Consider the following 144,179-nt stretch of genomic DNA (forward strand, 5'->3'; position numbering starts at 1 on the left):
GATTAATTTGCAAAATTTAAGTGAATGCTTGAAGTTAAGTAAAACTTAATTTTTTGTGAAAAATAAACATAAAAAAGTACATATTCATGAAAATATTATATTACGAATGAATGAATATTTGTTGCGAATAGATAATTCTACTCCGGCGGAGTAGAATTGGCCATAATGTAGCAGCCGCCGGACGGGTAAATACCTCATATGGGTTTTGTTATATAAAGCGTTCCGGAACAGACTTTTTTTAGTTAATCTCTTTATCTACATAGTGTATATATAAAACAATATTGTTTAATTTGTTAACATTTAATAGATTTCAAAATTAAGCCATAACGTAGAAGTCAGCTGCCGCCAGCCGGGTAAATACTCCATATGCGTTTCTTAATATTAAGTGTTCCGGAAGAGATTTTTTTAGTTAATCACGTTATCTACACAATTTTAATATAAAATATAAAACAATATTGTTAACATTTAATAGAAAAAATATTTTTCTTAAATAACATATTTGTATACATACCAATTATGCCATTATTTAAATAAAATGATATTTGTTTACGAGATGCTTGTTATTTTTAGATTTTTTACATAAATAATTCAAAATATTAACGAAGTTTTTTCAATTCGCCGATGACACTACCTTATAAAATTAATATACCTTGTCAGATGTGAAGAATACAACAAAAATATTTGTGACAGTCCAGAGTTAGACAATGAAAACGGCGTCAACAGCCAACCGCGTGAAAATGCTGATAACATACGCCGATCGGAGCGATCGAATAAAGGTGTTGCACCTTTACGTTATATAGAAGAAATTCATGTTGTTATTAATAATGAACCAATATATTATAACGAAGCAGTGGAAAGTCAGAATAGAAATAATTGGATTAGTGCTATGGAGGAGGAGTACACCTCACTTATTAAAAACAATACTTGGAAATTAGTAAATTTTCCAAAAGGTAAAAATTTAATTGGCTGTAAATGTGTCTATAAATTAAAAACAAAAGAAGATGGAAAAGTTAAAAAATATAAGGCCCGATTAGTAGCCCAAGGATTTAGCCAGAAGTTTGGGGACGACTATGACCAAGTTTTTGCTCCCGTTGCTAAACATGCAACTTTTAGAATTTTATTATCCATTGCCGCAACTAGAAAAATGGATGTATTTCATTTCGATGCAAAGACTGCCTGCCTAAACGGTGAATTAGAGGAGGAGATTTATGTGCGACAGCCTCCAGGAGTCGTCGATGAAAACAACCCTAATAAGGTATGTTTGTTAAACAAAAGTCTCTATGGACTCAAGCAGTCCGCACGTATATGGAATCAGACATTACACAATATTCTTGTTAATACTAAATTAAGGCAAATTAAGGCGGATAATTGCCTCTACACATATGAAAACCATTTGTTTGTATTAGTCTACGTCGATCATATACCCATTCCCTGCCAGCAAATTTGAGTTTAATTTTGGATACATGAACTGAATAGTCACTATAAAGGCTCAATTTTATGTTTCTCAGTGCTAAGTTAAAAAATTTACAAAAACAAAATACAGTACTTTCTAATTTTGATCATAATTTTGTTAAATTTTAGTGCGTTTTAATATACCAAAAGCAAAATTAAATGATAATAAGTAGATAGAATAAAAATTTCAAAAACTAACACTTTTTAATACACTAAGAAGATTGTTTAATGCAGAATCATTCTTGCTCTCAAAATTCAGAAGGAAAAGTGTTTGCACATTTCAGTAAATATATTTATTTCATTGTGATCAGTTGTGTGATATATTGTGAAATTTAGATTTTGTAATAAATTGTGTTAATTTAAAATTTAATATATCTAAAACATAGTTTAATATAAAATAAGCATCAGTGAGAGATTAGTGAGTACAAAACAGTATAATAAAAAAATAAAAAAAAAATTATTATAAAGTCGCTTTTATAACATAAAAGAGTATAAAATCATAACACTTTCCAGCTTCTCTATTGTTATGGCAAAACTGGAAATTTACTACATTTACGAAATTTTATGTTATAAAAAAGTGACTTCAAACTGAAACGAAATGGGCACATCAAGTAAGTATTAAACAGGCGGAACAGTTTCTTCCGAACGGGGTCACTTTTCATTCACTCAGATTATATCAAATTAGATTGTTTTAAACATTAAGCTGTAACATTATGGTTACAATTTGGATAGAAATTGTTGGCAGGGTTGTCTCTAACAGTAAACATGAAGTTGATCGTATTCGGAATGTACTAGGAAAACATTTTACACTCGATAATTTAGGTTTGGTGTCAAATTATCTTGGTATACAAGTTGCAAAGAAAAACGATATTTACTTAATAAGAAAAACTAAATACATTTTAGAAGTAATTAAAAAATTCGACTTACAAGATGCAAAGGTTTTGTTAACTCCTATAAGCCCCGCCTACCACAAACAACCCGAGGATAACAAATTGCCAAATAATGAGAAATACCGAGCTGCAATTGGCTGTCTTTTATACATTTCAACAAATACGCGTCCTGATATTTCTGCAACTGTAAGTTCGAAGATCGAAAATCCTACTCAGACTGACTGGATAGAGGTGAAAAGGCTTATAAGATATCTTAGGCAAACATCTAACTTTAAATTAAGACTTGGAGAAATGTCAACCAATGGTGATCTTGTGGGATATGCCGACGCTAATTGGGCCGAGGACCGCCAAACACGTAAGTCAAATTCTGGCTATGTTTTTCTATTAAATGGTGTCGTTAGTTGGACTTGTAAGCGACAAGATTGCGTTGCACTGTCTTCTATAGAGGCAGAATTCATTGCCCTCTCTGAAGCCTGTTAAGAAGCTGTTTGGATTCAGCATATACTACAAGACCTAAACTGGTCCTACGACAAACCAACAACTGTCTATGAAGACAATCAAAGTGCCATAAAATTAACCGCTGAAGAAAAACTTAGTAATCGTTCAAAACATATTGACACCAAAACTCACTTTGTTAAAGACTACATTAATAAACAACTGGTGCAGGTGCGATACTGCCCTACAGAAGATATGTTAGCTGACCTGTTCACTAAAGCATTACCAAAAGATAGATTTATAACATTAAGAAATAAATTAAATTTGAAATGATTTGAAAATGAACAAGTAAGAGTGTTATATTCGGCTATGCCGAATCTTATATACCCACCATCAAATCACTGCCATATAAATAAACTTTGATATTTTGAATATGTTATTATTATATATCGATATTAATGAGAATATCAGGGTAATATTTTAAAGAGGCCCATTAATGGGGTTTTAACTATTGACAGTGCTCTTTCGAATTAAATATATTAATATATATAGGGAGTAAGGTTTTATGTACATATATGGGCCAATTCTCATAAAAGTCGGTAGGAAGATTTCAGTTCCCTATTTGTTTCAAATTTCATAGATCTACTTGTATTTTTAAGCCAGTAATGAGCATTAAAGTCATTTTCTTAAAGGGACCTTATAAAGGGTTAGGGTTAATTATGGACCAATTCTCATAAAATATGGTAGAGAGATTTTAGTATAAAATTAGTTTATGTCGAATTGCATTGAGGTATTCGTATTTTTCTCGTTGTAGTCATTTTCTGAGGGGGAATTTATATGGGGTGGGGTTATAATGGACTGATCCGCACACAAATTGGTAGAGATATTTCGGTTCCTATAGAACTTATCAGTGCCGAATTTCATCGCTGTACTCGCATTTTTAAGCCAGTAATGAGCATTTGGTCAATTATGGACCGATCCCCACAAAATTTTGTAGAGAGATGTTAGCTCATACAAAACTATATCGAATTTCATCGCATTACTCGTGTTTTAGGCCAGTAGTGAGCGTTAAAGTAATTTTCTGTTGGGGACCTTATATGGGGGATAGGGTCATTTAAAACCCGATCCTCATACAATTTGTGGAAAGGTTTTTAGCTCCTAAGATACTTATTTATGTCAAATTTAAGACATTTTCAGAAGGGGACCTTATATGGGCGGGTAGGGTTAATTATGGACGATCAACATAACATTTGGTAGAGAGATTTTGGCTCTTATAAAACTTACTTCTGTGAAATTTCATCGCTATACTCTTATTTTTAAGTCAGTAATGAGCGTTAAAGTAATTTTATGGAGGGGACCTTATATAAGGAGTCAATTATGTATGTACCAATCCACATAAAATCTGCCGATCCGCATAACATTTGGTAGAGAGATTTTGGCTCATATAAAACTAACTCCTGTGAAATTTCATCGCTATACTCGTACTTTTAATCCAGTAATGAGCGTTAAAGTAATTTTATAAAGGGGACCTTATATGGGGGGTAGGGTCAGTTATGGGCCGATCTACATAAAATTTGTTGGAGAGATTTTCACTCATACAAAACTTACTTGTGTCAAATTTCATAGCTATACTCGTATTTTTACGCCAATAATGACAGTTAAAGTCATTTTCTGAAGGGGACCTTATATATCTCTTTTTTGTGGACGCTATCGTGCCAACAACAGACAGACGGACGGACATGGCTAGATCGTCTTAGAATCTTACGAGGTCCCAGAATATATATACTTTATGGGGTCTGTGAACAATATTTCGATGTGTTACACACGGAATGACAAAATCAATATACCCCCCATCTTTTTTAATGGTGGGTATAAAAATAAGGAGGAGATTGTTAAGTATTATTTACATTTTTACATCTTTATTATAATCCATAAATATCAATTATTTTGTTATTGTCAAATGTCATATTGTATCTGTCAACCTTTTTTGTTTAACAGGAAAATTTGCAGCAATGTTTTAAATTTTATGTTATTTTCACTTTAATTTATTAAATTTTTAAATTTCTATTTTACTGTTCACGATCATCAAACACATTTTAAATAATTTTCTTCACTTTTTAATACTTTTCCTTTAACTGCCGCTTTCTTCTCTTTTAATAGCTTAAAAAAAGTATTATTTTTTTATTTCGCCCAAAATGTTCACTTTAATTTATTTTATTTTTTGAAAGTCTATAAGTAGTGTTCGTTGTGACCACTATGCTAGCTAATTGCAGAGTGATCATATTACAAAAGCGACAGCAGAAAAGGTCTGTGTCGAATGCAGCGATTTAAAAAATGCGCCGACAGAAGCAGCAGACTTAATATTTTTCGACTGCGTATTATTATATGTATGAAGATTTGTGTATTATTTTGCCTTACCTACTTATTTATGAAAAATTACTTGTTATTAATTTTACAATAACAAACATTAAGCAAAATATTAATATTCTTTTATAACGGTGCAGCTCACTATATATTTTAATAATCTTAATTATGAAGTTTATTTTGTCGCTCTTGACCTCTGCTTTTAAGAATTTTTGATTTTGTATGTTTTATAGTCGCATTGCATCAGTCAAATAAATAACTTGTAAAACCTTAAAAAATTTGTCGTTTTTTCGTTTAAATATTTGAAATAGCTTGTAAAAAAGCTTACAGGCTCAATCATTGGTGACCCCGACGTGATGCAATAGCTTGTCGTGGTTTAAATCAATTCAGATTTATAACCAAATTTAATACTTTCGAATTCAATAAAATATCATCATCATGCCTGATAAAAATTCTTCGACTTCAGAAAATGAAGACTCTATTATCTCAAAATACTTAGCTAAAGTGACTTCCATTAGTCAGCAGTTATTTGATATTAATAATCGCCTAAATTCAGATGAGTTACATAATATGGATGATGTCGATCTTTCTGTTCGCCTTGATTACGTAGAAAGTCTGTTATCCCACTTCGAACAGGCTATTTCGGTTTTTGAAGAAAAATGTGAAGGTGATATAGACTGCAATATACGTCAAAATTTCATGACATCGTATTTTGAAATTAAAGCGAGAATAAAACGTAAGGTTAATGTTACTCGTTCTACCCCCCATTCTTCAACTGTTCGCCAATTTTCGATGGATGAATCGATCAATATTCGAAAAACTAGATTGCCTGAGCAATGTTCACAACAGTAATAGCAAACGATGTGGACTTAAGCAAAATAGAGAAGTTCCAGCATCTACGTGCGTGTTTAGTGGGAGCTGCTCTGGCTACAGTATCATCGTTAGATCCTACTGAGGCTAATTATGATAAGGATGTTATATTATTAAAGAACCGTTTTGATAACAAGTTAATAAATTTTCAGGCACACATTAAAGAGATTTTTGGGCTGAAAGGTGTTGACAAGGGTTCGGCTTCAAGTTTGCGGCAATTAAGCGATAAACTTAATGCACATATGAGGGCTCTCGAAACTATTTGCTCTCGGGAACAAATCGCTGATGGTCTTTTAATACATATTGTTAATTCGAAACTAGACTCACAATCACAAACAAAGTGGGAAGAAGGATTGCAAACTGATCAATTACCAACTTGGTCGTCAATGGCATCGTTCCTTGAGCGTAGATGTCGTATGCTTGAAAATCTTGAAAGTTCTATGGTAACAAAAAAGCCAAATCAACAGGTGAGCAAGAAATTTAATAATTATGGTCGAAATGTTCTTGTTGCTTCTAGTACTACGACTCCAATTTGCTATTTTTTTGATGCAAAAGATCATTACATAACTAACTGTTCTCGTTTTGCAAATCTTTCACCAGTATTACGTTTTAAAGAAGCAAAGAAATTAAATTTATGTCTTAACTGTTTAAGAAAGGGACACAGACTTTTGAAATGTAAGTTCGGCACTTGTCGTTATTGTTCAATGAAACATAACTCATTGTTGCACATGGAAAGTAACAGTATAGAACAAAATGAAGCTACACGCCTGCTCCAAACTGAGGCCCAAGAAAAGGCAAATGAAGATCCAAAGTCGTTACAAACCCAATCTACCCTCGTTTCATCGTCAAAGTCCAATGTCACACCTGAAGCTCTGGAAACTCCAAACGGTAATAATGTGTTTTTAGCCACTGCCATAATTCTAGTAAAGAACAAGTTTGGTATTTTTGTACCTTGTCGAGCAATTTTCGACTCTGCATCGCAATTGAATTTTATTACTACTCGTTTCGCAAAACAATTGCAGTTAAAAGTTAAACAATCGTGTGTATCAATTTCCGGCATTGGAGACGGTAATTTTATTGCAGATAAATCGGCCAATGTGGTCATTAAATCGTGTCACAGTAATTATTTACTATCATTTGCTGCTGTTATTATACCAACAATTACTAAATATCAGCCAAACACAAAATTCGACGTAAATAAGTTTCAAATTCCCAGTAATATTAATTTAGCGGACCCAAATTTTTATAAGTGTGGCCGAATAGACATTTTAATTGGCGCTAGCTTATTCTTCGACCTCATGAGCGTAGGGCAATTTAGAATCGGTGATAACATGCCAATACTACAAAAAACTCAACTTGGATGGATAGTTGCTGGTGGTGGTACACCCTCATCAAATACCTTTTCGTTAGCTACAGCACATACAAATGATCATGAAACAAAAACAGAATTATTAGTTGATGTTGTCAAAAGTTTTTGGGAGATCGAAAATAACTTCGAAAATAATTCAAAACTTTCTACCGATGATGAATTTTGCGAGCATCATTTCCAACAAAATATATTTAGACTCCATTCTGGACAATATTCTATTAGTCTGCCGAAAAAACTAAGTATTCATGAACTTGGAGATTCGTACGAATTGGCTCGTAGGCGTTTTTTATCTCTGGAAAATAAATTAAGTAAGCATCCAGACATTAAGAGGCAGTACTTAGACTTTATGGATGAATATATAAAGTTGAAACACATGTCTTTAGTTTCAATCATTCCTAATCAAATTAAAGCTAATTATCTTCCCCACCACTGCGTACATAAAGAAGACAGTACAACGACGAAGCTTAGAGTTGTTTTCGACGGTTCCGTCAAAACAAGTACAGGTATATCACTTAACGACACACTATATTCGGGACCTACCATTCAGCCTAAATTGTTTAATACATTATTGAGATTTCGTTTCTTTAAAATTGCTTTGAGCGGAGACATCTGCAAAATGTACCGCTGCATTCGTGTTACACACCCAGATAATTTTCTGCAGTGCATTCTATGGAGAAACAACCCTAGTGAAGAATTGAAAATTTACAAATTACTTATGGCACGAAGCCAGCTGCATTCCTCGCAATTCGGACGATGCATCAGCTCGCTATCGATGAAGAAAACTCCTTTCCTATTGGTTCTAATATTGTGAGACGCGATTTTTACGTTGACGACTTGATATCTGGTGGAAATTCTGTAGAGGAAGTCGTTGAAATTAGAACGCAAGTAACGAAGCTGCTAAAAAGGGGTAACTTTGATATTCGAAAATGGTGCTCAAATGATCCCTCTGTGTTGAAACATGTGCCATCATCTGATTGTGAAGAATTTCTGAAATTTCAAGATGGCAGCGACATAACGAAAACCTTAGGCCTTTTTTGGGACCCAAAATGTGACGCATTTATATTTTCGTTTTCTCACGTTTTGGATACTAAAATTATTACGAAGCGCACAGTTTTGTCTTCGGTAGCACGTTTTTACGACCCGTTGGGACTCATTGGACCCGTCATAACTAAAGCAAAGGTGTTTATGCAAAATTTATGGAAATGCAAATTAGACTGGGATGAAAGTCTACCTCAAAGTCTACCGTTAAAGGTTCTCACCGTTCCTAAACTCGAGTTGTCAGCTGCATTACTTTTAGCAGAGCTTTTAAATGAAATTTCAAACACCCTAGACGATAAATATGAATATCATTGCTGGTCAGATTCGATGGTTGTTTTATCCTGGCTGAGAGAAGAGTCATCAAACTACAATGTATTTGTTGCTAACAGGGTAAGTCGTATTCAAAATTTGACTAATAATATGTTGTGGCACCACGTCCCAATTGCAGTAAACCCTGCGGATGTTTTGTCGAGGGGAGCCTCCCCAAGTGAGCTTTTAAATTCAAATCTTTGGAAAGAAGGGCCAGATTTTTTATATAAAACCACAGAATATTGGCCAAAAACGATGAATTTTATAACGGATCTTCCTGAGCGTCGTAGAGTTACTTTAATAGCATCATCTATTACTGATTTTTCAATAAATTGCAAATATTACAATTCGTTTCCTAAAATGCAAAGGATTTCGCGTATGTATATAGATTTTTAAAATACAAAAAGACCCTTAAGTGCTCATCAGAGTTGACACCACAAGAAATAAAATTGGGTACTCAAATTTTGATTCGTAATATACAATTTGTGCATTTTGCTACCGAATATAAAATTTTAAAAAGAAATGAAAATCTACCACCATCTAATAAACTTCATTCGCTAACGCCCTTCATTGATTCGGAAGGCTTGATTAGAGTTGGAGGTCGTCTACAATATTCATTTTTAAACTTCGAAGCCCAACATCCCATAATACTTCCAAAAGGGCATCTTCTCACGAAATCTCTTGTTTTGTATTATCATCAAAAATTATTGCATGCAGGACCACAGTGTTTGTTAGCTCATATTCGACAACAATATTGGCCAATTGGATGTAGAAAAACAATAAGCGCTATCATTAATAAATGCATTAAATGTTTTCGACTTAAACCTAAAATTGCTCAACACATAATGGGTAGTTTACCCGCTGAACGTGTGTAGCCAAATAGAGCTTTTTATACCACGGGCATCGATTTTTGTGGCCCGCTTTACTACAAGTGTGAGATAAGAAGTCGGCCTCCAGTGAAATGCTACGTATGCCTTTTTATTTGCTTTTCAACAAAGGCAACACATTTAGAGTTGGTACCAGATTTGTCGACATCGACTTTTTTATCATCACTCAAACGTTTTATTTCAATTCGTGGCAAACCAAGAAGAGGAAATAAATTGGAAGTTCATACCTCCTAGGTCGCCACACTTTGGTGGCCTTTGGGAGGCAGCCGTTAAGGCTGCTAAATATCATTTTTACCGTACCGTGGGATTATCAGTTTTAACATTCGATGAATTGAGAACGCTTGTCTACCAAATATCTGCATTCTAAACTCAAGACCCTTATTTCCAATTACAGAAAATCCTGATGATCTCGAAGTATTAACCCCAGCACATTTTTTAGTAGGTTCAACACTAACAACAATTTTGGAACCTGATTTGACAGAACTAAATATAAATCGTTTAAACCGTTGGCAGAAAGTGTGTTACATGCAGCAAGTTTTTTGGAAAAAATGGAGCACCGCATATTTAGCAATACTGCAAGAGCGTTCCAAATGGAGATCAACAAGTATAAATCTAACTAAAGGTACAATGGTTCTCGTTAAAGATGAAAACGCACCACCTTTAAGGTGGCAGTTAGGTCGTATAGAGGATGTGGTTCCTGGAAAGGATGGCGTAGTACGAGTGGCTATAGTTAAAACAAGCAGCAATACGTTTCGCCGAGCTGTTACAAAATTAGGTATATTACCTATTGAAGATAATTTGGTTGAAAGCCGTAGCCTTCCAACGGGGGGAGGATGTTCGTTGTGACCACTGTGCTAGCTAATTGCAGAGTGATCATATTACAAAAGCAGCAAGAGCGACAGCAGAAAAGGTCTGTGTCGAATGCAGCGATTTAAAAAATGCGCCGACAGAAGCAGCAGACTTAATATTTTTCGACTGCGTATTATTATATGTATGAAGATTTGTGTATTATTTTGCCTTACCTACTTATTTATGAAAAATTACTTGTTATTAATTTTACAATAACAAACATTAAGCAAAATATTAATATTCTTTTATAACGGTGCAGCTCACTATATATTTTAATAATCTTAATTATGAAGTTTATTTTGTCGCTCTTGACCTCTGCTTTTAAGAATTTTTGATTTTGTATTTTTTATAGTCGCATTGCATCAGTCAAATAAATAACTTGTAAAACCTTAAAAAATATGTCGTTTTTTCGTTTAAATATTTGAAATAGCTTGTAAAAAAGCTTACAGGCTCAATCAAGTAGGCTGTAGTGTTTTTGTTTAATATTAAAGTATTTGCTTGCTTGAGGTTTTTTTATACGCTATTTGTATTTTTTAATAATATCCTTTTGCCTAGAAATATACATTAAATAATTTTATTTTCGTGTTTGTGTTTTCAGTTTGCATATTCTTCAAAAGAAATTCCCCAAAAAAAAAAAAAATATAAGATTAACCTTCACAAAAATGCTATAATTATTATTTAAAAGAAAAAATCGTACAACATTAGCATGCCATATTTATGCAAAGTAGAAAATTTAACCTATTAAATGTGAAATAAAAATAATTTTGGAAAATTAGAGTTCTTCAAAAGCTAAAAAGAAAAAGTACTATATTCAATTATGCCAAATATTATCGATATTAATATTTATATCAGGGTGATTATTCGTTCATGATCAGTTTTGCATCAAACGCTTTAAACTCAAAACGCTTTAAACAAAATATTTAATAGATTTTAAGTAGGATCAACATGAATACTAGAATAGTTTATAAAATAATTTGCTCATGTCAAATTTCATCAATGTATTTCTATTTTGAAGCTAATTGTATATGTGAATAATTTCAGTCCTCTACTTCCTTCCATTTAGGTCCAGTGGCGCTTTCAACTGGCACGGATACAGAGACACATAGACAGACAAAGAGATATGTAGATAGTCAAGCTGTAAGATTTGTAATTAAGATCTCTGATAGATTCCAGGACAAAACTAATCAGTTATGGAGCAGTAAAATGAATTGCGTGGTATCAAAGGCCTTATGAACAAAGCTTGATGAAAAGGCTAAAAAAGTGCTTATTGGACTTTATAGATGTAGTCCAAGTACTCTGAAAGGGGTTGTAAAGGGGTATTGTTCTATAAAGGCCTTTGTTAGCTTATTGAACAGGCTATGCGAAAATTCGGAGAAGCTAGAGACAATTGAATATATAAAGTGCTATAGCTTTATTCTATCTTCTTATCGATAGGATATTCACAATGGACCATAACGGTATCTGAATGAAGTTGCACCTTATGGGGTATGACCTTTGAAGCCGTCATGAAATAACTCCCCACGAAATAACTCCCCAAAAGAAAAATTAAATAAGTCCTCAAATTTGGGGACTTTCATTATGAAATAATTCCCCAATTTAAAAATGAAAAAAAGCCCCAACGAAATGAAATAACTTCCTAAATTAAAATGAAATAACACCCCATTTTTGGGGATTTATTTCTTATGGAACGAATCCCTAATTTTAAAATGAAATAAGTTCCCATTTAAAAATAACAAATTATGGAACATGGGACATTTCTAAATATGTGACATTTCTAAAAAAGTAGGTCGCTTATACTTTCGAGTGGGGCTTAATACATTTCAGTTTAATCGCTTAATAAAGATTCTTTTAATAGCCGGCCTATGGCCGTGCGCAAGAACTTCCTACTCTATGGTATGTCCAACAACGGCTTCGCTTAATAAATATTTCGTAAATAGCCGGCCTTCGGCTAAGTCCAGAAAAAATATTAAAAAAAAATCTAGGACGTTAAATCTTTTAATTATTCGTTAAGAAAGAAAATGCTAAAAAGGGTTAAGAAGAAAACGATTAATATTGATAGTTTTAGTTATTTTTTATATAAACAATTTTATGGGTCTTATTCACAGCACTTTAGCAAAGGTATTCTTATCACAAAAATATTGAAAATTCAGTTGAAATAATCTTAAATCTCTGTGAATAGATGTCAGGTTTATTACTCATACTTCCATGAGTTTTTCGAAAAAAATATAAATGTTAATGAGGGATATATTCAAATATTGTAATTCTGGAATAAATTGTTAATAATATTTTCGAAATATTTTTTTTAAATTCGCAACTCTTCAGTTTGGTGGATTTTTTTGGAACATTTTTTAAACTTTTAAACTTGAATTATCTTCTTAAATTTTTAACCAATGTCGTTTATAGTGGGACGAAATACAGAGCAGTTTTAAAACAAGTAAGAAATTATAGTCGGGCGACCATATAATACCTTACACCTTTGACAAAAATATAATGTGATTTAGTTGCCATAATAAAGCATTTAAGTTGAATTGTACATTTAAGTGAAATTTTGATGGGGGCTTTTCATAGGGACTAGGGTCATATGAGAACCTATTATTATGGAATTCGTGGGGGTCATCAAGTCTTGTATACAACTTGGTTATTGCAGCTTTTTGTCGAGATATGAGTATATTAAACATAATTATGAACTTAAAAGCCCTATTCGGCGGGTTCAGTTGTATGGGGGCTAGGTGAAATAATGGACCGATGTAAGCCATTTTTAACAGGCTTCATCTACGGTACCATAAAAGATCATGTGCCAAATTTCATTGAATTATCTCCAAAATTGCGACCTGTAGTTTGATTACAAATTTTAAAAGCCCTATTCGAGGGGTTCAGTTGTATGGGGGCTATGTGAAATAATGGACCGATGTTAACCATTTTCAATAGGCTTCGTCTCTGGGACAATAGAATATCATGTACCAAATTTCATTGAATTATCTTCAAAATTGCGACCTGTAGTTTGATTACAAGGTTTACATGGACGGACGGACGGACAGACGGACGGACGGACAGACATAGCTAAATCGACTCAGAAAATGATTCTGAGCCGATTGGTATACTTTAAGGTGGGTATAGGACCAATATTATTGTGCGTTACAAACATCAGCACAAACCCAATATACCCTCCCCACTAAAGTGGTGTAGGGTATAAAAAGAAAATTTACTTGTTAAGTATATAAACTTTATCCTTTTGCCGTAAATTAAAAGCTTCCTTAGGGGATTTTCGTTCGCATTAAATTTGTTTATGTATGATATATGAAATTCAACATCACATTTATTTTTATGGGTGGTTAAAGCCAATTAAGAACATATCTTCATAAGTTTTCTGAAGGGATTTTGGTTGTTATTAAAATCGTTTATGTCGTATTTTATCGCAGTACCTATAGTTTTAAGCCAGTAATGAGCTGAAGGGGGCCTTATATGGGAGGTAGGGGCAATTATGGACCGATCCTCACAAAATTTAGTAGAGAGATATAAAACATGTCTGTGTCAAGTTTCACGCTGTACTCGCATTTTTAAGTGAGTAATATGCGTTAAAGCTAATTTCTGAAGAGGCTTATATGGGTAGGGTCAATTATGGTCCGATCATCATAAAATTTTGTAAAAAGATTTTGGTTCATATAAAACTTGTCTATGTCGAATTTTATCGCTTTACTTGAATTTCTAAAATAGTTATGACTGCAAGAACTGTTCTTCGGGGGGCCACTTGTATGGCCTTACCTTTGGGGAATATTTGTATAAAATTTCAACGCTCTATATCTTTTCAGCCAAACCCTATCGTGCTTTCAACAGACAGACGGACGGACGGACGACAGACATGGCTAGATCGTCTTAGAATTTAATGAGGACCTAGAATATATATATATACCCCATCTTTTTTGATGGTGCACAGAAAAAAATATGCACATTTTTTTTCTTAACAATCGTTTGCTTAAATTTAATTTCGATTTTTATAAAAATTTTTATTTGGTTTTATAACGAATTTGTTTGATTTTCACGCAGAAGGAAAATATTTTCTAACAAACACTTTATTGAAATAAATTTAATTTTCAGTAAATATTTTTACTGGTTCAATAAATGTTTTTGTTTGAGTTTTATTTATATGTCAGCATATGGAATACAACAATAAAACTAGTTTTGGAATGTACTAAAATGAATTGATATAATTCTTACTTGGTTTATAACATTTAATGTATGAGTGTTTCAGTTTTCACAGTACAAATAATAGTTTCTAGAATGTGAAATAAATTTGTTGTAAGTATATAAGTACTTTTTTCTACAAATTTTAATTTTATAGAATTAGTAAAATTTTTGTTAAAATTCAATATATATTTTTTAACAAAATTTTTATAGATTCAATAAGGAATTTTGTGTATTATTATTGCCAAAATACAATAAATAATTTATCTGTTTCAGAAAAAATAATTGCTTGAATTTCAGTACAAATACAAATAATTTGCGTTATTGTTTAAGTAAAATAATTGTTTGGAAATGTTGCGAATATTTATTAATGTTTTTCGTAAATAGTATATTATTTTAATAAGAAAAATCCTGAAATTTTTTCAATAAAGAATTTACGAATTTGAGTACTTGATTTTACGAATTTCGTGATAGGTCCAATTTTAGTTAAAAAAATACTTGGCTTTATGAATTTTTTGTTTGATTTTGAATTTAATTTTTTTCTGTGTGGTCATAATAATAGGCAGAAAATATGCTGAAATTTGGTATAATTTAGCTTTATGTACCTTTACTTTGATCCTACCCACATAAAAACTAACCTTCATCATAAAAAGCTTTAAAATATTAGTATAGCAATGAAAATCGACAAAAGCAAGTTTAATAGTAACATAAATTTCCCTACATAATTTTGTGATTATCGAATCATATTTGACTTTAACACTCTATTGCTATACCAGCACAAAAAAACTGAAAATATTTTTCAATTATCAAAATAATTGTATCAAGCAAATTTTGCACCTATCACCAAAATGATGATATAAATTATAAAATTTGTAGAAAAATTAAAAAATACTTTTTTTAAGTAACGAATTAATCAGAACAATTAATATCAATAATTGAGGCAAAATTTAAAATTTATTAATTCATTAATTCTATAAATAAATATATAATAAAATCTAATTTTTATTAATTTATTAATAAAATGAATTAATTTGTTTGGTAGAAAATTTATTAAAAACCAATTAAGTTGATGATTAAAACAATCAAATTAATTGATTACTCACAATGTTAAAGGAATACTTGACCTTTAACAATGCGTTTAGAATTAACAAAAAATATCACTCTATTATCAAATTTGAACATATAAAGCATAGAAAAATAAATAGAACTGTTACTGAGAGTAAGAAATATTACTCTCTCACATGTACAGGTTCTGTGCAGGGTTGGCAAATTTGGTACAATTGTATTTTTTTGGTACAATTCAATCCTCAAACGTACAATGGTACACCAACAGTGATGCCAAGTGTAGGGATTTTTCCCTTTTTGTAGGGATTTTTTTCAAAATTTTCACATGTAGGGAAAAAGAGAAAGATTTCTTACTATTGTCAAATTGTAGGGATTTTTCAATTTCATAGTTTTTATACCCTCCACCACCATCAGTGGTGATAGAGGGTATATATAACTTTGTCATTCCGTGTGTAACACCAAGAAATATTCATCTGAGACCCAACAAAGTATATATATTCTTGGACCTTATGAAATTCTGAGTCGATTTAGCTATGTCCGTCTGTCCGTCCGTCCGTCCGTCCGTCTGTCTGTCTGTCTGTCTGTCTGTCTGTCTGTCTGTCTGTATAAAACATTCTCACGTTAACACGAAGCAACAAAAATTAACGAAATTCACCCAAAATATTTATTATTGTCCTAGGCAGTTTGGTATTGAAAATGAGCAAAATCGGTTCACACCGGGAAAAGTTATGAATCAAAATTTGAAACAACCTCGAAAAAAATAAGCATTTTTTACACATTCTGATGTAATTTTCTCGAAAACTGTGAATGATAATTCCATGAAAATCAGCATACATTCGTTTCTATACAAGAGCTTGATTCCCGCTGAAAATTGCCTGAATCGGTCCACAATTTCATATACCTCCCATACAAAAGTACATATTCCCGGAAAATGGGTTTTTTTATTAATAACTTCCGTCACAATGTCGAAATCTTTACAAAATTTTACAAATTAAAATCTTATGTCAATAGAAATCATTCAGAGAAAAATTTTCTGGATCGGTCCATAATTGGACATAACTCCCATGCAAGGTTCCCTCCCCAAAATCACATAAACGCACATAACTCATTACTAAATTAAGATATCCATATAAAATTTTGTACAAGTATTGCTCATATACACAGAAATTTATTTGGAACATAAAAAGTTTTTAAAAATAAATTTTATAAAGAGTACATACGTAGTATGTACATAAAAAACAAACAAAATATTACGACAAAAAAAATAAATAAAATTTACAATGAGAAAAGATAGGTGCATACATATGTATATAATTAAATATGGAAATAATCGGTTATTATTTTCTGCTTTTTTTTTTTTTTTTTTGTTCGACCAGCCCATTTGTGTAATTCGCAGCTGAAATTTTGTATGGCGAATCATGTCAATCTGTACGTAATTGGGGGTTGAATGATGAATGAGAGCGTGAATTATGAATAATTGCACCGTGTAAACGGGGTATTAAACGCTCATTCACAATCAAAGTCATCGGGATAAAATTCGACATAAATGTGTATTTTGTAAATATAAATCGTTATACGGAATTTTACTTCTGAAAATCACTTAATACCACTTAATTCATTATTAAATGATTATATCCAGATAAAATTCCACATGAGTATGTTTGTGTATAGATAAATCATTATATTAAAATGTTTGCAACTGGTCTGTTAATATAAAATTTTATGAACCTAATCAAAATTAGTTTCACATATGCATAAATGTTAGTACCCTCACTACGGAAACAAAAATGTTGTCAAGTTATCTAAAAATTAGATAGTTAAATGGGTTTTAATAGTTTCAAAGTAGCTTGCTGGTGAGGATATTTAAGATTCGGCATAGCCGAATATAGCACTCTAACTTGTTTTTCTTTCTTATTAATATTTTCCTTAGTACTTTGCAAACTAATCACTCTTTAATAAGAATAATAAAAACAAGTAAGGTGCAATTTACATGAAGACTTTTCAGACGTCTGTTTTTTCCAATTCTCTTTTGAGAATCTTCCAAAAAATCATGAACATTTATACGGTGATTTTTTACATGCAACTATGCATGTCTTTTTTTGATGTTTAATTGTATAATCCTTTTTAATTACTTATTCGTAATAAAAATAAAATGAAATTTTTAACATAAAAACCATTTAATTTGATTTAAAAAAATTTAATAACACGCTATAGTATTTTTTAATGCAAATTTTAATGTTTTCATGTAAAAATAAGACATAATTATTTTTTTACATGAGCATAATATCAACAGTACGAATGAGTTTAAAGAGGAATGTCAAAAACAATCATGAAAATCCCAAATCATGTTTGTTTTCTTACCCCCCATTCTTCTCTACCCAGCTCACCACCAATCATCGACAAACATGAAAACAGACGTCTGGGCAAACATGAAAAAAATCATCGTGTAAATTGGGTGTAAGAGTGTTATATTCGGCTGTGCCGAATCTTGTATACCCACCATCAAAACATTGCCGAAAAGGAATGCTTCCTTATAAATAAACTATGATATCGATGCTTTTGTTGTTATCAAAACAATTTTCTTATTCATTACATCTATGTATAATTTTACCATCATACATATTATGTATATCCATAGGATCAATTATGGACTGATCCTCCTAAAATTTGGTAGAGAAATTTGTAACAAATTTTGTCGCTGTACTTGTATTTTTAAGGTAGTAAAAAGCGTTAAAGTCATTTTCTGAGAGGGTCCTTATTAGGGGGGGAGGTGTGGTCAATTATGGACCGATCCTCGTCAAATTTTCTAGAACGATTTTAGTTTAGGCGAGTAATGAGTGTTAAAGCCATTTGTGAAGGAGACCTTATATGGGGAGTAGGGTCAATTATGAAACGATCCTTATAAAATTTTACAAAGCGATTTAGGTTCCTATAAAATATGTTTATGTTGAATTTCATCGCTATAGATGCTTCTTTTGGACAGTTATGAGCGTTAAAGTAATTTTCTGAAGGGGACCTTATATGGGGGATAGGGTCAGTTATCGACCGATCCTTATAAAATTTTACAATGATATTAAGGTTCCTATAAAATATGTTCATGTCGAATTTCATCGCTATAGATGCTTCTTTTGGACAGTCATGAGCGTTAAAGTCATTTTTGAAGGGGATCTTATATGGGGGTAGGGTCAATTCTGGACCGAAGATTATAAAATTTTACAAAGCGATTTAGGTTTCTATTGAATATGTTCATGTCTAATTTCATCGCTATAGATGCTTCTTTTAGTCAGTTATATGCGTTAAAGTCATTTTCTGAAGGGGAGCTTATATGGGGGATAGGGTCAATTATGGACCGATCCTTATAAAATTTTACAATGATATTAAGGTTCCTATAAAATGTGTTCATGTCGAATTTCATCGCTATAGATGCTTCTTTTGGACAGTTATGAGCATTAAAGTCATTTTCTGAAGGGGACCTTATATGGGGGCTAGGCGAAATCGCGGACCGATATTGCCCATTTTCAATACCGAACGAAGTGCATCAACTAAAAGTATCTATGCAAAATTTCAGCTCTCTAGCTACTTCTGTTTGGACTCTATCGTGTTTTCAACAGACAGATAGACGGACGGACGGACCCAGAATATATATACTTTTATGGGTCTTAGACGAATATTTGAATGTGTTACAAACGGAATGACAAAAACAATATACCCCCCCATCTTTTTTGATGGTGGGTATAAAAATATGATACAGTGAACTCTCGATAATGTGAACTAATTAATGTCGGGGTAGTTCATATTTTCGATTGTGTTTTTTTTTATATATATTACTAAGTTATTCTTTCTAAAAATCATTTCTGCAAGGAATGAAAATGCAAAGATTACTAAAAAAATTTTTGTAATTTATTTGGAACATAAAAAGTTTTTAAAAATAAATTTTATAAAGAGTACATACGTAGTATGTACATAAAAAGCAAACAAAATATTACGACAAAAAAAATAAATAAAATTTACAATGAGAAAAGATAGGTGCATACATATGTATATAATTAAATATGGAAATAATCGGTTATTATTTTCTGCTTTTTTTTTTTTTTTTTTTTCGACCAGCTCATTTACCGCCAATTCCCTGATTTTTTAAATATTTCCTTAATGTCAGTTTGATCGACCGTTTGAAATTCAGCCCATTGGGCAGCTTTGTTGAAAATTTCGACAGCTTCTTTGGCTTTAATGTTGTTTTCAGGCGCTTCAATAAAACAGTCGCCATCATCGTCGGATTCTTCAATTAAATCATTTTCATCAAATGGCGTGACGTCCTCACAAGGATTATTGATCCAATCTCTAATGTTTACAGCAGTAAATACTTCCCGAAGGTACAATGTCTGTAGAAGATCTGCAGCAGTATTTTCTAAAAACCTCTGATTGCCACTTTTCTTTTAAAACGCTCAAAGGAATATTAAATTCAGGATCGTCTTCATCATTTACCATATTCAAAATATTTTTCCACCAGTTAGATAAAGTTTCTTTACCAACTCGGTTCCAGGATGCCTCTAGAATAGAAACCCTTCCTTAAGTGTGATTTTTTTTTCATCGATTCTAGCAAATCCCCCTCTTTTGCAATAATTGTTGCCAGAAGACTGTTCCTATAATGAAGTTTGGTGATTCTAATTGCATTTTGATCCATTGGCTGGATCAGAGCCGTTACATTTGGAGGCATGAACACAGCTTCTATGGAACCGTCCTCGGATTTAGGGTCGGATTCTGGTGGGATGGGATTTCTGTAGTTTACGGTACAGATAAAATGTTTAAAACTGCGAGATTTTTTCGATTTTCCTATTACTAAAAGTTTTATTTTATGAGATCCTGACACATTTGCACAGCATAAAAATGTTATCCTTTGCTTTTCCATTTTTGCACCTGGAGCGCTTTTCTCCAACGATGTTACATATGTCTTTTGTGTGAGAAGTTTCCAATATAGACCAGACTCATCTGCATTATACAACTAATCATTGGATAAACCCAAATATTCTATCTTTGCTTTCAATTTAATTTTAAAAGGATTTACGAACTGAGATTGTGCAGAAAGTTTTTCACCGCTTATCTGAAGGAGCCGAATTCCGTATCTCTTTTTAAATTTTTGTAGCCATCCATCGCTAGCAGTGAAGTCATTTCCGTTTTCACCTATGTTTTTGTGAATTTGTTTGGCTTTCTCTTTCAACATCAACCCACTTACAGGAAGGTTTTTATTCCGCATGCAAATAAACCACTTATAGAACGATTTTTTTATTTTTGGAATCTCTGAATATCGTAATGTTTTGCGTTTTCCGGGTCCATAAAACGTATTGTTCACACATTTTAAAATATTGTATTTTTTATTGCACATATCGTTGATTTTGCAACTTTTTACTTAACACTGTAACACTCGATCCTTTTTTAAATATTCCAAAATTTCGCATTTTTCATTTAAGGATAAAAACTTTCGACTGTTTTTAGACATTACTAATTTTAAAAATAAATTCACGAACCTACCGCAACAAGTTACATAAAGAGACTAGCATTAAATACCTTTAAAATAATGGCATACTATGGTATTTATTAATTCTGGGATTCCCAACATTAAAAATAAATGCTTCTACAAATTAAAAAATCCCCAAAAATTAAAAAAAAGAATGTTCACTATTTAGAGCCATTAAACTTTGTTCACTATTTAGAGCGTCCATATAAAAAACTGAGTGTTCACATTAGTGGATAGTTCATTATATTGGATGTTCACATTACCGCGAGTTCACTGTATATACACTGTACATACCCAGTCGTGTTTCTTTGTAAAGTGGACAATTTATTATGTTGAATATATGTATGAGCTGATGATGGATTTTATTCTTCCTTTTTGTTTGGCTACACCTCTACGTTGTATGGATAACTTGTGCATGGAACCTTCTTCTGATGATCTTATTTTCGCCAGTCCAATCAACTCCTTGCCTAATCTAGAAACTTTCGAAGGGCCAAATGTTGGCGCCGGTAACTCCTTTGCCAATAAAAATCCTATTTTTTTCCAAATTTCTTTGGTGATACAAAAAAATCTTTAAGCTCCTTTTGAACTATAATATGTTTACTAACTTAAAAATAACAAGTTAGAGTGCTATATTCGGCTGAGCCGAATCTTCAATACCCTCCACCAGCTGCTTTTATATTAATACTTTTCTAATTGATCAAATATTTGTAGAAAAAAGTTTTCTCATATCTTAAATAGAAAAATCCGTAGATTCAAACAGCTCAAATCTATTACAATTCCAAGATTTATTGAACATTACCAACGCTTGGCGATTTTTATTAATTTGCATGTATGCATGTGTGTGAAAGATTTAAGGATTATCAAAATACATATATATAATTTTGTTCTACACAAATTGATAATGCAACTAGTTAAATACGGTTTTAGGGGCAGGACCTAGTATGGGAGATATGACCAATTATAGACCGATCGTAAAAAATTCTTTAAGCAAAACTTCTGGAAATGAAAGCTATATTTCAGTAAAATTTTGTATCTATATCGTAATTTAGTAATAAGTAATGTGTGTTATGAACCGATCGTGCAAAAATCTTGAAATAGAATTTTTGTATCAATAGCTTTATTTGGTAATGAGTAATGTGCATTTAAGAGATTTTCGAAAGAGGACCTTGTGTATATAAAAACAAAATTTCAAAATTCTGTATCTATATCATTATTTGGTAATTAATATTGTACATTTAAGTAATTTTCTGGAGGGGGCCTAGTATGAGAGCTATGACCAAGTATGGACCGATCGTAAAACAATTTTATAGTGTAATTTATGTATATAAGAGCAATATTTGTGCTAAATGTATGGATATCAATATTTTGTAATGAGTTATGTGCGTTTATGTGATTTTCGGGAGGGAACCTTGCATGGGAGTTATGACCAAGGATGGACCGATAGGAAAAAAATTCCACAGTAATATTTCTGTGCATTTGAGCAATACTTGTACCAAATTTTATATGGATATCTTAATTTAGTAATAGTTATGCGCGTTTAAGTGATTTTCTGGAAGGGACCTTGTATGGGAGCTATGACCAATTATGAACCCCTCGGAAAAAAATGTCACAGTAATATATCTGTATATGTGAGCAATACCTGTACCAAATTTTATGTGGATATCTTAATTTAGTAATGAGTTATGTACGTTTAAGTGATTTTCGGGAGGGGACCTTGAGTGGGAGCTATGACCAGTTATGAACCGATCGGAAAAAAAATTCACAGTAATATTTTTGTGCATATGAGCAATACCTGTACCAAATTTTATATAGATATCTTAATTTGTTAATGAGTTATGTGCGTTTAAGTGATTTTCGGGAGGGGACCGTGTATGGGACCGATCAGAAAAAAATTTCTCAGTAATATTTCTGTATGTGAGAGTAATACATGTACCAAATTTTATATGGATATCTTAATTTTGTAATGAGTTATGCGCGTTTAAGTGATTTTAGGGATAGGACCTTGTATGGGAGCTATGACCAATAATGGACCGATCGGAAAAAAAAATTCACAATAATATTTCTGTGCACATGAGTAATACTTGTACCAAATTGTATATGGATGTCTTATGTTAGTAATGAGTTATGCGCGTTTAAGTGATTTTCGGGAGGGGACCTTGTATGGGAGCAATGACCAATTATGGACCGATGGAAAAAAAAATGTCAAAGTAATACTTCTGTATGTGAGGGCAATACTTGTACCAAATTTTATATAGATAACTTGATTTAGAAATGAATTATGTGCGTTTAAGTTATTTTCGGGAGGGGACCTTGTATGGGAGCTATGTCCAATTATGGACCGATCCAGAAAATTTTTCTCTGAATGATTTCTATTGACATAAGATTTTAATTTGTAAAATTTTGTAAAGATTTCGACATTGTGACGGAAGTTATTAATAAAAAACCCATTTTCCGGGAATATGTACTTTTGTATGGGAGGTATATGAAATTGTGAACCGATTCAGGCAATTTTCAGCGGGAATCAAGCTCTTGTATAGAAACGAATGTATGCTGATTTTCATGGAATTATCATTCACAGTTTTCGAGAAAATTACATCAGAATGTGTAAAAAATGCTTATTTTTTTCGAGGTTGTTTCAAATTTTGATTCATAACTTTTCCCGGTGTGAACCGATTTTGCTCATACCAAACTGCCTAGGACAATAATAAATATTTTGGGTGAATTTCGTTAATTTTTGTTGCTTCGTGTTAACGTGAGAATGTTTTATACAGACAGACGGACGGACGGACAGACGGACAGACGGACAAAGCTAAATCGACTCAGAATTTCATAAGGTCCAAGAATATATATACTTTGTTGGGTCTCAGATGAATATTTCTTGGTGTTACACACGGAATGACAAAGTTATATATACCCTCTATCACCACTGATGGTGGTGGAGGGTATAAAAATTTAAAATTTAAATTCTAGAAATTTTATTTCTAAAATTAAAAAAATACATATATATGTATATATGTATATTATAAAACGGAGCTAATATTTTAGTTTTTTATGTTATTTTTGTATTTTTTTAAGATAAACTTGGAAAAAAGTAGTGTAGGGAAAAATGTAGGGAAAATAAAAAGTGGGTGTAGGGAAAAAAGGGATTTTTTCTCATAAGCGTAGGGATTTCTGAAAAAAATCTCCTGGCATCACTGTACACCAATGACCCATTTTGTACAATTTTAAATTTATTTTCTTACTTAAATAATAATCTAATATTGTACTTCTGACATATAGTTCAAAGGTAGGAAGTCCTTCGATAAATTCTGAAGAGGAAAAATATGATTCTTGTTTATATTCTCTCATATTTTTTAGAAACCTGAAAGAAATTACAATACAGAAAAAACTAAAAATATGTTTCAATTATCAAAATAATTGTATCAAGCAAGTTTTGCACCTATCACTAAAATGATGTATCAATTATCAAATTTGTAAAAAAATTAAAAAAATATTTTTTTTTTCAAATAACGAATTAATCAGAACAATTAATATCAATAATTGAGACAAAATTTAAAATTGATTAATTCATTAATTGTATAAATTAAATATTTAATAAAAATAAAATCTAATTTTTATTAATTTATTAATCAAATGAATTAGTTTGTTTGGTAGTAAATGTATTAAAAAGCAATTAAGTTGATGATTAAAACAATCAAATTATTAATTGATTACTAACAATGTTAAAGGAATGCTTGACCTTTAACATGCGTTGAGCATTTACAAAAAATATCACTTTATTATCAAATTTGAACATATAAAGCGTTTTATAAATTGTCAGGAAACTTGAATATTATATGCCTAAAATAGTATTGACTATTTAAGAATTATAAACATTATTAGCATAAGAAATCAAAATAAAATATTAAAAAAAAACTAAAACAGAAAAGTTGGCCAGAAAATTTTTTTCACTCAATTAAAAAACTAATTGAATCAATTAAAAATTTAATCAAATTCGTAAACATGTTAATTGAAAATAAACTACTGATAATTTTTTCTGTGAACCAGACAAGCAGAATAATAATTTTCCACAATTATTTATTTAGGACTTATTTTATCCGATTTTAAATAAAGAGTCTTTTAAGTGCTATTTTGAATAGACTTTTAAAGTACATTTCACTATACTTTGGCGTAGTCTAATGAATTTTCTATGGTCTGTGCCGCAATTCTGTAATTTTTTAATTTTAACTACCGATATCGTAAAGTAACGACAAACATCGGTTGCATTAACGAATTTTCAATTCTGTAACTTTTTAACGAACTTAGAATATTTTAACGACAAAAGTTTTGTATTGAAATATTTTTAAAATATAAAATTATTAACGTGAACTTTTTATTTGTCGTTACATTGCCGATACTTTTCTTTAACTAATGATTTTGTTTAACGAAAAAAATCGGTGAAATAAAATTCAGAATACCACATAACGACAATTATTGTTAACTTACGAATTTTTACTATTTAATGACAAAATTTTGTAGTTAAAAAGTTACTGAATTGCGATACTGGTCTAAAAATTAGTCTAGGGAATAGTCTATGAAGTAGCCTTTGCATTTTTTACCGAGTATCCTATTATCTAGTCTATGGGTTATTCTATTATCTAGTTTATGGACATCTCTATGTATTTGACTTATCTAGCCCATAGATACAGATGAACTGTTAATTTTGAGAGTACTTCATATTGATACATAATTTCCAAAAAATAAAAAATGATTAGGTACAAATGTAATCAAAAAAGTACAATTGTTAATGCTGTTTTGTACAATTTGAAAATTCTATTTGCCAACCCTGGTTCTGTGTGAATTTAATACACTTGTATGAGTATTTTTATTTTTGTTTCCATAAAATAACTAACAACACATAGCGAGAAATTTGCAATAAGTTTTTTAATGTAGAAGTAGTAGTTTTTAATGTAGAAGTTATATTCGTGAGATTAATGTTTGCTTAACTGATGAATGTACTGCTCAATATAACAATATATAGTCAAATGTTTGTATGTTTAAAATTTGTTGAGTAAAGAACCTATTCTTGTATAGCATGTACCGCTTACAAAAAAATTCAATAGGATAATTTATGGACGGATTACATCATTACAGCGACGAAGGTGTTACTAACTTTAAGACATAAACTAGAGATGAGCGATATTTTCACGACTGTGATTTAATCACTGTGATTGATAATTCACTGGTAGCTACTGTGACTGAAATGATCAAATAACAGTTACTTGCAATGTCGTTCTTTTGAATTTTTACCTTCTAAAATTCATTTAATTTTTGTTGAACCTAATACGTATTACAAGATAGTATGCATGCAATTCGAAATTTTTTCATATAGTAAACTCCTCTCGCTCTGATGACAACAATATTATTTTGTTCAGTAATATTTATGCATATACTTAATATAAGACCCAATAAAATACGTTGTTATTGTAAAAAAATTGCTTTTGAAAGGTGGTGGGTCCACCTCCGGTCTACCAGACTAGAACACTAACCACTAACCTACCGGAGGCCAGGTAGGTTATATTAATATTGCTTTGCTTTATAAATGAAAACCGTGATCACAGTCACTGTTTTAAAGAACAGTGATTTACAAATCACGTTCACTAAGATCGACGTTCTTTAGAAATCACTGGATCGCTCATCTCTAACATAAACAAAATGTCGTTCCCATTAGTGTGGTGTAGGGTGTATTTAGACTGCATTTGAGCTGCTTTGAAATAACAATAATCGTTTATATCATGCGTTAATTTAAGCATTAGCACAATTCTTTTTGCAAAATAGCCCTTGCTGCTGCAATAAATATTGCTAAAAGTTATGTTTTGCCATAAAATTATTGAAAACATTTTTGGAAAAAAATTGATTTTTCAATTGTTTTCATTTTTTTAATATTATTTTCAAGTGTCAATATTGGCCCAACCCACCAAACAAAAAGAGTTTATTTAAAATTGAGAATAATTTTTAATGAAGATCTTTCTTACATTGGTCAACTGATATTGATTATTTCATAAAATACCGAAATATAATATCTAACAAAAATATAAAAACTTTTTAAACGATAGAGTTTGTGTTTGTTGGGTTATATATTTTTCAAGTTATACATTCTCACGACTTAGGTTTTTGACAGCAGACTTAGGTTTTGTCATGTCAGTTTCAGTTCTGAGTATACCTTTTCTATGATATAAAGTTTTTTATAAATTGTCAAGAATCTTGAATATTATATGCCTAAAATCTTATTGGCTATTTAAGAATTATAAACATTATTAGCATAAGAAATCAAAATAAAATATTAAAAAAACTAAAATAGGAAAGTTGGCCGGAAAATTTTTTTCAATCAATTAAAAGATTACATGTTAATTGAAAATAAACTACCGATAATTTTTCTGTGAGTATAGCAGTATATTGCTATACCAGTATAGAAATAAAATTCAAACTTAATAAGTTTTATAGCATTGTACATGTCTCTATCAAATTTCATAAGAATCGATCTATATTATATCCAAGCGTCCATAAATAACTTGCTTAAAAATCGTGTTTAGCGATTAAATTCCTCTCAGAAAATAAATTTATTCTCAATTATGATACATTCAAAAAAAGGATTTGTTTCAAAACATCCTTCTTAGAGCTCGGTCCGTTGCGATTCGGCATTGACGAACTTATATTTTTATTTTATATGTATATGTTAATTTTTAAGGATTTTTTTTTTTAATATTTTTATAGCATGTAGTGACACCAAATTTTAAACAAAATAACGCAAGGTCAAATCATGGACCAATTTTAAATAGGCTCATTGAAATATGTGAAAAATGGTGACCTGTACATTACGCCTAAGGTTTAGCTGGACAGCCAGCCGCACAGACGGGTATAAATGGCTTAATCGACTTTTAAAAACTTGATTTAAATTTTTAAACGACTGTCATTTTGCACTTTTTTTGACGGAATTTTGGCAACACTGGTATATTTATTGGATATTCATAGTAAATTATGAACGTTTATGTCTCTTTCTAAAGGGGACTAAGTCAAATGAGTCAAGACCATAACGACATTTAATAGTATTTTAAGGCTTATATAAAACTAAGAAAGTTATGATAAATCGATTGGTATAATTAAGGTGGGTCTAGGACAAAATGCAGTTCAGTTGGATTTAAATAAAAAGCCTTTTTGGTGGATGTCTGATGAAGTTATGTTTGCATTATATGTAATTGTAAATTCTACTATTTGCTAGTATACACTAATTATTCTTTAAAAATTTTCAATGAAATTAACTTATGCTTTTCATTTCAGGGTTTCTACTATGGCACACTATTGCCTACTTTCATATTATTACTATGATAAATATGAATGCAGCCTTGCTTTACATTAACGCCAAAGCAACTATCAGTGCATCAAATAGTTTATCAGCACGTTTCGAGAAGGTAGGTATTTGGTTATTCATTATCAACCACAGGCAATTGCTTTTGATTGTTTTTGATATACATACATATATATATCTATTAAAAATAGCCTGTTAAAAATAGCTTGTTGTTTTTATTACAAGCTACACAGAAAAATAATAAATAACTGGTTCGATTAAAAAAATCGTTGAATAAAATACAGAATTACTTAAAATCGGACCTACAACGAAAATTGTATATTCAGCGAACAAATTCATAAACAATTATTCGAAAAAAAAACATTTTTTCTTAATTAAATAATTAATTTTTTTAAATATATTATAAATTTAATATTATTTCTTCGGGGAAGTTTTCCAGTTTTTCCTACCGAGCGCGTCCCCGGGTGGCGGATAGGGGGTAGCGATGGACCATCTGACCTCTCCCAGCTTTAAAGTCACTAAGCTGAGGGAGGGCAGATTGTCCACCACCTGAGAATATTATATTCCCCGAGGATCTACTCTCGAGTCACATGTCGTCGTCATCCCGCAATCGTGAGCAAAATACTACTACGGAGGTGGGTACCTTGGCCTCCGTGGCGGACAATGCGTCAAGTGTACAGCACACAATGGGGCAGAATGGAAATAAATCTGGCATTTCTAAACGGCTGATCCGATCGGGATAAAATTTGGCGTGAGCGTAGCCAAGGAGTATTCGAGTTTAAGTTTTGAAGATGAACCCTGCAGATGCCCCAGGGACGGCGCTGTGGCGGCTCAAAGTAGGGTACCTACGACATGTAAAATTTTTAAACTCGTGCCATTTTTTTGTTTTTCATCCAAATACAAAGATTTTTATATTTTGTGAAAGCGCTCGACGAGATCTTGAAAAAACATGCTACATGAACATACTACTTATCTCTTATAATATCCGAGTTATAGGCATTTAAAAATTTAGTGATACAAAATTTACCATACCTTGGTCCGCCTTTTTTTGAATACCGGGCGCAATTTTGGACCAAATGGACTCAATTTTTTCTTGTTAGTTAGACAACAAAATTTCCAATAATATACAAAAAATTTCAGATCAATATCATTTACACATCCAAAAATATACGTTTTTTAATTTAAAAATTCAAAAAAATTTAGATTTTTGCCGTTTTTCTGCAAAAAATGTGTCTTAACTCTTTTATTAATAAAATAAAATTTTCTTTAAGAACATATAACAATTTTATAGTTTTCTAAAAGGTATCTTTACGTAGAACGCTTTGGCGTAAAAAACTTGTCCTATTTTTTGAAAATGTTGCCACTGCGTCCTTCCGAATATGACCTATTTTTTTATCAAAACTTCAACTTTGGGCGACATGTTCTAAAATCCCAAAGCTAGGATCAGAAAACTGAAAGCAGTTTTGGAAACCTCAATATGTTTTCTATTTACTCCAAAAGTATTTTCCCAGCCCTGAAAGAAATGTGGACCCTATGGGCAAAAATGTAAAAAATCCCATTTTTGGGATTTTCATTCCTATTTTTGGGAATTGCGGGATGCCCTTTGACCTTTTCATTTTTTTTTTTGCATTTTCTTATTTGAAATGACAAATTTAACAAGCGTTGAAAATTTCATTGAGTTTTGTTCATAAATAAAGATTTTGTCATATATTACATATTTGTTTAATTTCTAAAACTATGATTTATATCAAAATTTTAATAGGGTCGCAGATAGCTACAACAATTTAGTCCATATTTATCCCTTAATATCATTTTTTAGTTAGATATGGAAATTCTCGACCCTTTACAAAAAATTTCAAGCCAATATCTCAATTACATTCAAAAATATGTTCATTTAAACCTGTGTCCTTTAATTTCATCTTTTTCATATTCTAGTATTAAGTATGACAGAACATACATTTGGTGTTGAATAAAATATTTGGACAATTTTTAAAAATTATTTAGTTAATTATTTTTTTAAAGACTATTTTAAGTACCATATTTAATAAATCTAAAATGAAGATTACATTAAAGTTAATGATGTGGAAGCTTGTATTGATATATCATCTTTGCTCGAAAACACAGCATCAAGAATTGTGTCAGACTTTTCAGAAGACCAACTAAGGAAAATTCATAACTGTGATATTGTCTTAATGTGTAAGTGGGGATGTGACGGTTTATCAGCACTTCCAGAATACAAACAAGCTTGTGGAAGTCGGACATTAGCAGACTACAAAAGTGTATTTATAGCTTGTATTGATATATCATCTTTGCTCGAAAACACAGCATCAAGAATTGTGTCAGACTTTTCAGAAGACCAACTAAGGAAAATTCATAACTGTGATATTGTCTTAATGTGTAAGTGGGGATGTGACGGTTTATCAGCACTTCCAGAATACAAACAAGCTTGTGGAAGTCGGACATTAGCAGACTACAAAAGTGTATTATTGGAAATTTTGTTGTCTAACTAACAAGAAAAAATTGAGTCCATTTGGTCCAAAATTACGCCCGGTATTCAAAAAAAGGCGGACCAAGGTATGGTAAATTTTGTATCACTAAATTTTTAAATGCCTATAACTCGGATATTATAAGAGATAAGTAGTATGTCCAAGCATGTTTTTTCAAGATCTCGTCGAGCGCTTTAACAAAATATAAAAATTTGGGTGAAAAACAAAAAAATGGCACGAGTTTAAAAATTTTACATGTCGTAGGTACCCTACTTTGAGCCGCCACAGCGCCGTCCCTGGGGCATATGCAGGGTTCATCTTCAAAACTTAAACTCGAATACTCCTTGGCTACGCTCACGTCAAATTTTATCCCGATCGGATCAGCCGTTTAGAAATGCCAGATTTATTTCCAAAAAATTTCCATTCTGCCCCACTGTGCAGCATGCCATTGGCAAAAACTTAGCGGTGAAAGAGAACGATGTATTCGGAGAGAGCTCTACTTTATCCTTTAGATATACACAGAAAAAATTATCAGTAGTTTATTTTCAATTAACATGTTTTTCTCTTTCTTTAATTTTAATTTAAGCAATTTTTTATTTGTCTTAATTATCTCGTTGTTTAAAATTTAAGTTTACAAATTTGATTAAATTTTTAATTGATTCAATTAGTTTTTTAATTGATTGAAAAAAATTTTCTGGCCAACTTTTCTATATTAGTTTTTTTTTAATATTTTATTTTGATTTCTTATGCTAACAATGTTTATAATTCTTAAATAGTCAATACGATTTTAGGCATATAATATTAAAGTTTCCTGACAATTTATAAAACACTTTATATGTTCAAATTTGATAATAAAGTGATATTTTTTTTGTAAATGCTCAACGCATTGTTAAAGGTCAAGCATTCCTTTAACATTGTGAGTAATCAATTAATAATTTTATTGTTTTAATCATCAACTTAATTGGTTTTTAATACCTTTTCTACCAAACAATCTAATTCATTTAATTAATAAATTAATAAAAATTAGATTTTATTTTTATTAAATATTTAATTTATACAATTAACGAATTAATCAATTTTAAATTTTGTCTCAATTATTGATATTAATTGTTCTGATTAATTCGTTATTTGGAAAATAAAGTAATTTTTTAATTTTTTTACAAATTTGATAATTGATCATCATTTTGGTGATAGGTGCAAAACTAGCTTGATACAATTATTTTGATAATTGAAACATATTTTTAGTTTTTTCTGTGTAGGCGGGGACCCCGACTCAGAATTCTCAGATGATAATAACAACACCATTATACCAAATCCCAAAAAGGATGAAGTAGAGCAAATGGTGAAACAGGTGAGTGATAGCATAGCTAAACTACCTATTACTAAGAAAAGACTATCTGGAGCACAGAGGAGGAAGTTGAAGAAGATGCTTCAGGAAATCATTGTTAGTCAATTCAACGACACTCCAAAGGAAAAATCGGACTCTCTCACAAGAGGATCAGGTCTCCCGAAAAGCGAGGAAGGTGAGGCTAGACATTGGAAAAGAAAAAGAGGCACTATCTTACTCCAAAGTTGACAGAAGAAGACACCGGGACGATCTCTGCACAGAAAAAACTGAAAATGTGTTTTAATTATCAAACTGATTGCATCAAGCAAGTTTTGCACCTATCAACAAAATGATGATATCAATTATGAAATTTGTAAAAAAATATTTTTTTCCAATTAAAGAAATAATCAAAACAATTAACATCAGTAATTAAATTCAAAATTTAAAATTAGTTAATTCATTAATTGGATAAATTAAATATTTAATAAAATAAAACTTACATATTAATTAGTTTATTAATCAAATAAATTGAACAGTTTGGTTAATGTATTAAAAATCAATAAAGTCGATGATTGAAACAATCAAAGCATTAATTGAATGCTTACAACATTAAAGGATTCCTTTACATTTAATAATGCGTTAAGCACTCTCAAAAATATTTCTTTATTGTCACATTTGAACAAATAAAGCGATTTATAAATTTTAAAATATTTATGAAACTTCAACTTCTTATGCCTAAAATATTATTGACTATTTGAGAATTATTTTCTGTTGTAAATAATGAAATTATTTAAATAAAATATCAAAACAAAAAACCAAAATAAAAAAGTAGTCTGGAAAAACTTTTTCAGCCAATTAAAAAATTAATTGATTCAATTAAAAGTTTAATCAAATTTGTATACTTAGGATCAAAACAATGAGATAATTATGACAATTAAAAAATTGTTTAAATAAAAGTTAAAGAAAGAGGAAAACATGTTAATTGAAAATAAACTACCGATAATTTTTTCTGTGTGCTATGCAGTTTACGATGCCGCTAATCCGACAGGCAAAATTCTAATAGATCAACAGAGTAAAATAAAAGACCTGGCCAACAATAAGATAGTAGAGCACGCAATCGCTTCAAAGGGCAAACAACCAATAGAGAGCGTGAGCAGGTAGTTCAGCATGGTCGTGGAGTTGATGTGGTTGGCATCTCACCAATGTATTAGCATCCTAAAGAACTTAGTGGAAACTATCCCTCCTCCCAGGGACGGCGCTAAGCTGGACTGGCAAAGAAGATCGATCTTAAAGTCCACTGTCTGCATAAAAGGATGGGGCATTAAACAGGATAATGAACGTATACTGGAATTTCTTGGTGGTCAAAATGCTGAGCTGGCCGTGGAAAATGGGACGTCTTTTACAGGAAAGAAGAACCTGAGGAAACTTTATTTGTAATAGGTATCGACCAGAAATCCATGGCTAGTCTTGCCAGGAATAAAGGTAGTGCTTACTTCGCCTCTAAAGCTGTCATATTCAAAATTGGGAAGGTGCCGATTGGAAGGGCTATTACAACAAGCCTCGAAAAGGACCCTAACGAACCTAAGACCACAGCAACAGTAGCCACTACTTATAATGTTAAGGAGACAAAACCTAAAAGCGAGGAAGTACCACTAACTCGCCAAAAGAAAGTGCAGCTGCCCTTTCCGAAATTGGGAAGACGCCGATTGAAAGGACTATCAAAACCGGTCCCGATAAGGACATTAAAACACCTAAGACGGTACCCAAAGCATCATTAGCAAGTACTGGTAACTTTGATTAGTCAAATCCTAAAAGCGAGGAGGAAATCACTCAATCGCCTGAAGCCAGAACAGCAGTGCTTTCCAAAATTGGAAAGCTGTCAATTAAAAAGACTGCTATTCCTATGTCTGATAAGGAGACCAGCAATAGAAGCCACTGCATTAATAGCCACATCAGTTTACCCGGAGGAGTCAAATCCAACGAGCGAGGAGATACTCACCAACTCGCTTAAAGACAGTTTAGATGGACGACAATGATTGAGGTTATCCAAATAAACCTCCATCGGAGCGAGACGGTTACCAACGCTATGATGACTAAAATTAACACAGGTAGGATACAGCTTTATAGCTTCAATCCAGGAACCTTGGGCGAATCGCAACCAGGTTTCTGGATTAAATCATGTAAATTTCCAACTTTTCTACGCTGATACAGGGTCTCGACCGAGAACAGGATTATCAGGATTATCCTCTCAACAGGATTATCCACATCGGATGCAACGGTAATGGAGCCTGCCCTTCGATCCTCCGACACTACCACGAACGTCGGATCTGATGAAACTGGTTAAAGAGGCACAAAGGAAAAATAAGAAAATTGGAATAGGTTGTGATGCCAACTCCAACCATTTAGCTTGGGGTAGTACAAACAACAATCCCAGGGGACAAGACTTAATGGATTTCATTAATACTAAATACTTGATCATATTGAACTTAGGTAATAAATCTACCTTCGTCAATAGAATCAGGGAAGAAGTATTAGATATAACTATATGTTCAGAAGAGCTTATAAACTAAATTCAGGATTGAAAAGTTTCAGACCAGCACTCCTTTTCTGACCATAGGTACATAAGATTCAAAATACTACGGCCGTCACCAAAGCCGATAAAGCTTAGGAATAGTCTAAAACTAATTGGACAATGTTCGGCTCCTTACTAAAGAACCGTTTATGTCAGGACTCTTTTCAATATCGAAATAAATGGGACATAGACGCCAAAGTACAAATGCTCACAAGTGCCCTGTTCAAATCGTTCGAGGACAGCAGCCCTCTGCGAGAGCGGAGATCTGCCCAGGAGAAACCCTGGGTAACAGGGGATATCCGGAACCTTGGTAAGACTCTTCGCAAATTATTTAACCGGACCGCAGTATACTGGGATGAGTATCGTAGTAAACTTGGCGAATATAAGAAAATTGTTCGAAAAGCCAAACGAGACTCCTGGAAACTTTTCTGTGAACAGGTAGACAGCGTAAATAACGTCTCGAAAATAAAAAAATCCTGTCCAAAACTCATGTCCAACCGGAATCTGTAGTCGATGACACGGGCAGGAGGCTGCAGGATATGGAGGAGACAATGAAACTTCTAATGGACTCTCATTTCCCACCCGGTATATCGAATAACATAGATGAACCCATATTGGAGGAAGGGGAGGCTAACACCGAAATTGTAATTACATCTGTTATGGTTAAAGGCGTAATCAAGAGCTTTGCACCCCATAACGCCGGATGGCATTTTCCCGGTACTATTACAGATGAAGGCGGGACTGGTTTCCGTACATCCCAGGATTAATTATTTCCTAAGGACCCTTACTGAGAATGGACTTAGACCTGTCTGCTACGCAGACGATGTCGTAATACTTTTAAAGAGAAAGGATCCAAATTACTTGTGTAGAAGCCTTGAGGAGGTTCTGAATACGGCCTTGAGCTGAGCTCAACCGAAGACCCGGCGAAGACGGAAATATGTCTCTTCACCGGAAGGACAACATTTTTTATTTAAATTGGCTTTATAAAAGTTTTATTAGACCAATTCTAGCTTATGTTTCAATAATCTGGTGGACTGCTTTGGACAAAAAGTGTAATATCAAACTACTACAGGGAGTTCAGCGTACATGTTGCTTGGGTATAAGTGGTGCCATGTGTACTACTTCAACCAAAGCTCTGGAACGTTGCTAGATATTCCACCCATTGAAACATATTTAAGATATGAGGCGGCGCTTACAGCCGAACGGCTCTTTACTAAACACAAGCTTCCACGCAAAAGTCCGAGCAATAACGGAATGTGTAGATTGGATCCCAGAGGTAAGGTTTACACCATATGGGTACCAAGCCACTCGGGTGTAGTCGGCAACGAAAGGGCAAATGCAATAGCTTTAAAGGGAAGGGAGCTCGAGGTAGTTAACCTGACGAACGCAAAACCATTCGAAGCAACAAAAGCTGAATTTAAAATATGGGTGAAAGAATCCCTGAAGGCCTCTTGGAATAATGAAACAGTGGGTAGAACCACAAAGATCCTATGGGGTGACCCTGATGGGATCAAGACGAGAAATCTCCTCAAAATCAGTAAGTCCAAGGTTTATATGATGGTACGTAAACTGAGTTTCTGAACATTGAAAAATAATATACTCAGTGAACAATTTTTTTAGGATTTGATGTACTATACATCCTCCTATCAACCTAACCTAATATTGTTTCACCTGTAATTAATAATATTAACTGTAAATCTCGGAATTGCAGCTTGGATAATTCCGTTTGATTTCTAATTCCTCTGATGTTTTTTTCTATTTTGGTCATTTGAAATGTAAAGAAGCAATCATCATCTAAACAGAAAAAATTAATTTACGATTCAGTATAACAATTCACAAACCAAATATAAAATTGCATAAAATCGGACGTATCACGAAAATTTTATATTTAATAAATGCATGCGCACAGAATTAATTGAAAAAAATCATCTATATATATAAAATTCTAACGTTACTGACTGACTGACTGACTGACTGACTGACTGATTCACTGACTGATTCATCATCGCACAGCCTAAACGGTTGAAGCTAAAGAGCTGAAATTTGGACAGGAGGTTGGTCTCCCGCCAAATAGATCCACTAAGACGGGATTTTTGGAAATTCGAATGTTTAGGGGGTAAAAACGGTTAAATTCGGTAACCTTATATCTCCTAAACTAGAAAAGATACAAAAACAGTTTAAAGCTTATCGCCGTTCATTTAAAAAATAAACGGACAGGTGTCTGGTACTTTTTTAAAATTCGGCCCCTTTAGGGAATAAACGGGTAAAAACTGTATTTTGGTACTTTTTTCGCACCCCATGTATCTTTTAAACCAGTGCACATTCAAAAAATATTTTTGACTCCTTTATAACTTAACGAAAAAATAAAAATATGAATTTAGTACTTTTTGGATATTCGGACGTTTAAGGGGTTAAAATTGTACCTATTTTTGGTACTTTTTTCATAAAACATTGTTTTTGGTTTATTAACTTATACATAGGAATACATAATAACGGGCTCCCACTACGATGTTGCAACTTTTTGGAATAGAATTTTTATTTCGTTAATGGGGAGGAAAAAAGTACCAAAAGGGGTAAAAACGGGAAATTTGATTTTATTCAACCAGAATGATCCAATTTAAATAAAATTTTTAAATTTAGAAACACTAAATATCCTAATGGGGTGTTATTTGGAACCCCGGTACCAAGTGATATTTTTTGGTACTTTTCATTCTCCAACTGGTCCTTTTTGAGTTTTCTATGATATTGAAATAGAAACATGAAATTAATAATAAAGGGACTTTTCGCTACTTTTTCGTTCTACACAGGTACTTTTTTGAGTTTTCTTTAAAATTAAACCTAGAAACATGAAATTAAGCATGTAGAGCCCTTAGTAAATGAGAATCTATAAAAGGGGACTTTTTGGTACTTTTTCGTCCTTCGACTGGTACTTTTTGAGTTTTCTATAAAATTTAACCTAGAAACATGAAATTAAGCATGTAGAGCCCTTAGTAAATGAGAATCTATAAAAGGGAACTTTTTGGTACTTTTTCGTCTTTCGACTGGTACTTTTTGAGTTTTCTATAAAATTTAACCTAGAAACATGAAATTAAGCATGGAGTAAATGAGAATCTATAAAAGGGGACTTTTTGGTACTTTTTCGTCCTTCGACTGGTACTTTTTGAGTTTTCTATAAAATTTAACCTAGAAACATGAAATTAAGCATGCGGAATCCTTAGTTAATGAGAATCTATAAAAGGGGACTTTTTGGTACTTTTTCGTCCTTCGACTGGTACTTTTTGAGTTTTCTATAAAATTTAACCTAGAAACATAAAATTAAGCATGTAGAGCCCAGAGTAAATGAGAATCTATAATAGGGGACTTTTTGGTACTTTTTCGTCCTTCAACTGGTACTTTTTGAGTTTTCTATCAAATTAAACCTAGAAACATGAAATTAAGCATGCAGAGCCCTTAGTTAATGAGAATATATAAAAGGGGACTTTTTGGTACTTTTTCGTTCTTCGACTGATACTTTTTGATTTTTCTATAAAATTGAACCTAAAAACATGAAATTAAGCATATAGAGCCCGGAGTAAATTGGAAACTATAAAAGAGGACCTTTTTGGTACTTTTTTGTTCTTCGATTGGTACTTTTTGATTTTTCTATAAAATTTAACATAGAAACATGAAATTAAGCATGTAGAGCCCGGAGTAAATAAGAATCTATAAAAGGAGACTTTTTTGTACTTTTTCATTCTTCGACTGGTACTTTTTTCAGTTTTTTATAAAATTTAACCTAGAAACATAAAATTAAGCATGTAGAGCCTGGAGTAAATTAGAATCTATAAAAGGGGACTTTTTGGTACTTTATCGTACTTCGACTGGTACTTTTTGAGTTTTCAATAAAATTAAACCTAGAAACATGAAATTAAGCATGCAGAGGCCTTAGTTAATGAAAATCTATAAAAGTGAACTTTTTGGCACTTTTTCGTCCTTCGATTGGTACTTTTTGAGTTTTCTATAAAATTCAACCTAAAAACATGAAATTAAGCATATAGAGCCCGGAGTAAATGAGAATCTATAAAAGTGGACTTTTAAGTACTTAAAATTGAGTACTCATATACAATCATCATTTCTTCAAATTAGGGAATTACCAATATTTAAAAATTTGTAATCTTTGTAAAACATATTATTTTTTCCTTGCTAAATGAAGAGCCAACATATTTCTCATTCTATAAAAACCCTCGCTAACAAAGTAGCGGGTAATAAGCTAGTTGATCTATAAAAACTTTGTTAAAAACAAGTAAGAGTGCTATATTCGGCTGTGCCGAATCTTATATATATATGTCGAATATATATATAAATTTTATAAAATTTAAATTTATTTAATTTTTCCGACTACCGTTATCATTATTAAAGCAATAGCAAAACAAAATGAACAACAACAACGCTAAACGAAATAAACACATAAAAACAAACTACACAAGGCTCTAAGACATCATAAACATACGAAACGAAATATGGAAAAAAACAAAATACACAACGCAATGAAACCAACAGACATCCAAACATACGAAACTGAATACACCAAGAAACAAAACACAAGTCAATGAAACACACAGCCATCCAAACATATGAAACGAAATACTCAAAAAAATAAGTAATGCTACGTTCACACCTATGAAATATTTGAAGTTTTTTATCAAATATTTGTTGGCTGTAATGTGAACACAAAATATTTCTGAAGAGCAAACAAAATATCGGCTGTTTTTCGTGAAACATTTTTATTTGTCAACCTACAAATATTTTCCCAAACATGAAACATTTTTTTTAACGTTAAAAAAATATTTAATTCAATTTATAATAGTTTTTTACGATTTCATAGAAATTTCTGCCATAAAAACAAATATTTAAATACATTTCTATTTCATAATGTGCTTAAAATTAGCATTTCTGATTTGACTTTTTGTTTGAAAAAACAAAGCCAAACACAATTCAATACAAATAGTGAAAATTTGTTTGCCCGGTGTTCACATTACAACAAATAATTTCTTAAGAGCAGTAAAAAAACAAATTTTGTTTGCTGGCAAAGAGGAACATAACAAGAGGAACAGTTAATGCGCAACCAAACCAAAAGATAATATATGTGTTTATACTTATTACTAAAAAGATAAATCATTGAATAATAACTGCTATTTATTCTAAAATTTCATTTAATATTGTTTTTCATCAAAATTTTACCACAAAAAAATACAAATTACGTTTCAATACCTTGTGTAAGTGGAAAAGAGACAGATAGTGAACCTGCACTGTCATGTTGTTGCTTTTAGTATAGTCAATAAATCACCAAATTATAAATAATTTTCTTTACTATATATATTAAATTTAAAATTATAGAGAATTGTTTATTATTAATATTTTTATATACATTAATATAATTGTTGAAATAAATTGAGCAATAAATTATTTAAATAATTTATAAATATTTCTATAAACAAGACTATATACTTGAGTATAACAAGACTATAGAGTAGACTATAGACTAGACTAGAATATAGACTAGACTATAGACTAGACTATAGACTAGACTATAGACTAGACTATAGACTAGACTATAGACTAGACTATAGACTAGACTATAGACTAGACTATAGACTAGACTATAGACTACACTATAGACTAGACTATAGACTAGACTATAGGCTAGACTATAGACTAGACTATAGACTAGACTATAGACTACACTATAGACTAGACTGTAGACTAGACTATAGACTAGACTATAGACTAGACTATAGACTAGACTATAGACTAGACTATAGACTAGACTACAGACTAGACTATAGACTAGACTATAGACTAGACTATAGACTAGACTATAGACTAGACTATAGACTACACTATAGACTAGACTATAGACTAGACTATAGACTAGACTAGACTAGACTAGACTAGACTATAGACTATAGACTATAGACTATAGACTATAGACTATAGACTATAGACTAGACTAGACTAGACTAGACTAGACTAGACTAGACTAGACTAGACTAGACTAGACTAGACTATAGACTAGACTAGACTAGACTATAGACTAGACTAGACTAGACTAGACTAGACTAGACTAGACTATAGACTAGACTAGACTAGACTAGACTAGACTAGACTAGACTAGACTTAGACTAGACTAGACTAGACTATAGACTAGACTAGACTATAGACTAGACTAGACTAGGACCTAGACTATAGACTAGACTAGACTATAGACTAGACTAGACTAGACTAGACTAGACTAGACTAGACTAGACTATAGACTAGACTAGACTATAGACTAGACTATAGACTAGACTATAGACTAGACTATAGACTAGACTATAGACTAGACTATAGACTAGACTATAGACTAGACTATAGACTAGACTATAGACTAGACTATAGACTAGACTATAGACTAGACTATAGACTAGACTATAGACTAGACTATAGACTAGACTATAGACTAGACTATAGACTAGACTATAGACTAGACTATAGACTAGACTATAGACTAGACTATAGTACTAGACTAGACTATAGACTAGACTATAGACTAGACTATAGACTAGACTATAGACTAGACTATAGACTAGACTAGACTATAGACTAGACTAGACTAGACTATAGACTAGACTATAGACTAGACTATAGACTAGACTATAGACTAGACTATAGACTAGACTATAGACTATACTATAGACTAGACTATAGACTAGACTATAGACTAGACTATAGACTAACTATAGACTAGACTATAGACTAGACTATAGACTAGACTATAGACTAGACTATAGACTAGACTATAGACTAGACTATAGACTAGACTATAGACTAGACTATAGACTAGACTATAGACTAGACTATAGACTAGACTATAGACTAGACTATAGACTAGACTAGACTAGACTATAGACTAGACTATAGACTAGACTATAGACTAGACTAGACTAGACTATAGACTAGACTATAGACTAGACTATAGACTAGACTATAGACTAGACTATAGACTAGACTATAGACTAGACTATAGACTAGACTATAGACTAGACTATAGACTAGACTATAGACTAGACTATAGACTAGACTATAGACTAGACTATAGACTAGACTATAGACTAGACTATAGACTAGACTATAGACTAGACTATAGACTAGACTATAGACTAGACTATAGACTAGACTATAGACTAGACTATAGACTAGACTATAGACTAGACTATAGACTAGACTATAGGCTAGACTATAGACTAGACTATAGGCAGACGATTTATATATCCCTATCCTACTCCCCCATCCTCATATGAGATTAGGGGTTCGGCGTTGCGATCAGATCTGCATTTCATTATATGTGTGATAAAATCTTGACACTTCATCCACGTTTCTTCGGATTTCGACATTTCCGAAACAATGTTTACCGGAGTTAATATAGTTCCAATATATTCATATAAAGATCTCCTCATTTGGTTCCATTTTTCACATTGAAATAGAGTATGTTCTGCGGAATCTTCTTGGGATCCACAGTCTTCACAATATATATTTTCTTTTATCTTGAATCTTGTTAAATATGAGTTAAAATTTCCATGTCCCGTTAGTATTTGTGTTAGATAGCAGTGCATTCTACCGTGTTTTCGTTTTATCCAGTTTTCAATGTCTGGTATCAGTTTATGGGTCCATCTACCCCTTTCATCTGCTTCCCATTGTTCCTGCCACTTTGTTAGCAGATTGTTTCTTGCTTCCTCTTTTATATTTTTAATAAATTGCGTATTGATGTCTAGACTTGCTGCTACATTCAATCTTTGCCATATTTCTTCTCGCTCCAATATAAGGAATTCCGGAGAGAACTAAAGCTGCACTTGTGGACACAGTTCTGTACGCTGATATTACCCTTAGGGCACTAACTCTCTGTGGTTTTAACAGTTGTGTGATTACACACTTTCTTTTCAAAGCTGATGCAATTATAGGTGGTGCATACAGCATTTGTGAGTGAACTACACTGTTTATGAGCTCCCTAGTGGAGTCTTTAGGACCGTTTATATTTGGCATAATTTTTATTAACACATTTGCAGTTTTTAGGGCTTTGTCTCGAATGTTCTGTACATGTATATTGAAGTTTAATCGATTATCTAGTAGAACACCAAGATATCTTAAACCTTTGCTAAAGGTTATACTTTTACCTTGTATTCTTAGTTTTGGAGCTATAAACGATCTACGATTGGTAATTAATATTGACTCTGTTTTTTCGGCCGCTAATTTCAGACCATGCTCGTTTAACCACCTATCGCAGCGGCTGAGGCTATCATTAGTTATTATTTCCAGAGCTTGTGGCAAAGTATGGGAAATAACAAGTGCTACATCATCGGCATATCCTATAATATGCGCACCTTTTGGTAGCTCGAGATTTAGAAGTCCGTCGTACATCATATTCCATAAAAGTGGTCCTAAGACCGATCCTTGTGGTACTCCTGCAGTAATTTGGTATTCCTTCATACCATCATCTGTTTTATACATTAGGACTCTATCATACAAATAATCAGCTATTATATTATACAGAGAACTATGTATTCTTTTGTCTTTGCATGAGCTCATTACAACACTCCATTTAGCTGTGTTGAATGCATTTTTACCATCAAGTGTAATAACAGTACAAAAACCTTTTTCTTTCTTGGAAGCTAGTGCAATATCTACTACTTCCTTTATAGCTCCAACTGTGCTTTTTCCTTTTTGAAAACCATATTGCTTTGGAGATAATCCACCTTGTCTCCTTATCTCAATGTCTAATCTGGTGGATATTAAACTTTCAAATAGTTTACCTAGTGTATTTATCATACACAAAGGTCTGTATGAACTTTTCTCATTTAGTGGCTTCGTCCCCTTCCGGAGTAGAACCAGCTTTTGGATTTTCCAACACTTCGGAAAAGTACGATTTATGAAGCATAGGTTATAGGCTACCAACAACAACTCTGGCCAAAGCTCACCTGTTAGTTTAAGTACTTCATTTGGGATACCGTCAAGTCCGGGACTTTTTCCCAGTTTAAGTTTTCGGCATGCGCTATTTAGTTCCTCAAGATCAAAAGGGACAATATTGCCAGTACTTTGTAGTTTTTGACCGCATGTATATCCTTGTGTATCTATTGGAAACAATGTAGATACTATTTTTGAAGCCCATGTTGGCTCTGTGATACCTGGTATTGACATCATAGTATGCATCTTCTTAGTTATATATGCATCTTCTTAGTTATATAGTCTAAGGATACCCCGCAAGACTATAGACTAGACTATAGACTAGACTATAGACTAGACTAGACTATAGACTAGACTATAGACTAGACTAGACTAGACTAGACTAGACTATAGACTAGACTATAGACTAGACTATACTATAGACTAGACTATAGACTAGAACTATAGACTAGACTATAGACTAGACTATAGAACTAGACTATAGACTAGACTATAAGACTAGACTGACTAGACTATAGACAGACTAATAGACTAGACTATAGACTAGACTATAGACTAGACTATAGACTAGACCTATAGACTAGACTATAGACTAGACTATAGACTAGACGATAGCACTAGACCTATAGACTAGACTATAGACTAGACTATAGACCTAGACTATAGACTAGACTATAGACTAAGACGATAGACTAGACTATAGACTAGACTATAGACTAGACTAAGACTAGACTATAGACTAGACTATAGACTAGACTATAGACTAGACTAAGATACTAACTATAGACGAGACTATAGACTAGACTTGGACTAGACTACAGACTAGACTACAGACTAGACTATAGATAAGACTAAGTAGACTAGAACTATAACTAGATATAAGACTAGACTATAGACTAGACTATATGACTAGACTATAAGACTGACTAGACTAATAGACTGACTAGACTATAGACTGACTAGACTAATAGGACTGAACTAGACTATAGGCGACTAGACTATAGACTAGACTATAGACTGACTATAGACTAGACTATAGACTAACTAGACTAGAGACTGATAGACTAGACTAGATAGACTATAGACTAATATAGACTAGACTATAGACTAGACTATAGACTAGACTATGACTATACTAAGACTAGACTATAGACTAGACTATAGACTAGACTATATGCTAGACTATAGACTAGACTATAGACTAGACTATAGACTAGACTATAGACTAGACTATAGACTAGACTATAGACTAGACTATAGACTAGACTATAGACTAGACTATAGACTAGACTATAGACTAGACTATAGACTAGACTATAGACTAGACTATAGACTAGACTATAGACTAGACTATAGACTAGACTATAGACTAGACTATAGACTAGACTATAGACTAGACTATAGACTAGACTATAGACTAGACTATAGACTAGACTATAGACTAGACTATAGACTAGACTATAGACTAGACTATAGACTAGACTATAGACTAGACTATAGACTAGACTATAGACTAGACTATAGACTAGACTATAGACTAGACTATAGACTAGACTATAGACTAGACTATAGACTAGACTATAGACTAGACTATAGACTAGACTATAGACTAGACTATAGACTAGACTATAGACTAGACTATAGACTAGACTATAGACTAGACTATAGACTAGACTATAGACTAGACTATAGACTAGACTATAGACTAGACTATAGACTAGACTATAGACTAGACTATAGACTAGACTATAGACTAGACTATAGACTAGACTATAGACTAGACTATAGACTAGACTATAGACTAGACTATAGACTAGACTATAGACTAGACTATAGACTAGACTATAGACTAGACTATAGACTAGACTATAGACTAGACTATAGACTAGACTATAGACTAGACTATAGACTAGACTATAGACTACTAGACTAGACTATAGACTAGACTATAGACTAGACTACAGACTAGACTATAGAATAGACTATAGACTGACTAGACCATAGTCTGACTAGACTATAGACTGATTAGACTATAGACTGACTAGACTATAGACTATACTATAGACTGACTAGACTATAGACTGACTAGACTATAGACTATACTATAGACTATACTATAGACTAGACTATAGACTAGACTATCCAATATACCCTCCACAAATCCAATATACCCTCCCCACTAATGTGGTGTAGGGTATAAAAAAAGCTATTATACTAACTGATGATATTGTATTAAATTGTGTTTTATATTTCGGTGGGCGGGAAAGGTGGTTTGTGTGGGGTGATTTAGGTGTTGTTGTGCGTGGCTCATAATAAAATTATAATTTTTTTATTGTATATACAATGTTATAGTCTTTAATAAAATAATTAACTAAATAATTTTTAAAAATTGTCCAAATATTTTATTCAACACCAAATGTATGTTCTGTCATACTTAATACTAAAATATGAAAAAGATGAAATTAAAGGACACAGGTTTAAATGAACATATTTTTGAATGTAATTGAGATATTGGCTTGAAATTTTTTGTAAAGGGTCGAGAATTTCCATATCTAACTAAAAAATTATATTAAGGGATAAATATGGACTAAATTGTTGTAGCTATCTGCGACCCTATTAAAATTTTGATATAAATCATAGTTTTAGAAATTATGTAATACATGACAAAATCTTTATTTATGAACAAAACTCAATGAAATTTTCAACGCTTGTTAAATTTGTCATTTCAAATAAGAAAATGCAATAAAAAATTTAAAAGGTCAAAGGGCATCCCGCAATTCCCAAAAATAGGAATGAAGATCCCAAAAATGGTATTTTTTTACTTTTTTGCCCATAGGGTCCACATTTCTTTCAGGGCTGGGAAAATACTTTTGGAGTAAATAGAAAACATATTGAGGTTTCCAAAACTGCTTTCAGTTTTCTGATCCCAGCTTTGGGATTTTAGAACATGTCGCCCAGTTTTGATAAAAAATAGGTCATATTCGGAAGGACGCAGTGGCAACATTTTCAAAAAATAGGACAAGTTTTTTACGCCAAAGCGTTCTGCGTAAAGATACCTTTTAGAAAACTATAAAATTGTTATATGTTCATAAAGAAAATTTTATTTTATTAATAAAAGAGTTAAGACACATTTTTGGCAAAAAAACGCCAAAAATCTAAAATTTTTTGAATTTTTAAATTAAAAAACGTATATTTTTTGATCTGTAAATGATATTGATCTGAAATTTTTTGTATATTGGAAATTTTGTTGTCTAACTAACAAGAAAAAATTGAGTCCATTTGGTCCAAAATTGCGCCCGGTATTCAAAAAAAGCCGGACCAAGGTATGGTAAATTTTGTATCACTAAATTTTTAAATGCCTATAACTCGGATATTATAAGAGATAAGTAGCATGTCCAAGCAAAGCGTCGAGCGCTTTCAGAAAATATAAAAATCTTTGTATTTGGGTCAAAAACACTTTTGGTAAGCAGAACTGGCGCTGTGGGATGAACCAAACGTAATGTTACGGTGCCCAAATTTGGCTCACGCCAAATTTTATCCCGATCGGATCAGCCGTTTAGAAATGCCAGATTTATTTCCAAAAAATTTCCATTCTGCCCCACTGTGTAGCCTATACTAGACTATAGATGCATATATTGTGTAGTTAATTATCGGATAACTCAAAATTATTCGGTTAATCAAATATAAGGAAATTGGATGTTTTTTATTAATATTATTTCTTTTTTACAATATTTTTCTTCCTATAACGAACACAATTATAATTTTTCACTTCTTTAAATTGAATATGTAAATTTTTTAATTAAGTTTTTTTCTCAAATATTATGAATTATTTCTTTTCGTGTGAAATCCTTTTCTATATAAAGAAATTAAGTTACTTAATTTTATGTTTTTGAGATTTTTCAACGATTCCAGAATTCATACGTTCCAATGAACTAGTGTATAACTATTGCTGAAGAATTTATTTCAAATACTTATGAAACACTGTTCCTCACTGGATGTAGAAGTAAAGGCGATATCATTATTTCCAAGATTTCTTTTTAGGAATCTGAAAGTTTCTGGGTCTCTGTATGAACCGATTCTAGAAGTAGGTAAATGAGAACAAATTCTCACAATATTTCTGAAGTATTGTTATAAAAATCATGTAATAAATATTCTTCTTGATAGAAAAATAATTAATGAATTAATAAAGGAAGAAAATTTATTATAAAAATATTGAATTTTGTATAAAATATACAGTAATTTTACTGTTAAATAATAAGTTTTCTTAATCGGTTAATTGATATAAATTATTCGGTTTATTCGTTATTTGAAATTTGGCAATTTTCAGTTATTCGAGCGATTAATCGTTAAAAATTTATCGATTAACCGATCGACGATTAATGGTTTCATTACCCTAATTATAATAAACAACAAAAATAATAATTATCTTTAATTTACTACTTTGTCTCAGATTTTTATTTTATAAAAAATAAATATGAGGCGATAACATTCTTTTTCAGAAAATAAACAAAGAACAGCTGTTATTTGACGCTGTTTGATCTTACATTTGGTTTGCAAGATCAAATAATTATTTTGCCAATATGACATAAACAAGTAGGAAAGTATAGTCGGGCATGGCCGACCATATAATACCCTACACCATGAGTATATTTTAAAAATTTTTATTTTTCAAAAAGAAACTTTTATGTTGAATTTTACGTTAATTCCAAAGTATTTAAGCAATTTATTGATAAAAAACAAATTTTCTAAATGAGGCTTTATATAGGAGTATATGTCAAACATGGGCCGATCCTCATTAAATTTGGGAAAAGGATATATTTTTAAATAATAGTTAATTATGTTGAGTTTCATTGCGATACAAATGGTTACAAGTCAATTTTAGACGTTTAAGACATTTGGGGGCTAGGGGTTTGTATGGGGGCTAGGGTCAAATAAGGGTTGATCATTACGAAAATCTGCAGTGTCATTTATACTTATATGAAACTTATTTGTGCGAATTTTTAGAGAGATAATAGTATATTTGACGTAATTATGGCATAAAAAGCCCAAATCGGGAGGTACGGTTGTATGGGGGCTAGGTGAAATAATGGACCGATTTCAACCATTTTCAATAGGCTACGTCCTTGTACCAAAAAACATGCTTGGTCCAAATTTCATCAAATTATCTCGAAAATTGCGGCCTGTACCTTGCGCACAAGGTTTACATGGACAGCCAGCCAGCCAGCCGGACAGACGGACGGACGGACATGTCTTAATCGACTCAAAATGTGATTCTGAGTCGATCGGTATACTTAAAGGTGCGTGTAGGACCAATATTTTTGTGTGTTACAAACATCAGCACAAACGTATAATACCCTCCCCACTATATTGGTGTAGGGTATAATTATTTGACTTTTGGTGTTCACATTGATGAAACAATGAGAAAATATTTATTTGCCGGCAAATCAATTTTTTTATGAAAATCATCCACATTGCTGTTTGTTAACATAAAATATTTTGTGTTCAGATTCGACATATAAAGTTTTTTGAACCGTGTTATATATTAATATTATAGATTTTTAGTATACAAATTTAATTTTAAACCTAATAGCAATAGTTAAAATTAAACAAATTTGTAATTATACCCTACACCACTTTAGTGGGGAGGGTATATTGGATTTGTGCTGATGTTTGTAACATACAGCCAGTCCGTCTGGCTGGCTGTCCATGTAAACCTTGTGCGCAAGGTACAGGTCGCAATTTTCAAGATAATTGGATGAAATTTGGCATGCACGTTTTATTTCACCCAAGGACGAAGCCTATTGAAAATGGTTAAAATCGGTCCATTATTTCACCTAGCCCCCATACACAGAACCCCCGAAAAGGGCTTCTGAGCTCATAATTATGTTAAATATACAGATATATCGATAAAATACGACACAACTAAGTTTTATAGAAGTCTTGATGACCCTGCCAAATTTCATAAAGATCGGGCCACATTTGACCCTAGCTCCCATACAAAGTCCCCTTCAGAAAGGGGAATGTCCCAAATTAACTTATAAACACAAATATCGCGATGAAATTCAGCACAATAAAATATTATGTCAATATAAATATATTCACAAAATTTTATCGGGCTTGGTCCATATTTGCCCCTAGTCCCCATATAAAGCCTCTTTCAGAAAATTAGTTTTTCATCCATAAATTGCTTAAATGTATCGGAACAAGGGAATATTGAAGATAAATGCTTTATTATGAAAAATAAATCACATTTAATATTCAAAAGAGGTGTGCACACCTCGGCTATGTTAAATTTTTAAAACGATCCTTTTTCTTCATTTGAGTTCCGATTTAAAAAAAATTTCGTATGAGGAGATTCATCGAGCACTATAAAAAATGTCGTAGCAGTAAATTATCTCTTATAGTTTAGGAGATATTCGCATTTGAAAATTAAAATTTTTAAATTTTTACCGTCCTTACTTTAGTTCTTTTGATAATAGCGGGTCCAAATATTCCCGATTTTCGCCATTTTTTTTATTCGCTTAACAACAAGTTTATATATCAAGCAGTGAAAGAATTATGTAAAAATCATGACTGAGTCCAAAGGCATTTTAATTTAAAAAATTAAAAAAGGCGATTTTTTGTCATTTTTTTGGGAAAAAAGTATCTTTTTCTTTTTAAGTTATCTAAAAAGTTTCTAAGAAGATGTATATAGATTTTATATTTTTTGGAAAGTGACTTTACATAAAATACGATAAATGAAACAAAACCTAAAAATTTATGATACCGAGGGGACCAGGTCCATCCAAAAAACCCTATTTTTTATGGAAAATTCAATTTTGAGCAAAAATTCTCAAATCGCATAGTCGATATCAAATTATAGTGACCTGTTTTATATAACCCAATATGTTCTTAATCATTTTGTAACGGGCTTCGATAACCCCGCTCCTGGTATGGATATAATAGGCAAAAACCCAAAAAATCCCATTTTTGGGATTTTTTAAAACTTTTTTGGGAATTCCGGGATTTCTAATAAGAAAATTCGAAATTTTTATTTAATTTTGGATTTTGAGTAAAAAAATCTACCTAACTGTAAAATTTCATCAAAAAAAATTCATAAATAAAATTTTTATTGCAATTTGAAAAATTTGTATCTTCACAAAAACTGAATATAAAACATTTGTTAACTTTTTTAAAAAGAAGTATTCCGCGAATTTTTTAATTTTAAAAATTATATACAGTTTTGAAAAATAGACAAAATTACCTTTCCATTAATATATAACATGCCTACCTAATGTTTTTTGAGTGACAAATTAATTAGGGAAAACTCAACATCTTTTAGAAAATTTACCTAGCACTATTATTTCCATCCATATACAGTTAATCTCAAAAATAAGTATACAGAAATACTGACAATTGGTTTTATTTAAAAAAGGATATTATTTTTTCAAAAATGAAAAAAGTAACACATTTATTTATTAAAAACAATTATGATAATTATTATTCACTACTTTTTTCCAGGTTATTTTGGTTACTTGAGTTCTCATTTAAGGTGTAGTTAAATAGGTGCAAAATTTACGTCACAAAAGTAAGTATACAGATAATTTCAATATGTATTTGGCTTAATGATATTTACAAAATTCATGAAAATTTTACCTGTTTGAATGTAATTATTTTATAATAAAATATTCTGTACACTATAACATGGAAAAAATTTACTTTTTGTTCCGAAAAATTTAAATTTTTGGGTATTGATCTGAATATTATTTATAGGAGCATTTTTTCCTATTTAAGAACATCTGACTATTTAAACCCCCGGAGTTTTGGATCGGGTATTCAATAATATCCCTCGTTTGTTCATTATGATGCATTGGAAGACGATATTTTAACTTTTAAATTAATTGTTTGTTTACAATAATTGCAATCCATTGCGGAACATTGCCGTTTTTAACATAGTATAGCGTTCATATTCGATATTTAACGACGATTTCCTAAAATTTATATCTTAAATTGCGATATTAATAATATTTGTACTAGTATCCATTAATTAAAACAAGTTTTTTGGTTCCAATCATCCATTACACACTCCTAAATACTACCAATAATCGTCAAATGGTGACCATGTCAATAACTTACACTACATATCGGTTCTGAAATTATTGTCCAAAATAGTAAGATTTTTATATTAAATCAGGCTCAAGTGGTGGTATGAATACGAATTGAAAAATTTTAAAAACGGGTACATCTTAATTTGTTGCTATAACAAATAAAATGTCCGATCCATAAAACATGGTTATTGTATCGAGTATATCAAGATATAATTGGTAGCATTATTGTATGCTTTGGAAATCGGAGTATTTGGAAAACCTATTTAAATTAAAGGAAATATATAGAACTATCCAAATTTTAAAGTTTATGTTGTAATTCTTAAGAAATCGGAGTTAAATTTCGGTTTTTTAAGAACGTACTGTGTTCAAAATGGCTAAATCCATGCATATAACATTAATTTCGAAATAACAACTCTTTTAAAAAGTTAAAAATTCTATTTCCAATGCATCATTTGGAGGGTTCAATGACCACAAAATCCAAAATCCGGGGTCTAAAGTAGAAAAAATCGTAGAAATGAGAAAAAAACTGTTCTACTAATTAATTCCGGAGCCAATCGGCCCAAATTTCAAGATTTCGGAACTAAAAGTAGATTTTTTCCAAGTTATTGTGTAAAAAATATTTTATTTTATATTAATACAAGTAAAATTTTCATAAATTTTGATAATATCATTAAACCAAATATATACTGAAATTATCTGTATCCTTACTTTTATGACGAAAATTTTGCACCTTTTTAACTTCAGCTTAAATGAGAACTCAAAGAACCAAAATATGAAGAAAAAAAGTAGTGGATAATAATTATCATAATTGTTTTTAATAAATAAATGTGTTACTTTTTTGTTTTTTGAAAAAATAATATCTTTTTTTAAATAAAACCAATCGTCAGTATTTCTATATACTTATTTTTGTGATTAACTGTATGTAACAAATTTAAGAGTTAACCTTATGGATGAAAATAATAGTGCTAGGTAAATTTTCTAAAAGATGTTGAGTTTTCCCTAATTAATTTGTCACTTAAAAAACATTAGGTAGGCATGTTATATATCAATGGAAAGGTAATTTTGTCCATTTTTCAAAACTGTATATAATTTTTGAAAATTAAAAAATTCGCGGAATACTTTTTTTTAAACAAATTAAAAAATGTTTTTTATTCAGTTTTTGCGAAGATACAAATTTTTCAAATTGCAATAAAAATTTTATTTATGAATTTATAATTTATATATAATTTTTGAAAATTAAAAAATTCGCGGAATACTTTTTTTTTAAAAAAATTAAAAAATGTTTTTTATTCAGTTTTTGCGAAGATACAAATTTTTCAAATTGCAATAAAAATTTTATTTATGAATTTTTTTTTGATGAAATTTTACAGTTAGGTAGATTTTTTTACTCAAAATCCAAAATTAAATAAAAATTTCGAATTTTTTTATTAGAAATCCCGGAATTCCCAAAAAAGTTTTAAAAAATCCCAAAAATGGGATTTTTTGGTTTTTTGCCTATTATATCCATACCTCTGGCGGGGTTATCGAAACCCGTTACAAAATGATTAAGAACATATTGGGTCATATAAAACAGGTCACTATAATTTGATATCGACTATGCGATTTGAGAATTTTTGCTCAAAATTGAATTTTCCATAAAAAATAGGGTTTTTTTGGATGGACTTGGTCCCCTCGGTATCAAAAATTTTTAGGTTTTGTTTCATTTATCGTATTTTATGTAAAGTCAGCTTTCCAAAAAGTATAAATTCTATATACATCTTCTTAGAAACTTTTTAGATAACTTAAAAAGAAAAAGATACTTTTTTCCCAAAAAAATTACAAAAAATCGCCTTTTTTAATTTTTTAAATTAAAATGCCTATAACTTTGGACTCAGTCATGATTTTTACATAATTCTTTCACTGCTTGATATAAAAACTTGTTGTTAAGCGAATAAAAAAAATGGACCCGCTATTATCAAAAAACTAAAGTAAGGACGGTAAAAATTTTAAAATTTTAATTTTCAAATGTGAATATCTCCTAAACTATAAGAGATAATTTACTGCTACATTTTTTATAGTGCTCGATGAGGAGATTCTATATACGAAATTTTTTTAAATCGGAACTCAAATGAAGAAATAGGATCGTTTTAAAAATTTAACATAGCCGAGGTGTCCTAATTTGAGGACCCCCCGCCGGGCTCCTGGTTGGCCTATAAGGTCCAAATTCAAAACCTAAACTCGACAACACCTCCTCTTTGTGCACACCAAATTTCATTAAAATCGGATTAACCGTTTAGAAGTTACCGAATTATTTCCCTCTTTTTTTTTCCTATACCACTGTGCACTGTTTGATAAAACAATACCCTCAAATATTTGTTCAAGTCTGAACATGAAATAAATATTGTGTTTGTTTCACGCAACTTTAGAAATATTTTATAACAAATATTTTGATAAAATATTTCATAGGTCTGAACGTAGCATAAGAGTTCCATATTCGGCTGTGCCGAATCTTATATACCCTTCACCATGATGTGTTAAACAACAGTCAGTACGAATTTTATTACAACAAATCTAAAATATACCAACTGTATCCCATTTTATACGTTCTAACTTAATCCGTGCTCTACATGCTTAATTTCATAATTCTAGGTTCAATATTATAGAAATTTCAAAAAGTACCTTTTGAAGAACGAAAAAGTACCTTTTATGGGTTCCCACTTAATCCAGACTCTACATAATGTTTCTACGTTCAATATTATAGAAAATTAAAAAAGTACCTTTTTTAGAACGAAAAAGTACCAAAAATTCCCTTTTTGTAGGTTCTTACCTAGTCAAGGCCCTACATGCTAAATTTAATGTTTCTAGGTTCAATATTATAGAAAATTCAAAAAGTACCTTTTGTAGAACAAAAATGTACCAAAAAGTCCCCTTTTATGTGTTCTGGCCTAATCCGGGCTCTACATACTTAATTTCATGTTTCTAGATTCAATAGTTAAAAAATTTAAAAAGTACCTTTTGTAGAACGAAAAAGTACCAAAAAGTCCCCTTTTATAGGTTCTTACCTAGTCAAGGCCCTACATTCCAAATTTCATGTTTCTAGGTCCAATATTATAGAAAATTCAAAAAGTACCTTTTGTATGACGAAAAAGTACCAAAAAATCCCCTTTAATGTGTTCTGGCCTAATCCGGGCTCTACATATTTAAAAGGCGTCATGAAATAACTCCCCACGAAATAACTCCCCAAAACAAAAATTAAATAACTCCCTAAATTTGGGGACTTATTTCATTATGAAATAATTCCCCAATTTAAAAATGAAAAAAAGCCCCAACGAAATGAAATAACTTCCTAAATTAAAATGAAATAACACCCCATTTTTGGGGATCTATTTCATATGAAACAAATCCCTAATTTTAAAATGAAATAAGTTCCCATTTAAAAATAACAAATTATGGAACAAGTCGGACATTTCTAAAAAAAGTAGGTTGCTTATATTTTCGAGTGGGGCTTCAAAGTTTAATACATTTCAGTTTAATCGCTTAATAAAGATTCCCATAATAGCCGGCCTGCGGCCGGGCGCAAGGACTTTCTACTCTATGGTATGTCCAACAACGGCTTTGCTTAATAAATATTTCCTAAATAGCCGGCCTAAGGCCGAACACTTTTGATACAATTAGAATGTATTCTTAGCGAAGCCGGTGTCCAATGTAACACAGAGGATAAAATCCTTGCGCCCGGCCGAAGGCCGGCTATGAGACATATAATATTTATTTCGTGTGACAAATGTAATATAATGAAATAACTCCTCAAAAATATTTTTAGGAATTTATTTTATTTTTGAATTTTGAGGAATTATTTCATAATGAAATAACTCCCCATTTTAAATGTGAAATAATATCCCAAAAAACGAATTAAATCCCCAAATTTCGTTGTTGTTGCTTTCTGAACAAATATTTAGGGAGTTATTTCATTTTTCTTTTTGGGGAGTTATTTCATGGCGCCATTTAAAATCAGGTTTCTAGGTTCAATATTATAGAAAATTCAAAAAGTACCTTTTGTAGAACGAAAAAGTACCAAAAAATCCCTTTTTATAGGTTCTTACCTAGTCAAGGTCCTACATGCTAAGTTTCATGTTTCTAGGTTCAATATTATAGAAAATTCAAAAAGTACCTTTTGTATAACGAAAAAGTACCAAAAAGTTCCCTTTTATAGGTTCTTGCCTAGTCAAGGCACTATATGCTAAATTTCATATTTCTAGGTTCAATATTATAGAAAATTCAAAAAGTACCTTTTGTAGAACAAAAAGTACCAAAAAGTGCCCTTTAATGTGTTCTCGCCTAATCCAAGCTCTACATATTTAATTTCATATTTCTAGCCAATAACCACGTAACGTGATGTTCATTCTTTGCTTTGTGTTTATAAACAAGAATTACAATAACAAATAAGAAAAAAAATTTACCGGTTTGTTCTTGGTTGTTTATTGTTTTGTATACTCATGCACGAAAATTTTCAGAGGTGGTCTCGGATTTTTACTCATATCTTTGTTATTTATGGGCCGATTGGGCTGATTTTAAATTGCGTTCGATCGTATTTCCGATACAATTATTGAAAATTCGGATCTCGCAGATATATGGGGTCTTCTGAAAACTGATTTCAACATCCACACAGACAGACAAACAGACAGACGGACATGGCTAAATCGACTCCGATATCTATAAGGATCCAGAATATATGTACTTTAAGGGTCGGAAAATTATATTATAGAAATTACAAACGGAATGACAAACTTATATATACCTTTCTCACGAAGGTGAAGGGTATAAAAAGAAAAACAAAATACACAACGCAATGAATAAGCAGTGTTGTTGTTGCTTATTTATCAAAGTATGAAAAAAATTGTATTTTTTATGAAATTTTCAGAGGTTGTCTCCGATTTTTGCTCATATCTCCGTTATTTATGGACCGATTTTGCTGATTTTAAATAGCGATCTTCCCGAAAGCATGCCTAAAAGAATTCTTGAAGATTCGGATCTCGCCGATATCTGGGGTCCTCTAAAAACTGATTTCAACAAACATACAGACAGACGGACATGACTTAATCGACTCCGCTATCTATAAGGATTCAGAATATATATACTTTATAGGGCCGAAAAATTATTATTTCTCACGAAGGTGAAGGGTATAAAATTATATTGCATTCTAACAAAAATTTTACTGATCCTATAGAACCAAAATTTGTAAAAAACAAGTAAGTGTATTTAAAAATATCAATTCTATAAAATTTTAATTTATTTCATTTTCCCGTTTATATCATTATTATAGCAATAGCAAACCGAATAACAACAACGCTAAACGAAAAAATCAAAATACACAAGGCAGTAAAACCAACAAACATCCAAACATACGAAACGAAATACACAAAAAACAAAATAGACAACGCAATGAAACCAACAGACATCCAGACATACGAAACTGAATACACCAAAAAACAAAAACAATATACACAAGGCAATGAAACGTACGAAACGAAATACTCCAAAAAAAAAGCAAAAACAAAATACACAACGCAATGAAACCAACAGACATCCAAACATACGAAACTGAATGCACCAAGAAACAAAAACAATATACACAAGGCAATGAAACACCCAGCCATCCAAACACATAATACGAAATACTAGATGAATAATGTTGTTGTTGTTGCGTATATCAAAGCATGAAAAAAATTTTCTTTTTTATGAAATTTTCAGAGGTTGTCTCGGATTCTTGCTCATATCTCCGGTATTTATGGACCGATTTTGCTGATTTTAAATAGCGATCTTCTCGAAAGCATGTCTAACAGAATTATTGAAGATTTGGATCTCGCCGATATCTGCGGTCCTCTAAAAACTGATTTCAACAAACACACAGACGGACAGACAGACAGACGGATAGACAGACAGACGGACATAGCTTAATCAACTCCGCTACCTATAAGGATCCAGAATATATATACTTTATGGTGTCGGAAAATTATATTATAGAAATTACAAACGGAATGACAAACTTATATATACCCTTCTCACGAAGGTGAAGGGTATAAAAACAAAATTTCTTTTAAACTTACAACCAGTGTTAGCAAAATTGGTACAATTGTCCTTTTTTTGGTACAATTCGATCAAATTATATATCAGAAATCGCCAAACTAATTTCAATTGATGAAGAACTAAATTAGTTAGTTAGTTAGTTAGTTTGAAAGGAGGATGTATATACATCAAATCCGAAGAAATACACCTAGGCCTCTATCGGGCCTGTTGTGCGCTCCTTAACCAGTGCCTCAGGTGGGAATCGAACCTACCACCTCCGGTCTACCAGACTAGAACACTAACCACTAACCTACCGGAGGCCACAAGAACTAAATTAAAATAATTTTTTGGACATTTGAACTCAATTCCCGTTTTAATATTTTATAATATAAAATAAGGTAATATTGAAGATAAATGCTTTATTATGAAAAACAACCATATGATTCCCTACACAAGTTATGAATATTAAATGTGATTTATTTTTCATAATAATATATTCAATATTACCTTGTTCCGATACATTTAAGCAATTTGTGGATGAAAAACTAATTTTCTGATAGAGGCTTTATATGGGGGGTGTTCACTAATTAAAACACTTTAAATTGATTTTCTTTGTTCTTTTTAAATTAATTATTTTTTGCGTCTTACAAACTTCAATAATGTGGACTGTAACTTAACTAAAGTAAAAACAAGTAAGAAATTATAGGGCGAGGCCGACCATATAATACCCTACACCTTTGACAAAAATATAATGTGATTTAGTTGCCATAATAAAGCATTTAAGTTGAATTGTACCTTGCCTTAGATATACATACTTAAGCCGTTTATTGTTGAATAAAATTGTGGACATTTAAGTGAAATTTTGATGGGGGCTTTTCATAGGGACTAGGGTCATATGAGAACCTATTATTATGGAATTCGTGGGGGTCATCAAGTCTTGTATACAACTTGGTTATTGCAGCTTTTTGTCGAGCTGTTCGGCGGGTTCAGTTGTATGGGGGCTAGGTGAAATAATGGACCGATGTAAACCATTTTCAACAGGCTTCATCTACGGTACCATAAAAGATCATGTGCCAAATTTCATTGAATTATCTCCAAAATTGCGACCTGTAGTTTGATTACAAATTTTAAAAGCCCTATTCGAGGGGTTCAGTTGTATGGGGGCTAGGTGAAATAATGGACCGATGTTAACCATATTCAATAGGCTTCGTCCCTAGGACAATAGAAGATCATGTACCAAATTTCATTGAATTATCTTCAAAATTGCGACCTGCACTTTGATTACAAGGATTACAAGCCCTATTGGGAGGTTCAGTTGTATGGGGGCTAGGTGAAATAATGGACTGATCTTAACCATTTTCAATAGGCTTCGTCTCTGGGACAATAGAAGATCATGTACCAAATTTCATTGAATTATCTTCAAAATTGCGACCTGTAGTTTGATTACAAGGTTTACATGGACGGACAGACGGACGGACATAGCTAAATCGACTCAGAAAATGATTCTGAGCCGATTGAAATACTTTAAGGTGGGTATAGGACCAATATTATTGTGCGTTACAAACATCAGCACAAACCCAATATACCCTCCCCGCTAAAGTGGTGTAGGGTATAACAAGTAAGAAATTATAGTCGGGCGAGGCCGATCATATAATACCTTACTCCTGTTACAAAAATGAAATGTGATTTTGTTTTCATAATAAAGCATTGTAGTTGAATTGTACCTTGCCTCAGATATACTTAAGCCATTTATTGTTGAATAAAATTGTGGACATTTAAGTCAAATTTTGAAGGCGGCTTTGTATAGGTGCTATGGTCAAATGAGACCCTATAATTATAAAATTCATGAGAGTCATCAAGGCTAGTATAGCACTTGGTTTTGCAGCTTTTTGTTGAGATACGAGTATATTGAACATAATTATGAATATAAAAGCCCTATTCGTCGGGTTGGGGGCTAGGTGAAATAATGGACCGATGTTAACCATTTTTAATAGGCTTTGTCTCCGGTACCAAGATCATGTGCCAAATTTCATTGAATTATCATCAAAGTTGCGACCTATAGTTTGATTACAAGGTTTACAAGCCCTATTCAGGGGTTCAGTTGTATGGGGGCTAGGTGAAATAATGGACCGATCTTAACCATTTTCAATAAGCTTCGTTCCTGGGACAATAGAAGATCATGTGCCAAATTTCATTGAATTATCTCCAAAATTGCGACTTGTAGTTTGATTACAAGGTTTAAAGGACGGACGGACAGACGGACGTACATTGCTAAATCGACTCAGAAAATGAGCCAATTGGTATACTTTAAGGTGGGTATAGGACCAATATTATTGTGCGTTACAAACATCAGCACAAACCCAATATACCCTCCCCACTGAAGTGGTGTAGAGTATAAAAATACTGTATAAACTCAAACAGGGGGCTAGGGGCAAATATGGACCAAACTCGATAAAGTTTTGTGAATGTATTTATATAATATTTATTTAATATTTATTTGTGCTGAATTTCATCGCGATATTTGTATTTATAAGTTAATTTTGGGCATTGAAGTAATTTTCTGAAGGGGACCTTGTGTGGGAGCTAGGGTCAAATGAAGCCCGATCTTTATAAAATTTGGCGAGGTCATCAAGACTTGTATAAAACTTAGTTGTGCCGCTCAGAAGCCCTTTTCGGAGGGTTCTGTTGTATGGGGGCTAGGTGAAATAATGCACCGATTTTAACCATTTTCAATAGGCTTCGTCCTTGGGCAAAAAAAGCGTGTATGCCAAATTTCATCCAATTATCTTGAAAATTGCGACCTGTACCTTGCGCACAAGGTTTACATGGACAGCCAGGCAGCCAGACGGACGGACGGACATACTTTAAGGTGGGTATAGGACGAATATTTTGGGGAGGGTATATTGGGTTTGTGCTGATGTTTGTAACGCACAATAATATTGGTCCTATACCCACCTTAAAGTATACCAATTGGCTCATTTTCTGAGTCGATTTAGCAATGTACGTCCGTCTGTCCGTCCGACAGACGGACGTACAAAATTGCGACCTACAGGTCGCAATTTTGAAGATAATTCAATGATCTTCTATTGTCCCAGGAACGAAGACTATTGAAAATGGTTAAGATCGGTCCATTATTTCACCTAGCCCCCATACAACAGAACCCCCGAAAAGGGCTTCTGAGCTCATAATTATGTTAAATATACCTCTATATCGATAAAAACCGGTACAACTAAGTTTTATACAAGCCTGGATGACCTTGCCAAATTTCATAAAGATCGGGCCTCATTTGGCCCTAGCTCCCATACAAGGTCCCCTTCCGAAAATTACTTGAATGTCCAAAATTAACTTATAAACACAAATATCGCGATGAAATTCAGAACAAATAAGTATAATATAAATATATTCACAAAACTTTATCGGTCTTGGTCCATATTTGCCCCTAGCCCCCATATAAAGCCTCTTTCAGAAAATTAGTTTTTCATCCATAAATTGCTTAAATGTATCGGAACAATGAATTATGTATTATGAAAAATAAATCACATTTAATATTAATAACTGGTGTAGGGTATCATATGGTCTGTCACGCCCTACTATACTTTCTTACTTGTTTTTCTTTAGCTATCTGCCGAACAATTTTGCAAGGAATATTTCTCACAGATTTTTGACCACAAATATTGAATTTTAATGTGTCATTCGAGTCCATTTTGTAAAAACTTGTTGTGTAAAGATATAAATGTTTATTAAAGTACGGCAACAATGGTATCATTCAAATGGCCTTTCGAAAGCGCATTAGGAAATGTAATTCATAACACAGTTACCGTTAAATTTTGAAATTAACAAAACATTTATTTTTTTTGAACAGTATACAGATTATTTAGACAAATTAGAATTTTAGTTTATTTCTATGTGATTAACCCCCTTATTTTGTAAAACACTTCACCTTGCGTTGAAAATATTTTCATACAAATTTTTTAAAATACAAAAACAATTTATATGAAAAATGAAGTGAGGGGAAGGGATTTACAAAATAACCCCCTAAATTAATTTTGTATTTTATTATTTTTTATATTCGTTTTTTGTCCCAAAATTTATATCAAAAATATTTAATATGGGTATCAAACTTTTACATTTCCCATTAACATTTCTAAAACGTGCAATAATTTCCAAATTAAATTTTTTCACAATTTTATACCAAATGTGCAAAAAATAAAACATTTTCTTTCTTTAAAACATATTATAGTTTAAAGTTTTCAAATAAACCTTGTTTTAAGTATTTAACTATATTCAAACTTTCCGAATTTAACGTATACACAGCAAATAATACCAAGGTTATAATACCGTTATCGCTAATCTATCATTACCGCAAAAATACCTTTTCAGCACAACTACCGTTACCGCTAAAAATCATCGTGTAAATTGGGTGTAAGAATGTAATGTTTGTGTCGGTTCACATAGGGAAACTTTTGATTTTGAGTGTGAGAGAAATAGATGGTTGATATTTCGTTCTCTCCCAGCAAAATCTTTGCTTACAATGATTACCCTTAAGTACTTTATGAATGACCTACTTCGTATGTAAAGTCTAAAAAAAATCAAAATAAAGAAACAAACAAACAAACAATACAGTTACCTTTTCTTTTTTTTCCTTTTTTTGTGCACACGATATCAAATATCTATTTTTAGACAAACAGAAAATAAAATAGTATTTGTGTGTGAAAACTATTATTTGACGCACAATAAAACAGCTAAGCAGTGGTGTAGTGAGTGGAGCATCCAACTGGCAGACGGAAGGTAGTGAGTTCAACCCCAGTCTGTGTCGACTTTTTACTTTTATTTTTTCATAAATATTCTATAAATAACTCTACTAAAAAAACAACTTATTTCCAACCAAATAATATTGACTTACTTTTGGAACATCTCAAACAAAAATAAGTACTTTTTCTAGTAGAATTGTAAGCACTTTACTCAATGAATTCTGGTGATTTTTCTAGTGAATTTGTAAGCAAAAATTTTGCTGGGCTGTTTCTCACGCACAAAATCAAAAGTTTCACAATAAAAGTTACCTGTGTGAACCGGCAATATGTAGATTACAATCCTATCCATCTGTTATCCTTTCGATTTTTTTTTATAGAAAAAATATATTTTTATTTTATATTTATTTTAAAATATGCAAGTTTATTTAAAAATTATCATCAAATAAAGTTAATATCCAAGGAAAAACTTACATTGAAAAGTAATGAGTTAAAAAGCTAATAAAACCTCTTTTCACTACTTCTTTATTAGCATTTTAAGTCATTATTTTAACACGGTGATGTCACGCTTACAAATAGGGAGTTAAATAAGTACTTGCAATTTCTCCTAAAAAACAGTTATTGAGTAAGTTGTTTTGTTTTTTAATAATAACAAGTTAGAGTGCTATATTCGGCTGAGCCGAATCTTAAATACCCTCCACCAGCTACTTTTATATTAATACTTTTATAATTGATCAAATATTTGTAGAAATAAGTTTTATCATATCTTAAATAGAAAAATCCCTAGATTCAAACAGCTCAAATCTATTACAATTCCAAGATTTATTGAACATTACCAACGCTTGGCGATTTTTATTAATTTGCATGTATGCATGTGTGTGAAAGATTTAAGGATTTTCAAAATACATATATATAATTTTGTTCTACACAAATTGATAATGCAACTAGTTAAATACGGTTTTAGGGGCAGGACCTAGTATGGGAGATATGACCAATTATAGACCGATCGTAAAAAATTCTTTAAGCAAAACTTCTGGACATGAAAGCTATATTTCAGTAAAATTTTGTATCTATATCGTAATTTAGTAATAAGTAATGTGTGTTATGAACCGATCGTGCAAAAATCTTGAAATAGAATTTTTGTATCAATAGCTTTATTTGGTAATGAGTAATGTGCATTTAAGAGATTTTCGAAAGAGGACTTTGTATGGGAGCCAGAGTTGTCAACTATTTTATACTAAAACGCGCCGTCCATTCACTCAAAACGCACTAAAAAGCGCTAAAATTATATTTTTACACAGTCTTAAAAAATATAGTATTTAGCTAAAATTTGTTTATTAAAAAAATTACTACAAATATGTTTGATTTTCTTTATCAATGACTAATTGCTATCATCGATCAAGATCTCAATAACTAGTCAAAGAGATTTTTTTAAATTCCCCATAATAAATTTTAATTAAACTCTTCATTTCCAAAAATACTAAGAGCCAAAACTTTGTGAAAAAACTGAAGTAATCGTCAAGTAATTGTTTCCTTGACAGTGAAGTTATAAAAAAAGAATGCTAAATTTTTGTGAATCAAACTTTGTGCGATCAAAATTATTTTTGTATTATTCACATTAAAATATCAATAGTTTTCACGAAATGCAATTTTAATTTCAAGTTCAAGTTAACCTAACTAAAATTAAGTTAATTTACAACTTTTCCCTTTTTTGACGTGAAAAACTTCCCTTGTTGTGAATTTTTTATAGAATTTTCTGATCAATAAAAACTGTTACGATCAAAATCAACTGTTGTGGAATTTCACGAAATCAATTTTCCCTTCGAAGGTATTGAAAATTTAAGAATAAACAGATTTCAATTCTTTTGGCGAAAAAGGTGAATATTTTTTATTTTAGTTTTAAAGTTTTAAAATAACTCATCACACTAAAAGATCTTTGAATTACTCATAATATGGAAAGTTTAGAAAAAGGAACTTTAATAAATTTGTACGGCAGAGTACTGTCTAAAATTATTCCGTTTTATCTTTATTGTTAAACAAGAATAATTTTATGTTATTAAAAAGATTTTTCATTTGTTGAAATAAGCGTTAATTTAGCGCCTTTTTCCAAAAAAGCGCTAAGAGGAAAAAATGCGACTTTTGGATTGTTAAAAGGGGCTAAATCTAGCGCCAAAAGCGCTAAATTGGCAACGCTGATGGGAGCTATGACTAATTGTGTATATAAAAACAAAATTTCAAAATTCTGCATTTATATCATATATTATTTAATTTAGTAATGAGTTATGCGCGTTTAAGTGATTTTCGGGAAGGGACCTTGTATGGGAGCTATGACCTATTATGAACCGATCGGAAAAAAATTTCACAGTAATATTTCTGTTCATTTGAGCAATACTTGTACCAAATTTTATATGGATATCTTAATTTAGAAATGAGTTATGCGCGTTTAAGTGATTTTCGGGAAGGGACCTTATATGGGAGCTATGACCTATTATGGACCGATCGGAAAAAAATTTCACAGTAATATTTCTGTTCATTTGAGCAATACTTGTACCAAATTTTATATGGATATCTTAATTAATAATGAGTTATGCGCGTTTAAGTGATTTTCTGGAAGGGACCTTGTATGGGAGCTATGACAAAGTATGGACTGATAGGAAAAAAATTCCACAGTAATATTTCTGTATATGTGAGCAATACCTGTACCAAATTTTATGTGGATATCTTAATTTAGTAATGAGTTATGTGCGTTTAAGTGATTTTCGGGAGGGGACCTTGAGTGGGAGCTATCACCAATTAAGAACCGATCGGAAAAAAATTTACAGTAATATTTTTGTGCATATGAACTATACTTGTACCAAATTTTATATAGATATCTTAATTCGTTAGTGAGTTATGTGCGTTTAAGTGATTTTCGGGAGGGGACCGTGTATGGGAGCTATGACCAATTATGGACCGATCGGAAAAAATTTTCACAATAATATTTCTGTGCACATGAGTAATACTTGTACTAAATTTTATATGGATGTCTTATGTTAGTAATGAGTTATGCGCGTTTAAGTGATTTTCGGGAGGGGACCTTGTATGGGAGCTATGACCAATTATGGACCGATGGAAAAAAAAATTTACAGTAATACTTCTGTATGTGAGGGCAATACTTGTACTAAATTTTATATAGATAACTTGATTTAGAAATGAATTATTTGCGTTTAAGTTATTTTCGGGAGGGGACCTTGTATGGGAGCTATGTCCAATTATGGACCGATCCAGAAAATTTTTTCTCTGAATGAATTCTATTGACATAACATTGTAATTTATAAAATTTTGTAAAGATTTCGACATTGTGACGGAAGTTATTAACAAAAAACCCATTTTCCGGGAATATGTACTTTTGTATGGGAGGTATATGAAATTGTGGACCGATTCTGGCAATTTTCAGCAGGAGTCAAGCTCTTGTGTAGAAACGAATGTATGCTGATTTTCATGGAATTATCTTTCATAGTTTTCGAGAAAATTACATCAGGATGTGTAAAAAATGCTTATTTTTTTCGAGGTTGTTTCAAATTTTGATTCATAACTTTTCCCGGTGTGAACCGATTTTGCTCGTTTTCAATACCAAACTGCCTAGGACAATAATAAATATTTTGGGTGAATTTCGTTAATTTTTGTTGCTTCGTGTTAACGTGAGAATGTTTTATACAGACAGACAGACGGACGGACGGACGGACAGACGGACATAGCTAAATCGACTCAGAATTTCATAAGGTCCAAGAATATATATACTTTGTTGGGTCTCAGATGAATATTTCTTGGTGTTACACACGGAATGACAAAGTTATATATACCCTCTATCACCACTGATGGTGGTGGAGGGTATAAAAAAGAGCCAGCTAGAATACGAACCAGGGACTTCGGTTTGTTAGTCAAATGTTCTACACACTGCACCACTGCTTAGCATATTGCGCGTCAAGTAATGGTTTTCACAAACAAAACTAATTTTGTTTTATTTTTTGTAAAACACAATTCTTAAAACGTAATTAAATAAGATGTGCAAACAAAATGACAAAGCCGAAAATAAAGTACTTCTGTACCAGATTATAAGAAAGTCATTACTAGAGTACTTCTAAGTAATGTAGACGGTAAGTAGTAGTCATTGAAAAGTAAGTGGTTATGGAAGTACAACCCATTACCGAGTTTTTGCTGGGATGTAATATAATTTAATAATAATATATCAAATTAATCGTATTTTTCCTTTGAAATTTTCGGCCATCTATATACCTTTAAAGCTTCGGTAAACAAACAAAAAAATTGTCAGTATGAAGTAAATTTACCTTAATTTTAAATACGTTCTTGCATTTAGATCACCATAAATCACAAAAAATAAAATAACTTTTTTTAACAAAACGCATCTTCACTCATAAAAGATCAACTTTAAACTGACATAGAAACAAAAATTATTCTGCTTTTTACATTAAAATGGCGGCTAACTCTCTACTTAACTTGCAATTTATGTTATAATTAGAGTGCATGATATGTTGGAGTACGCATATATTGCACTCTAAGTACTTAGATTGCTCGCATAGAACGTCATATTGATGTTATCGAATATTATCTAAGTTCTTTGTTTCATTTACCGCTGGGTATATACATATATTGTGTGTCCTTATTCAATTCTAACCCCCATTATCTCAATGTCATGTTATATTTTATCGTAAGGTTAAATTGAGAGTTTTCATACGTTAAACGATAACCGGAGGTGGTTAAACGATAACCGGAGGTGGAGTTAACGGGGCTTAGACGAATATAGCGATGAAATGCGACATACATAAGTTTTATGCGACCCAAAATCTCTCTACTATTTTTTTTGAGGATCGGCTTATAAATGACCCTACACCCTATATAAGGTCCCATTCATAAAATAAATTTAACGCTCATTACTGACTAAAACGGAGTATAGCGATGAAATTTGACATAAGTCAGTTTCTTACTAGCCATCACCTCTCTATTGCCTTTATTACAATCGGCTCATAATTGAAATTCGAAATAAGTAAGTTTCATATGAGCCAAAACTAATCTACTGACCTTTATGAGAATCTGCATATGATTAACCCTACCCCCCATATAAGGTCCCCTTCAGAAAATGAGTTTAACGCTCATTACTGGCTTAAAAATACGAGTAAAGCGATTAAATTCGGCACACATAAGTTTCAAACGAGCCAAAATCTCTCTACATTATTTAGTGTGAATCGGTCCATAAAAAAATTACTTAAACATCCATTGTTGGCTTAAAAATACGAGAACGTTAATCACCGTTTGGAAGCGGCTGCCAACCTTGAATAATACGTTTCGGTGAAAATGTTTAATTTGGCCATTTAGTTTAAAATACACTTAAAATGAAAGATTTTAATTTCAATATTATCTTTTTATATAAGGGAAATTTCGTGTCAAGTGAGCCATCTTTAAAAATCGATGTCTTGCGATTTGGATGAAATTTGCACCAAGGTTAGTACTATGGGATAGTAGGCCGGACACAAAGGGACAAATGTTTTTTTTGTATGTTTGAACGTTACAGACTACTAAACGGCTGAACCAATTTTATTCCAATTTTCAAATTAATTTTTTTATGGATATCCCACTCGCATCCCATTATGGGACTATAGAACCCTTTAAAGAAATTGTATAAGCTTTCTTTTCAGGAAAAAATTAAAAAAATATAAAGGGCAATTCTGACAAAAAAATTAAAAAAAAATATTAAAAAAAAAAATAAAAAAAATTGGAAAGAATGGAGAAATAGCTATCAAAACTCCTGTGGACAATTTTTGCTGGGACCAATAGGCGAAAAGTTACACTCATTTTGAATAAAACCCTGCATGACCAAAATGTCCAACTTTGACCCCCTCTGACTCCGGCAGTTCTTGACCGATAGAGCTAAAAATTTGTCCGTTTGTGTCCGGCCATAGTGCTAACCTTGGTGCAAATTTCATCCAAATCGCAAGACATCGATTTTTAAAGATGGCTCACTTGACACGGAATTTCCCTTATATAAAAAGATAATATTGAAATTAAAATCTTTCATTTTAAGTGTATTTTAAACTAAATGGCCAAATTAAAAATTTTCACCGAAACGTATTATTCAAGGTTGGCAGCCGCTTCGAAACGGTGATAAGCTAGTGTTATCGGTATTTTGGCTTATTTCGGTATTGATATTTTAGCGTTATCGGTAGTGTACAAAAAATATATATTTAAGGGGTAATTTCGGTATGATTTAAATAATTAAATTAAATGCATCAGCAAACTTTTAAATACAAGAAAATAACATTGGTATTATTTTTTTTTTTAATGCATCAGCAAACTTTTAAATACAAGAAAATAACATTGGTACTCGCATTTTTATACCAGCTATTAGCATTAAAGTAATTTTCTGAAGGGGGCTTATATGGGGATAGGGTGATTTACCGACACATTCCGCATGAAGAATGTGCAAGATTAACGTTCTCGTATTTTTAAGCCAGCGTGGCACTTCCCATATTAATTGAATACAAAAATTGATTGATTAATTAAATACAATATAATATTTTTCTCATTTTTATACCTTAGAGTGTGTGCCAATCGGTAACAATTTACTTGAAAATGTAAATTTTACTAGCTCATAGAGCTACATAAATATTTGACAATGAAAAGGAAAATTTGAAAATTCCAAAAATAAAATATTTTATAATTTTAGTTTATAATACATTTGTGATTGTAGAAATTCATTTCAATAGTAAAAAATCAATAAAAGAGTTTCTTTTATTAAAATAAATGCAGATTTTCACGCCCATATTAAGAAAATATTAAATCCGTATATTTTAGATTTTATAACAGTTAGGGTCCTCAAATTTTGTCGGAGCAACTTTAGTGTCAATATAATTATTTAGGACAAAAATTAGGCGGGCTAGCATTAGGGGGCGTGGCACCTCCCATATAAATCTTCAAATTTTGCACCAATAACTTTAACATCCATCTAAACATTTTGGGTAATAAATTGGCGGACTACCCATGAGTGGAGCGGAACCTCCCATATTAATTAAAGACAAAAATTCGTTTATATGGAAAACTAATCGAACTAAATTCTTCAAATTTCGCACGAAGTACTTAAATATTCATCTGAACATTTTGGAGGAAAAAAAGCGGACTTTCATCTGGGGGGTCTTGAAGCCTCCATATGAACCAAATAGAAAAATTCGTATATCTGAGAAACTATTAGAGAATCTTCAAATTTTACATGAAGAACTTTGAAATTCATATAAACATTTAGAGCATAACGGGCGGACTTTCAATGGGGAACTTGGTACCTCCCATATGCATTAAATATAAAATTTCGATTATCTGGGAAACTAATAGAACTTGATTTATAAAATTTTGCACAAATTAGTTTGGTATTCATTTCATTTTGGACTTTCATGTGGGGGCTTCAAGCTTCAAGAAAAATTCGTATATCTGAGAAACTATTACAGCTAGAATCTTCAAATTTTACATGAAGAACTTTGAAATTCATGTGAACATTTAGAGCATAACGGGCGGACTTTCAATGGCTTGACACAACATATATGAATTAAATACAAAATTTCGTATATATATATATATATATATATATATATATATAGTATTTATGTATAGTATGTATGTATGTATATATACAGTATTTTGTATCTTAAATAGAAGGTATTTAACACTACTTTCTTATGATATATAGAGTTTACAAGTTTTTTTTCTATTTAAAATATTTAGCATTGGAAAAAATAATAGAAACGATTCTTAGTATTACACTTGAGACATAAGCTAAGATTTCTTAAACTACGTGTTTCTACTTATTTGAAAAATTGTAATTGTAACTGATATTCCCAATATCAAAATATACTGTTTCCTCGGTTCTTTATGTTAACGTGTGCTTTTTTCAACGCCTGGTTGACCATATGAGCTCTGGCGGCTGAATTGGAGCCACGACTTTCAAATTTTCTTAAATAAAAAGATAAAACTGTGAAAAAACTGCCTAACACTTTTAAATTACTTATAAAATTAGTACTTGAAAAGATTTCGCTCCGAAGAAGTTTTGAATCCGCTTACAGATAACGATAATCCACCGATTTTAGACCCAGATTTTGAGCAATATTTCACATTTTGGCAACTCAACTCGTTCTTGGTGGTTAAAAAGGGACTTAAATATCAAAGTATCTTGATGGAAAGGTAAAATAAGTTGAATTTGAAACTAAAATTTCATGAAATGTAAAAATTTCGAAAATTAATTTAAAATGTAGGTATAGTACTATTTGGGAATTAATAATAGTATATAGAACCAATACGATCTACTGCAAAAAATAAAACAGAATATTTTTAAATGAGAAAAACAAAATATGTTTTTATTTCATTACCTTTTCTAAAATCTAATACGTTTATTTAAAAAAAAAAAATACAAAGAATATTCTTGCTGATGTTTTTATATAATAGGGTGCATTTTATCTAAACTTACGTTACAGTAAACTACCTACAATTGCAACTGAATTTGCAATTGCAACTGAATTTGAATTAGCAAAAATATTTTTCCATATATATATATATATATATATATATATATATATATATATATATATATATATATATATATATATATATATATATATATATATATATATATATATATCTCGGGGGAGTTTTCCAGATTTTTCCTACCGAGCGCGTCCCCGGGTGGCGGATAGGGGGTGGTGATGGACCATCTGTCCTCTCCCAGCTTTAATTTCACTTAAGCTGAGGGAGGGCAGATTGTCCACCACCTGGGAATATTATATTCCCCGCGGACCAAAAAACTGGAAAAAAAAAACAAATATGGAAAATGAAAATAAAAAGATAAAAGTTACGGTGCAGGGCCTAAATAACCCAGTACCGGCGGCAAGTGTTGATCTACTCGCGAGTCACGTGTCGTCGTCATCCTGCAATCGTGAGCAGAATACTACTACGGAGGTGGGTACCTTGGCCTCCGTGGCGGACAATGCGTCAAGTGTACAGCATGCCGCTGGCAAAAATATAGGGGTGAAAGAGAAGGATGTACTCCGAGAGAGCTCTAAGCTACCTCAGCCTTTAAACATAGGTGAGGGTTCCGACTCTGAATCCTCAGATGATAATAATAATAATACCATTATAGCAAATCCCAAAAAGGATGAAGTAGAGCAAATGGTGAAAGAGGTGAGTGATAGCATAGCTAAACTACCTATTACTAAGAAAAGACTTTCTGGAGCACAGAGGAGGAAGTTGAAAAAGATGCTTCAGGAAATCATAGTTAGTCAATCCCACGACACTCCAAAGGAAAAATCGGACTCTCTCACAAGATCTGAGGCAAAAAGAATCAGGTCTCCCGAGGAGTTGACAACTGAGAATAAACCTAAGAAGAAAAAGAGCTCCCCATCTTCTAATACACAGTCGAAGCCAAGCCATACTTCACTCAAAGGAATCTCAAGTGAGAATCCTGCGAGTAAGGGTGACAACGCCAAGCCAGATATTCCGAAGACGAACACGTCGGCGAAATCAACCTCGAAGATAAGGGAATCTCAAAAGAAGCCCCGAAAAACAAGGAAGGAGAAGCTAGACGGAGGAAAAGGAAAAGAGCCGCCATCTTACGCCAAAGTTGCCAGAAGTAGGCACCGGGACGATCTCTGCTATGCAGTTTACGATGCCGGTAATCCGACAGGCAAAATTCCAATAGACCAACAGAGTAAAATAGAAGACCTGGTCAACAATAAGATTGTGGACCATGCAATCGCTTCAAAGGGCAAACAACCAATAGAGAGCGAGAGCTGCGAGTTCAGCATGGGCGTGATGTTGATGAGGTTGGCATCTCACCAATGTGTTAGCACCCTAAAGAACTTGGTGGAAAGTATCCCTCCTCCCTGGGACGGCGCTAGGCTGGGACTGGCAAAGAAGAGCGAGCTTCCGGTGCTCCTAAAGTCCACTGTCTACATAAAAGGATGGGGCAGTAAACTGGCTAATGAACGTATACTAGAAATTCTTGGAGGTCAAAATGCTGAGCTGGCCGTGGAAAAATGGGATGTCTTTTACAGGAAAGAAGAACCTGAGGGAACTTTATTTGTAATAGGTATCGACCAGAAATCCATGGCTAGTCTTGCCAAGAATAAAGGTAGGGCTTACTTCGCCTCTAAATCCGTCATATTCAAAATTGGGAAGGTGCCGATTGGAAGGGCTGTTACAACAAGCCTCGGAAAGGACACTAAAAAACCTAAGACCACAGCATCAGTATCCACTACTGATAACGTTGAGGAGTCAAATCCTAAAATCGAGGAATTTACAATTAACTCGCCAGAAGAAAGTGTAGTTGCCCTTTCCAAAATTGGGAAGGCGCCGATTGAAAGAGCTGTCAAAACCGGCCCCGACAAGGACACTAAAACACCTAAGACAGTACCCAAAGCATCATTAGCAAGTACTAGCAATGTTGAGGAGTCAAATCCTAAAAGCGAGGAGGAAATCACTCACCCGCCAGAAGACAGAACAGCAATGCTCTCCAGAATTGGGAATGTGTCTATTAAAAATACTGCTATTCCTATGCCTGATAAGGACACCGCAGTGCCATCAACAGTACTCACTGCATTAATAGCCACTTCAGGCTATCCGGAGGAGTCAAATCCAAAGAGCGAGGAGGTGACCACCAACTCGCTGGAAGACAGTTTAATGGATGACCATGATTGAGGTTATCCAAATAAACCTCCATCGGAGCGAGACAGCTACCAACGCTCTGATGGCTAAAATCAACACAGGTAAAATACATATAGCTTTAATCCAGGAACCTTGGACGATTCGCAACAAGGTTTCTGGATTAAATCACGTAAATTTCCAACTTTTCTACGCTGATACAGGATCTCGCCCTAGAACATGTATCTTATGTCACAAGAACTTATGTTTTCTCCTCTCAACAGGATTATCAACATCGGATGCAACGGTGCTGAAGCAAGGTCGTGGCAACATATTCCTTGCATCTATTTACCTGCCTTTCGATTCTCCGACACTACCACCAACGTCGGATCTGATGAAACTGGTTGAAGAGGCACAAAGGAAAAATAAGAAAATTGTAATAGGTTGTGATGCCAACTCGCACCATGTAGCTTGGGGTAGTACAAACACCAATCGCAGGGGACAAGCCCTCATGGATTTCTTTAATACTAAAGACTTGATAACATTGAACTTAGGTAATAAAGCTACCTTCGTCAATAGAATCAGAGAAGAAGTATTAGATATAACTATATGTTCAGAAGAGCTTATAAACGAAATTCAGGATTGGAGAGTTTCGGACGAGCACTCCTTTTCTGATCATCGGTACATAAGATTCAAAATACTAAGGCCACCACCAAAGCCGATAAAGTTTCGGAATAAGTCTAAAACCAATTGGACAATGTTCGGGACCTTACTAAAGAACCGTTTAGGTCAGGACACTTTTCAATGTCGAAATAAAGAGGATATAGATGCCAAAGTGGAAACGTTCACAAGTGCCCTGGTTGAATCGTTCGAGGACAGCTGCCCTCTGCGAGAGCGGAGATCTGCCCAGGAAAAACCCTGGGTAACTGGGGAGATCCGGAACCTTGGGAAGACTCTTCGCAAACTATTTAACCGGGCACGGCGTAAAAAGACCGCAGTATACTGGGATGAGTATCGTAATAAACTTGGTGAATATAAGAAAATCGTTCGAAAAGCCAAACGAGACTCCTGGAAACTTTTCTGTGAACAGGTAGATAGCGTAAATGATGTATCGAAGATAAAAAAAAAAAATATATATATATATATATATATATATATATCTCGGGGGAGTTTTCCAGATTTTTCCTACCGAGCGCGTCCCCGGGTGGCGGATAGGGGGTGGTGATGGACCATCTGTCCTCTCCCAGCTTTAATTTCACTTAAGCTGAGGGAGGGCAGATTGTCCACCACCTGGGAATATTATATTCCCCGCGGACCAAAAAACTGGAAAAAAAAACAAATATGGAAAATGAAAATAAAAAGATAAAAGTTACGGTGCAGGGCCTAAATAACCCAGTACCGGCGGCAAGTGTTGATCTACTCGCGAGTCACGTGTCGTCGTCATCCTGCAATCGTGAGCAGAATACTACTACGGAGGTGGGTACCTTGGCCTCCGTGGCGGACAATGCGTCAAGTGTACAGCATGCCGCTGGCAAAAATATAGGGGTGAAAGAGAAGGATGTACTCCGAGAGAGCTCTAAGCTACCTCAGCCTTTAAACATAGGTGAGGGTTCCGACTCTGAATCCTCAGATGATAATAATAATAATACCATTATAGCAAATCCCAAAAAGGATGAAGTAGAGCAAATGGTGAAAGAGGTGAGTGATAGCATAGCTAAACTACCTATTACTAAGAAAAGACTTTCTGGAGCACAGAGGAGGAAGTTGAAAAAGATGCTTCAGGAAATCATAGTTAGTCAATCCCACGACACTCCAAAGGAAAAATCGGACTCTCTCACAAGATCTGAGGCAAAAAGAATCAGGTCTCCCGAGGAGTTGACAACTGAGAATAAACCTAAGAAGAAAAAGAGCTCCCCATCTTCTAATACACAGTCGAAGCCAAGCCATACTTCACTCAAAGGAATCTCAAGTGAGAATCCTGCGAGTAAGGGTGACAACGCCAAGCCAGATATTCCGAAGACGAACACGTCGGCGAAATCAACCTCGAAGATAAGGGAATCTCAAAAGAAGCCCCGAAAAACGAGGAAGGAGAAGCTAGACGGAGGAAAAGGAAAAGAGCCGCCATCTTACGCCAAAGTTGCCAGAAGTAGGCACCGGGACGATCTCTGCTATGCAGTTTACGATGCCGGTAATCCGACAGGCAAAATTCCAATAGACCAACAGAGTAAAATAGAAGACCTGGTCAACAATAAGATTGTGGACCATGCAATCGCTTCAAAGGGCAAACAACCAATAGAGAGCGAGAGCTGCGAGTTCAGCATGGGCGTGATGTTGATGAGGTTGGCATCTCACCAATGTGTTAGCACCCTAAAGAACTTGGTGGAAAGTATCCCTCCTCCCTGGGACGGCGCTAGGCTGGGACTGGCAAAGAAGAGCGAGCTTCCGGTGCTCCTAAAGTCCACTGTCTACATAAAAGGATGGGGCAGTAAACTGGCTAATGAACGTATACTAGAAATTCTTGGAGGTCAAAATGCTGAGCTGGCCGTGGAAAAATGGGATGTCTTTTACAGGAAAGAAGAACCTGAGGGAACTTTATTTGTAATAGGTATCGACCAGAAATCCATGGCTAGTCTTGCCAAGAATAAAGGTAGGGCTTACTTCGCCTCTAAATCCGTCATATTCAAAATTGGGAAGGTGCCGATTGGAAGGGCTGTTACAACAAGCCTCGGAAAGGACACTAAAAAACCTAAGACCACAGCATCAGTATCCACTACTGATAACGTTGAGGAGTCAAATCCTAAAATCGAGGAATTTACAATTAACTCGCCAGAAGAAAGTGTAGTTGCCCTTTCCAAAATTGGGAAGGCGCCGATTGAAAGAGCTGTCAAAACCGGCCCCGACAAGGACACTAAAACACCTAAGACAGTACCCAAAGCATCATTAGCAAGTACTAGCAATGTTGAGGAGTCAAATCCTAAAAGCGAGGAGGAAATCACTCACCCGCCAGAAGACAGAACAGCAATGCTCTCCAGAATTGGGAATGTGTCTATTAAAAATACTGCTATTCCTATGCCTGATAAGGACACCGCAGTGCCATCAACAGTACTCACTGCATTAATAGCCACTTCAGGCTATCCGGAGGAGTCAAATCCAAAGAGCGAGGAGGTGACCACCAACTCGCTGGAAGACAGTTTAATGGATGACCATGATTGAGGTTATCCAAATAAACCTCCATCGGAGCGAGACAGCTACCAACGCTCTGATGGCTAAAATCAACACAGGTAAAATACATATAGCTTTAATCCAGGAACCTTGGACGATTCGCAACAAGGTTTCTGGATTAAATCACGTAAATTTCCAACTTTTCTACGCTGATACAGGATCTCGCCCTAGAACATGTATCTTATGTCACAAGAACTTATGTTTTCTCCTCTCAACAGGATTATCAACATCGGATGCAACGGTGCTGAAGCAAGGTCGTGGCAACATATTCCTTGCATCTATTTACCTGCCTTTCGATTCTCCGACACTACCACCAACGTCGGATCTGATGAAACTGGTTGAAGAGGCACAAAGGAAAAATAAGAAAATTGTAATAGGTTGTGATGCCAACTCGCACCATGTAGCTTGGGGTAGTACAAACACCAATCGCAGGGGACAAGCCCTCATGGATTTCTTTAATACTAAAGACTTGATAACATTGAACTTAGGTAATAAAGCTACCTTCGTCAATAGAATCAGAGAAGAAGTATTAGATATAACTATATGTTCAGAAGAGCTTATAAACGAAATTCAGGATTGGAGAGTTTCGGACGAGCACTCCTTTTCTGATCATCGGTACATAAGATTCAAAATACTAAGGCCACCACCAAAGCCGATAAAGTTTCGGAATAAGTCTAAAACCAATTGGACAATGTTCGGGACCTTACTAAAGAACCGTTTAGGTCAGGACACTTTTCAATGTCGAAATAAAGAGGATATAGATGCCAAAGTGGAAACGTTCACAAGTGCCCTGGTTGAATCGTTCGAGGACAGCTGCCCTCTGCGAGAGCGGAGATCTGCCCAGGAAAAACCCTGGGTAACTGGGGAGATCCGGAACCTTGGGAAGACTCTTCGCAAACTATTTAACCGGGCACGGCGTAAAAAGACCGCAGTATACTGGGATGAGTATCGTAATAAACTTGGTGAATATAAGAAAATCGTTCGAAAAGCCAAACGAGACTCCTGGAAACTTTTCTGTGAACAGGTAGATAGCGTAAATGATGTATCGAAGATAAAAAAATTCCTATCCAAAACTCATGTCCAACCGGAATCTATGATCGATGACACGGGCAGGAGGCTTGAGGATATGGAGGAGACAATGAAACTCCTAATGGATTCTCATTTCCCACCCGGTATATCGAATAACATAGATGAACCGATATTGGAGGAAGGGGAGGGTAACACGGAAATAGTTATTACAACTGACATGGTTAAAGGGGCAATCAAGAGCTTTGCTCCCTATAAAGCTGCAGGGCCGGATGGAATTTTCCCGGCACTTTTGCAGATGGAGGCGGGACTGGTTTCCGTACATCTGTCACAGATATTCACTGCATGCTTAAAATTGGCATATACCCCAGTTAAATGGCAGGATGCAAGGGTAATATTTATACCCAAACCAGGGAAACCTAGCTATGCGACACCTAAGTCCTATCGACCGATAAGTCTTACGTCCTTCCTACTTAAAACCTTGGAACGGATAGTCGATAGCATGGTTAAAAGCAGCATACCATACAATGACCTTAAATATAAGCAGCATGCTTATGTAAAGGGACGATCGGTGGAAACCGCTTTAAATGAAGTTGTCCACTACATAGGTGAATCTTTCGATAGCAAACTGTATACACTGGCAGTATGCATTGACATCGAAGGCGCTTTCAATAACGTGCACACTGATACCCTTATCCAATCCCTAGACCAGTTTTATGTTGACCGGGTGCTCCGTAACTGGATCAACTACATGCTAAGGAACAGATGGATAAGCTGCGAGATGTACGATATAACTATCAGGAAAAAGGTATTTCGCGGTATACCACAGGGTGGCATTTTGTCACCTTTACTCTGGGTTACCACGATTAATAGCCTCCTAAGGACCCTAACCGAGAAAGGACTTAGACCTGTCTGCTATGCAGACGATGTCGTAATACTTTTAAAGGGAAAGGATCCAAATTACTTGTGTAGAAGAGCTGAGGAGGCTCTGAATACGGCCTTGAGCTGGGCTCAACCGAGAGGCCTCAATGTTAACCCGGCGAAGACGGAAATCTGTCTTTTCACAAGAAAGACAAAAATTTCTACATATACTGAACCTTGCTTCTTGGGCAAGAAGATACCGGTGACAGACAAAGTTAAGTACTTAGGTGTAACACTTGACCGGAAATTAAAATGGAGACACCACATAGAGGATAGGATCAACAAGGCACATCGGTGCTGGGCGATATGTAGGAGAACCATAGGCATGAAATGGGGTCTTAGTCCTACTATGACAGATTGGCTTTATAAAAGTGTAATTAGACCAATTCTAGCTTATGCTTCAATAATCTGGTGGACTGCTTTGGACAAAAAGTGTAATATCAAACTACTACAGGGAGTTCAGCGTACATGCTGCTTGGGTATAAGTGGTACCATGTGTACTACTTCAACCAAGGCTCTGGAAACGTTGCTAGATATTCCACCCATTGAAACATATATAAGATATGAGGCGGCGCTTACAGCCGAACGGCTCTTTACTTTAGGCGAACTGGCCAAAAACGGTTATAGGACACGTCATCAATGTATACTGGACACATTGGAAGGTTATACACATTCATCGGACGTGCCTGATCGCATACCAGACACTGAATATGTCGGAAACTTTGAAACGCTAATCCCAGATAGAATGTCTTGGTCAAGCGGAACAGTAGAGCAAATACCAGTAGGAATACGTTGCTACACGGATGGCTCTAAATTAGGGGACAAAGTGGGTCTGGGGTTCTATATTGAAGACCCAGAAACAGAAATATACCACCGTTTACCTAATCATAACACAAGCTTCCAGGCAGAAGTACGAGCAATAACGGAATGTGTAAATTGGATTAGAATAAATATGGCGCCCACAGGGCTTAATATATTTACCGACAGCCAGAAGGCAATTTGTGCGATATCAGGTGATAGAATTAAATCTAAGACCGTATTGGATTGTAAGAAAGCTTTAACTGAATACTCTCCCAGAGGTAAGGTTCACATCATATGGGTACCAGGCCACTCGGGTGTAGTCGGCAACGAAAGGGCGAATGTAATAGCTTTCAAGGGAAGGGAGCTCGATGTAGTTAACCTGACAAACGCAAAACCATTCGACGCAACAAAAGCTGAATTAAAAATATGGATGAGAGAATCCCATAAGGCCTCTTGGAATAATGAAACGGTGGGTAGAACCACAAAGATTCTATGGGGTGACCCTGATGAGAGCAAGACGAGAAATCTTCTCAAAATGAGCAAGTCCGAGGTTAGTATGATGGTACGTATTCTCAGTGGACACACAGGATTACGAGCACATCTATACAAAATTGGACGTGCGAATTCAGACGAATGTAGAGCATGTGGAGAGGACAGTGAAACTCTGGAGCACTTTCTTTGCCATTGTCAGGCATTCGTTGAAGTAAGATCCAAGTATCTTGGAAGTGATGTTATTCCGGAAATAACATTCTTAACCAACACCGATTGGAGGATTCTGAGGAATTACGTCCAGGAAACTGAGTTTCTGAACATGGAAAAATAATACATTCAGTGAACAATTTTTTTTTTCTTTCTTGAATTGGAGCGCACAACAGGCCCGATAGTGGCCTAGGTGTATTTCTTCGGATTTGATGTAGTATACATCCTCCTATCAACCTAACCTAACCTAACCTATATATATATATATATATATATATATATATATATATATATATATATATATATATATATATATATATATATATTAAGTCTACTTTGCTGTGATATATGGGGTTTTTCAGGTTTTTTGCTCCATCGTGTTTTATTGGAAACACGATGGAGCATTGGAAAAAATAATAGAAACAATTCCCAGTATTACACTGGGGACACAGACAGGTCTAAGTGACTTAGACTTGTCTGCTATGCAGACGATGACGTAATACTTTTAAAGGGAAAGGATCCAAATTACTTGTGTAGAAGAGCTGAGGAGGCTCAACCGAGAGGCCGGCAAAAACGGAAATCTGCCTCTTCACAAGAAAGACAAACATTTTTACGAACATTTCTTCCTGGGCAAGAAGATACCAGTGACAGTGAAAGTTAAGTACTGACGTGTAATCCTTCACCGGAAATTAAAATGGAGACACCACATAAAGAATAGAATCAACAAGGCACATCGGCGGTGGGCAATATGAATACTGAATACTCTCTCAGAGGTAAGGTTTATATCATATGGGTGCCAGCCCACTCGGGAGTAGTTGGCAACGAAAGGGCGAATGTAATAGCTTAAAAGGGAAGTGAGCTCGAGGCAGTTAACCTGACAAACTTAAAACCATTCCACAAAACAAAAGCTGAACTAAAAACATGGGTGAGAGAATCCCATAAGGCCTCTTGGAATAGTGAAACAGTGGGTAGAACCACGAAGATTCTAAGGGGTGACCCTGTTGAGAGCAAGACGAAAAATCTCCTCAAAATGAACAAGTCTGAAGTCAGTATGATGGTACGTATTCTGAGTGGACACACAGGATTACGTGCACATCTAAGCAAAATTGGACGGGCGGATTGAGGCGAATGTAGAGAATGTGAAGAGAACTGTGAAACTCTGAGGCACTTTCTTTGCCACTGCCAGGCATTCGTCGAAGTTAAATCCAAGTATCCTGGAAGTGATGTTATTCCGGAAATAACATTCCTGACTAACACCGATTGGAAGATTCTTAGGAATTACGTTCAGGTAGTTGTGTTTCTGAACACTGAAAAATAATTCATTCAGTGAGCTTTTTTTAATGATAAGGAGCGCACAACAGGCCCGATAGTGGACTAGGTGTATTTCTTGGGATTTGATGTAGTGTGCATCCTCCTATCAACCTAACCTAACCTGATGGATATCCCACTCGCATCCCTTCCCTTCCTTAAAGCCCTTTAAGGGAATTGTATAAGCCTTCTTTTAACCAAAAAAATAAAAAGGACCCATTATGAAAAAAAAATATTAAAAAAATTAAATTTTTTTTTTCGATAGAATAAAGAAATAGTTTGGACAATTTTTGCTAGGACCAATAGCTGAAAAGTTACACTCATTTGAATAAAACCCTGTATGACCAAAATGTCCAACTTTGACCCCTTCTAAGTCCGGCAGTTATGGACCGATAGAGCTGAAAATTAGTATCTGACCTACTATCCAATATTACAAACTTTAGTGCAATTTTTGTCGAAATCGATTTTTTGAGTTGAGTCACTTGACATGAAATTCCACATAACTTTGTGTGTAAATATATTAAGAATTTTGGGAATAATTGATCTTAAGAAAAGCCAAAAAATTCGCCAACTCAATAGTTTATCGCCAAAAAATCGCTATGTTGCCAAATGCTATTTTTCGTCGCCAAAGACATTAAAAAATCGCCACGTTTGGCGACAAATCGCCTTATCTGACAGCACTGACTAGTCTTTTGTCTAGTTTATAGACTATTTTATTTTCTAGTCCATAGAAAGACTAATATATAGTTTTAAAGTACTTTTAACTAGTCTCCCGTCTATTCAATAGAATAGCCTATTGCCTAGTCAATGGACTAGTTACTAGTACATTGACTAATGAAGTTACTTTAAAAATGTTGATTAGTTCTGACTGGCCAAAGAAGTCGGCTTGAACAGGTGCCGCAACGGCTCTGAAGTTCAAATGTTGCCATTTAGTAATAAACTTTGCACTTTATTGAGAAATCGTAATGTACACATAATAAGCATTTCGAAAGATATAAAGAACAAATATTGGTTGAAATATTTAAAAGTTATTGCAAATTCCCCAGACCATTGACGTGCCTTACAGCACATGAATTCAAAATGTGATACGATAAAGCAAACTTGTACTCAGCTATAATTAAAAATGATTGATTTTTTCAACGGCCGTTTCAAATCTCCAATTTCAGTTTTTTTTAGCTTTGTTAAACAAATTTTAAAATTTTTAGGAAATCTCATGGAGATTTATGGACAATAGATAATTGAATAAAACGGTAAAAAAATATATCAATAATTCTTACAGTTTAGCTGTACCTGCGATTTGAACTCGGCGGATTTCGGGAAAATCGCATTTTGTTTTCGGGAAAACCGTCATTTTTGGTAAATATGGCCGGCAAATAAATATTATTTCGATATGGTACACTGAGAATTTCCAAATATTGCAAAATTTGACCTATGAACTCCACATTTTATGGGTTAAGAATGTCCGATTTTAATAAAACTTCGGATATATATTTTATACTAGATTTTTGTACACGGCGTTGGCCGGGGTTTTAAGTGGTTTCATAATATTATACTTAAGTATTCTCCCGTCAGAGTAAACTAAAAATATGCTTTATGTCCATAGATCAATTTCTGAAAATTTTTCAACATTCAGAAATATAAAAATTTCGTTGACTTAAATAAAATAATAAATAAATGCTAATAATAAATGCTATGTTACATTTACGAAATAAAAAAATTTTACTCATTTTACTTCACTAAGAAATTACTTCACAAATTTTTTTGCCAATTTATAAAGCTAAAAGATTCCAAATTTATAATTCTAATACTATCTAGTTAGATAAAACTATAGTATACATATTTAACTTAAAGCATAAAGTGCAAATTGTTCCCTAACTTCTTCGTGTTTCAAACATGATGAAGGTATCCTTATGAAAAAAGTCCTTACAATTTCTTTGTGATCTTATAAAGCTATAAAAGAAATTTCATTGAATTTGAACAATATTTATAAAAGGTACCAACACTGTAAAAAAATATGTACTACCCACTCACTTCTCCACTGAATTACTCAAATTTATTTTTTTTTTTAATATATTTTGTATCATTTCAGAAATCGATGTTGTAGAACATTTATTAAGAAAATCACATCAGAGAGGAACCTTTCCCTCTTTAATGATGTTTTGCAAAAACATTTTTGAAAAACACATTTCTTGACCGATTACGGAAAAATATTAATAAAAAATATATATTTCTCAAATTTCATAAAAGTACAGTTTGAATTTTTTATTCCAGTTTTTCCCTCTAGGGGTGGACTTTCGAATAAAACTAAAAACTCGTCGTCTAAAATATTTTTTCTTTAGAACGAAAAAAATTACACTTAAAACATAGATGTACAAATTTTTCCAGATTTTTTTTTCTCATATTTCGAAACGGAAATTTACTACATAATACATATTTCAGACACTTTAAAAGCTTAATCAGAAATGTTTTTGCTTGAGTATAGACAATAATTAGTATTTACTCCCAAAACTAAGAATTTTGTTCCTTTTTCATCCACATGCCTCTTCTTGTCCCTTCTTATCCAAGTTTTGGAAAACAATATAGCCTATCACACCATATACCTAACTATGTTTCAAATTTAAAGAAAATCGTTCCAGCCGCTTAAGTGTAATTAAAAATGTTATGCGCACGCTACAGGTCGCAATTTGCAAGATAATTTGATGAAATTTGGCATATACTTACTCAATCCTATACTTTCAATCCTATTGAAAATGGTCCGATTAAAATCGGACCATTATTTCGCATAGCCCCCATACAATCGCAGCACTGAGCTCATAAATACGTTAAATGTTCGGCAAAACTTAGTTTTATATAAGTTTTAATGACACTGCCTCATTAGATCACATCCCCCATATATAGTTTCCTTCATAAAAGGACTTATTGGTTCAAATTCCCTTATAAACACTAATATTTCAGCGGTATTCTACATAAATAACTTTAATGTAGTCGTAAATTGCTTTACCAAAATTTATAATGATAGGCCCATATTAACCACCTACCCCCATATAACCCTCTTTTAGAAAATGCCTTTTTCGTCAATAAATTGTTAAAATATTTCTGAATTAAGGTAAAAATTTATTTAAATGCTTTATTATTAAAAAAATAATCAACATTTGTAACATAATCACTGGTGTAGGGCATCATATGGTCGGTCATGCCCAACTATAAATTTTAACTTGTTTATTTATTTGTTTTATTTATTCATTGAAGTAGTTTGAATTATCTTAAAATATGCATTTATAGAGTCCCATTACGCAGCTAATACAGATTTCCCTTATTTACCAGTTTTTTCCCCTAAGTCTGGAATTTCTAATTATATGTACATACATATGTCTGAGACTATCAAAATCATAGTTTATAATATTTTGGCTTTAGAATAAAAAAAATCGTTCTTAAAGCACAAAAGTACAAATTTTGTCAGATTTTCGCCATTTGGCCTATTTTTTGTCCCCTTTCGGTCCAATTTTCGCAACGGCACTTTGATAATATATATTTCTAACAAGTTAAGTAGGTTAATCGAAAATGCTCTTGCTTAAGGATAGACAAAATCATTATTTACTATCAAAAGCACTCATTTTGAACATTTTTCACCCATTTTACACCCTTTTTGCCCCTCCTAGTCCAAGTTCTGAAAAAAATATAGCCTATAACACACTCCAAGTATAGATCTAACTGTTCCAAATTTGAAGGAAATCGGTCCAGCCGTTTAGGCGTGATTGACGAACAAACAAATAAACAAACGAACAGACTTACAAAGAGATTTATAATATATATTACGTTAGCTTAGTAGATTTCTCCTTTTTTAATATCGGCAGTAAAACAATAATGCTGTTGAATATTTATGGCGGTTTTTTTAGGACTTAGCACGTTTTCTTTTTCTGAATTTTTATTTTTTGCAGGACTTAGCACATTTTCTTATAACTTTTTCCTTACGTACAGGTTCTATTTTGAATATAATTTTATATAATTTTATACAAATATTTTGCTGTGTCCTTCGGACGAAGTGTACAAAATTTTGTTAGTGTAGGTCCACTATTTCTTATAGCCCTCATACAAGCGGCTGCTCGAAAAAGAGATTAAACAGAAATAAACATGTTGAGAAGCTAGTAATCGTGATCAAATTTAGAGCAAGTTATGTTTTTGTATTGAAAAATTATATAGTAAAGAATGGCGGACCCCGGACTTTATTTGATCCTTGCCCCCATATAAGATCCCCTTCAGAAAGCTCTTTTTAACGCTCATAAATCCATTAAACCTATCAGTATATAGAGAAAACTTTAATGAACTTAAATTGCTACACTAATTTTAATGAGTATCATTCCATATTTGACCATAGCTCCATATAAAGTATCCTTGAAAAAATTGCTCTAACGCTTATAACTGTTTTTATAATACCAGAATAGTGATGAAATCCGACAAAAACAAGTTTTATGGGACCCAAAAACTATTTACAACATTTTATGAGGATAGGGCAATGTTTGACCCTACCCCCAACAACTTTAAAGCGCACAACTGGCTTAAAGTAGCATTATAGCGATGCAATTTGGCGTTAACAAGTTTTATAGGATCCAAAATTTCTTTACTAACTATCATGAGATTTGATCTATAATTTACGCTATTCTCTATATCATCCCTCTTAAAGAAAATCAGTTTATTGTTAATATTTACTTGTTTTACTTTATTTTAAAAAAGTATTACATGATTTCTTATTCAATTGAAGATTTTACAAACTACATACTATTTCCTAGACGTTGATGTACAAAATGATTGATATTTCTTTTTACATGACTAATTAATGCTTTTATAACAGCAAATTGTATGGACTTAGTACTTTTTCTTTGAATATCTTTATTGTTTTGAGGACTTAGCACGTTTGCATACCGTATCAAAAGTACATGTTTTAAGTATAAAAAAGGTAATTTTTTGATTATATCATGTGTATTTCAAGTTATACTACCATTCTGCATCAAAATCTCAAATTCTATAAAAAGTGGACTTGTTACGTTTGCGTACTAAGCTAACGATTAGGATTATCTGGACTACAATACTCTGAAAATACTTTATTTAAAATGTACAACAGTAAAGAATTATTACAAAAATGTGCTATTTTCATGAAATCCACCGATTTCAAATCGCAGGTACAGCTAAACTTTAAGAAATGTTGATCTAATTTTTTACCGTTTAATAGCCTTATCTATTGTCCATAAATCCCCATGAGATATCCTAAAAATTCTGAAATTTGTTTAACTAAGCATCAAAAAAACTGAAATTGGAGATTTGAAACGGCCGTTGAAAAAATCAAACTTTTTTGACCGAAAACTAATATTCGAGTAATTATAGATATACTAGATTTTTGTACCCGGCGTTGCCGGTTTTTTTAAGTGTTTTAAGTGTTTCATAACATTATACATAAGTATTCTCCCGTCAGAGTAAACTAAAAAATCTGCTTTATGTCTATAGATCAATTTCTGAAATTTTTCAACATTCAGAAATATAAAAATTTCGTTGACTTAAATAACATGACATAGCATTTACGAAATAAAAAAATTTACTAATTTTACCCCTCATTTATAAAGCAAAATATTCCAAAATTATAATTCTAGCCGTTATGCCCATTTAGTTTGAATTTATTTTTCTTGTTTTTCCCTCTAGGGGTGGACTTTCTCTGAAACTAAAAACTCATCGTCTAAAATATTTTTACTTTAGAACGAAAAAAAAATCAGACTTAAAACATAGAAGTATAAATTTTTACTGTTTTTTCGCCTTTTCTCCTATTTCGAAACGGAATTAAGCTTAATTAGAAATATATTTTTTTTTTAGTATAGACAATAATTAGTATTTACTCTCAAGAGTACGAATTTTGTCCCTTTTTTATCCACATACCCCTTCTTGTCCCTTCTTATCCAAGTTATGGAAAACAATATAGCTTATCACACCATACACCTATATATCTAACTATGTTTCAAATTTAAAGAAAATCGTTCCAGCCATTTAAGTGTAATTAAAAACATTATGCGCACGCTACAGGTCACAATTTGCCATTTGATGAAACTTGGCTCACACTCTTCCAAGGACGAATCCTATTGAAAATGGTTAAAATCGGACCATTATTTCACATGCCCCGCATACAATCGCACCCCTGAATATAGCTCATAAATATGTCAAATATTCTTGTATCACACCAAAAATCGGCAAAACTTAGTTTTATATAAGTTTTAATGACACTGCTGATTTTCGTAATGATCGGCCCTCATTTGATCACATTCCCCATATATTGTCCCCTTCATAAAAGGACTTGATGGTTCAAATTCACTTATTTTATTATGCTTTATTATTAAAAAAATAATCAACATTTGTAACATAATGTCTGTTGTAGGGCATCATATGGTCGGCCATGCCCAACTATAAATTTTTACTTGTTTATTTATTTGTTTTATTTATTCACTGAAGTAGTTTGAATTGTCTAAAAATATGCATTTATTGAGTCCCATCACGCAGCAAATACAGATTTCTCTTTTATACCCGTTTTTCCCCTAAGGCTGGAATGTGACAAAAATTAAAGATTTCACAAAAATACAACTGGCATTATTGAGAAATTCCCAGTTGACTTCATTGAAAATTGGAAAATTGGCTTCATTTCTCGACTTATACCAGAGTTTTTGTGAAATCTAATAAAGTTGTTGAAAAAACATGGAAATTTTTTCTAATTTTCTCAACAAATTGCTAATTATGTCTACTTTTTCTAGAGTTTTTATGAAACCTTTGAATTATAACCATTTTCTAATATATAGAAATACTACTGTTTATTAAATTGAAAAAAATTTTTAAAATTCAAAAAATTTCACTTTGGTGACTTTCTTGATAAAGTCTTTATTTTGAAAAATCCCTCAACCATTTGCTTAATTTTTCGACCTTTGTGAAATCTAATAAAGTCGTTGAGAAATAGGAAAAATTAAAAAAAAAACAAGTTAGAGTGCTATATTCGGCTGAGCCGAATCTTAAATACCCTCCACTAGCTACTTTTATATTAATACTTTTCTAATTGATCAAATATTTGTAGAAATAAGTTTTATCATATCTTAAATAGAAAAATCCCTAGATTCAAACAGCTCAAATCTATTAAAATTCCAAGATTTATTGAACATTACCAACGCTTGGCGATTTTTATTAATTTGCATGTATGCATGTGTGTGAAAGATTTAAGGATTTTCAAAATACATATATATAATTTTGTTCTACACAAATTGATAATGCAACTAGTTAAATACGGTTTTAGGGGCAGGACCTAGTATGGGAGATATGACCAATTATAGACCGATCGTAAAAAATTCTTTAAGCAAAACTTCTGGACATGAAATGTAATGTGTGTTATGAACCGATCGTGCAAAAATCTTGAAATAGAATTTTTGTATCAATAGCTTTATTTGGTAATGAGTAATGTGCATTTAAGAGATTTTCGAAAGAGGACTTTGTATGGGAGCCAGAGTTGTCAACTATTTTATACTAAAACGCGCCGTCCATTCACTCAAAACGCACTAAAAAGCGCTAAAATTATATTTTTACACAGTCTTAAAAAATATAGCATTTAGCTAAAATTTGTTTATTAAAAAAATTACTACAAATATGTTTGATTTTCTTATTCAATGACTAATTGCTATCATCGATCAAGATCTCAATAACTAGTCAAAGAGATTTTTTTAAATTCCCCATAATAAATTTTAATTAAACTCTTCATTTCCAAAAATACTAAGAGCCAAAACTTTGTGAAAAAACTGAAGTAATCGTCAAGTAATTGTTTCCTTGACAGTGAAGTTATAAAAAAAGAATGCTAAATTTTTGTGAATCAAACTTTGTGCGATCAAAATTATTTTTGTATTATTCACATTAAAATATCAATAATTTTCACGAAATGCAATTTTAATTTCAAGTTCAAGTTAACCTAACTAAAATTAAGTTAATTTACAACTTTTCCCTTTTTTGACGTGAAAAACTTCCCTTGTTGTGAATTTTTTATAGAATTTTCTGATCAATAAAAACTGTTACGATCAAAATCAACTGTTGTGGAATTTCACGAAATCAATTTTCCCTTCGAAGGTATTGAAAATTTAAGAATAAACAGATTTCAATTCTTTTGGCGAAAAAGGTGAATATTTTTTATTTTAGTTTTAAAGTTTTAAAATAACTCATCACACTAAAAGATCTTTGAATTACTCATAATATGGAAAGTTTAGAAATAGGAACTTTAATAAATTTGTACGGCAGAGTACTGTCTAAAATTATTCCGTTTTATCTTTATTGTTAAACTAGAATAATTTTATGTTATTAAAAAGATTTTTCATTTGTTGAAATAAGCGTTAATTTAGCGCCTTTTTCCAAAAAAGCGCTAAGAGGAAAAAATGCGACTTTTGGATTGTTAAAAGGGGCTAAATCTAGCGCCAAAAGCGCTAAATTGGCAACGCTGATGGGAGCTATGACTAATTGTGTATATAAAAACAAAATTTCAAAATTCTCATTTATATCATTATTTGGTAATGAATATTGTACGTTTAAGTAATTTTCTGGAGGGTGCCTAGTATGAGAGCTATGACCAAGTATGGACCGATCGTAAAACAATTTTATAGTGTAATTTATGTATATAAGAGCAATATTTGTGGTAAATGTATGGATATTTTAATTTAGTAATGAGTTATGTGCATTTATGTGATTTTCGGGAGGGAACCTTGCATGGGAGCTATGACCAAGGATGGACCAATAGGAAAAAAATTTTACAGTAATATTTCTGTGTATATGAGCAATACTTGTACAAAATTTTATATGGATATCTTAATTTAGTAATGAGTTATGCGTGTTTAAGTGATTTTCGGGAAGGGACCTTGTATGGGAGCTATGACCAAGGATGGACTGATAGGAAAAAAATTTTACAGTAATATTTCTGTGCATATGAGCAATACTTGTACAAAATTTTATATGGATATCTTAATTTAGTAATGAGTTATGCGCGTTTAAGTGATTTTCGGGAAGGGACCTTGTATGGGAGCTATGACCTATTATGGACCGATCGGAAAAAAATTTCACAGTAATATTTCTGTTCATTTGAGCAATACTTGTACCAAATTTTATATGGATATCTTAATTAATAATGAGTTATGCGCGTTTAAGTGATTTTCTGGAAGGGACCTTGTATGGGAGCTATGACAAAGTATGGACCGATCGGAAAAAAATTCCACAGTAATATTTCTGTATATGTGAGCAATACCTGTACCAAATTTTATGTGGATATCTTAATTTAGTAATGAGTTATGTGCGTTTAAGTGATTTTCGGGATAGGACCTTGAGTGGGAGCTATCACCAATTAAGAACCGATCGGAAAAAAATTTACAGTAATATTTTTGTGCATATGAACTATACTTGTACCAAATTTTATATAGATATCTTAATTCGTTAATGAGTTATGTGCGTTTAAGTTATTTTCGGGAGGGGACCGTGTATGGGAGCTATGACCAATTATGGACCGATCGGAAAAAATTTTCACAATAATATTTCTGTGCACATGAGTAATACTTGTACTAAATTTTATATGGATGTCTTATGTTAGTAATGAGTTATGCGCGTTTAAGTGATTTTCGGGAGGGGACCTTGTATGGGAGCTATGACCAATTATGGACCGATGGAAAAAAAAATTTACAGTAATACTTCTGTATGTGAGGGCAATACTTGTACTAAATTTTATATAGATAACTTGATTTAGAAATGAATTATTTGCGTTTAAGTTATTTTCGGGAGGGGAGCTATGTCCAATTATGGACCGATCCAGAAAATTTTTTCTCTGAATGAATTCTATTGACATAACATTGTAATTTATAAAATTTTGTAAAGATTTCGACATTGTGACGGAAGTTATTAACAAAAAACCCATTTTCCGGGAATATGTACTTTTGTATGGGAGGTATATGAAATTGTGGACCGATTCTGGCAATTTTCAGCAGGAGTCAAGCTCTTGTGTAGAAACGAATGTATGCTGATTTTCATGGAATTATCTTTCATAGTTTTCGAGAAAATTACATCAGGATGTGTAAAAAATGCTTATTTTTTTCGAGGTTGTTTCAAATTTTGATTCATAACTTTTCCCGGTGTGAACCGATTTTGCTCGTTTTCAATACCAAACTGCCTAGGTGAATTTCGTTAATTTTTGTTGCTTCGTGTTAACGTGAGAATGTTTTATACAGACAGACAGACGGACGGACGGACAGACGGACATAGCTAAATCGACTCAGAATTTCATAAGGTCCAAGAATATATATACTTTGTTGGGTCTCAGATGAATATTTCTTGGTGTTACACACGGAATGACAAAGTTATATATACCCTCTATCACCACTGATGGTGGTGGAGGGTATAAATAAAGATTACACAAAAATAGGACTAGCCATGTTGAGAAATTCCCTATTTAGTTGACTTCATTGAAAATTGGAAACATTGCATATTATGTGTACATTTTCTAGATTTTTTATGAATCCTTTGAATTTTAAACATTTTCTAATTTCTAGAAATTCAACTGTTTAGCAAATTGAAAGATTTTGTAAAATTCGCTGACCATCACTATTTAGTTGACTTTCTTGATAAATTCTTTGAAAAAATTGGAAAAATGTAAAAAAATAAAGATTTCGCAAAATAAAGCTGGCATTTTTGACTTATCTACAGTTTTTGTGAAATCTAATAAAGTCGTTAAGAAAATTGAAAAAAAAAATAAATAAACAACAATCACTAAAACTTGCACATTTTTCTAATTTTCTCACCGAATTAAAAGTTATTTCTAGAGTTTGTATGAATCCTTTGAATTTTAAAAATTGTCTAATTTCTAGAAATTCAACTGTTTAGTATAGTAAATTGAAAGATTTTGTAAATTTCACAATTTAGTTGACTTTCTTGATAAATTCTTTGAGAAAGTAGGAAAAATTTCCAAAAATAAAGATTTCGTAAAAATGAAACTGGCATTTTTGACTTATCTCTAGTTTTTGTTAAATCTAATAAAGTCGTTAAGAAAATTGCAAAAAGATACCAAAAAGCAATAAAACTTGCACACTTTCCTAATTTTCTCAACGAATTGCAAAAAGTATGTCTACTTTCTAGAGTTTTTATGAAAACTTTGAATTTCAAACATTTTCTAATTTTTAACAAGTTAGAGTGCTATATTCGGCTATGCCGAATCTTAAATACCCTCCACCAGCAAGCTACTTTTTATTAAATCTCATTTAAATATCTAATTTTCAGATAACTTGGCAAAATTTTTGTTTCCGTATTGAGGGTACTAACATTAATGCATATGTCAAACTAATTTTAATAAGGTCGAGAAAAATGTATATTAATTCCGTAGAATGATTTATATATACAAAATACACATTTATGTCGAATTTTATCCCAATAACTTCGATTGTCAATGTGCATTGAGTAATTTTCGGAAATGGTCCTTATATGGGAAATGTGACCAATTATCGACCGATAAGGAAAAAATTTCGTATAATGATTTATATGCCAAAAAAAAAATTCAATTCGAATTTTACTATAATAGATTTACTAATTAATGAAATATGTGTGTTTAGGTGATTTTCGGAAGTGCTTTATATGTATACGAGCAATGACCTTACACAAAACATATTTTTTTTCGAATTTTATCAAGATATCTTTATTTGATAATGAAATATGTGCGCTTTAGTGATTTTTTTGAAGTGGACCTTATATAGCAGCTATTACCATATATGGACCAATCCGGAAAATTTTGGAAGAGTGATTCATATAAAGATAAAACATATTTGTGCCGAATTTTATCTAGATAACTTTATTTAACAATTAAATATGTGCGTTTAAGTGATTTTCGGAAGTGGGACTTATATGGGAGCTATGACCAATAATGGACCAATCCGGGAAAAAAGTTGTAGAAGGATTTATATGCACACAAAAAATATTCAAGTCGAATTTTATCCTTATATTTTTAGAATTTAATGAAATATATGCGTAAGTAATTTTCGGAACTGGACTTTATATGGGAGTTATGACCAATTATGAGCCTATCCGGAAAAAAATTCGTAGAGTGACTCATATAAAGACAAAACATATTTGTGTCGAATTTTATCAAGATAGCTTTATTTGACAATGTGCTTTTAAGTGATTTTCGGAAGTTTGCTTTATATGGGATGGGATTATAATTTTTTGGCTTTATAATAGAAAAAAATTTTTCTTAAAGCACAAAAGTACTAATTTTGTACTATTTTTTGTCCCCTTCCGGTCCAATTTTCGTAACGGCACTTTGCTAATATATATTTCTAACAAATGAAGTAGATAGTTTAATCGAAAATGCTTTTGCTTAAGGATAGACAAAATCAGTATTTACTATCAAAAGTACTCATTTTGCCCGTTTTTCACCCATTTTACCCCCTTTTTGCCCCCTCCTAGCCCATGTTCTAAAAAAATATAGCCAATAACACTCTCCAAGTATAGATCTAACTATGTTTCAAATTTGAAGAAAATCGGTCCAGCCGTTTAGGCGTGATTGACGAACAAACAAACAAATAAACAAACGAACAGACTTACAAAGAGATTAATAATACATATATATATTAGGATTTTAAGTAACAAAATGTTTTTTTTTTAGAACATATCTCAAAAAAAGTAAATTTTTTTGCCACATTTCGAATTCATGTGCTGTGAGACACATTAATCGCCTGGGGAATTTGCAATAACTTCTAAATTATTCAAGCAATTTTTGTGTTTTATATCTTTCCATAATGTTTACACTGTGCACATTACGATTCATTTACAATAAGGTGCAAAATTTATTACTAAATGGCCAAATTTGAGCAAAACCAGAAAAAATCGATATTTTCCCCTTGTAAATGCACTTGAAAACTTCAGAGCCGTTGCGGCACCTGTTAACGTTATCCTATCAGCCTAATTTTTTGTATTACATAGTTTTACAACCAATTGAACAATTCTAGAGTGAGGGACGGCCAAAATTCGCAAATTCGATTTTTTGGAGCACTACAATGTATATATAAGGCCCCTTCAGGAAATGACTTTAACGCTCATAACTGTCAAAGAGCAGGCGCGGATCCAGCTCAAGCGTTTGGGGGAGAACTTTCTTTGGCACGGTATATATTTTGGAAGTGACGATTTTACTCGGTTTTGATGACTATATACAATTTTTGATATGAGAATCGAAACTTTTTGACGATTTCATATTAGTTTTTAGTTAACATAAACCAGGACATTTCAAAAATTCTCAATTTTTCCGATTTTTATGAAAATTTGTATACACATTCTATGTATAAATACTAAGTTGTTCAAAATGTTCAAATTAATTACTGTTTAGATTTTATCGAGTGTCAAAGTTTATATTTTTAAGATTTTTTCAATGAGCATAACAACTTCTTGAAAATAATTTGGCATTATCGATAACAACTTAAAATCTTAAGTTGAAATTTATTACAACTTATTGTTTTACTCAAAAAAAGCTTTATAGTCGCTTAATGGGATGGGACAGTAAATTGCCCATATATTTTTGTAAATAATTAAATAATTAAATTGATCATTTGTTTCTATTTTTCAGGACGAAAAAAATAATTTTAATTTTGTTTGTCCTAAAAAATAAAAATAATTATCAATTTAATAATTTCATTCTTTATGTGAAGGATAACATTTTAAAATGATATTTCCATTTTTAGAGACCGTACTACTTAATTTCACGCCCAGTTACACAGGGATATAAATATTTGAATAAATATAAAAAAATATTATATCCTTAACAATTCATATTAAAGTAATAATATAATTTTTTCTGGCGGCTCAACTAATAAAGCAATAGAAACAAATTTTAAGTATGTGGTAAATAATACATATTTATTTAAGAAACAAATAATAGACATTTTCAAGGATATGGATGAAATTTTCAAAGGGCATTATTTAAAACACTTCGTCCTGGAAAATAAAAACAAAAAATACATTTAATTTCCGAAGATTGTCCTCTGTTATTTGATACCCATATTGACGAAATTCAGTAAATAAATTTTAATATCCTTACATATTTGAAGTCCTTTAAAAAGGAGAAAAGATCTCAAAATGAAAAACTGAAAACACAGTTTCACTTTAAATAACCTCTAGTATCATGTGTATATGGTCTCGTTCAAGTCCAATAAAAAAAATTAAAATTGTATCACGGTAAAATTATGCTTGTTGAAAAAATCTTAAAAAAATATGAACTTTTAACATAGATAAAATCTAAACCTAAATCTAAATTTTGGAGAACTTTAAATTTCATATTTATACAAAGAATAAGTGTACCGAATTTCATCGAAATCGGAAAGAGTCATGTTGAACATTTCACTGTTTTCGAAATTTTTTTAAATTACCCAACAGACAACGAAAATTAATTTTTTATAGACAACAGTTTTATAGAAACAATTTATTTCAAATGGTATTTAACGGTTGGGTTTTTTACAAGCTTTAATTTAAGAAGCTTTGCTTGAGCGTCAAATTGTAACAGATTTGGACTAATCATTGAAAATTGGTAAACTAGAAGACACTAGATGACAATGAAAATGTTTTGCTTTTTAAATAATTTTTATTTCCTTTAATGTCGAGCTCCTTCATTTTTCAAGTTAAAATTTTTAACAAAATCTTTTACCGCCTTATTCACAAACACAATTTTTATTTTATAAACGGTTTATAAATTAGATTTTGTATAGAAATTTTCTTATCATTTGAAATTCGAATAAGAACAAATGATATTAATAATAATTAAATTATATTTGATTTTAAATAATGTAATAATAATGTAGTTTCGAATGTAACACAAAAAATTTTTAAAAACGACATCTTCGAATTTTAGTAAGGGAAATCGACATCTTTTATTAATCTTAAAAAAAACAGGACCACCCTAACATACATAAGTAACGACTACTATAGAGGATTTCGACAATATTCTTCATGAACTTTAAGGATTCTTAATAAAAATACAATACATAAACAATTTATCTAAGTAAAAAACGATTTTAAGGAATTTCCCTTTCCAACACCACCCCCCTCCCCGTGGATCCACACCTGCTAAAAGAAACATAAACAAGTTTTGTATGAGCCCCTACCCTACACCCCTATTAAGGTCCCCATTAGAAAATGACTTTAAGACCTCTTCCAAATATTTCCCTAATGTTCATTTTAATATCGACATATGATTCATAATAGATCTAATAAATGAGAAAATTGCTTCGATAATATCAAAGTTTATTAATAAGGATGATTTGATGGTGGGTATATAAGATTCGGCATGACCGAATATAACACTCTTACTTGTTTTATTTCAGGATGTTTGTCAGAGGAGGCCTTAGAAGCTAGCCATAAAAACATTAGAAAATATAGATTGTACCATACAAGAAAAATTTCAAGGGAAAACACAAACAAAGATTAAATGACCCCCTTAATATTTACGTCAGATCCAGTTTTGACATCAATGAGGGATACAAAAAAAAGTTAATCTAATACGGAATTAAAAGATATTGAGAAATACATATAAAAATATCACATAGAAATTGTTGAAAGTGGTGATAGCATTTAGCTTTAAAATTTTTATTTACTACTTGTACAAGTTATTGTTCTTATATATATTTATATTTTGTTTAATATTTATGTTTTTAGTAATATTTTGTTTAATTATAAAAATAAACTATATATTGTCAAATTAAGTGTTTACGTTTTGTAAAAAAAACATGTTAATATAAAATTTATATTAATATGTTTTTTTTTATATTATAAATCCATACAAAGTACATACACAGAAAAACTGAAAATGTGTTTTAATTATCAAAATAATTGTATCAAGCAAGTTTTGCACCTATCAACAAAATAATGATATCAATTTTGAAATTTGTAAAAAAATATTTTTTCCCAGTTAAAGAAATAATCAAAACAATTATCATCAGTAATTAAACTAAAATTTAATATTAATTAATTCATTAATTGAATAAATTAAGTATTTAAAAAATAAAACTTAAATTTTAATTAGTTTACTAATTAAATTAATTAATCAGTTTGGTTAAAAATGTATTATAAATCAATTAGGTCGATAATTGAAACAATCAAAGCATTAATTGAATGCTCACAACGTTAAAGGAATGCTTTACCTTTGACAATGCTTTAAGCACTCTCAAAAATATCACTTTGTTGTCACATTAGAACAAATAATGTGATTTATAAATTTTAAAAACTTAAAATTTTAAACTTCTTATGCCTAAAATATTATTGACTATTTAAGAATTATAAACATTTTCTTCATTATAAATTGAAAATATTTAAAGAAAATAGCAAACAAAAACCATATTAAACAAGTAAGAAAGTATAGTCGGGCGTGGCCGACCATATGATACCCTACACCAGTTATGAATATTAAATGTGATTTATTTTTCATAATAAAGCATTTATCTTCAATATTCCCTTGTTCCGATACATTTAAGCAATTTATGGATGAAAAACTAATTTTCTGAAAGAGGCTTTATATGGGGGCTAGGGGCAAATATGGACCAAGCCCGATCAAATTTTGTGAATATATTTATATTTACATAATATTTTATTGTGCTGAATTTCATCGCGATATTTGTGTTTATAAGTTAATTTGGGACATTCAAGTAATTTTCTGAAGGGGACTTTGTATGGGAGCTAGGGTCAAATGGGGCCCGATCTTTATGAAATTTGGCAGGGTCATCAAGACTTCTATAAAACTTAGTTGTGCCGTATTTTATCGATATATCTGTATATTTAACATAATTATGAGCTCAGAAGCCCTTTTCGGGGGGTTCTGTTCTATGGGGGCTAGGTGAAATAATGGACCGATTTTAACCATTTTCAATAGGCTTCGTCCTTGGGTGAAATAAAACGTGCATGCCAAATTTCATCCAATTATCTTGAAAATTGCGACCTGTACCTTGCGCACAAGGTTTACATGGACAGCCAGCCAGACGGACGGACGGACGGACATAGCTTAATCGACTCAGAAAACGATTCTAAGCCGATTGGTATACTTTAAGGTGGACGAATATTTTTGTATGTTACAAACATCAGCACAAATCCAATATACCCTCCCCACTAAAGTGGTGTAGGGTATAAAAAGTAGGCTGAAAAAACATTTTCAGTCAAATAAAAAATTAATTGATTCAATTAAAAATTTAATCAAACTTGTAAACTTAGGTTTAAAATAATAAGATTAATTATTTATTAATTAATTAATATTAATTAATTAATACCAATAAAACATTGTTTAAATAAAAATGAGAGAATAAGAAAAACAAGTTAATTAAAACTAAACTACCAATAATTTTTTCTGTGTATCGAGAGAGGACTATATTCAATAGTCTCTATCTGTCATTTTCATGAATATAAGATTTTGATGGCAAAATATCCAGCAAACTATCCAGCATCAGTAAAATAAATTTCAATTTGGTTAATTTTGGTTTGTGTAAATAATTTCACAGTGATGCACCAAAAAAATCCAGGGGTTCTCATATATCAATTCCGTTTTGTTATAGTCCATAGAGTAAGAATATAATTTTAGTTTTCCCCGATCACATCGTTAACATAGTTTTTAAGAGCGAAAGATGTGAATAGCGGCATTTTTGAAGTTTTTTTTCAATAGACTTCGTCTACGGTACCATAAAAGATCATGTGCCAAATTTCATTGAATTATCTCCAAAATTGCGACCTGTAGTTTGATTACAAAGTTTATAAGCCCTATTCGGGGGGTTCAGTCGTATGGAGGCTAGGTGAAATAATGGACCGATGTTAACCATTTTCAATAGACTTTGTCTACGGTACCATAAAAGATCATGTGCCAAATTTCATTGAATTATCTCCAAAATTGCGACCTGTAGTTTGATAACAAAGTTTAAATGCCCTATTCGGGGGTTCAGTTGTATGGGGGCTAGGTGAAATAATGGACCGATGTTAACCATTTTCAATAGTCGTCTACGGTATCATAAAAGATCATGTGCCAAATTTCATTGAATTATCTCCAAAATTGCGACTTGTAGTTTGATTACAAGGTTTACAAGCCCTATTGGGGGTAGGGTTGCCAGCCTGGCTGGACTTGGCTGGATTGTCCAGCTTTTTTGATGCTTGTCCAGTTTCAAGCTAAAATTTAATTTGTCCAGCTAAATAGAATTTTTTTAGTACACTGCAATAATTTTTATGTTATCTTTGTCAAATCATGTTAGCCAACACTGATTGTACATTTGTTATACAACTAAGTTATGATTTCCTCTTCTATCATCATGTCTCAACACTTGAACAGATGATGTCGCAATAAATATTAGGTCTGTTCGCGTACTCGATAATTTGTAACAATTTGCAACAATTGTTATTGAATTCCGTTCGCGTACTTTTGAAACAGGGATGGAAAATGAGATTTTGTTTCAGTATCAAAAAATATTTCAGAGGGTACTTTTTTGGATCTTAGAGTACTAAAATATTTTTTTTGCTGAAAGTTGTTAATTTTTTAAATACACCTTCACATATTTAGACATTTTTAAATAATTAACAACAGAAGTAGAAAAGTTATTATATATACCGTAGGGTGATCCATTATTCGACATTTTCCAAAAACCGGTTTTCGAGTAGTTCGAATAGTTGACATTTGAAAAAAACCGGTTGATATTTTTCAAATTCAGAAAAAACTGTTTTTTATTATAGATAAAAACATCTAGTTTAATTTGAAAAAAAATTATGACCCGAACTGATTTTTTAAAATTAACATTATTTCTTTAATGTAAAAAATTGGGAAGAATCATAATCCTAGTTTATTCTAAAGTCCCTGTTTAGTAAATTTTCATAGGCATTCCAACACTGCTATAATATTTCAGCGACAAATTAATTATTGTAATTGGAATATAATCTTAAGATTGATAAAATTTTATCCAACAGTTATTCCAATCAATTTTACAAATAAATTTTTTTAATTAATTAGGAAAATCAAAAAAGTTTAACCAAAAGTGCTTTAGAAAAATATACTCTAGTTTCTTGACTCGAATAATTTAAAATTTAGACAGGCTGTATTATTATTTATTTCAAAATTTAATTGAAGTAATCTTTGAATACAAAGCAAATAAAAGTATTCGAAACCGGCTTTTAAAAAGTTAAAAAACCGGGTTATTCGATATTCGAAAAAGTGTTATATACCATTGTAAAGCTAATGAAATTACGCGTATGCGAAAAATTACGACATTTGTAATCATTTTGGTGTTGTATACAAATTTGTGTATGTCATTGAAATCGTCTCCCAAGGACCTTTCATATGAACCAAAATTTGGATATGGTTTATTTGTCAAAAATATGAAAAAATAACATAAAAACCCTAAAAAGGACCTTTTTATCCTTTGATCCAGCTCACCAAATATTGACGTCGGGACAAAAATTTTGAGAAATGGAATCTTAGAATGAACTAAATTTTCATTTTCGGTGGGAACATCAGCAATTTCCATTTTGGGGCCACCCAAATATACATATGTGTTATTAAATTAAAATTCGATGTACATAGGTGTTCATTTGTTAAAAAATCAATAGTCATATCAAATTCTACACATGAGACCATACATAAGACCATCCATGACATGAAACAATAATTTGCTTTAAAGTCCAAATAATTTTCACCAAAAATTTCTCTTATTATCTATGGTTGAATTCTTAATTTCAAAACATATCGTTTTATATTAGATAGAAATTGAGTCCTTCGAGCTTCTATCATTTGGAAATAATTAGTTTTAAAGTCAAATATTTTTTCACAATTGAAAGTTTTGGTAATTTTTTCATATAATATTAACAATGGAATTTAGTTAGATTAATATTCATATAATGTCAATCAAGATAAAAATTCGAAATGAGCTGCATTGGTTATTTGCAAAACATACTTCTAAAAAGTGGCTTTTAAAACTAGATTTCAAAACATTCTTAGAATTTCAAATTTGAACTTTTAAAGATACTTTGACCCCATTTTCTCATTGTCTGATTATGTTTTATCATAACGATAAATTGACATTTTACATACAAAAATTATTTTAACCGGCAGTATATCCACCTGGTAAACGATAACCGGAGGTTGAGATATTGGCCTGAGAGTATCAAATAAGACTCGGGAGTATCACGGTATCAAAAAAAGTACCATCGTAGCAAATTTGACATCCCTGTTTTGAAAACTTGCAACGAGAGAGTAAGAGAGCGATAAAAATTACAGTTCGTTGATATTTTAGATATTTTTCCCCAGTAAAAAATATCCAACTTATATTCACAACATATGTTTGATTTATGAATATGTAAAAAACCCAAAGAAATCGAAAATTTGGTAAATTTGAATTTTTTTTTTAAGAAATATACAAATTAATTACACACGAATATTAAAAAAATTATTTGTAATTAGATTTATTTTAATTTTATTTATCATAAATTAGGTTTTAAAAGAGTTTATTTGTTGTGAAAAATCATAACAAATATTGTAAATCTAGCGTTTTTAAAATATTTAGTTTGTCTTTCTCTTAGCGATTTTGTGTAAATTTTTATTTTAATAATATGTTTGTATCATAAAGTTTTAAAACAATAATATATTTTTAATGATACTGCATGTTTTGTTAAATTTAAATATCTATTTATTTATAGGAAAAATTAAAGTTTCAATTATTTGTTTTTTAGTGTTTTGTTAGCGATTGAGATTTTGTTTATAAACAAAAACTTGCACATTTTTTAAAAAATTGGCTTTCGCGTACTTTTTTGGATATTTTTTTGATTGAGAGGTCATTAAAAATTACTCTCTATCATAAAGTTACTGGATATTTGTTACAGGAAAGTACGCGAAAAGACATATTTTAAAAATTTAAAACTTCAAAAATGGAGCTTTTTCACATCTTTTGCTCTTAAACGCTAAGTTAACGAAGTGATCGGGGAAAACTAAAAATATATTCGTACTATATGGACTATAACAAAACGGAATTGGTATATGAGAACCTCTGCATTTTTTGGTGTATCACTGTGAAATTATTTACACAAAACCAAAATTAACATTTTCTCAGTATTTTTTTATGTCCAGCTTTTTTTGTTTTGTCCAGCTTTTTAAAACCCGATGTCCAGCTTTTTGCGAATCGGAATCTGGCAACCCTAATTGGGGGGTTCAGTTGTATGGGGGCTAGGTGAAATAATGGAACGATCTTAACCAATAGGCTTCATCCCTGGCACAATAGAAGATCATGTACAAAATTTCATTGAATTATCTTCAAAATTGCGACCTGTAGTTTGATTACAAGGTTTACATGGACGGACAGACGGACGGACATAGCTAAATCGACTCAGAAAATGATTCTGAGCCGATTGGTATACTTTAAGGTGGGTATAGGACCAATATTATTGTGCGTTACAAACATCAGCACAAACCCAATATACCCTCCCCACTGAAGTGGTGTAGGGTATAAAAAGAAAAATTCTGAATGTAAAACTCTATAATTTTCTGTCGCAAAATAAGTGTTTTTACTAATTTGAACCTGCTGGACACAAATCCGTCAAAATATTTAATAGTTTTCGAGATATCGCCCAATTTGATTTTTTAATTTTGATTGATTAATTTTATTACCGTATTTAACCATATAACATTGATTTTGGACCAAAACCTTATAATCTGTTGCTTTTTCAAAAATTTGGTTTCTATTATTTCATTAAATTGCATAAAATTTAATACATTTATTGATAGTATTTATATATATATATTGATATTAAATCAAATAAAAAAAATTATATTTCTATGAAAAACAAAATTTCGTAGAAGAAAAGCTCTATCTGATATAAATTTGTGAATAAATTTGCAAATAATGCAAAATTTTAAATTCTTTTCATTTAACGATTTGGAATATATTGTAGAAGAAAATGTTAAAAAATCTTCACGAACTAGCGAAATAAACACTGTGTTTTGCTCTACTGAAAACCTGTATTATTTTAGATATAGTCTCGATATATGTTTTTATTATTATTAAATAATTATAAATGTTTCATTAATTATTTATGTTTTTATTTATAGTAATTTTTCAGTAAAATTATATGTACACATTTAAAATAAGTGAAAAACAGTTTCAGCTAATGTTTAAAATATTTAAAGTTTTATAGTCCGTTAATTAAAAGGATATATCGGAGTATAAGGAATCCTTGAAGCTATTAGAACAACATTTTGCTTAAAGTTTTGTAGTACATTCACTATAACATATGTCAATTTTTAACACATTCTGATGAAAAATTTAGTAAAAAGCACGTTAATCAGACGGATATATTTCAATGTTCAATTGTTCAATGCACAACTGGTCTTTGTATTTTGTATCGTTTATTAAAATACATAATTCCGATATCTGCTTGTGAACAGCCAATTGTATTGTAAAAAGCCATGTTGTAAAAAGAATGAAAAACATCTTCAATATTTATAAAAATACAATTAAATTGAAAAACTAAATTAATTATGGCACCAATATGAATTATTTTTCATTTTATTTCACTTTAAAGCACTTTTTTAAATGTTTACTTTATGAAATTATTCTTCTTCTGTTTTATCTTCTTTAAAATTGGGCATTCACATGAGAATGATAGTTTGACATTGAATATGAAATAAAACAAGTAAGAAATTATAGTCGGGCGAGGCCGACCATATAATACCCTACACCTGTTACAAAAATAAAATGTGATTTAGTTTTCATAATAAAGCATTTAAGTTGACTTGTGTCAAATACATATACTTAAGCCATTTATTGTTGAATAAGGTTGTGGACATTTAAGTCAAATTTTGAAGGGGGATTTGTATAGGGGCTATGGTCAAATGAAACCCTATAATTACAAAATTCATGCGAGTCATCAAGGCTAGTATAGAACTTGGTTTTGCAGCTTTTTGTCGAGATACGAGTATATTAAACATAATTATAAACTTAAAATCCCTATTCGTTGTTTTCAGTTGTATGGGGTCTAGGTGAAATAATGGACCGATGTTAACCATTTTCAATAAGCTTCGTCTCCGGTACCATAGAAGATCATGTGCCAAATTTCATTGAATTATCTTCAAAATTGCGACCTGTAGTTTGATTACAAGGTTTACAAGCCCTATTCGGGGGTTCAGTTGTATGGGGGCTAGATGAGAAAATGGACCGATGTTAACCATTTTCAATAGGCTTCGTCTCTATGACAATAGAAGATCATGTGCCAAATTTCATTGAATTATCTTCAAAATTGAGACCTGTAGTTTGATTACAAGGTTTACAAGCCCTATTCGGGGGCTCAGTTGTATGGGGGCTAGGTGAAATAATGGACCAATATTAACCATTTTCAATAGGCTTCGTCCCTGGGCCAATAGAAGATCATGTGCCAAATTTCATTGAATTATCTTCAAAATTGCGACCTGTAGTTTGATTAAAAGGTTTACATGGACGGACAGACGGACGGACGGACATAGCTAAATCGACTCAGAAAATGATTCTAAGCCGATTGGTATACTTTAAGGTGGGTATAGGACCAATATTATTGTGCGTTACAAACATCAGCACAAATCCAATATACCCTCCCTTCTAAAGTGGTGTAGGGTATAAAAACATATGAAAAACAGACGTAAAGTTATACGAGCTTTTTTAATTAAAATTACCAACAACATTTATACACAAGTGTAAACTAATGAAAAAAAAAAACGTTTTTACGATATAGGTTGTATGGGGTGGGAGTGCCCTTGTACCGATTATTTTGCAATTCAGGATTTTTGTTAATAGTACTATCAAACACATATATTCCAAATTTCTATACATTTTGATAAAAAATGTAGTAACATGTTTTTACGATTTAGGTTATATGGGAGGTGGGAGTGTCCTTGCACAGATTTTCTTGAAATTCAGGATTTTTGTTAATAGTGCTACCAAACACATATATTCCAATTTTCAATATATTTTACGATTTAGGTGGGCGTGTCCCTTATTTCAGCTTTAACAAATATTAACATTTTCTTAAATGCTTTCATGAAGTTAAAATTTTAAAATCAAATTAAATTTTTTCAAGGTTATTTTAAATATTGTCTTTTTCGAAGTGAAGGAATATTATTTCCAACCATTTACAAGAATATACATAAACTACTGACACCTCTAAGTGCTATCCATTTGGCAGTTATTGAAAATTATTTACACACTTTCCAGAATTAACGTTTAAAAATAATGATAAAATGTAGACTCTACAAAAGAAATTTTTAATTATTTTGAAATGATGACTTTGACTGCGTTCAGTAGAACAGTGTTTAGCATTTCGCAAAAATTTATTGCGAATTTGAATATATTGGTGTATTGGTAATAGGATGATATCAAAAACAAATTATATTCACTGTTCCAAAATTTGAATTTCGCACAGGAAAACTGGTAGTTTGAACTATAGTGGATTGTTAGGAAAAAAATTTTCATATTTTTTTTTTTATAAAAGAAAAAAGATGGCGCACATTTGAAGATTTTGTCAAGATGCAATTTTCTCCTGACTCTGAAACAACAATTATAAACAAGTAAGAAATTATAGTCGGGCGAGGCCGACCATATAATACCCTACACCTTTGACAAAAATATAATGTGATTTATTTGCCATAATAAAGCATTTAAATTGAATTGTACCTTGCCTCAGACATACATACTTAAGTCGTTTATTGTTGAATAAAATTGTGGACATTTAAGTGAAATTTTGATGGGGGCTTTTCATAGGGGCTAGGGTCATATGAGGACCTATTATTATGGAATTCGTGAGGGTCATCAAATCTTGTATAGAACTTGGCTTTTGCAGCTTTTTGTCGAGATATGAGTATATTAAACATAATTATGAACTTAAAAGCCCTATTCGGCGGGTTCAGTTGTATGGGGGCTAGGTGAAATAATGGACCGATGTAAACCATTTTCAACAGGCTTCGTTTACGGTACCATAAAAGATCATGTGCCAAATTTCATTGAATTATCTCCAAAAATGCGACCTGTAGTTTGATTACAAAGTTTAAAAGCCCTATTCGGGGGTTCAGTCGTATGGGGGCTAGGTGAAATAATGGACCGATGTTAACCATTTTCAATAGACTTTGTCTACGGCACCATAAAAGACCATGTGCCAAATTTCATTGAATTATCTCCAAAATTGCGACCTGTAGTTTGATTACAAAGTTTAAAAGCCCTATTCAGGGGGTTCAGTCGTATGGAGGCTAGGTGAAATAAAGGACCGATGTTAACCATTATCAATAAACTTTGTCTACGGTACCATAAAAGATCATGTCCCAAATTTCATTGAATTATCTCCAAATTTGCGACCTGTAGTTTGATTACAAAGTTTAAAAGCCCTATTCGGGGGTTCAGTTGTATGGGGGCTAGGTGAAATAATGGACCGATATTAACCATTTTCAATATGCTGCATCTACGGTACCATAAAAGATCATGTGCCAAATTTCATTGAGTTATTTCCAAAATTGCGACTTGTAGTTTGATTACAAGGTTTACAAGCCCTATTGGGGGGGTTCAGTTGTATGGGGGCTAGGCGAAATAATGGAACGATCTTAACCATTTTCAATAGGTTTCGTCCCTGGGACAATAGAAGATCATGTACCAAATTTCATTGAATTATCTTCAAAATTGCGACCTATAGTTTGATTACAAGGTTTTCATGGACGGACAGACAGACGAACGGACGGACAGACGGACGGACATAGCTAAATCGACTCAGAAAATGATTCTGAGCCGATTGGTATACTTTAAGGTGGGTATAGGACCTATATTATTGTGCGTTACAAACATCAGCACAAACCCAATATACCATCCCCACTGAAGTGGTGTAGGGTATAAATATACAGTGAATCAATTAAGTAATTTGCCTATGTAAAATTTTATAAATTTTAAGAAAAAACTTTGTCTGAACAATTATCTTTTTTTTTCAAAGTTAAGCAATTTGTTTGTTGTGTTTTTTAAAGAATATCTTATATTTTAATTCTCTACCAAAAAAAGTAAAATCGTGATATTAACTAACGAGATTTTTTTATAAAATGTGAACGTATTGTTAATTTTTTAGGTCAACAAAGTATTTTGCTTTTTAGGTTTTTTTGTTTATTTTTTTAATATTGCTGTATATGTTTATACAATTTTACATTTTTATTACTCCTGTATATTAAAATAAAATTTTTTAGATATTTAAGTAGTGGTACGACTAAATTTGGACATTTCTTTAACCGATTTATTATCCTATATACCTATAAGAATTTATCAATATTTGACTTAACATGAAATCTATCGTTTCTTTGATTTTATTTCGAAAATAATAAGTAATTTTGAAAAGGATACATTATATACTAGAAAATCAATGGATTTGGACCTAGATAAAATGTTTAGTGGGGTATAAAACTACATATTATAACAAAATAATCTGGGTTTTTAGTCATTTTGTATTGATAAATAAAAACTACATTACGAAAATCCCATCTATTTGGGGAGTACTGTGTGAATTTTATTTAGAATTGTATAATAGAATTGTATACCATCCTAGCTAGAATTGTATACCATCCTAGCCACTCTAAGTATGGGAATATCACCGTATACCACTATAGAACTATTAGATGCTAAAATCTTGATTTTCTACCTTATATTTTGAATACTTTATTTTATGAATAAAATACAGTAGGCGTAGTTGGATCTGGATAGTTATTCTTGATTTGGGTTCTAACTATATATAAGTGTATGTATTAGCTGAAAAATATTGCTTTTGTGGACCTTAGGTGATGAGAACCGCCTCTATTTGTAAATATCTAAATTAAGTATTTTTCCCGTACCACACGATAGTTTACTTTATATTGTTTCCAAGCAACCTAAGGTCTGTTTAGAGGTCTAAATTTAAACATAGTATTCTTTTAAGTTCGTATATGGACTTTGGAGAAGATAAGTGAGGACTTCAATGGTTTTTGCTTAGATACAAGTCGCTCTCCTTTTAAGTTCGTATATGGACTTTGGAGAAGATAAATGAGAACTTCAATGGTTTTTGCTTAGATACAAGTCGCTCTCCTTTGGGAGTGCGTTTTTTTTTAATAATTCTTTGTGTTATTTCATCAATTTCTATATTTTATATTTTTTAATGATTGATTAAACATCTCATAATTGAATTTCATTGATTTATACTTGTTCTAAAAATCTAAACTATTTTTATACCCACCATCAAAAAAGATGGGGGGTATATTGTTTTTGTCATTCCGTTTGCAACACATCGAAATATTCATCTAAGACCCATAAAAGTATATATATTCTGGATCCTCATTAAATTCTAAGACGATCTAGCCATGTCCGTCCGTCTGTCTGTCCGTCTGTTGAAAACACGATAGAGTCCAAACGGAAGCAGCTAGCGTGCTGAAATTTTGCACAAATATTTTATATTGATGCAGTTTGTTTGGTATTGAAAATGGGCAATATCGGTCCACGATTTCCCCTAGCCCCCATATAAGGTCCCCCTCAGAAAATGACATTAACGCTCATAACTGACTAAAAGAAGCAGCTATAGCGATGAAATTCGTCATAAACATATTTTTTAGGAATCTTAGTATCATTGTAAAATTTTATAAGGATCGGTTCATAATTGACCCTATCCCCCATACAAGGTCCCCCTCAGAAAATGACATTAACGCTCATAACTGACTAAAAAAAGCAGCTATAGCAATGGAATTCGACATAATATCATTGTAAAATTTTATAAGGATCGGTCCATAATTGACCCTATCCCCCATATAAGGTCCCCCTCAGAAAATGACTTTAACGCTCATAACTGATTAAAAAAAGCAGCCATAGCGATGAAATTCGACATATACATATTTTTTAGGAACCTTAATATCATTGTAAAATTTTATAAGGATCGGTCTATAATTGACCCTATCCCCCATATAAGGTCCTCCTCAGAAAATGACATTAACGCTCATAACTGATTAAAAAAAGCAGCTATAGCGATGAAAATCGACATAAACATATTTTATAGGAATCTTAATATCATTGTAAAATTTTAAAAGGGTCGGTCCATAATTGACCCTATCCCCCATATAAGGTCCCCCTCAGAAAATGACATTAACGCTCATAACTGACTAAGAAGCAGCTATAGCGATGAAATTCGACTTAAACATATTTTTTTGGAACCTTAATATCATTGTAAAATTTTATAAGAATCGGTCCATAATTGACCATATCCCACATATAAGGTCTCGCTGAGAAAATGACATTAACGCTCATAACTGACTAAAAAAAGCATCTATAGCGATGAAATTGGACATAAACATATTTTTTAGGAACCTTTATATCATTGTAAAATTTTATAAGGATCGGTCCATAATTGACCCTACCCCCCATATAAGGTCCCCTTCAGAAAATGGCTTTAACGCTCATAACTGTCCAAAAGAAGCATCTATAGCGATGAAATTCGAGATGAACATATTTCATAGGAACCTAAATCGCTTTGTAAAATTGTATATGGATCGGTTCATAATTGACCCTACTCCCCATATAAGGTCCCCTTCAGAAAAATACTTTAACGCTCAGAATGGTCTAAAATAAGCATCTATAGAAATTCGACACGAACATATTTTACAGAAACTTTAATATCATTGTAAAATTTTATAAGGATCGGTCCATAATTGACCCTACTCCCCATATAAGGTCCCCTTCAGAAAATGGCTTTAAGGTTCATAGTTGTCTAAAAGAAGCATCTATAGCGATGAAATTCGACATAAACTTATTCTATAGAAACCTAAATCGCTTTGTAAAATTTTATAACGATCGGTCCATAATTTATCCTACCCTCATATACGGTCCCCTTCGGAAAATGACTTTAAGGCTCATTACTAGCCTAAACTAAAATCGTTATAGAAAATTTGACGAGTATCGGTCCATAATTGACCAAGCGTCCCCTCAGAAAATAACTTTAACGCTTTTTGCTACCTTAAAAATACAACGACAGCGACAAAATTCGACAAAAATTTCCCTATACATACATAGATGTAATAAATGAGAAAATTGTTTTGATAATAACAAAAGCATCGATTCTTAAATATCAAAGTTTATTTATAAGGAAGCATTCCTTTTTGGCAATGATTTGATGGTGGGTATACAAGATTCGGCACAGCCGAATATAACACTCTTACTTGTTTACTTTTGTCAACATTAAACACAACAAGTAAGAGTGTTATATTCGGCTGTGCCGAATCTTGTATACCCACCATCAAATCATTGCCAAAAAGGAATGCTTCCTTATAAATAAACTTTGATATTTAAGAATCGATGCTTTTGTTATGTCAATGCAAAAATTGAAAAGGTCAAAGGGCATCCCGCAATTCCCAAAAATAGGAATGAAAATCTCAAAAATGGGATTTTTTACTTTTTTGCCCATAGGGTCCACATTTCTTTCATGGCTGGGAAAATACTTTTGGAGTAAATAGAAAACATATTGAGGTTTCCAAAACTGCTTTCAGTTTTCTGATCCTAGCTTTGGGATTTTAGAACATGTCGCCCAAAGTTAAAGTTTTGATAAAAAATAGGTCATATTCGGAAGGACGCAGTGGCAACATTTTCAAAAATAGGACAAGTTTTTTACGCAAAAGCGTTCTGCGTAAAGATACCTTTTAGAAAACTATAAAATTGTTATATGTTCTTAAAGAAAATTTTATTTTATTAATAAAAGAGTTAAGACACATTTTTGGCAAAAAAACGGCAAAAATCTAAAATTTTTTTAATATTTAAATTAAAAAACGTATATTTTTGGATTTGTAAATGATATTGATCTGAAATTTTTTGTATATTATTGGAAATTTTGTCTAACTAACAAGAAAAAATTGAGTCCATTTGGTCCAAAATTACGCCCGGTATTCAAAAAAAGGCGGACCAAGGTATGGTAAATTTTGTATCACTAAATTTTTAAATGCCTATAACTCGGATATTATAAGAGATAAGTAGTATGTCCAAGCATGTTTTTTCAAGATCTCGTCGAGCGCTTTCAGAAAATATAAAAATCTTCTTTGAAAATTTTATTTTATTAATAAAAGAGTTAAGACACATTTTTGGCAAAAAAACGGCAAAAATCTAAAATTTTTTGAATTTTTAAATTAAAAAACGTATATTTTTGGATCTGTAAATGATATTGATCTGAAATTTTTTGTATATTATTGGAAATTTTGCTGTCTAACTAAGAAGAAAAAATTGAGTCCACTTGGTCCAAAATTACGCCCGGTATTCAAAAAAAGGCGGACCAAGGTATGGTAAATTTTGTATCACTAAATTTTTCAATGCCTATAACTCGGACATTATAAGAGATAAGTAGTATGTTCAAGATCTCGTCGAGCGCTTTCAGAAAATATAAAAATCTTTGTATTTGGATAAAAAAATGGCACGAGTTTAAAAATTTTACATGTCGTAGGTACCCTACACCGTACCTACACCGTCCCTGGGGCATCTGCGGGGTTCATCTTCAAAACTTAAACTCGAATACTCCTTGGCTACGCTCACGCCAAATTTTATCACGATCGGATCAGCCGTTTAGAAATGCCAGATTTATTTCCAAAAAATTTCCATTCTGCCCCACTGTGCTATGGAAACAAAAGTTATGCCGACTTAGCTAAAAACTACACGCAGAGAAAAAACATGGTTCGGCATGGTTATATTCTATGTTTTTTGTAACAATGTTTTGTTGCCATAACCAAACAATTGTTATTTTTATTGAATATCATCAATATTTTAGAGACTGTAAACATTTACATGTTTATAACAATTATAAACTTGAGAATGATTCTCTGCAAAATAATTATTATTACAACAAATAAATAATGATAACTATGTAAACATATTATATTTAGAATCATTTAAACTTTCAAACCATTAAATATTAGGTGTTTACCCATATAATGTTTTAGATATAAGCAAAATACGTTTATTATTAAAAATATTTTGGCATCACCATTTTTATATCAGTTGTATGGTTTATCTGTACTAGATCTGATTAAATAAAGTGTTGAACAAACGAAATGTTAAAATAATTGTGAAAAATAAATAATATCTAAAAATATTATCGTAGAGAACATTATAAAATTTAAAGGAAATCTATCTATCTATCTTCTATCTATATACATATATAAAAATTAATGTGTATTTGTTTGTATGTTTTAACGTTATAGTCTACTAAACCGCTGAACCGATTTTCTTGAAACAGCGTATTTCTGTATGTCTGGAATAGGTAATAGGCTATTTTTTGTTTTGAAATTTAAAGTGGGTGAGGAGCCACGCCCATATTAATAAAATACCAAATCCGTGTATTTGAGATAATATAACAGTTAGAGTCCTCAAGTTTTGTCGGAGCCACTTTAGTGTCAATATGATTATTTAGGACAAAAAGTAGGCGGACTAGCATTAGGGGATCTGGCACCTCCCATATAAATTAAATACAAAATTTCGTTTATCGTGGAAATTATTACAGTTAGAATCTTAAAATTTTACACGTATAACTTTCACATCCATTTAATCATTTTGGGTAATAAATTGGCGAACTAGCCATGAGGGGAGCGTCAGCTCCCATATTAATTAAATACAAAAAATCGTTTATCTGGGAAACTAATAGAACTAAATTCTTAAAATTTTGCTCGAAGAACTTATATATTCATCTGAACACTTTGGAGGAAAGAAAGCGGACATTCATCTTGGGGGGGGGGGCTTCAAGCCCCCATATGAATTAAATAGAAAAATTCGTATATGTGAGAAACTATTAGAGGTAGAATCTTCAAATGTAACTTAAAGAACTTTGACATTCATCTGAACATTTAGAGTATAACGGGCGGACTTTCAATGGGGAGTTGTGTGTTTGTATGTTTGATTGGACTTTACAGACTGCTAAACGGCTGTAGCGATTTTCCTGAAATATTCTCAGTATCTTCCTGTGTGTGCGGAAGGAACTATAGGCTACCTTTTGTTTTAGAATTTCAAGTAGGCGAAGTGCCACACCCACATACAAAGTTAGTCTATTTCAGAAACTGCAACAGTTAGAGTTCTAAAACTTTTTACGGACAACTTTGACATCTATATGAATATTTGTTGACAAAATGGGCGGAATGGCTATAGTGACCGTGTCACCTTACATATTATGAAAATATTAAATCAGTATATCTGACAAAATAAAACAGTTAGAGTCCTCAAATTTTGTCGGAGCCACTTTAGTATCAATACGATTATTTAGAACAAGAAGTGGGTGGATACCTTTTAGAAAACTATAAAATTTTTGAATTTTGAAATTAAAAAACGTATATTTTTGGATCTGTAAATGATATTGATCTGAAATTTTTTGTATATTATTGGAAATTTTGTCTAACTAACAAGAAAAAATTGAGTCCATTTGGTCCAAAATTACGCCCGGTATTCAAAAAAAGGCGGACCAAGGTATGGTAAATTTTGTATCACTAAATTTTTAAATGCCTATAACTCGGATATTATAAGAGATAAGTAGTATGTCCAAGCATGTATTTTCAAGATCTCGTCGAGCGCTTTCAGAAAATATAAAAATCTTCTTTGAAAATTTTATTTTATTAATAAAATAGTTAAGACACATTTTTGGCAAAAAAACGGCAAAAATCTAAAATTTTTCGAATTTTTAAATTAAAAAACGTATATTTTTGGATCTGTAAATGATATTGATCTGAAATTTTTTGTATATTATTGGAAATTTTGTTGTCTAACTAACAAGAAAAAATTGAGTCCACTTGGTCCAAAATTACGCCCGGTATTCAAAAAAAGGCGGACCAAGGTATGGTAAATTTTGTATCACTAAATTTTTCAATGCCTATAACTCGGACATTATAAGAGATAAGTAGTATGTTCAAGATCTCGTCGAGCGCTTTCAGAAAATATAAAAATCTTTGAATTTGGATAAAAAAATGGCACGAGTTTAAAAATTTTACATGTCATAGGTACCCTACACCGTACCTACACCGTCCCTGGGGCATCTGCGGGGTTCATCTTCAAAACTTAAACTCGAATACTCCTTGGCTACGCTCACGCCAAATTTTATCACGATCGGATCAGCCGTTTAGAAATGCCAGATTTATTTCCAAAAAATTTCCATTCAGCCCCACTGTGCTATGGAAACAAAAGTTATGTCGACTTAGCTAAAAACTACACGCAAAGAAAAAACATGGTTCGGCATGGTTATGTTCTATGTTTTTTGTAACAATGTTTTGTTGCCATAACCAAACAATTGTTATTTTTATTGAATATCATCAATATTTTAGAGACTGTAAACATTTACATGTTTATAACAATTATAAACTTGAGAATGATTCTCTGCAAAATAATTATTATTACAACAAATAAATAATGATAACTATGTAAACATATTATATTTAGAATCATTTAAACTTTCAAACCATTAAATAATAGGTGTTTACCCATATAATGTTTTAGATATAAGCAAAATACGTTTATTATTAAAAATATTTTGGCATCACCATTTTTATATCAGTTGTATGGTTTATCTGTACTAGATCTGATTAAATAAAGTGTTGAACAAACGAAATGTTAAAATAATTGTGAAAAATAAATAATATCTGTAGTGTATCACTACATACTTCTATTTCTTTTAAAAACTTGTATTATTTACTTTATGTTATTATGTTTTTAAATCAAGTTTTATATTTTTTTATTTTCAAACTTGTCTTTATAATTTTTCATTCAACAAATAAATTTTGTACAAAGAAGTTATTATAATAAATAAACCTTTTTATAAAATAAAATAACTTCATTGGCGATCCTGCAAATAATTATATGAAATATAAATAGCGAACCAATATTAAAAACAAAATAAATTAACGCAAAAATTAAATAGATGCAAAAATATATAAATTAAATAACAATATTCTCAAGCAATCATTACAAATTCAGCATTCAATTGTGAATAACCCAGCTTTATAATTATATATGTATGTGGTACTTGGATCAATAAATAAAAAAAAAACGAAATATATCAAATCTTTGCCACTTGAATCTAATAACTCAACAAACATTAAACTTCAAAATACTTCATCAAGAGAAATTGTTCAATTCAAGAAAACTTCAAGATCTCAAACTATTCAAGATTGTTTATCAAGAGAAATTATTCAATTTAAGAAGATATCACTAAATCAGTCTACAAAATAAAGAATAAATATTAGGTATATATTAATAAATAAGTACGTTTGTTTATATACATATTTAATTGTTGTTATAAATAGTAATTTTATCACAATTATAGTGAACATTATATAGAACAAGTTCTTGTTTGTAAACCCTTCACCAGTAATTCATTACATATTTCCAAAATCGTTATTACACGATCAATGAGAGAACAAGATACAACACAAAACAACAATACAAATAATACAGAATTTTAGGATGCTCAATCAACTCCATTTTCTAATAGCACTTCAAGTACAAACACTCAAACCCATAACCCAACACAAGTTTCTATAAAATTACCACAATTTTGGAGTTCTTGTCCTGAAACATGGTTCATACAAACAGAATTAACATTTAATTTTAAAGGCATTATAGACGACATAACTAAATATCAACTTGTTGTTATTTCATTATCTGAAGAAGTTCTAAGTAAATTGATAGATGTTATTCACAATCCACCTTTAGAAAATAAATATGAATATATTAAAACAATTATACTTCAACGTTTTTCTATGACTTCTCAACGAATCTGATATTGGAGATAGGAAACCATCTGAGTTTTTCCATGATTTAAAGAAACTTGCTATAAATAATTCGATGGTAAATAATGATCTCTTAACAAAATTGTGGATGCGAAAGCTTCCATCTGCTATTCAAATGCATCTTACAGCATCGACTTTAACATGTTTAACTGATAAATTAGCCTTAGCTGATAAAATGTATGAATTGTCAAATAAAACTCAAATATCTTCTGTTAGTCCATCTACTTCCACATTATCTTCAGATCTCTTCAATAATTTGATTAAAATTACCTCAAGTTTAGCAGAAAATATAGATAAATTATCTCTTGAAGTATCGGAAATAAGGAATCATAGAAATAGCAAAAATAGAAATCAAAGAAATTATAAAAATCTTAACTTTTGTTGGTACCATAAGAAATTTGGCAACAAAGCTTCAAAATGCATTTCTCCTTGCAATTTCGTTGAGAATAACACCAAAAATTTAAACTAAATTATCCCAATATTGCAGCGACGAATAAAGGGACCCAAAATGAACAATCACGTCGCCTCTTTATTTTTGATAAACATAATAATTTAAGATTTTTAATTGATACCGGTGCAGCAGTCTCGGTAATTCCTGCATCTAAATATAGTAAATTCAAAAACAATTCAGATATAGTACTATCTGCAGCTAACGGTTCTATAATTAATACATATGGAACAAAATCATTGATACTTGATTTAGGTCTTCATCGAACTTTCGAATTCATTTTCATTTTAGCTGATATTTCTCATCCTATATTAGGAGCCGATTTTTTTGAAAAATTCGGTATTATTATAGATATAAAAAATAAACTAATTAAAGATTTAAATACAAATATTTCTACTATTGCTTCATTAGGAATTTCAGAAATACATTCACTTAAAATCTTACCAATTAAGGACATTTACTTGAAACTTTTAACAGAATTTCCTTCAATTACTGCTGAACCAGATTATTCGAAACCAATTAAACATAATACAGTTCACAGAATTGAAATTAAAGGAAATCCTCCTTTTTCAAAACCTCGCAGATTAGATCCTTTAAAATTTAAAATCGCAAAATCCGAATTCAAATTTTTGGTAGAATCTGGTATTTGTAGAACATCACATTCATATATATCTTCACCCCTACATCTCGTTCCAAAAAAGGAACCAAACGATTGGAGACCTTGTGGGGATTATCGTAGATTAAACTGCATTACAATACCAGATAGATATCCTTTACCTCATATTCAAGATCTTACAACAGATTTTAGAGGTAAGAGAATCTTCTCAAAAATTGATTTAGTAAAAGCATATCACCAAATTCCCATGGCTGCAGATGATATTCATAAAACAGCCATTACTACACCTTTTGGGATGTTTGAATTTACCAGAATGCCTTTCGGTCTTAGAAACAGTGCACAACATTCCAAAGATTTATCGATGAAGTTTTCTTTGATATAGATTTTGTATTCACTTATATAGACGATATGTTAATTGCTAGCGAAAATGAAGAACAACACTTGAAACATCTTAAACTAGTTTTCCAACGACTTGACGAATATGGTCTCAATATCAAATCATCAAAGTGCATTTTTGGAGTATCAAGTCTCGAATTTTTAGGTTATCAGATTTCGGCTGAGGGTATAAAACCATCCAATGCAAGAATTAATGCAATCCTTTCATATCAGAAACCAAATTCGATAACAAAACTACAAAAATTTATTGGAATGATAAATTATTATCATCGATATGTACCAATGGTTGCCAAGTTTCTTTCGCCTCTTCATGAAATAATAACCAAAGCTTCTAAAACGAAAAGCAAAGAACTAGTATGGAATGTTGATGCTGAAAAAGCTTTTGATTTACTGAAAGTTAAATTTTCCGAGAAAACTTTACTTACTCATTTTGATAAAAACGCTTACCTAACTTTAGCTGTAGATGCTTCTAATTTAGCCATTGGAGCTGTTTTACAACAACGTAAAACAGCTCCAACTCCAACTGAGTGCAAATATTCTACATTTGACAGAGAACTTTTAGCGATTTATTCATCCGTAAAACACTTTAGACACTTCTTAGAGGGAAGAGAATTTTCAATTCTAACTGATCACAAACCCCTTACATATGTGTTGGATTCTAAAGCTGAAAGATCACCACGACAAACACGTCATTTAGAATACATAGCCCAATTTACTTCAAATATATGTTTTATAAATGGAAAGGATAATATTGTAGCCGATACACTTTCTAGACCGCCTGAAATCTTTGCCTTTTCTAGCCAAAATATTAACCTTGAAATACTTTATAAAGAACAACAAGGAGATGAGGAATTAAAAAATCTTATAAGTGATAAGAAAACGAAAAATAATTTGAAAGAAGTTGATATTCCATCACATAATTTTAAAATATGGTGTGATATTTTAGATAAAAATAATCGTCCCTTTGTTCCACTCTCTTTAAGAAAAACAGTTTTTCATAATTTACATTCTATATCACACCCAGGAATTCGTGCAACACGGAAACTAATACAAAGTAAATATTTTTGGCCATCAATGCGAAAAGATATAAATTTTATGGCTTCTAATTGCATTGATTGTCAAAAATCAAAGATCCAAAGATATACCAAATCTGACATTGAGAAAATAAATATTCCCCAAGCAAGGTTCGAACACATACACATGGACATCGTCGGACCTTTTCCAGTTTCAAATGGAAATAAATATATTTTGACAATAATTGACAGATTCACTAGATGGCCGGAAGCATACCCAATTAAAGACATTACAGCCCAAACAATAGTAAACACTTTCGCATACAATTATATCCCTAGATTTGGCGTTCCACTTAAAATTACGGTTGACCAAGGAACACAATTTACATCTAAATTATTTAACGATTTAACGAAGCTTTTAGGAACACATAAAATCCATACATCCAGTTATCACCCGCAAGCGAATGGAATGATTGAACGCTTTCATCGACAATTAAAAACTGCTTTTAAATCTAGTAACAATGTGAAAAATTGGTCTGAACAATTACCCATTATTTTGATGGGAATTCGATCAACCATAAAGGAAGAACTCAAATGTTGTCCTTCTGAATTAGTTTATGGTCAAACATTGAGACTACCTGGTGATATGGTAGTTAAAAATAATAATATTCCAACTTTTGATGAACTACTCCAAAGATTAAGATCACATTTTAATACAGTTCAAAGCAAAGTTATTCATCATAGTAATAGTAATAATTGTTTTATACCTAAAGATCTTTGGAATTGTGAATATGTTTTTGTTAAAATACTTAGACCGAACAGTTTAGAATGCCCTTATGAAGGACCCTTTAAAGTTATTCAAAAGAATAAAAACACTTTTAATATCCAATGTGGTAATGTTATTAAAACTCACTCAATTGATCTACTAAAACCAGCACATATTGACAAATCAACACAACTATCAAATAATAAACCTAACACAACCTTCCAAATTCAATAATAAGTTATTTTTCTTTTAATTCTATTACTGGTGGGGGAGTAATGTAGTGTATCACTACATACTTCTATTTCTTTTAAAAACTTGTATTATTTACTTTATGTTATTATGTTTTTAAATCAAGTTTTATATTTTTTTATTTTCAAACTTGTCTTTATAATTTTTCATTCAACAAATAAATTTTGTACAAAGAAGTTATTATAATAAATAAACCTTTTTATAAAATAAAATAACTTCAATAACTAAAAATATTATCGTAGAGAACATTATAAAATTTAAAGGAAATCTATCTATCTATCTTCTATCTATATACGTATATAAAAATTAATGTGTATTTGTTTGTATGTTTTAACGTTATAGTCTACTAAACAGCTGAACCGATTTTCTTGAAACAGCGTATTTCTGTATGTCTGGAATAGGTAATAGGCTATTTTTTGTTTTGAAATTTAAAGTGGGTGAGGAGCCACGCCCATATTAATAAAATACCAAATCCGTGTATTTGAGATAATATAACAGTTAGAGTCCTCAAGTTTTGTCGGAGCCACTTTAGTGTCAATATGATTATTTAGGACAAAAAGTAGGCGGACTAGCATTAGGGGATCTGGCACCTCCCATATAAATTAAATACAAAATTTCGTTTATCGTGGAAATTATTACAGTTAGAATCTTAAAATTTTACACGTATAACTTTCACATCCATTTAATCATTTTGGGTAATAAATTGGCGAACTAGCCATGAGGGGAGCGTCAGCTCCCATATTAATTAAATACAAAAAATCGTTTATCCGGGAAACTAATAGAACTAAATTCTTAAAATTTTGCTCGAAGAACTTATATATTCATCTGAACACTTTGGAGGAAAGAAAGCGGACATTCATCTTGGGGGGGGCTTGAAGCCCCCATATGAATTAAATAGAAAAATTCGTATATGTGAGAAACTATTAGAGGTAGAATCTTCAAATGTTACTTAAAGAACTTTGACATTCATCTGAACATTTAGAGTATAACGGGCGGACTTTCAATGGGGAGTTGTGTGTTTGTATGTTTGATTGGACTTTACAGACTGCTAAACGGCTGTAGCGATTTTCCTGAAATATTCTCAGTATCTTCCTGTGTGTGCGGAAGGAACTATAGGCTACCGTTTGTTTTAGAATTTCAAGTAGGCGAAGTGCCACACCCACATACAAAGTTAGTCTATTTCAGAAACTGCAACAGTTAGAGTTCTAAAACTTTTTACGGACAACTTTGACATCTATATGAATATTTGTTGACAAAATGGGCGGAATGGCTATAGTGACCGTGTCACCTTACATATTATGAAAATATTAAATCAGTATATCTGACAAAATAAAACAGTTAGAGTCCTCAAATTTTGTCGGAGCCACTTTAGTATCAATACGATTATTTAGAACAAGAAGTGGGTGGATACCTTTTAGAAAACTATAAAATTGTTATATGTTCTTAAAGAAAATTTTATTTTATTAATAAAAGAGTTAAGACACATTTTTGGCAAAAAAAAAACGGCAAAAATCTAAAATTTTTTGAATTTTTAAATTAAAAAACGTATATTTTTGGATCTGTAAATGATATTGATATGAAATTTTTTGTATATTATTGGAAATTTTGTCTAACTAACAAGAAAAAATTGAGTCCATTTGGTCCAAAATTACGCCCGGTATTCAAAAAAAGGCGGACCAAGGTATGGTAAATTTTGTATCACAAAATTTTTAAATGCCTATAACTCGGATATTATAAGAGATAAGTAGTATGTCCAAGCATGTTTTTTCAAGATCTCGTCGAGCGCTTTCAGAAAATATAAAAATCTTCTTTGAAAATTTTATTTTATTAATAAAAGAGTTAAGACACATTTTTGGCAAAAAAACGGCAAAAATCTAAAATTTTTTGAATTTTTAAATTAAAAAACGTATATTTTTGGATCTGTAAATGATATTGATCTGAAATTGAGTCCACTTGGTGCAAAATTACGCCCGGTATTCAAAAAAAGGCGGACCAAGGTATGGTAAATTTTGTATCACTAAATTTTTCAATGCCTATAACTCGGACATTATAAGAGATAAGTAGTATGTTCAAGATCTCGTCGAGCGCTTTCAGAAAATATAAAAATCTTTGAATTTGGATAAAAAAATGGCACGAGTTTAAAAATTTTACATGTCGTAGGTACCCTACACCGTACCTACACCGTCCCTGGGGCATCTGCGGGGTTCATCTTCAAAACTTAAACTCGAATACTCCTTGGCTACGCTCACGCCAAATTTTATCACGATCGGATCAGCCGTTTAGAAATGCCAGATTTATTTCCAAAAAATTTCCATTCTGCCCCACTGTGCTATGGAAACAAAAGTTATGCCGACTTAGCTAAAAACTACACGCAGAGAAAAAACATGGTTCGGCATGGTTATGTTCTATGTTTTTTGTAACAATGTTTTGTTGCCATAACCAAACAATTGTTATTTTTATTGAATATCATCAATATTTTAGAGACTGTAAACATTTACATGTTTATAACAATTATAAACTTGAGAATGATTCTCTGCAAAATAATTATTATTACAACAAATAAATAATGATAACTATGTAAACATATTATATTTAGAATCATTTAAACTTTCAAACCATTAAATATTAGGTGTTTACCCATATAATGTTTTAGATATAAGCAAAATACGTTTATTATTAAAAATATTTTGGCATCACCATTTTTATATCAGTTGTATGGTTTATCTGTACTAGATCTGATTAAATAAAGTGTTGAACAAACGAAATGTTAAAATAATTGTGAAAAATAAATAATATCTAAAAATATTATCGTAGAGAACATTGTAAAATTTAAAGGAAATCTATCTATCTATCTTCTATCTATATACATATATAAAAATTAATGTGTATTTGTTTGTATGTTTTAACGTTATAGTCTACTAAACCGCTGAACCGATTTTCTTGAAACAGCGTATTTCTGTATGTCTGGAATAGGTAATAGGCTATTTTTTGTTTTGAAATTTAAAGTGGGTGAGGAGCCACGCCCATATTAATAAAATACCAAATCCGTGTATTTGAGATAATATAACAGTTAGAGTCCTCAAGTTTTGTCGGAGCCACTTTAGTGTCAATATGATTATTTAGGACAAAAAGTAGGCGGACTAGCATTAGGGGATCTGGCACCTCCCATATAAATTTAATACAAAATTTCGTTTATCGTGGAAATTATTACAGTTAGAATCTTAAAATTTTACACGTATAACTTTCACATCCATTTAATCATTTTGGGTAATAAATTGGCGAACTAGCCATGAGGGGAGCGTCAGCTCCCATATTAATTAAATACAAAAAATCGTTTATCTGGGAAACTAATAGAACTAAATTCTTAAAATTTTGCTCGAAGAACTTATATATTCATCTGAACACTTTGGAGGAAAGAAAGCGGACATTCATCTTGGGGGGGGCTTCAAGCCCCCATATGAATTAAATAGAAAAATTCGTATATGTGAGAAACTATTAGAGGTAGAATCTTCAAATGTTACTTAAAGAACTTTGACATTCATCTGAACATTTAGAGTATAACGGGCGGACTTTCAATGGGGAGTTGTGTGTTTGTATGTTTGATTGAACTTTACAGACTGCTAAACGGCTGTAGCGATTTTCCTGAAATATTCTCAGTATCTTCCTGTGTGTGCGGAAGGAACTATAGGCTACCTTTTGTTTTAGAATTTCAAGTAGGCGAAGTGCCACACCCACATACAAAGTTAGTCTATTTCAGAAACTGCAACAGTTAGAGTTCTAAAACTTTTTACGGACAACTTTGACATCTATATGAATATTTGTTGACAAAATGGGCGGAATGGCTATAGTGACCGTGTCACCTTACATATTATGAAAATATTAAATCAGTATATCTGACAAAATAAAACAGTTAGAGTCCTCAAATTTTGTCGGAGCCACTTTAGTATCAATACGATTATTTAGAACAAGAAGTGGGTGGATACCTTTTAGAAAACTATAAAATTTTTGAATTTTGAAATTAAAAAACGTATATTTTTGGATCTGTAAATGATATTGATCTGAAATTTTTTGTATATTATTGGAAATTTTGTCTAACTAACAAGAAAAAATTGAGTCCATTTGGTCCAAAATTACGCCCGGTATTCAAAAAAAGGCGGACCAAGGTATGGTAAATTTTGTATCACTAAATTTTTAAATGCCTATAACTCGGATATTATAAGAGATAAGTAGTATGTCCAAGCATGTATTTTCAAGATCTCGTCGAGCGCTTTCAGAAAATATAAAAATCTTCTTTGAAAATTTTATTTTATTAATAAAATAGTTAAGACACATTTTTGGCAAAAAAACGGCAAAAATCTAAAATTTTTCGAATTTTTAAATTAAAAAACGTATATTTTGGATCTGTAAATGATATTGATCTGAAATTTTTTGTATATTATTGGAAATTTTGTTGTCTAACTAACAAGAAAAAATTGAGTCCACTTGGTCCAAAATTACGCCCGGTATTCAAAAAAAGGCGGACCAAGGTATGGTAAATTTTGTATCACTAAATTTTTCAATGCCTATAACTCGGACATTATAAGAGATAAGTAGTATGTTCAAGATCTCGTCGAGCGCTTTCAGAAAATATAAAAATCTTTGTATTTGGATAAAAAAATGGCACGAGTTTAAAAATTTTACATGTCGTAGGTACCCTACTTTGAGCCGCCACTGCACCGTCCCTGGGGCATCTGCGGGGTTCATCTTCAAAACTTAAACTCGAATACTCCTTGGCTACGCTCACGCCAAATTTTATCACGATCGGATCAGCCGTTTAGAAATGCCAGATTTATTTCCAAAAAATTTCCATTCTGCCCCACTGTGCTATGGAAACAAAAGTTATGCCGACTTAGCTAAAAACTACACGCAGAGAAAAAACATGGTTCGGCATGGTTATGTTCTATGTTTTTTGTAACAATGTTTTGTTGCCATAACCAAACAATTGTTATTTTTATTGAATATCATCAATATTTTAGAGACTGTAAACATTTACATGTTTATAACAATTATAAACTTGAGAATGATTTTCTGCAAAATAATTATTATTACAACAAATAAATAATGATAACTATGTAAACATATTATATTTAGAATCATTTAAACTTTCAAACCATTAAATATTAGGTGTTTACCCATATAATGTTTTAGATATAAGCAAAATACGTTTATTATTAAAAATATTTTGGCATCACCATTTTTATATCAGTTGTATGGTTTATCTGTACTAGATCTGAACAAACGAAATGTTAAAATAATTGTGAAAAATAAATAATATCTAAAAATATTATCGTAGAGAACATTATAAAATTTAAAGGAAATCTATCTATCTATCTTCTATCTATATACATATATAAAAATTAATGTGTATTTGTTTGTATGTTTTAACGTTATAGTCTACTAAACAGCTGAACCGATTTTCTTGAAACAGCGTATTTCTGTATGTCTGGAATAGGTAATAGGCTATTTTTTGTTTTGAAATTTAAAGTGGGTGAGGAGCCACGCCCATATTAATAAAATACCAAATCCGTGTATTTGAGATAATATAACAGTTAGAGTCCTCAAGTTTTGTCGGAGCCACTTTAGTGTCAATATGATTATTTAGGACAAAAAGTAGGCGGACTAGCATTAGGGGATCTGGCACCTCCCATATAAATTAAATACAAAATTTCGTTTATCGTGGAAATTATTACAGTTAGAATCTTAAAATTTTACACGTATAACTTTCACATCCATTTAATCATTTTGGGTAATAAATTGGCGAACTAGCCATGAGGGGAGCGTCAGCTCCCATATTAATTAAATACAAAAAATCGTTTATCTGGGAAACTAATAGAACTAAATTCTTAAAATTTTGCTCGAAGAACTTATATATTCATCTGAACACTTTGGAGGAAAGAAAGCGGACATTCATCTTGGGTGGGGCTTGAAGCCCCCATATGAATTAAATAGAAAAATTCGTATATGTGAGAAACTATTAGAGGTAGAATCTTCAAATGTTACTTAAAGAACTTTGACATTCATCTGAACATTTAGAGTATAACGGGCGGACTTTCAATGGGGAGTTGTGTGTTTGTATGTTTGATTGGACTTTACAGACTGCTAAACGGCTGTAGCGATTTTCCTGAAATATTCTCAGTATCTTCCTGTGTGTGCGGAAGGAACTATAGGCTACCTTTTGTTTTAGAATTTCAAGTAGGCGAAGTGCCACACCCACATACAAAGTTAGTCTATTTCAGAAACTGCAACAGTTAGAGTTCTAAAACTTTTTACGCACAACTTTGACATCTATATGAATATTTGTTGACAAAATGGGCGGAATGGCTATAGTGACCGTGTCACCTTACATATTATGAAAATATTAAATCAGTATATCTGACAAAATAAAACAGTTAGAGTCCTCAAATTTTGTCGGAGCCACTTTAGTATCAATACGATTATTTAGAACAAGAAGTGGGTGGACTATCAGCAGAGGACGTGGCACCTCTTATATGAATTAAATACAGAAATTGTTTTATCTTTGAAACCATTAGAGCTGGAATCTTTAAAATTTGCACGGAGAACTTTAACATACAGTAAACATTTTTTGTAATAAATTGGCGGACTGCCAATGGGCAGAGCGGCACCTCCCATATGAATTAAATACAAAAATTCTTTTATCAGGGAAATTAATAGAACAAGATTCTTAAAATTTTTCATGGAGAACTTTAATATTCATCTAAACATTTTGGAGAATAAAGGACGGACTTTAATCAAGGAGAGCTTGGAACCCCTATATGTATTAAATAGACAAATTTGTATATCTGAGAAACTATTAGAGCTAGAATCTTCAAATTTTACATGAAGAACTTTGATATTCATGTGAACATTTAGAGAAAAATGGGCGGACTTTTTAGGGAAGAGAACTAAAGAACTAAGAACTGGGTATAACTAACGTGACCAGATGGTTTTGGGGAACCGAGTGATTAAAAAGCGGGATTTGAATGAAAATATATTAAAAAAGCGGGATTTTGAAAATAGTCATTCATTAAATCCGGATTTAATAAAACTTAATATCAAAACAAGTAAAAACATTATACTCGACTAATTTTTAGAAACAAAATATTTTTGTCCAACTTTTTAACCATGAACATATATAAGCGGTCAATTGAGGTCAATTATAAAATTCGGTAGAGAGATTTTGGCTTGTAAGAAACGTACTTCTGTATATCGAATTTCATAGCTAAACTCGCATTTTTAAGCCAGTAATGTGCGTTCAAGTCATTTTCTGAAGGGGGCCTTATATGGGGGGTAGGGTCAATTATGGACCAATTCTCATAAAATTAGGTAGATAGATTTGTGCTCGTAAGAAACTTACTTATGTCTAATTTCGCTGTACTCTTAATTTTAAGCCAGTAGTGAGCGTTAAAGTCATTTTCTGAAGGGGCCTTATATGGGGAGTAGAGTCAATTGTGGACCGATCTTCATAAAATTTGGTAGAAAAATTTTAACTCATAAGAAACTTACTTATTTCTGCGCTAGACTCGTATTTTTAAGCGAGCAATGGGCGTTAAAGTCATTTTTTGGAGGGGACAATATATGAGGGGTAGGGTCATTTATAGATCGATCCTCATAAAATGTTATTTATTTTCCACTTGTATGGGGGATATGCGAAAACGTGGACCGATATTCCTCATTTTCAATACCAAACAAACCTTACCTATAAGAAATATTTGTGGAAAATTTCAACTCTCTAGCTCTTTCCTTCCGTGCTTTCAACACACAGACGGACGGACAGACATGGCTAAATCGTCTTAGAATTTAATAAGGACCCTGAATATACATGTATACTTTTGATGGTGGCAATAAAAACCTGATATGATAAAAAAATTTTAATGCCAGATTCAAATTTTAAGTAGCAATTCTTCATTTCGATTTATAACATTTTTTGTTGGCCTGTGTTATTAAAAAATCCGTATAAATTAAACTTTTTATACAGCATTTTTTATATGTTCCTCGAGAATTCTGCTTAAAATCTAGCAAACATAGTGTATAAGAAAAATTCGATAAAACATTCTGAAATATTTGTTAAAAAAATAAAACAAATCAGAATGGGACCACAAATAGAACTAATTATACCCTACACCACTATTGTGGGGAGGGTATTATACGTTTGTGCTGATGTTCGTAACGCAAAAAATATTGGTCCTACACCCACCTTAAAGTATACCGATCGACTCAGTATCACTTTCTGGGTCGATTAAGCCATGTCCGTCCGTCCGTCTGGCTGTCCATGTAAACTTTGTGCGCAAGGTACGGGTCGCAATTTTCAAAATATTTTGATGAAATTTGGATCATACGGGTTTTTCAGCCCAATGACAAAGCATATTGAAAATGGTTGAAATCGGTCCATTATTTCACCTAGCCCCCATACAACCCTACCCCCTGAAATGGGCTTTTAAGTTCATAATTATGTTAAATATTGTAATATCTCTACAAAAATCGGCAAAACTTCTATATATATACGTCTTAATAATACTACCGATTTCTGTAATTATCGGAGTTTATTTGCCCCTGGCCCCCATACAAAGTCTCCTTCAGAAAATTAGTTGAATGTCCAAAATTAACTTATAAACACAAATATCACGATGAAATTCAGCGCAAATAAATATTATATAAATATAAAAATATTCACAAAATTTTATCAGGCTGGTCCATATTTGCCTCTAGTTCCCATACAAGCCTCTTTCAGAAAATTAGTTTTTCATCCATTAATTGTTTAAATGTATCGGAACAAGGTAATATTGAAGATATATGCTTTATTATGAAAAATAAATTACATTTCATATTTATAACTGGTGTGGGGTATAATATGATCGGTCACGCCCGACTATACTTTCTTACTTGTTTTTCTCCTGATTGTTAAATATTAGTGTGTTCTGATAGATCAGATACACAGTCACTTTAAGTGAGAATAAATTCAATTTTCCAGCTTTATAAGTTAAAAGTCATGGTTCCAAAAAGTCAATGTTCATTTGTCACTTAAAATAATAATTTTTTTAGACCATTAACTTTAAAAATCAACTTTGTTATTTAAAAAGTGGATGTCTACTTTTACCCACATTTTGAAAAATTTTTAAAAAATATTAGAATAAGTATTTTTTTTAAATCTCTTTGTGTGTTCAATAACTAAAAGTTGCAACTAATTTTCACAAAAATATTTGAAATTTATATTGAAATACAAAAACAATTTCTGATGATTTGTAACAAATTTTTGTTAATGAACAGACATTCTATTTTTTAACAAAATTTCTTAATTTAAAGTTTAATTTTTAAACTTTTAAATAGTAAATCCCAAATTGATTACAATAAAATTGAGGGCAATTGACCTGTTAAAAGCGGGATTTGTAGTAAAAAGCGGTATTTGTTATTAAAAAGAGGGATTGAAATCTAAGTCGGGATCAACCTTTAAAAAGCGGGATAATCCCACTTTTGGAGGGATGTCTGGTCACGTTAGGTATAACTAGTATAAAATAAATAAAATATGGCACATAAAAAATTAGTAATTAAAAAAATTGTAAATTATCTTAATATGGACATGAAGGTGTGGATAAATTAATTTTTATTTATGGGAATACAAGTGCTTGTAAGTTTTGTGTTTGTTTAAAAGAAAACTAAAAAAAAAATTACAATTTACGCCGAACACATTAGATTAACCATATTATGTTTAATATGTAAATATAATATGGTTACTAGAAGCCATGTGATTACTTGAAACCATAATATGATTACTTGAAACCATTATATGATTATATGAAAGCATAATATGGTTACTTGAAACTACAATATGATGCTATAACATCACATTATGATTAATACAACTGTATTATGATGAAATATTCGGACTATTTTTAATCACAATATTATATCTTATTATACTAATAATGATCATAATATGATATTTCTTGATACTAATAATGATCATAATATGTTTAATTTTAACCATAATATGTTATCTTATTATATCTTATTATACTAATAATGATCATAATATGATATTTCTTGATACTAATAATGATCATAATATGTTTTAATTTTAACCATAATATGTTGCTCCTACATTATGGTTACCACAACTATATTTTTTCTAGATAGTTAAATGGGTTTTAATAAAAAGTAGCTTGCTGGTGGAGGGTATTTAAGATTCGGCATAGCCGAATATAGCACTCTAACTTGTTTTTATACCCTTCACCACCATCAGTGGTGATAGAGGGTATATATAAGTTTGTCATTCCGTGTGTAACACCAATAATATTCGATTTAGCTGTGTCCATCTGTCTGTCTGCCTCAAACACTCTAACGTTAAAACTAAGCAAAATAAATCAGCCAAATTCACTGAAAATATTCACTATTGTCCTAAGCAGTTTGGTATTGAAAATCAGCCAAATCAGTCCCCAACGTAAAAAGTTATAAGTAAAAATTTCAGACTATCTCAAAAAAATTAAGTTTTTTTCCTAATTCTTGAGTAGTTTTCTCAGAAACTACTAAAGATAATGGAATGAATTTTGTCACACCATATTTTCTTTGCCCAGGGATCAAAAATGTTCAAACTCAAAACAATCGATTCAAAATTTCTCATAGCCCCCAGACAAAGGTACATATTCTCGGAAATAGATTTATCGCTAATAATTTCGGGAAAAATATCGGTATCACCACGAAATTTTGCACATATGTATATAATAAGAACAGGTCACAGCTCCCATATATGGTCCACTTTCGAAAAATACTTAAATACAAATAATTAATTAATAAATAAAGATATTGGAATAATATTCAACATAAATATGTTTTGTGTATACATATATCACTTTGCATAATATTTTTCGGATTGGTCCATAATTGGGCATAGCTCCCATATAAGGCCCATTTCCAATGACCACGTAATCGCACATATTACATAACTGAATGAAATTATCGGTATAAAATTCATGTGTTTAAACTAGATATAAAACACCCTGCGAAATTTTTTCCGGCTCGGCCCATAATTGTTCACAGCTCCCATGTAAGGTCAACCTCAGAAAATTACTTAAATGCACATAACTAATTTAGAAATAAAGATATTGAAATAATATTCAACATAAATATGTATTGTGTATACATATATCACTCTGCAAAATGTATTTTGGATAGGTCCATAATTGGGCATAGATCCCATATAAGGCCCATTTCCGATAACCACGTAAACGCACATATTTCATAACTGAATGAAGATATCGGTACAATATTAGTCATGAATGTGTTTGCAGTAGATATGAAACACCCTTCGAAATGTTTTTCCGGATCGGTCCATAATTAGTCACAGCTCCCAAATAAGGACCACTTCCGAAAATCGCTTAAATGCAAATATCCAATTAAGAAATAAAGATATTTTAAAACAAGTAAGAAATTATAGTCGGGCGAGGCCGACCATATAATACCCTACACCTGTTACAAAAATAAAATGTGATTTAGTTTTCGTAGAAGATTATGTGCCAAATTTCATTGAATTATCTTCAAATTGAGACCTGAAGTTTGATTACAAGCTTTACAAGCCCTATTCAGGGGTTCAGTTCAATGGGGTCTAGGTGAAATAATGGACCGAACTTAAACATTTTCAATAGGATTCGTCTCCGGTACCATAGAAGATCATGTGCCAAATTTCATTGAATTATCTTCAAAATTGAGACTTGAAGTTTGATTACAAGCCCTATTCAGGGGTTCATTTGTATGGGGGCTAGGTGAAATAATGGACCAATCAATAGGCTTCGTCCAACAATAGAAGATCATGTACCAAATTTCATTGAATTATCTTCAAAATTGCGACCTATAGTTTGGTTACAAGGTTTACATGGACGGACGGACATAGCCAAATCGACTCAGAAAATGATTCTAAGCCGATTGGTATACTTTAAAGTGGTGTAGTGTATAAATAGGCTATAAAAATCAGTTTTTTACGGGTCGGTCCATAATTGTTCATATCTGTCATATAAGATCCATTTCAGAAAATCGCATATTTCATTGATAAATAAAGATATCGGAATAAGGATATTTGGTGTATATAAGAAATCTTTTTTTTATTAGGATCAATGGTCTTAGTTCTCATATAAGTCACTTTTTCCAATATATTTCATTCAATTATAAATATATACAGATAAAATCCGACACAGTGGACAGTGGGGTCTCCCTGAACAAAACTTGGCATTAACTAAGCTATAATGTTTTGGTATAAATTATTCGTATCGATGGATAGAGGAAGTCCTCTAGATACGAAGTAAAAAAAGAAAAAGTTGCACTTGCAATTTTTTTTGCAAAATTTTCAAAACAAAATTTTTTTAAATTTTATTTACGAAATATCTTTATTACATTTATATATATCCTAATTACTTTCGCGAAAGACTAAATTTGATGCATCTTCTGGAAGATTTTTGGTTTTTTTAGGGAAAGTTCTGTTTACAGTTATATAAGATTTGGGATAGGGAATTATACGAAAAGCTCTTTTATTTCCTATATTTTGTCACTAAAAATCGCTAAAATGATAAAAATATACCGGTGTACTAGGCTTTAAGTGACAGAAATTCTCTTGAGAGTTACTCTTCTCATCAAGCATTTTTTCCATACAAACAGATTCCGTCTAATATTCTTGCAAAACTTATTTGCAAGAATGTAAGACCAATAAAGCATCAATCAACAGCATGTCCAGTCATTATTTTACTAGTTTCTACTATTTTACTGATTATTTAAATCAATTAATTTCTCATTCATTAATTAGATTTTAAATAAAATGTAAATATTTTCATATCATAGAGTGTTAGAAAAGTGAGTATAAATGCCGTAGAGGCAAACATTTCAATTTTAGTGTTATTGAGAAGATTTCAGAGTATCTTTGGGATATGGTCGCTTAGAGGCCATTAGTGGCCAAATTGTACTTTTTCACCTTTAAAAATTAAAAAAAAAAAATAAATATCTATAAAAAAAAATTGCATTTTAAAAAGTCGTTAATAAATCAATCTTTGTCTGTAAAGATGATTTAAAATAACACCTTTTCTTACATAACAATGGTATATTTGTAATCGAAAAAGAAAATTTTTAGAAATTTGTATTAAATTGTCTCGGGGGAGTTTTCCAGTTTTTTCCTACCGAGCGCGTCCCCGGGTGGCGGATAGGGGGTGGTGATGGACCATCTGTCCTCTCCCAGCTTTAATTTCACTTAAGCTGAGGGAGGGCAGATTGTCCACCACCTGGGAATATTATATTCCCCGCGGACCAAAAAAACTGGAAAAAACAAATATGGCAAATAAAAATAAAAAGATAAAAGTTACGGTGCAGGGCCTAAATAACCCAGTACCGGCGGCAAGTGTTGATCTACTCGCGAGTCACGTGTCGTCGTCATCCTGCAATCGTGAGCAAAATACTACTACGGAGGTGGTACCTTGGCCTCTGTGGCGGACAATGCGTCAAGTGTACAGCATGCCGCTGGCAAAAATATAGGGGTGAAAGAGAAGGATGTACTCGGAGAGAGCTCTAAGCTACCTCAGCCTTTAAATATAGGTGAGGGTTCCGACTCTGAATCCTCAGATGATAATAATAATAATACCATTATAGCAAATCCCAAAAAAGAATGAAGTAGAGCAAATGGTGAAAGAGGTGAGTGATAGCATAGCTAAACTACCTATTACTAAGAAAAGACTTTCTGGAGCACAGAGGAGGAAGTTGAAAAAGATGCTTCAGGAAATCATAGTTAGTCAATCCCACGACACTCCAAAGGAAAAATCGGACTCTCTCACAAGATCTGAGGCAAAAAGGATCAGGTCTCCCGAGGAGTTGACAACTGAAAATAAACCTAAGAAGAAAAAGAGCTCCCCGTCTTCTAATACACAGTCGAAGCCAAGCCATACTTCACTCAAAGGAACCTCAAGTCAGAATCCTGACAACGTGACAACGCCAAGCCAGATATTCCGAAGACGAACACGTCGGCGAAATCAACCTCGAAGGTAAGGGAATCTCAAAAGAAGCCCCGAAAAACGAGGAAGGAGAAGCTAGACGGAGGAAAAGGAAAAGAGCCGCCATCTTACGCCAAAGTTGCCAGAAGTAGGCACCGGGACGATCTCTACTATGCAGTTTACGATGCCGGTAATCCGACAGGCAAAATTCCAATAGACCAACAGAGTAAAATAGAAGACCTGGTCAACAATAAGATTGTGGACCATGCAATCGCTTCAAAGGGCAAACAACCAATAGAGAGCGAGAGCTGCGAGCTCAGCATGGGCGTGATGTTGATGAGGTTGGCATCTCACCAATGTGTTAGCACCCTAAAGAACTTGGTGGAAAGTATCCCTCCTCCCTGGGACGGCGCTAGGCTGGGACTGGCAAAGAAGAGCGAGCTTCCGGTGCTCCTAAATTCCACTGTCTACATAAAAGGATGGGACAGTAAACTGGCTAATGAACGTATACTGGAAATTCTTGGAGGTCAGAATGCTGAGCTTTCCGTGGAAAAATGGGATGTCTTTTACAGGAAAGAAGAACCTGAGGGAACTTTATTTGTAATAGGTATCGACCAGAAATCCATGACTAGTCTTGACATGAATAAAGGTAGGGCTTACTTCGCCTCTAAATCTGTCATATTCAAAATTGGGAAGGTGCCGATTGGAAGGGCTGTTACAACAAGCCTCGTATCCACTACTGGGAAGGCGCCGATTGAAAAGGCTGTCAAAACCGGCCCCGACAAGGACACTAAAACACCTAAGACAGTACCCAAAGCATCATTAGCAAGTACTAGCAATGTTGAGGAGTCAAATCCTAAAAGCGAGGAGGAAATCACTCACCCGCCAGAAGACAGAACAGCAGTGCTCTCCAGAATTGGGAATGTGTCTATTAAAAATACTGCTATTTCTATTCCTGATAAGGACACCGCAGTGCCATCAACAGTACCCACTGCATTAATAGCCACTTCAGGCTATCCGGAGGAGTCAAATCCAAAGAGCGAGGAGGTGACCACCAACTCGCTGGAAGACAGTTTAATGGATGACCATGATTGAGGTTATCCAAATAAACCTCCATCGGAGCGATACAGCTACCAACGCTCTGATGGCTAAAATCAACACAGGTAAAATACATATAGCTTTAATCCAGGAACCTTGGACGATTCGCAACAAGGTTTCTGGATTAAATCACGTAAATTTCCAACTTTTCTACGCTGATACAGGATCTCGCCCGAGAACATGTATCTTATGTCACAAGAACTTATGTTTTCTCCTCTCAACAGGATTATCAACATCGGATGCAACGGTGCTGAAGCAAGGTCGTGGCAACATATTCCTTGCATCCATTTACCTGCCTTTCGATTCTCCGACACTACCACCAACGTCGGATCTGATGAAACTGGTTGAAGAGGCACAAAGAAAAAATAAGAAAATTGTAATAGGTTGTGATGCCAACTCGCACCATGTAGCTTGGGGTAGTACAAACACCAATCGCAGGGGACAAGCCCTCATGGATTTCTTTAATACTAAAGACTTGTGTGGTAGTTTTAGGTTGGCAGGATCAAGTGGGTTGGTTTTAGATTGGCAGGATCAAGTGAGTTGGTTTTACATTGGCAGGATCAAGTGAGTTGGTTTGTCAAAATAACAAAAGTAAATTAATTAAAGAGTTTGTTTTGTAACCGGCAGTGTTTGCCGTTGGCTACGCTATTGCTTTTGCCGATCTTACCTTAATAAGGGCAAAAGGAGATTTTCTGAATAAAATTCAAGGCAATGTAGTTGCCGATTTGAGTCTTAGTCTTAATCTGTTTTATTTGTGGCCAAGGGGCTCTTTTTATATAAAATTTACATATCTTCTTTACTATTCTAACTTATTCTAATTTACATTCTATCTTGCTTAATCCTATTCCATACATGCACTTATTCTAGTTTCGACAGTTGCAATTTGAAGAGTTGACCAATCAGGTTGTCTTCAAATTGGGGAATTGAGTGACTTTAATAATGTCACTCAAACACCAATATGATCCCTTTAAGCATTCGTCACATTTCATTCAAGTGCAGCTTGATCGATTTTGTTTATGTTTGGAGTGTGCGGTGTATGTTGATGTGTGTGTGTTGATGTTCTTGTACAGTGGTGTGTAATGCAAGAGCACACTACACCCTCGCCCTTAAGAGAAAAATTAGGGGATGGATTTTTCTAAGTACATGCATGGTAACAATCAATTTTATAATATTTCTTATAAAAAAAATAGTTTTACAATTACATATATTTCTTTTTATGTATATAAATCTTAATATTAAAATTAGTTAGTAAAAATTTCTGATAAACTTATAAAATAGAATTAAATGGTTTTAATTGATTATTGTGAAATAGTTTGGTTTTTCCATTATAGTCTATTGAAGTATTTACTCCATTTCTACTTATAATTCTATATGGACCCTTATACGGACTTTGGTCCTTCTTCCTATTTTCTACTTTTAATAATACTAGATCACCTACTTCTAAATTTAACTTATTTTCATATTTATTATTTAATGTTCTTTTTTCTTTGGTTTTGTTAATTATATTTTTGGCTTTATCTAATGCGAATTGTAATCTAACTCGTAGCTCTTGTACATAATCATCATAATTGTAAATTTTATTTTTGTTTATATTAAAAGTATCAGATGGCAAGCATGGCAATTTACCATATACTAATTCAAAAGGTGAATAACCTGTATCTATATGAGGGGTTGTATTATAAGCGGACGTAAAATATGGAATCCATTTGTCCCATTCAAATCATTTGCTGTTGTCAGCAAAAATTCATTAAGAACTCTATGGTTTCTTTCAACTGAACCTAACGTTTCATGGTGGTATGGTGTTGAAAATATTTGTTTAATTTGAAGTAATGAGCATACATTGCTCATTAACTCATTTACAAATTCTGTTCCTCTATCAGATTTAAGTACTTTAAACTGTCCATACTTTAGAATAAATTGTTCAACTAGTGTTTTTGCTGTAGTGAGTGCATCTTTAGTTGACATTGGGTGTGCAACAACAAATTTTGTTAATTCACATTGCATTGTTAGTATGTATCGGTACTCGTTTGAAATACGAAGAGGACCTACAGTGTCGATTGAAATCACTTCAAAACTATTGTTAGGTGTATTTGTTTGTACAAGTGGTTCTTTAATGTGTTTTGTTTGTTTGTTTTTACTACATTTGTCGCAATACGATACAAATTTCTTAACCATCCTACTCATATTTTTCCATATGTATCGTTGTTTTAGTTTTATAATTGTTTTTCTTATTCCCAAATGACCTGAATATGTCGTGTTGTGGAATTCGTCAATCAGTTTATATTTCAATACGTCGTCTGTAATTTTTATTGGAGGCTTAAATATCAATATTTTTAATTGAGGACTTTTATTATTAATTTTTATGTTCTCATAAATTTCCTTAAATTTTTCTTTTGTATACAAATCAAATATTTTATCTTCATTTGAAAGCGCTAATTCTTTTATATTTTCTCTATTCATTTTAGATATCAGTTTCCTCAGAATCGAATCTAGTTTCGCTGAGTTTTCGCTGAATCTTGTATGCATATAATTATTTTTGTTTTCAATATTTTGGGTTCGAGATTTCTTCATATTCGAAACGGGTTTCGTTGAATTATCATCACGACCTATGTGCACAATATTATTTTCTATATATATATTCAAATTCTCTACATTCTCAATATTATTAAATTGCAATTTGTTTATATTTTTGACGTCATTAATGGAGGTGCATTCCCATATGTGAAGTTGATCAGGCTTCTGAGATGTGCATTTCTCCAGTTTATTTTCTTCTACACGTGTATTTTCTAATTCATTAACATCATTTCTCTTATCTAATTCTTTCTTTGCCTCATTTTCTTTATTCTTCATGCCTCTTGTTGTTACTAAAACTTTTTTTTGTTTTTCGTCATATTCCTGTGGTATCATTTGTTTAAGTACATCTGAGTTAATTTCTATTCTGGAAAGTGCGTCTGCATTTGTATTCATTTTGCCCTTTTTATAGACAATTGAAAAATCATAGTCACACAGATCTAGTCTAATTCTAGTCATTTTTGATGAAGGATTCTTATGTGAAAATAGTGAAATTAATGGTCGGTGGTCCGTTACTACTATAAATTGTCTACCATATAAATAAGGTTTAAAGAAATTTATGCCCCAATGGATTGCTAAAAGTTCTTTTTCTATTATAGGTTTATTAATGTCGTGTTTTTGTAAAGATTTACTAGCGTATGAAATTGGTAGGTCTTGTCCAATGTCTCCTTGTGATAAAACTGCTCCTAGTGCGTAATTTGAAGCATCTGTGGTAAGTATGAAAGGTCTGTTAAAATCTGGGTATTGTAATATTGGTGGATTAGTTAATTTTTCTTTTAGTGTGTCAAAAGCACTTTGACATTCATTGGTCCATTCGAATTTAACTGATTTCTTTAATAAAGAATTTAATTGTTTTGCAATATCTGCAAAATTTGGTATGAATTTTCTATAATAGTTACAAAATGCAACAAATCTTCTAACTTCGTCTGTATTTTTGGGTATAGGGTAATTTTTGACTATTTCGTATTTAGATGGATCTGTTCTTACACCGTCTTTAGTAATAAGATGACCCAAATAAACTACTTCTGGTCTCAAAAAACAACATTTTTGTGGATTTAGTTTCAGATTATATCTATGAAGTCTATCAAGAACCTTGACAAGATTTTGGTTGTGATGATTTAAGCTGCAACCATATACTATTATATCGTCTACGTACAGAAAAGCTTCAGAATCCAATCCAGACAATGCTATTGTAAGCATTCTTTGAAAACTATTCGATGATACTTTCAAACCGAATGGGAGTCGTTTAAATTGAAAATGACCATGTGGAGTGGAAAATGCTGTAAGTGGTCTTGAATCCTTTTCAAGCTCAATTTGGTGAAATGAACTAGTCATATCGAGCGTCGAAAACCATTTTGCTCTTCCTAGTTTGTCCAAAACATCCTCTAATCTAGTTAGTGGAAATTTATCATTGACTATTTTGTCATTCAATTTTCTAAAGTCTACTACAAGTCTCCATTTCTTTTTATCCTCAGTATTCTTTTTCGGTACTAAAAGGAGTGGAGCATTATATGGACTAACTGATGGTTCTATTATATCCTCGTTAAGCATCCTCTGTACTTGTTCATTTATTATTTGTGTATGTGAATGTGGAAGTCTATAATTTTTTATATACACTGGTGTATTATCAGAAGTTGTGATATTCTGTTTATAAAAATTATTTACTGTTAAACTTTCATCATCTAAATGAAATACATTTTGATATTTTCTAAAAATTTCTATTAATTGTTTTTTTGCATGTTCGTCACTATTGTTTATGTTAAGTGTATTTAGTATTTTGTTAAAACGCTCGTCATTGTTTATGTTATTGTAATTTAATATGTCATAATTTTTAAGAGCGTCAGTCTGGAGTTGAATGCCTTTTAATGTTACAGTAGAGTTCGTTGTATTTAAAATTTTTATATGTGTCATTCCGTTTTTGGGTGCTATCGAATTACTTAAGAAAATTCCGTCTTCTAACTCATTATTAAATATGACACTATCCTCATTTATATTTAATTTTACTGGTTGTATAATTTCTGTTCTTGGTGGTATTGTTATTGTTAATTCACTATATGTTTTTGTTTGCATAGGCAAAATTATTGTTGTATTGTTTACAAATAAAGTTAATGTAAATGTTTCATAATTAATTTTACAAAAATATTTCTTTAAAAAGTCTCGACCAATAATACCATCAGTCCCAATTGGAAAATCTGTATCTACTAGTTGAAATGTATGTTTACATTCTATGTTTGTTAAACTTAGATTAAGGTCAATAGTTCCAATTGAATTTATTTCCTGATTTGTGATACCTGTTAGTTTACATCTTTCTTCTGGATAATATTCTTCATTTTCGAAATATTTGTTCATACGGCATAGTGATATGTCGGCACCTGTGTCGACAAGAAATGTTAATGTTTTATTTTTGTATGTGACAGTAATGAAATTTGTATTATTTTCAGTTAATTTAAAAATCCTTAATTTTGGCTTTCCGGAATATTCTCGTATTCCGAGCCTTCCATGTTTCCCGTGTCGTTTATTGCACGTATATATCTTCTGTCTCTGTTAGTGCTGTTATTATTATTATTCCTAGTTGTATTACTGTTATTTCTGTTGTTAAAATTGCTTTTCCTAATATTTGTGTTACTGTCATTATTTGACCTAAAACTGTTGTTATTGCTACTTGTCCTGATATTATTGTTTTGTCTGAAATTGTTGTTATTTGGTCTGTAGTTGTTGTTATTCTGTCTATTATTGTTGTTAATTGGTCTATAATTATTATTATTATTATTAGACCTATAATTGTTATTATTAAAATTTTGTCTATTTGGTCTAAAGTTATTGGTTTGCCTATAACCTCTCTCAAAATGCATAATAGAGCTTGGGTTTGTTTTTTGCTCATTTTCTAATTCGAGAGCAAGTTCTGTTGCTTCTTGAAGATTTTTGGGACGTGCAGCAAAAATTGCTGTTTTTAAATTGTCATTTATGCCCCTTTTAAATGATTCAAGGGCTAGTTTATTATTCAGGGTAATTATTACATTTTTCTCCGGTTCTGTGGCATCATTTCCCAACTCTTCAATTCCTAATTTATTAAGGTTATCTATTATATCAGTCAATCTGTCCCTGTAGTTATTTACCGTTAAATTTCTTTGGTACAAATTGTTTAACCTATCCTGTAGTTGTGGAATTGTCTTGTTATTTCTGTATCTTTGCTGTAAAGCACTCTTCAATGCGTCAAAAGTCTCAGGCACAGCAACAACACCAATAGCCGTTCTAACATTTGAAGTTAGTTTCGCATGGAAAACGTACTGAAGGAAATCTTTTTTAGCTACTTCTGATAATGTCTTATATATGAGATCACCTGTCACCATAAAACATTCTAGTTCGTTGAAATTTCCTGAGAATAATGGGAGAGCTTTGGAAGTTGTTTCCAAACTAAATGCCGCCATGATGAATTCCTTTTCTTCTTGCATTTGGGCCTTGTTTAAAAATTCTATTATTGTTTTACATAAATTATTAAATTCTATTTTCAGTGCAACTGTATTCTCAGTGTCACCTTCTATTTCTAATGCTGTCTGAAAACCTTCTTTAATATCTTCTACAATATCTAATTTTTCCTTTATGGTCTTTTTTGTATATTTTCTATTGGGACTTTTCTTTAGATTTGCCCAAATATCTTTTAATTTTTTCACAAATTCCTCCATAAATCATATTTTTATTACTACATACTACTACACATATATATATTTTCTATTTATTTTATTACAAAAAAATTTTTTTTTTTTTTTTATATATATATATAATCTTTTATATATCTGTTATAGCATTGCTATTAACAGTAGCCACCTTTTTCTTGACATAATCTTTAAAATATTTATTTATTCTATATACTATGAATATAATAATTGCAATTATTATTAAAAAGAATTTTTTATCAATCTCCTCTTTATTTTCTGATTGATTATTGTTATTGATTATATTCTCTTCCACTGTTACCTCTTTACTTTGAGGTCTTCCCATTTTTTTTTATCTCTATCTTAATTTTATCTATCTCTGTCCAAATTTCTTGAGCTTTTTCCCATGCAATTGGGTTTTGCTCGTCTCTGACAATTCTAAGGTTTTCTGCTAATTTTTTTTTAATCTGACCAGACGTCCACCTCTCTTTTTTTTATTCTGCTGTCTATCTTTGGGATTGTTGTCAATTTGTCATTTAACCTTTCCTGTCTTCTACTGTATTCCTCCAAAGTTAGTTTTTGAGGTTCTTATCTGGCTGGGACGTATTTAGGAATGTCTTCTGTTATGCCCAAAGGTACATATTCTTCCATCTAAAGATCGAGATTGCATGGTCAAGATTAAGTGGGCAGGATCGCCATGTGGTAGTTTTAGGTTGGCAGGATCAAGTGGGTTGGTTTTAGATTGGCAGGATCAAGTGAGTTGGTTTTACATTGGCAGGATCAAGTGAGTTGGTTTGTCAAAATAACAAAAGTAAATTAATTAAAGAGTTTGTTTTGTAACCGGCAGTGTTTGCCGTTGGCTACGCTATTGCTTTTGCCGATCTTACCTTAATAAGGGCAAAAGGAGATTTTCTGAATAAAATTCAAGGCAATGTAGTTGCCGATTTGAGTCTTAGTCTTAATCTGTTTTATTTGTGGCCAAGGGGCTCTTTTTATATAAAATTTACATATCTTCTTTACTATTCTAACTTATTCTAATTTACATTCTATCTTGCTTAATCCTATTCCATACATGCACTTATTCTAGTTTCGACAGTTGCAATTTGAAGAGTTGACCAATCAGGTTGTCTTCAAATTGGGGAATTGAGTGACTTTAATAATGTCACTCAAACACCAATATGATCCCTTTAAGCATTCGTCACATTTCATTCAAGTGCAGCTTGATCGATTTTGTTTATGTTTGGAGTGTGCGGTGTATGTTGATGTGTGTGTGTTGATGTTCTTGTACAGTGGTGTGTAATGCAAGAGCACACTACACTTGATAACATTGAACTTAGGTAATAAAGCTACCTTCGTCAATAGAATCAGAGAAGAAGTATTAGATATAACTATATGTTCAGAAGAGCTTATAAACGAAATTCAGGATTGGAGAGTTTCGGACGAGCACTCCTTTTCTGATCATCGGTACATAAGATTCAAAATACTAAGGCCACCACCAAAACGTTCACAAGTGCCCTGGTTGAATCGTACGAGGACAGCTGCCCTCTGCGAGAGCGGAGATCTGCCCAGGAAAAACCCTGGGTAACTGGGGAGATCCGGAACCTTGGGAAGACTCTTCGCAAACTATTTAACCGGGCATGGCGTAAAAAGACCGCAGTATACTGGGATGAGTATCGTAATAAACTTGGTGAATATAAGAAAATCGTTCGAAAAGCCAAACGAGACTCCTGGAAACTTTTCTGTGAACAGGTAGATAGCGTAAATGACGTATCGAAGATAAAAAAATTCCTATCCAAAACTCATGTCCAACCGGAATCTATGATCGATGAGACGGGCAGGAGGCTTGAGGATATGGAGGAGACAATGAAACTCCTAATGGATTCTCATTTCCCACCCGGTATATCGAATAACATAGATGAACCGATATTGGAGGAAGGGGAGGGTAACACGGAAATAGTTATTACAACTGACATGGTTAAAGGGGCAATCAAGAGCTTTGCTCCCTATAAAGCTGCAGGGCCGGATGGAATTTTCCCGGCACTTTTGCAGATGGAGGCGGGACTGGTTTCCGTACATCTGTCACAGATATTCACTGCATGCTTAAAATTGGCATATACCCCAGTTAAATGGCAGGATGCAAGGGTAATATTTATACCCAAACCAGGGAAACCTAGCTATGCGACACCTAAGTCCTATCGACCGATAAGTCTTACGTCCTTCCTACTTAAAACCTTGGAACGGATAGTCGATAGCATGGTTAAAAGCAGCATACCATACAAAGACCTTAAATATAAGCAGCATGCTTATGTAAAGGGACGATCGGTGGAAACCGCTTTAAATGAAGTTGTCCACTACATAGGTGAATCTTTCGATAGCAAACTGTATACACTGGCGGTATGCATTGACATCGAAGGCGCTTTCAATAACGTGCACACTGATACCCTTATCCAATCCCTAGACCAGTTTTATGTTGACCGGGTGCTTCGTAACTGGATCAATTACATGCTAAGGAACAGATGGATAAGCTGCGAGATGTACGATATAACTATCAGGAAAAAGGTATTTCGCGGTATACCACAGGGTGGCATTTTGTCACCTTTACTCTGGGTTACCACGATTAATAGCCTCCTAAGGACCCTAACCGAGAAAGGACTTAGACCTGTCTGCTATGCAGACGATGTCGTAATACTTTTAAAGGGAAAGGATCCAAATTACTTGTGTAGAAGAGCTGAGGAAGCTCTGAATACGGCCTTGAGCTGGGCTCAACCGAGAGGCCTCAATGTTAACCCGGCGAAGACGGAAATCTGTCTTTTCACAAGAAAGACAAAAATTTCTACATATACTGAACCTTGCTTCCTGGGCAAGAAGATACCGGTGACAGACAAAGTTAAGTACTTAGGTGTAATACTTGACCGGAAATTAAAATGGAGACACCACATAGAAGATAGGATCAACAAGGCACATCGGTGCTGGGCGATATGTAGGAGAACCATAGGCATGAAATGGGGTCTTAGTCCTACTATGACAAATTGGCTTTATAAAAGTGTAATTAGACCAATTCTAGCTTATGCTTCAATAATCTGGTGGACTG

General features: G+C 32.1%; 1 protein-coding gene and 1 pseudogene across 1 annotated transcript; one reads left to right on the forward strand and one right to left on the reverse strand.

Moving 5' to 3' along the window:
• Positions 1 to 5,977: 5,977 nt before the first annotated feature.
• Positions 5,978 to 10,460, forward strand: LOC119614626. Its single transcript, XM_037970743.1, has 2 exons — positions 5,978 to 7,688; positions 10,009 to 10,460. Exons 1-2 carry the CDS (start codon positions 5,978 to 5,980, stop codon positions 10,458 to 10,460), a joined length of 2,163 nt encoding a protein of 720 aa, XP_037826671.1.
• Positions 10,461 to 19,822: 9,362 nt separating this feature from the next.
• On the reverse strand, positions 19,823 to 117,514 carry LOC119614636 (annotated as a pseudogene).
• Between the last annotated feature and the right edge of the window lie 26,665 nt (positions 117,515 to 144,179).

Source organism: Lucilia sericata, unplaced genomic scaffold (assembly GCF_015586225.1).
Source record: "Lucilia sericata isolate MDLA Ls3-8-SP2 unplaced genomic scaffold, ASM1558622v1 Contig000043F_arrow, whole genome shotgun sequence".
NCBI lineage: Eukaryota > Metazoa > Arthropoda > Insecta > Diptera > Calliphoridae > Lucilia > Lucilia sericata.

Bases quoted from the DNA above. Each gene is read 5' to 3' on its own strand.
- LOC119614626 (XM_037970743.1), top strand. From the start codon at position 5,978: ATGTTCACAACAGTAATAGCAAACGATGTGGACTTAAGCAAAATAGAG. The intron at 7,689-10,008 runs GTAAGCATCCAG...TTCCAATTACAG, and splicing joins ATCTCTGGAAAATAAATTAA to AAAATCCTGATGATCTCGAA.